The sequence below is a fragment of the Aquarana catesbeiana genome, linkage group LG03 (assembly GCF_042186555.1).
Source record: "Aquarana catesbeiana isolate 2022-GZ linkage group LG03, ASM4218655v1, whole genome shotgun sequence".
NCBI lineage: Eukaryota > Metazoa > Chordata > Amphibia > Anura > Ranidae > Aquarana > Aquarana catesbeiana.
The window spans coordinates 128,703,454-128,847,632 of NC_133326.1; the positions used below are offsets into that span (position 1 = coordinate 128,703,454).

At 42.7% G+C, this 144,179-nt stretch overlaps 1 protein-coding gene across 1 annotated transcript; it reads left to right on the forward strand.

Moving 5' to 3' along the window:
- The first annotated feature begins 4,515 nt into the window (after positions 1–4,515).
- Positions 4,516–83,508, forward strand: CHRNB4 (cholinergic receptor nicotinic beta 4 subunit). Its single transcript, XM_073619214.1, has 6 exons — positions 4,516–5,519; positions 26,246–26,391; positions 57,129–57,173; positions 57,683–57,792; positions 63,663–64,617; positions 81,906–83,508. The coding sequence occupies exons 1-6, from the start codon at positions 5,468–5,470 to the stop codon at positions 82,044–82,046; spliced, it is 1,449 nt and encodes a 482-aa protein (XP_073475315.1). The 5' UTR covers positions 4,516–5,467; the 3' UTR covers positions 82,047–83,508.
- Positions 83,509–144,179: the final 60,671 nt, after the last annotated feature.

Consider the following 144,179-nt stretch of genomic DNA (forward strand, 5'->3'; position numbering starts at 1 on the left):
GTCTGGTATGGAATTTAGGGGGAACCCCACGTCATTTTTTTTTTTAAATTTTGTCCGGGGTTCCCCTTAATATCCATACCAGACCTGAAGGGCCTGGTATGGAATTTAGGGGGACTCCCACGTCATTTTTTTTTTTTTATTTTGGTTCGGGGTTCCCCTGTAGGGAATTCCCATGCCGTTTTTATCAATGAACTTCTATGTGTATTGTCGGCAATGCAATAGCCGCGAGTAGGTTTAAATGGGTTTTTTCCTTCGAAATGTCATTTTGCTGTCAGACTGTTCTAAACACGGGAAACATGCGCCCCTTTACAGGCATACTATAGACACCCCCCAGCTACGAAATTTAAAGGAATATTACACTTTTATTGTTTGACTTTAAGCATTATTAAAATCACTGCTCCTGAAAAAACGGCTGTTTTTAAAACTTTTTTTTGCATTGATCCATGTCCCCTGGGGCAGGACCCGGGTCCCCAAACACTTTTTATGACAATAACTTGCATATAAGCCTTTAAAATTAGCACTTTTGATTTCTCCCATAGACTTTTAAAGGGTGTTCCGCAGCATTCGAATTTGCCGCGAACACCCCAAATTGTTCACTGTTCGGCGAACTTGCGAACAGCCAATGTTCGAGTCGAACATGAGTTCGACTCGAACTCGAAGCTCATCCCTATTGAGCACATTCCCTTAAGACAACGTATAACCTTCCCAACTGGATGTTCTTCAGATTTCTGCAGGTGAGACATGCCTTTCAACATCGGTTTCCCAGTGGTGTCACCCTCGATTGGGACCCGGTGGAATGATTGTTGACTGCCAAAGTCCTGATAGGCCCCTTGTCCGCATTATACTTTCACCTCTCAGAATCCCTACCCACTAAATTAACTAAAATCTTTACAAAATGGAAGCACGATTTACCATCTCTCATGGAGGAGGACTGGGATAGCTATATGTAAATAATGTTTCTATAACCACCTTAGCAATGTGTTGTAAAACTTACATGTGAATATTGACTTTGAATAAAGTTTAACTTTGTTTAAAAAAAAAAAAAAGTGGTTAGGTCAGTGTGCATGGACCCTTTTGAGTCCAAACTAACAATTTAAACGTTATGGAAAAAGAATATGCTGTGATATGGCCAGGGTGGAAGTCAGTTGAATGCTGTATTGTCATCTGTTTTTTTTTCTGGCTGCAGAAATGATAAAATACCTATTTTAGTATGGCATACAATGTGAATATTTACAGTGGATATAAAAAGTTTACACATCCCTGTTAAAATGTCAGGTTTCTGTGATGTAAAAAAATGAGACAAAGATAAATAATTTCAGATTTTTTCCCAACCTTTTAAAGTGACCTATTAACTGTACAACTCAGTTGAACAACAAAGTGAAAACTTTTAGGTGGAGGGAAGTAAAAATAAAACAAATAAAATAATATGGTTGCATTGCAGCCTAACCCACCCCAAAGCACCTTGTCCCCACGTTGGTGAGGACAAGGACCTCTTCCCAACAACCCTGGCCATTGGTTGTCGCGGTCTGCGGGAGGGGGGCTTATCGGCATCCGGGAGCCCCCTTTAATGAGGGGACCCCCAGATCCCGGCCCCCCACCCTATGTGAATGAGTATGGGGTACATCGTACCCCTACCCATTCACCTAGGGGAAAAAAGTGTCAATAAATAAAACACACTACACAGGTTTTTAAAGTAATTTATTAAGCAGCTGCGGGGGTCTTCTTCCGACTTCTCCGGCCTCTTCTCCCGGTGTCCGGTTGTTCTGCCAGTGTTCTCCCTCTTCTCCCGGTGTCCGGTTCTTCTCCCAGTGTTCGGCCTCTTCTCCCGGTGTCCGGTTCTTCTGCCGGGCTCCTCCGCTATCTTCTGCCTCTCTTTTGCTAGCGGTGGCCCGGTCTTCTGTGCTGTCTTCTCCCCTCTTCTCTTCTTCCGATGTTGACACGACGCTCTCTCCTGCTGTAATGCAGTGTGCGAGCTGCACAACCATTTATATAGGCATGGGCGTAAGTCATTGCGCAGCTCGCACACTGCATTACAGCGGGAGAGAGCGTCGTGTCAACATCGGAAGAAGAGAAGAGAGGAGAAGACGGTGCAGAAGACCGGGCCACCGCTAGCAAAAGAGCGGCAGAAGAGCCCGGCAGAAGAACCGGACACCGGGAGAAGAGGCCAAACACCGGGAGAAGAGCCGGACACCTGGAACTAAAAGATCAAGCCCAACCCCTGAAAAACAACCCCACACCATAATCCCCCCTCCACCAAAGGATTTGGACCAGTGCACAAAGCAAGGTCCATAAAGACATGGATGAGCGAGTTTGGGTTGGAGGAACTTGACTGGCCTGCACCAGTTACAGGTCCTGACCTGTCCTAACCTCAACCTGTATGTATTCACCCCCTCTGTTATGAAGCCCATAAAAAGCTCTGGTGCAACCAATTACCTTCAGAAGTCACATAATTAGTGAAATGATGTCCACCTGTGTGAAATCTAAATGTCACATGATCTGTCATTACATATGCACACCTTTTTGAAAGGCCCCAGAGGCTGCAACACCTAAGCAAGATGCACCACTAACCAAACACTGCCATAAAGACCAAGGAACTCTCCAAACAAGTAAGAGACAATGTTGTTGAGAAGTACAAGTCTGGGTTAGGTTATAAAACAATATACAAATCTTTGATGATCCCTAGGAGCACCATCAAATCTATCATAACCAAATGGAAGGAACATGGCACAACCGCAAACCTGCCAAGAGACAGTCACACACCAAAACTCACAGATCGGGCAAGGAGGGCATTAATCAGAGAGGCAGCAGAGAGACCTAAGTTAACCCTGGAGGAGCTGCAGAGTTCCACAGCAGAGACTGTAGTATCTGTACATAGGATGACAATAAGCCATACGCTCCATAGAGATGGGCTTTATGGCAGAGTGGCCAGAAGAAAGCCATTACTTTCAGCAAAAAACAAAATGGCACATTTTGAGTTTGCGAAAAGGCACCTGGGAGACTCCCAAAATGTATGGATGAAGGTGCTCTGGTCTGATGAGACTAAAATTGAACTTTTTGGCCATCAAAGAAAACGCTATGTCTGGCACAAACCCAACACATCACATCAACCAAAGAACACCATCCCCACAGTGAAACATGGTGGTGGCAGCTCATGCCGTGGGGATGTTTTTCAGCAGTCAGGGCTGGGAAACTGGTCAGAGTTGAGGTAAAGATGGTTGGTGCTAAATACGGGATATTCTTGAGCAAAACCTGTACCACTCTGTGTGTGATTTGAGGCTAAGACGGAGGTTCGCCTTCCAGCAGGACAATGACCCCAAACACTGCTAATGCTAAAGCAACACTTGAGTGGTTTAAGGGGAAATGTGTAAATGTGTTGGAATGGCCTAGTCAAAGCCCAGACCTTAATCCAATAGAAAATCTGTGGTCAGACTTAAAGATTGCTGTTCACAAGCACAAACCATCCAACTTGAAGGAACTGGAGCAGTTTTGCAAGAAGGAATGGGCAAAAATCCCAGTGGTAAGATGTGGCAAGCTCATAGAGACTTATTCAAAGGGACTTGGAGCCGTGATAGCCCCAACAGGTAGCTCTACAAAGTGTTGACTTTAGGGGGGTGAATAGTTATGCACATTGACTTTTTCTGTTATTTTGTCCTATTTGTTGTTTGCTTCACAATAAAAAAAAAAAATCTTCAAAGTTGTGGGCATGTTCTGTAAATGAAATTATGCAAATCTTCAAACAATCCATGTTAATTCCAGGTTGTGAGGCAACAAAACACGAAAAATACCAAGGAGGGTGAATCCTTTTGCAAGGCACTGTATAGTGTGTATATATGTAAAAATTGCATCTCATATATTATACATAGTGATTATGTAACGTATACTATTGTATCGATTAATTCCAGATCATAACAGTGATTCCTACACTTGTTATCAGCTCTCACCAGTTTATATTTTGTAGATTGAAAAAGATCATGAGATCATGTTTGGGACTTATAAGATCTTGAGGTCATGTTAGGGACTTACTGCATAAGATCTTGAGATCATGTTTGGGACTAAAAATATAAGATCATGAGATCATGTTTGGGACATTAAAAGATCATGAGATCATGTTTGAGACTAAAAATATAAGATCATGAGATCACGTTTGGAACATTATAAGATCATGAGATCATGTTTGCGACATTATGCTCTCTATAGATTTCGTGCTGGAAATTGTACTATAGAGAGAGTGGTGCATATTGCTCGTTATAAGGTCAGCAGGACAGAAGTAATGAGCTTACAGAAGCAATGTTCTCATATTCTCTGCCATGCACTATTAACCACCTTGATCACAGATGCTCCAAGTGCCTTCAACCATTGCTGGTTTTACAGCTAATAATGTGCAGCAGACATGAAGAATGGTGAGAACTTCCGACCATTAAAACACACAGTGCTAAATTGCTGTGCAGTCTAAAGTCTGGAATCCCAGGAGCCATCCATATGTACTATTGCTCGGCATATTCCTATGTAAAGTCCATTATTAGTGCGCTGCCTCCTTGCCATCTCACTTGGTATGTCCAGCTTTCCTCCTAATTAGCAGGACATCTCTTTATGCACACTGCTCATTCATTGCATCCGACCTACCCTGCAGGTGCGAACATAGAGGAGGACAACTTACCTGCAAGTGTGTGTTGTGTACTACCCTCCTCCTCCTCGCCTTCCCCCCGCTCCTGAGCGCTGCATTCCCCGCTCCAGGAAAACTTTACCAGCTGTTCTATTATCCACACTCGGGCTGAGTGTTGTTGGATGAGCATCCTCTGCCCTTCACCTGTCACCGTCCCATTCCAGCGCTCTGTACCTGACCCAACCCTGATCCCTGTCCCCGACCTGTACGGGAGCCTGTCCCCGACCTGCTCCAGCGCTCTGTTCCCGACCCAGCCCTGATCCCTGTCCCCGACCTGCTCCAGCGCTCTGTCCCCGACCCAACCCTGATCCCTGTCCCCGACCTGTACTGGAGCCTGTCCCCGACCCAACCCTGATCCCTGACCCCGACCTGTACTGGAGCCTGTCCCCGACCTGCTCCAGCGCTCTGTCCCCGACCCAGCCCTGATCCCTGTCCCCGACCTGCTCCAGCGCTCTGTCCCCGACCCAACCCTGATCCCTGTCCCCGACCCAACCCTGATCCCTGTCCCCGACCTGTACGGGAGCCTGTCCCCGACCCAACCCTGATCCCTGTCCCCGACCTGTACTGGAGCCTGTCCCCGACCCAGCCCTGATCCCTGTCCCTGACCTGTACTGGAGCCTGTCCCCGACCCAGCCCTGATCCCTGTCCCCGACCTGTACGGGAGCCTGTCCCCGACCCAGTCCTGATCCCTGTCGCTGACTTGTACTGGAGCCTGTCCCCGACCCAGCCCTGATCCCTGTCCCCGACCCAGCCCCTGGCTCCTCCAGTACATGAAGAGCACCCAGCCATCGCACAGGACATACCATGGGGGATCTGAGCTCTCTGCTTCTCCTCTTTGCCCTCTTCCTATGGGACTGTGAGTAAACACTTCCTATATTCCATGTTCTGATTGTTGGGATCACTGTGTAGGGCATCATCTTATATATATTTCTAAGTGCATGGACAACACTGGTTATACTGATCCACACACTCACCCTGATACTTTTTATGTATTTGACATTTTATGACATGTGTATCATTTGTTGGTTTATATGTATGCTCGGTTCAATTAGTTCAGCTTCATTTACAGAACTATATACATATTATCTCCAGAGAAGTGCAGACAAGGAACAGGATGGGGGTCAGTGATGCAGAAGAATATATTGCAAGGCTTCTATTTGCTGTTCTGTATAGTTAAGGTAATCTCAGTACAATATTTTCCTAACACAATGCCAAAAAAATGGGCGCTGTGCTGTTGTGTATGTGTGAATTAAAGGATAAACACTTTATTTCCAACAATTATGCAATTAAAAAGAGCTATAATCTGATTATAAAAACATCACACTGCACTGTCACGACTATATTATCGTGTATCAATGTGCTATGCAAGGTTAAATAAATAATAATTAAAAAAAAATATTTACAGTATTGTTCAATAGATTTACAAGTCAATACCATCACCTATATGTGTTTTCTATATAATCCATATTCTGCATGATATATACTGTATGTGTACATTAGTTTGCTGCTTGTCACAATGCTTTGTCAGGTATATACAATATGGTTGTCCATTTTATATAATATAAACCATGAAAAGTCGTTTTGTGGATTTAATACCTGTCCCTTACATGAAAAGTGTATCTTCAGTTATACACATACATAGGTAATATGGTCAGTTTAGACAGGTTTGGTATCTGACAGGTACCAAATCTTAAGATTTATAGTCAGCTATGTCTGGAGCAAAGTCTTATGTAAATCAATCTGTATTAATTATCATACAAATATACTCTATGTCAGACTTTAGTAACCTTATTAATATGGAGAATCCTTAAAAAAATTCAGGTCTTGTGGATCTTTTGCTAATGATTGTTATATGTACAGCTCTCCAGACATTACAGTGAACAGAAGGTTGTAGATATAAGAAAAAGGAATCAGGTGTACTTGGAGTATTTGACACCCAGGGCTGTTGGACATGACAAAATAATTTCAGCAATGATAATGAAACAAGTAATAATGATGGCCAGAAAAGCAGACAGTGAAAACTGTAGTGCTTCCTAACATTAGTGGTCAGTGGAGTACCCCTAGTACACTGGCTGTCGGTGGGAGGAAAATAGCTTACATTGGTGGGAAGTGGAAATAATGCTCCTTGCATTGATGGTCATCGGAAAGAAAGTTCCCTAAATTGGTGGTCAGCTGAAAGAATGTTCTTTACATTGGTGGTCAACTGAAAGAATGCTCCTTACATTGGTGGTCAGTGGAAAGAATGATCCTTACATTGGTGCTCAGTGGAAAGAATGTTCCTTACATTTGTGGTTAGTGGAAAGAATGTTCCTTACATTTGTAGTTAGTGGAAAGAATGTTCCTTACATTAGTGATCAGTGGGAGGAATGTTCTTTACATTGGTGGTCAACTGAAAGAATGCTCCTAACATTGGTGATCAGTGGGAGTAATGTCCCTTACCTAGGTAGTCAGTAGAAAGAATGTTCCCTACATTAGTGGTCAGTGGAAAGAATGTTACATTGATGGTCAGTGGGAGTAATGTCCCTTACCTGGGGAGTCAGTAGAAAGAATGTTCTCTACATTAGTGGTCAGTGGAAAGAATTTTCCTTACATTGGTGGTTGTCAGTGAAAAGAATGTTCCTTGCATTAGTGGTCAGTGGGAGGAATGTTCCTTACATTGGTGGTTAAATGATAGAATGTTCCTTACATTGGTGGTCAGTGGAAAGAATGTTCCCTATGTTAGTGTTCAGTGGGGAGAATGTTTCTTACATTGGTGGTCAGTGGAAAGAATGTTCCTTACATGGGTGGTCAGTAGGAGCAATGTCCCTTACCTGCGTAGTCAGTGGAAAGAATGTTCCTTACATTGGTGGTACAATTAAAGAATAAAGTTCCTTTGTTTTAAATATGATGTTACATTGGTGGTCAGTGGAAAGAATGCTCCTTACATTGGTGGTCAGTGGAAAGAATGTTCCTTACATTGGTGGTCGGTGGAAAGAATGTTCCTTACATTGGTGGTCAGTGGAAAGAATGTTCCTTACATTTGTGGTTAGTGGAAAGAATGTTCCTTACATTAGTGATCAGTGGGAGGAATGTTCTTTACATTGGTGGTCAACTGAAAGAATGCTCCTAACATTGGTGATCAGTGGGAGTAATGTCCCTTACCTAGGTAGTCAGTAGAAAGAATGTTCCCTACATTAGTGGTCAGTGGAAAGAATGTTACATTGGTGGTCAGTGGGAGTAATGTCCCTTACATGGGTAGTCAGTAGAAAGAATGTTTCCTACATTAGTGGTCAGTGGAAAAAAATTTCCTTATATTGGTGGTTGTCAGTGAAAAGAATGTTCCTTGCATTAGTGGTCAGTGGGAGGAAAGTTCCTTACATTGGTGGTCAACTGATAGAATGCTCCTTACATTGGTGGTCAGTGAAAAGAATGTTCCTTGCATTAGTGGTCAGTGGGAGGAAAGTTCCTTACATTGGTGGTCAACTGATAGAATGCTCCTTACATTAGTGATCAGTGGGGAGAATGTTCCTCACATTGGTGGTCAATGGAAATAATGTTCCTTAGATTGGTGGTCAGTGGAAAGAATGTTCCTTACATGGGTGGTCAGTGGGAGCAATGTCCCTTACCTGGGTAGTCAGTGGAAAGAATGTTCCTTACATTGGTGGTACAATTAAAGAATAAAGTTCTTTTGTTTTAAATATGATGTTATTTGTTTATTATTATAGGAGTAACAAGCTTACCCATTATACATCTATACTCTTTTTCAGTACTGGGATGGTATACATAAGAAGGTTAATATTGTGGTGTTTACCAACATAGGGGATGACTTATGCATTAATCTTTGCTCCTGACACTTCCAGAATGACTCTTGCTTTACAGTCTATAAGAGTCCAATGACAAAACATAATAAGCGCAATGTCACAGTCCCGCTAAAAATCGCTGATCACCGCCATTACTAGTGAAAAAAAAATTATAATAAAAATGCCATAAATTTATCCCCTATTTTGTAGACACTATAACTTTTGTGCAAACCAATCAATATACACTTATTGCGATTTGTTTTACCAAAAATATGTAGAAGAAATTATTTTTAAAAACATTTTTGGGCATATTTATTATAGCAAAAAGTTAAAAATATTGTTTTTTTTTTCAAAACTGTCGCTCTTTTTTTGTTTATAGCGCATTTTGTGGGAAAAAAAGGACATCAATTTCGTTTGGGTACAACGTCGCACGACCGCGCAAGTGTCAGTTAAATTGACGCAGTGCCGTACCACAAAAAATGGCCTGGTCAGGAAGTAGGTAAAATCTTCCGAGGCTGAAATGGTCAAAGAGCTTACAATCTAAGGTCTCTACCTCATATGCATACATACACTAAGAAAGACCAATTTGTGATTGGAGAGTGGGAAGAAGCTCACGCAAGCATGAGGACAACACGAAAACTTAAAGTATAACTAAGGGCAAAAGTTTTACATTTTGGATTGGATGGAGGGGGATTATAGTGACTGTGAGGTTTTCCTTGCTGTCTGTGATTCACCCTCTCTATTTGTCCTGTTTATCATTATCACAGAGAGTGAAAGTAAAAGAAAATCCTCAAGTTTTGGGTTGCCACTAGAAGAGAGGGGACATTTTCCAGTTGGGACACTAGTTTTGGTGACGCAGGGATTCCCTCTTTTTGTAGGGATTGATTCACTCTCATTTCCTGTTATGGCCACAGGAAGTGAAGGAGCTTACAATCTAAGGTCCTCACCTCATGTGTGAGAAAATAAAAAATAAATTATTATTATATCATTATTTATTTATATAAAAAAATTATTGGGATTTCAAAGTGAACACATCTTCAACATTTCACTAAGATTCATGTAGACAGTGAAGACCCTTTATTCCTTTAGTAAATGAACCCCAGTAGCTTGCTTCCATGTTCTCACCTGCCCCGGAAAGGGGGAAAATGACGGACTGCTAGAAGACAAATAAAAAATGCTCTTCAGTCAGCCATTTAGACTCACATTGGGTCCCCTATCCCTAGGGTCTATCTACTGCCAACATCCCACAACTGGCCCTGCCTGTACAGCACACTTTCTTAAGCCTGGTGCACACTGAGTTTTCGCTGGGTTGAATGAAAAAAAAAATGGTCAGCTCTGGTCAGAGCTGTTGTACTAACTATGCAATGTTAATATAGCGATTTCCCCCCGCTAAGCTGTTGTGTTCTGACAGCCCCTGCCATTGGCTGAGAGCGCTGATTGGGAGTCGGTCGACTGCTGGTTTTCCAGCATGTTTGTCCGACAGAAGCTGGCCAAACAGCCGGCTTCTGTCGGACAGGGTGGCAAATACATGGGCCGAATGTCAGCTTCAAGTAGTATCGTGGCTCCACTCTAACATTCCTAGTTCCTCATGCGAACACTTCCATTGGAGATGAACTCTGCGATATGGAAGTTGGATAAGTGTAGATCATCATTGGGATGATGTGGCATCATTTCCTGGGAAGGTTGGACCCAGGGCTGTCTTAATTTATGCACCTACTCTTAAGAATGAAAGTATAAATAGTTGATATAATTAAACATATATTTATTAGTACTTTCAATAGAATCAAATGGAAACAATAAGAAAACATGCCATGAATCAAAATCGAATCAACACAAAGGGCACAGTACAGAGGAGGGAGGCAGGTGGGTACAGTACAGGAGGAGGGCAGGAGGGAACAGTATAGAGTAAGCAGGAAGGCACAGTACACAGGGGCAGGAGGGCAGAGTACAGGGAGTTAAGAGGGCACAGTACGGGGGAGAGGGGGGCAGGAGGGAACAATACGGGGGGGCAGGAGGGCACAGTACAGGGGGTGCAGGAGTGTACAGTATGGGGAGGCAGGAGGACACAGTACAGTGGGCAGGAGAGCACAGTACAGGGGGGTTGCAGGGCACAGCAAAGGGGGCAGAAGGGCACAGTATGAGCAGGTACGATGATACAGTACAGGGGGGAGGGGCAGGAGGGCACATTATAGGAGGCACAGATACAGTCTCCTCAAGCAGAGCAGGACAGGGAAGCTGCTGTCACAGATCTTCCTTCTTCCTTAACCCCTGCATAGTGCCAGGAGAGAGACGGAAACTGCAGGAGGAAAGAAGCAGGGAGAGATGTCATTCTGATTGAAGATTTATCCCAGTGACAGGCTGCCCAGGGGTGCCCATGCATTAAGACAACCATGGATGGACCTAATGTCGTATATCCATTAATGTGCCTGATGTATGAAAGTCAAGGTGACAATCTGCAGTATCAGAGCCTTAGCTCTTAAATACTTTGACTTCTAGATGTATTTATAGCTAGTATAAAGAGAATCACAGGGCAGTGCCAGAGGATGCTAGAAATACACTGGTGAATAACCACAAAAGCCATAAATAAAGAGCAGCCAATGTACAGCAGTCAATAGGATAAAAGTCATGGAAAGTAAATCAATGTGTGAGATGAACAAATTACAGACCTTATTAATCATCTGATGGTGACGACTGTTTTATGTTGTGCCATAAGATTCAGAGCCCGTTTATTTCCTGTTCACGTTAGTGCAGATTATCCTGCATCTGCCATCAGGCTGCAATGCACGACAATGGAAATCACATGTCAGTTTTTTAAAAGTGCCCTCCACTGCAGCACTAAGATGGGATCGGACACTATATTTCTTCTGGAGAAGTTGTACACAAGCACATTGCAACACATGCATTAAAACAGTGTAAATAGACCCTCAGAATTTCATTCTCCAACTATCACTTTCCAGTGCAGGTTGGAATCTGATAGGTGGATGCAGTGCTGGGACAAGGTCATCTAGAGCCCATGCCAAATTGAGCCCCCCCCCCCAAGATATATTAGCATTATGTGTTAGCGAAAATCCCCTCCCCTCCAAAAAAAGCACTAATCTTTACGCTCACCCCCTAAAAATTCCTCCCAGTACAAATCTACCCCCTGCTGAAATCCCCCCTCTCAGCACAAAACTTTTTCCCCCCATACACCCCCCTTAAAAAAAAGTCCCCCTCCTAGCACAAATCCTCTACCCCTTATATTTCCCCACCAAGCACAACACCCCCCCCCCCGCTCTAAATCCCCCCCCCTTCCAGCACCATTTTCCCTCCCCAATCCTTGCACAAATCCCCCCCACAAATTTCCCCTTCCAGCACAAATATTTTCCCTCTACCATATCACTCTTATAGCAAAAAAACCAAACAAATCCCTCCTCCTACCACAAATCCTCTTCCCCATCTCCCCACCCAACACAATTCACCACTCCTAGCATACCTCCCCAGTTTTGCCCTCCTAGAACAATTCTTACCCCTTGACCCCCCCCCCCAAATATCCCTTCTCAACACCAATCCCCTCCCCTCAATCTCCTTGTGCCCCCCCCCCTCCACACACACCACCTCACATGATACCACAGTGCTCAGGGCAGCTGTCCAAGCAGAAATGAGCTGAGGTGAGTACAAGTAATGTGAACCTGCAGGAAGCAACATCTGTGCCCTATACTTGCCCCATAGCTGAAAGTAATGGGTATTTGTAGAGCGCCTGTCTCCCAATCCTGACACCAGGGAAGTTACATAACGTTTAGGAAGGCACGTTATGGTGCCTGCTGGGCACTGTAATGCCCTGTACACACGACCGGTTTTGCCGTCGGAATAAACTCTGAAGGTTTTTACGACGGAGTTCTGATGGAATTCCGCTCAAGCTGTCTTGCATACACACAGTCACACCAAATTCCGACCGCCCAGAACACGGTGACGTACAACACGTACGACGGGACTAGACAAAGGAAGTTCAATAGCCAGTAGCCAATAGCTTCCGTCTCGTACTTGCTTCAGAGCATGCGTCGTTTTGGTGCGTCGGAACAGCATACAGACGGGCATTTTTTCCGATAGTAATTTGCTCTGTCGGAAAAATATAGAACATGTTCTCTATCTAAGTTCGTCTGAATTTTCGACAGAAAAAGTCTGATGCGGCATATACACGGTCGGAATGAAAAACTCCCATCGGACTCTTTCTGTTGGAAATTCTGCTCGTGTGTACGCGGCATAATGCTTTGTTTGTTTTCTACATGACTACTTCAAAGTAAATATGTCACCAAGAATAGAGTGTGTAAAATCAGTGTTAACTTATTGTACTAAATTCATTCCAGGCACAGCCATTTTTAGCAATTATCTATTATTAATAGATAATTTTATATTAAGATTTCAATCTGAGTCATTCTGAAAGCTCCTGGCTCTGTAGAGTTTTATTTTATAGACTGAGATTTAAAGAGGAGTTCCGCCCGTCCTTTTAAAAATTAAAAGTCAGCAGCTACGCATATTGTAGCTGCTGACTTTTAACATTAGGACACTTACCTGTCCTGGAGTCCAGCGATGTCGGCACCGCAGTGGATTTTTACATCGGCTAGTCGGGTGCTGCTGCCGCCATTGCTGGTAAGGGAACTCGGCAGTGTAGCCTTTCAGCTTCACAGCCTGGTCCCTACTGCTCATGCGCGAAGCACGCGGCGCTCTCTCACTGGCCTGGCAGAAACGGAGGGAGGAGGAGGGAGGCCGAACTGCTGACGTACTTTGTCGCGGCCCAGGCTCCCCAAAGTGGGGACAGGGTACCTGCTCCCCCCCTGAAAGGTGCCAAATGTGGCATCAGATGGGGGGGATCAGATAAGCGGAAGTTCCACTTTTGGGTGGAACTCCGCTTTAAGAATGGGGTAGAACTGATTTGTCCACTGCATATTAGTCAATATGAATTTAAAAGGTTCTACATGTGATCTCTACTTTGCTTAAATCTGCCATACAAGATTGATTAATTTGAATTTGAATCCTTACCAGAGGCATAACTAGAGCCTTCAGGGCCCTGGTGCAGGAAACCATTAAGGGCCCCCCCAGCCCCGTTCTGGGCCCTTCCTTGCGAGCCCAGTGGCAGAAAACCAGGGCCCAGGTACAAGTGTGAACTTTTCGACCCTAGTAGTTCCGCCACTGGTGTCAGTAGGTTCTTATTTTTGTTATTTTATTTTTGTATTATTTTTTATGTTATTTATTTTTTTTACAATTTTATTTCTTATTATTTTTTGCAATATTTTAGGGGCCCCTTTGAGGGGCTTTGGTGAAGTATCTGGGGTCTAAATTGACCTCTGATGTTTCACCTTTAAGACAGAGAAAGGAGAGGAACAAGACAAAGGAAAAAAAGAGAGTGCACATCTCATAGTGCAGTACTGTGAGATATAATCATGAAAACCAATAAAATATTATACTCGCAAACAACGAGAGAGGGGATGCGGTGGGAAGTCCATGCAAGGAACGTCTGGCTCCCCGCCTTGGCCATAGGCTGGGGAGAAGCGATGGCTACTGCTTGAGATAACAACGCTGCAGGAAAAGATGACAGGAGCCGCCGGGGTCCAGGAACCGTCCAGAAAACCACCTGTAGTACACTGAAATGCTCCTCTGGTAACAGGAACGCGTTTCAAAGCAATTCAGCTTCTTTATTAACATAGCCCTCAACCTCTCTCTCTGCAGCATCAGCTGCACAGAATGAATGGACAGGAATAACTCTGTACAGAGCTTCCCATTCATTCACAAACTGAGACTAGGGCAGGAGAGCAACAGGAGGGCACCAGGACCTGGATAGGAGGGGCGGGGTGTCATGTAGAGAAACTGAGGCAGGGAGAGGAGGAGAAGCAGTATTTTGGTATTCTGCAGCGGGAAAATGGAGGGGTTCGCTTTCTCTACATGCCACCCCCGCCGGCCCTCCACGTGTACAGGGGAGCTGCAAATGCCCCCTGGAGCATGGGGCAGGATCACAATTTCCCATGAGATTCCTGTAGTTAGGCCTCTGTTCCGCACCCTATGCAAATTATTTGCTTGTATGTTTGTGTGTATGGAGGACCACCTAGGGTTGCCACCTCATCCCTTTAAATCTGAACACATAATAATTACACAGGTTCTGTGGCTGATTAAGGTAGTAATTAAACTTACTTGGTGCCTTATCTGCATTAAATTAGCCTCAAAACCTGTGTAATTTATATGTGTTCGGGTTTAAAGGGATGAGGTGGCAACCCTAGGATCACCCCTTAAATATATTGCAGTTACTATATACTATTTACTATATACTGTACAGTCCATAAATCATATGTGTTCGGGTTGAAAGGGATGAGGTGGCAACTCTAGGACCACCGCTTAAATAAATTGCAGTTACTATATACTATTTACTATATACTGTACAGTAAAGCAGCATTTTAAATAGCAATGTGTTTGTAAGCAGTCAAGTGTGTTTTTAATTAATAGTGGCCATACATGCTTTGATAAAAGATCAATTTAATTTTTGATCCATCGCTCAATCTATAGCCGACAGCCCATTCATGAATATAACACACACGAGGAAGTGGATTTAGATCAATATTTGGAAGATACCATGGTGAGCTATTGATCTCATGTTTGTTTCTATTGGGCAATCTCATAATCTCATAATCAATTGAAATCATGAACAAAGCATCTCAGTGCTGCTGAATGATGCAACACTATCGATAGTTTTCCGCGCTCGCTGATCGAATTTGATTGAGTCTAAATAGATCAGAAGGGAAGGTATGCCTGTTCGATATTTACCAATTTGAACATTTTGATCAGATCAGACATCAATTGGATAGTAAAGCCAAAAAGCCAAAGTGCGTACGTCCACCAATATTTTCCTGTGCTGCTACTCAGCTGAATTCGGAGTCAATTCTCGGCAGTTGATTGCAGTAGTCTGCTATATCAGTGTGTTACTGTAATAATTGTAATTGATACGGTAATGTTGTAATAAATGGTGAGAAAAGTTATAGTTAAACTCCATATGCTCTGTATGCTTAGTTTATTAACATACATAGACATTGTAATAAAGTCAGAAAAGCATGTGACATTCATCACAATGCTGACATCTAGTGGTAAGTTTGATTTAGCAATGACTCTACGAGTTACGAATAACTGAAAGTCACAAGCTGCATTATCCAAACATGCACATTAAATTTGACATAGTCACTCTAGACAGCCTATTTTACTAAATAGAAATCTGGTACTATAGACAGTAGCTAAAATGTTGGTTTCTTCACCAAAATATTTTCCATCCAAAGAAGGAATAGATACTGTACATTTGTATAGCAGCCTTTCTTATTCTTTTTTTTTTTATCATGGAGAAACCCTTAAAATCTATAGCTATAGATCTATATCTTATGGCACATTAAATGTTGTAGGTTTATTGTTAAATAAAATGATACAAAATGTGGAGTACGCATTTGTATTTGGCACCCATCAATTCTCTATATCTATATGATATATAAGCTGTTTTTTAGTAATCTATTCACATGGAAGAATAATAATGTCCAGTAAATGAAACACAGTAAACAGTAAAAACTGTAGTGTCCCTTTAAAATGGTGTAGAATAGAAAGGCTTGGATACCATGTTCTTACATTGGTGGTCAGTGTAGAAGTAACACCCTTTCATTCTGGTCATTTGAAAAGTACTATATTATATAGATGGTCACTGTAGAAATGCCACTCTTTCTTTGGGATCTGTGGAAAAGAACCATCTTTTTATTGTTGGATAGTGCAGAGGTGCCACTCTTACTTTGGGGTCAGTGGAAAAGATCCATCTTACATCGCTGGACAGTGTAGAAGTGTCACCCTTACTTTGGGTCAGTGGAAAAGTACAATCTTACATTTGTGGTCAGTGTAGAGTTACCACCCTTATTTTAGGGATGGTGGAAATGAGCCATCTTACATTGATGGTGTCACGGTCTAGGATCAGACTCGGAGGCCAATGGCTGTAACAGTAGAGAGGTTCATGAGTAGTCAGCAGGAAATATACCAGCAGATCCTCCTTGCAGATGATGCGGGTTAGTCCAAGTATTAGCTGGTATTTACCAGAGCTCCTGATGGTGGAGATGGGTTTTGTTAAATGCTAGTACCAGGTTGTAGTCCTCAGGATCACCCCACCAGGAGTTGAGCAAGCCAGGGTCCGGTAACAGATATAGGTAGGGATCAAGCAGCAGTGTCATCAGTAAACAGGTGAAAGATCAGTAAGTAGTAGCTGGATAAGATCAGATAGATGCCTAGTCAATGAACATGCCAAGGGTCGATAACGATTGGTAGCAAAGATAAAGACAACAGCAGGTATGCAAAGAGTTAGATATTGGCTGGAGAGAGCACAGTAATCTGTCAAAAAGGGAGTGTAAAGGCTTGTCTTAAATCAGGAAGTTCATGGGAAGAGCAAAGGATTCAAGGTTCACTGGAAGCAAGAAACAAAGCAAGGTTGTCCAAGGAATCAGGCAAGGAGCTGTCCAGCATCCCTAGTGGCACAGCGACCAGAGCCACAGCCAGACACTCCAGAGGACAGTGTAGAAGAGCCACCCTTACTTTAGGGTCAATTGAAAAGTGCCATATTACATTGGTGGTCAGTGTAGATTTACCACCCTTACTTTGGGGTCAGTGGAAAAGTATCTGGATCCTGACAGGTGGTCAGTGTAAAAGTGCACCTGTTGCACTGGTGGCCACTGCTTATTGCTCAAGGAACCCCAAGCAACCTTTGGAAGATCCCTAGGGTTCCATGGAACCCTGGTTGAGAAAGGCTGCTCTGGAGGCATCCACTCATTCTCCTGCAGACATTGCTATTCCATTTTTAACCCCATACATTATCAGTGCTATAAACAGGGAGGTAAGGTCTGATCATTATTCTCTATAAGCCAGTCTGCTATAGTCACCCTACCTCAGTACAAGCCCCTGCCACTGTCAGAGATATAGTAAACACTGCAAAAAACATACTCACAAACAGTTAAGACGTACAGCATAATAAGCCTCCATTTCGGGGCACAGTGGATAGTGGGACCCAGGGTAGTGCAACATCGAGGAGATGCCACCCGGGATCCAAAAACGCTGTACACGTTTTAAGGGTAAACCCTCTTTATCAGAGTCAAGCATTTGACTCTGACGAAGAGGGTTTACCCTCGAAACAAGTAAGCCGTTTTTGGATCTTGGGTGGCATCTCCTTGGTGTAGGACTACCCTGGGTCCCACAATCCACTGCGCCAGGAGATGGTGGCTTATTATGCTGTATATCTTCACTGTCTGTGAGTATGTTTTAAACCTTTGTTTAATAAAGCACCCCTGGAATCATGCACTAGGCTGGTGCACCCTCTGTTGTTTGTTTTCTTGCAGTTGTTATCAGACTACCGCAATCACTAGAGGGCAGCAAGGCTTGGCATTTCCCTTGATGTTGTTTGAAAAGGAGACATGTGCTAATTGACTTTAGTCTACCACACTTATGCGCAGGAAGTATTATATCATTTCAGCTCTAAAACACTGCATTAGCCCTGAGCTGGAATGGGGTAACAGAGTTATTGTACAGGAGGGTTCTATACTCTATATAGTTTTAAGCAGCACAGTCTAAGAAAAGTTCAGTATTGGTTTTATATAGCAAAGTAAATGTATCCATTTACTGTACCTCCTTTTCTCACAGAGGGATAAACACTAATATACAGACCATGGTGATTGATAACATTGCCCATAAATTTGCCAGGACACTATAATGTGAGAGGAAAAAAAATGGCAGTGCACCTTGTGTGCTGTCTTGGGTTGAGGTTCATGTGCTTCTTTCTGCCTGGCAGCAGTCAGTGGCGTCTCTAGCTTTCATATTTAGGGGGGGCACATGGGGGGACAGGGACAAACGTAGGGGGGGCAATTATATATATATGCAATAAAATGCAATTATATATATATATATATATATATATATATATATATATATATATATATATCCTGGGGCCCTTTACTACGATCCCACAACGGGCCCTTTCACATGTTCTGCAGTGAGCTCCCTTCCTACTGTATTGGGACCCCCCAGGGTGGCAGAAAACAAGCGATATATGTCACCAGCATACCAAGAAAATATAAGGGTTCAAAGCAGTGGGAGAACTGTCAGGATTGCAAAGGTTGTCTTGCCATTGGGCCCTGGTGTTCTGCCACTGTGGGGTTCCCCAGTCTCCTCTTGCTGTCCTGCCCCTGCTATTGACAGCGCTGGTCTGGCATCTCTTGGAATTTACAGGCTGGTTCTACTGTCCTAAGGACAGGAGAAATCAGTCTGTGTTTTCAGTAACTGAGAGTCCTGGTGGAGTCCATCCTGCAACTCGCTCTTCTCCCTGCCAATGAGAAAGCAGGGGAAGGAGCAGATCGGGCGGCCATGGTTGTGTGAGCGCTTGCATTATGCAGTGTCAGCGAGCAGAGAGACGGGGGAGGAATCACCCACAGGAGCTGACTGGGGACGCTCTCCCTCTCTGTTACTCCAGCAGCGGCCCGAGTAAGATGCGGTGCATCCACTACAAATGCAATCAAGAAGACATTGCCTTTTTGTAAAAAAAAAAAAAAAAAAAATTTTTAATTGGGGGGCACATGGTATAATGTTGGGGGGGAGGTCAGGGCCCCCTCTGCCCCCCCCCCCCCAGGTACGCCATTGCCTGGCAGGACTTTTCACAAGAGATAGGGGGCACGGGGCAATTTGTCAACTACAGCAGGGCTGACACTGAATCAACAGATTTATTGAATATACAGGAACTCATATCAAGCTGGCTCGGTGAGTTCTCCAATTTGACTTTTATATTGTTTGGATACTGCAGTGATGTCTCAGCATGACACACCACAGGACACCAGTCACACTTTTAGATTAGTAAAAGACAACCCATTACAAGCAAATATACATGCTACTTTACACAGCAAAGTTGAAGGTACTGTAGGCTCCTTGAGGTTGCTTTTCCGGGAAACTAGAAAGAAGCATGGTAAAAGAAACAAAAGCTTACTGGGACTCCAGCTCTTTATCTGAGTATTTAACCCTTGAGCGCATTCCTAGAGGCCTCAGAATTAAAAAGTATCCAACTTTTGAGCTGTTTGATGAATCCCTTAAAATGCAATGGACTGACACTTTGTCCACCTGCTCTTTCGCTCTGATGAGCTTTATTGTGGCTTCCACAAAGAAAGAAATGGAGGCATTGCAAAGATGAAATATTGGAGCTACAACAAGCCATCAGACCATTGCAAAGTGCATTGGAATTTACAGACCTTGACAAACGTCTAAATGACATGTTAAATCATCTGGAATAAAAAGAAAAGATGCGACAGATGAGACAAAATCGATTTTGACACAAATAATTTATAAATATGGAAATGAAGGCGTTCATGGCATGGCTCCTTAACACCAGCCGGTGTCTCCAGCATACATGTCAGTTTCTCAGATATGGAAATCAAAGTATTTGATGAAACTTTAGCAGCCTCAGACTCGGATGTATCACCTTTTCGTGTACCCCTTTCAAATCGTCAGGGAGGGGCTAATGGAGGTCCCCCCCCCAAAAAAATGAGCCTACCCAGTGCAAAACCCACAAGAAAAGTTGGAACAAGCATGGAGGATAACACGCCGGGGAAATAAAAGAAAAAAATCAAGGAAGGCAAGAGATATCCCTCTCGATCACAGCCACAGAGGAAATGAGAGACACATCCAATGTCCTTAATCTTTCTGACAGAGTGCTTACCCATCATGAAACCTCCATTTTGTCAATAGACACCAGATACTTCTAACTCATTGACACAATTCTAGATGTTAATACGTTTGTGAGAAATCTCACTATTGAAAAACACTATTATGCAGCAAAAAATTATATTGGCACAGACTTGTCTACAAGACACTAATGCGATTGTAACAGGTTTGATGTTTAAAGAGTTATGTGCCATTAGAGACTTGGAAGACTTAGCCCAAGACAACATCTCTCGCTCACTGATGGAAGGGGGTGATTGTCCGGCCAGACCAGCATTCAACAAGATTAGATCTGAATTTTATTCGGTTAACTCTTGCACGCCTGATATGGATCAATTTCAGAGATTGGTTGAGTGAGATTTCACTGTATTGGATCATCAGGCCACTATGGGTCTGCTGCCCTGGCGGGACAACCTTTCTAGGAGTGAGCGATTAGCCTTAAAAAGTCTAGAAGAAAATAAGTCCATGATTATCATTCGAAATTCCGACAAGGGAGGCATGATAGTCGTCATGAATGTGGGATCCTAGTTGGATGAAACGGCCCGACAGCTGTCGGACAACCACAAATACATGAGACTTAAAGGAGATCACACAAGAAAAAATAAATCTATATTGACAGAACTAATCAACAGGGGTTTTAGTTTGGGCATTTTTATTAAGAAGGAAATGGAGTCACTCATTCCGGAATATGCCACCATCCCCACGTTCTATCATTTACCTAAAACTCATAAGGGTCTACAACTCCTACAGGAGTAGGGGATCGGCTCCCTAAATGAGAGACTGGGACAATGGCTGGATAGGTATTTACAACCATTGTTAGTGCAACTTCCAGGGTATCTGAAAGACACCAATCACTTACTTACTTACCAATCACTTCAACTCATGAGAGACTTCACATGGGAGACAGATTTTTCATGGATCACTTGTGATGTCACGATTCTGTACTCCTCGATTCCCCTTCATCTGGCCGTAGAGGCGGTTTCCTTTTATTTAGAGTCTTGTACGGATCTGATACCTGTACATCGCATGTATATTCTGGAAATATTAGAGTATTTACTATCTCACAATTATTTTGTATTCGATGATGTGTTTTACCTCCAAGGATGTGGGGCTGCGATGGGAGCCAAGTTTTCTCCCTCTCTAGCCAACCTCTGCATGGGTTGGTGGGAGTGGTCCGCATCTTTGGAGGTGAGAACCCGTTTAGACCGTACATCAAACTCTATCTTAGGTACATTGATGACCCTCTGTTGGTGGTGGCTAAGGGGGTGGAAACATTTGAGTCCTGTTTTAGAGTATATAAATAATAACAACAAAAACTTATCCTTTACAGGCATGGCAGATAGCAGAGAGTTATGTTATCTGGATGTGTGCCTTACAGGAGAAGGGTCAAACATTGAGACTGCCCTCTATAGGAAACCCCTCTTGGGTAACACATTGCTCTTGCCCCAATCAGGGCATCCTAAACATACCATCAAGTGTATCCCCGTAGGACAGTTTTTGTGCATCAGACGCATTTGCAGCAGCAAAACAAAATTTGAGATGGAGGCTGCTTTGCTTTATAAACGCTTCCTAGCCAGGGGGTTCCCTCGATGGATGTTAGAGTGGGATTTATAAATAGCAAGGAGTAAAAAGAGGGAAAATCTGTCAGAAGAATAAAAAAGAAGATCTGTATCATAGTAAACTCACCCTTTCTACTACATTCAGCGCAGAATTAATCCAGGTCAGGGATATCATAAATATCTACCTATCCTGAATACAGATAAAACTTGTGCTGACATTCTAAGACATGGAGTCAGTATAGTGTCTAGAAGAGCTCCCACAGTGGGTCAGTCTTTATCTGCAAGTTTTTTTTATCTCCAGCAAACAAGTGCAGTCGTTTACGTGGCTGCACTTTAAAGGGAATTATAAATGTGGAGCCCATGATGGCTCATGCTGTGATCACATTCTGGGGGGCAACACATTTCAGACCACAGCCACTCAAAAAGAATTTGAGATTTCATCATTTTACAACTGCAACACTAGGTATGTGGTCTACCTAATCATATGTGAGCTGTACCACATACAATATGTGGGCAGGACCACAAGATGGTTGAGGGATCGTTTCTACGAACACGTATACAGTGTACAGAAAAATAAAACCACAAATGTAGCCAGACATTTTAGGGGGTTTCATGCTGGGTACACCTCTGCCATGAAAGTCCAGGTCATTGAAAAGATCCGCACCCCCGAGAGAGGTGGAGATATTTTCCGTACCCTATGCCACAAGGCAGTGTTCTGGATCTTTCTGCTCCAGACTCGCATTCCTTCTGGTTTAAACTTTGAGTGGGATGTAAGTCATTATTACAACTAAAATAAAGTGATAATTCAGTTTGACTGTGTCTTCCCACTCAGGTCCTCAACATACTGGCCATTTGCCTATATGTGTCTGTCAGGGGTTGGTGATTGTCCAGGTAGAGAAATGGATTAGTGGAAATGCCATATTGTATCATTTTCTCCTACCTTGGTTTTCAATTTAGAATGTTTTCAAATTTTTAAAATATTTATTTATTTATGTTATTAAATCAGATTTTGGCCAGCTCTGCATATCCCCAGACAGAGTATTTGTGTCTATACTCTTATTGCTTTTCAGATATTTTGCATCATACTATATATATTTCATTGTGATTCTTTTCCATCACTTGATGAAATACATGTGTTAAGGTCTTACCTTTATAAGTATTTCTATTTTATCGTGCTAGCCTTCTACTTATCCACTGAAGTGATTTGTAACTATATTCATGTTTGGAATGTTTTTATTTGTGTATCTGCTTGTCAAGATGTTCCGGAAACTAATTATAACACCTAACACCTGGCACCTGTGGGAGTACTCTCTATTTAGACGTTCGGCTGTTCAGTTTTCCCTTAGATTTTGAAGAAGCACAACGTCTGTGTGAAACGTGTCACCTCTCCTGTCTGTGTTGTGGTCCTGGTGGCAGTTCCATCAATAAATGGAGGAAGGTGTGCAGCCATTTCTTTCTCTCCTTCTTCATACAGTCGTGGTTGCAAGCCGGGGCTAGCACCCAACCATTCCACCTCTGTGGATCATTACACTCACCTGGAGCAGCGGCTTGTTTTTTTTGTTCCTGCTTTTTTCCGCTAGCAGACATGTTCAGTTTTAATGTGTATTTTCTTGTATAAATTGTGCCTGTCTGCTGGATGCATAGAGCTCCAAAAACACTAACATAGAGGGTTGGCGTTTTCCAAAAACATTGGACTTATATTGTGTTTTTCTATTTTGTGAATGACTGTGAAAAAGTTAGAACTTCTGTTTTTTTTTTCATACCTATCTGTGTCCCCACTGGGGAGATCTCCACCTACTAACTGTTTCTGTGACACTAGAACAAGAAATAGAGAAAACAGGTGTATCCAGGGCAAGAGAGCACAGGCAGCGATAAAAAAACTGATATCGTTTCTAAAGCTTCCCCACTGTACTAAAAAGTGTTTTACTGCCATCTCTGTTTTTATTGAAGAAAATTTCCATCATTTTTTGTACCAGGGACACTCCATCTTTGGGACAGGAAGTGAGAGGAGACATTCCCGGGGACACCCGAACAGCAGTAAAACCTTGACAGGGGTTCTAACCCTTCCATGCTATATCCAACACTAAAAATACTGTATAATAAATTATGTTTTTATAGTGTGAGTTATTTTCCACCCTGCATCTGATCATTTTTTCTACATTTCTGGTTTGCTGTACATGCTAAAAAGACTAATGGCATTTCCTTCTGATTCCTCCTGTATTAAATTGTATTGTAACTGTACTGACTGCCCTCATGTTATAAAGCGCTGTGCAAACTCTTGGTGCTATATAAATCCTGTATAATAATAATGGCATGGAGGGGAAGGAGGCAAACTACTGTAGGAATCAAGTGCAGGCTCTAAAGGCTCCTCGCATATTGGAAGCAGCCTCCAAAACATTCCTGTCATCCTGTCATGGCCAAATCTCGAGTCTTTCTCGCAAGAAAAGCTTTATGCCTAACTGAACTTTCAGTTTAAATAATTCAAATACATTTTACAAATGGCGTGCAAAATGTTACAGATTTTTTTTTCTTTCTAGAAAGCAGCCACGATCTGAGTAGAAAAGCCTGTCCCCTGCCAGAATGCTGCAGAGAATGACCCTTGCTCTCTGTGTAGAAGCAGTGGCCTCTCTGCAGAGGTCTGGCAAAGGAAAATCTGTCCAATCAGCAGGGGGCATGACCTCTGCTGATTGAAGAGCTCTATCTTTGACTCAACTGTTTCTACTCCGGCAGAATGTTAATTTGGGCTTTCAGCACTTAATGCTCATTCACATGTTTTAGCGTGTGTCATAGGCAGGGGGTGTGCCTGGGCACACTTTAATCGCTACGTGCAGTGCCGATTCCCCCTATTGCCCGGGCTTCCCCTAGTGCTGTTCCCCCCCACCGTCAGTGCTGCTGGGTTCCCTCCTCTCCTCTCCACCTGGCTGCTGGGGGGGATGTTTCAGGATGGAGAAGGGGCTAGTCAATATGGCATTTACCATCCCTTCCTTTTCTAAATGAACACAGTAAACACACTCACTGCGTTCATTTATAACGGAAGCATAGTAAACTGTGTGTACTATGCTTCAATCTGTGAATGAACAGGAAGCCGCGCAGCACAGAGCACTTCCCATTCGTTCACTGTTCAGTGCAGCTGAGGCTGCAGAGAAAGGCATGTGTGTTTGAGCTTTGGGGTGCACACCCTAATGCAATAGGCTGCACACACCTATGGTGTGCAGGCTAGTGTTTGATGTGTATAGGCAGTAGGTGATAGTTTAGGGGGGGTGATGCCTTGCATTGTTAAAGCACAAGGTTTCCCCTGTTCTTTTTTAACTTTATTGAAATATCAAAAATGACATTTCATTCAAACGTATGTATAGCAGATCCACTAAAGTGCAATAACTGACGGTGACTTCTTGTGAGCTGCCATGCATTGCTAAAATGACAGCATGTCTACATTTTATGCAACGCACTGCAACCCACCTCAAGGCCACATTTTGGGGTGAACAGGGCACATATATAAAACAAATGAAATAACTGCATTGGTCTGTACAGATTAATGGAGGTCACCAGATATGGTGTGAATGAGCCTTAATTGCGGAAGTTTGCCTGTGCATTCCTATTGGCTGTTGGAGCTGTATCAATGGGAATATGTGGAATGGATTTTAGCACCAACCTGGAAACTTTTCAGACCTTTGCTTGTTAGAACATCCAGCATGTTTCTGTAAGTGTCCTCTAGGTGCCTGCACTTTAGATCTGCACCAGTTCATCCCTCTTCCCGAGAGACTCATTAAAGGAAATCTGTCAGGATAGGAATATGGGAATTGCCATTTCTACTTTAAAAATTGCAAGCTGCGGGAATGTCATCCTTATCTTTGCTGCACTATTTAGGGAGTCACTTACCCAGAAACTGCATATGTGTAGTAGATGTCCAATACATATCTCCCAAATTTTTGAGATGGGAATGAGGGACACCTATCAGCAAAAGTATGCAGGCATAGGACACACCCCTTGCGACGCCCCCTTAAAGGAGAATTGTACAAAAAAACAAGATTGGTTAAACCCACAAGTGCTTTTTTTACCACTACTATTCCTTTATATTGGCTTTTGGAATTTACAAATGCAGCAATTTAGACATCAGATGAAAGGTTTAGCACTGGGAAACACTTTAGGATAGATAAAAAGTGCATTTTATATACATCTGTATAGATCAGACCAAAATGAGGGACAAATGAGGAGGAAAGAGGGACAGAGAGACAATGCTCCAAATCAGGGACAGTTGGGAAGTATGAAATACCAGATAAAAGGTTGTCCCAGAACAGTGCCCCCTCCTGGATAGTGAAGGAGGGACAAGGATGACAGGTCTGGAGCCTATATCGTCAAGTCAATCCTAACAGGTTCCTTGTAGACTATTAACTGGAAGTGGTAAATTTCCTCCTAAGATGAGCCTGCATAAGACAACTATTTTATCTGAAGCCGTTATTTTTCTTGAAGTGACTGATGTAATGTTTATGGTTTGCACTCTCATTATCTAGATAGCAGAGCAGCAGATTCAGAAGAGAGACTGATGAACACCCTTTTGAGGGAAGACAGATATAATAAACTCATCCGTCCTGCTTATAACAATACACAGCTGGTCATCATCCATCTCCAGTTGTCTCTGGCTCAGCTGATAAGTGTGGTAAGATGATTTTCAATTGTTAAAGAGCCAAATACATATTGGTTTATGGAAAATAGTTTTTCACAGTATTCATGGATAAATGATCATTTAAAATTATCTGCATCCTTACAAAATGTAATCCCATACTGACAGCTGACAACTTTAACATGCAGTGAAAGGTCTCTTTGCTGGGCTTTGCTTGTCCCCAAGTTTCTCATGTATCATCAATGCAAAATCAGGCAGAGAAAAAATTACGTAAAGCTGAACTCCAGGCACAAAAACTCTATTTTAAATATATTCTTTAGTAGTTGTAAAGGATATAAATCCACTTTGTGTTCACCAAATACCTTTGCAAACCCAGTCATGATCTTGTATAAAAAGCAGTGACCAGGGCAGGGACAAGGGGTGGGCAGGAGGGGCAATTGTCCTGGGTGCAGTGAAGCAAAGGGGCAAAAAATGGATGCAGGGTGGTAACCCATTCTATGGCATGTATTAATAGTGGGGGAGGGGGTGCAATTCTGCATCCTTGCCCTGGGCTCTGGATGCCCTGTCCCGGTACTGGCAGTGACATTATCACTGTTCTGTACATAGCCTGTGCAGAGAGCAGAACTGTGGGAGGGGCCCAGCAGGTCCACCCACTACAGGCTGCCTGCAGATAACTACAGGAGGGGGTGGAGAAAAGACCAGTCACCCTGCATGAGAGAGAGCAGCACTGACCGGTCTTTATTACAGGAAACTCTTCAGGCAAAATTTCACACTGGATTACTGCACAGATCTGGAAGAAATAAACAGAGCACACCAAGATTCAAGTAGGAATACACAAAGGTCTTGTATTAAAACAATATTTGCTTATAAGCTTTAATTGTCAAGTCTGTAGAAGGTGTATACCACCTGTAAGGTAACACAGGCAGTAATACAGCTACTGGGGTGATATATCCCTCAATTTCAGAGAATATTATATGAGTACGGTATGTTTGCATACATTTTTGCGAATATTATTGCGTTTCATTTTAATTAGTGGTCCCTAATCTGTATTCCTGAACCTATTTAAATTAAACCTGTGCTAAAACAATACTTTGGCTGTCGTTATTGACTTTTCTTTTTGAAAATGCTTTATACTGGTCAGTTAAGCTGCTTCAGAACTTTTTGAACCATTGATATAATACATTTTTTTTTTCTTAGCATTGGATAGCATAGAGATGGTTAGAGTGCCTGTTTTTATTGCTTTCTGTGCCCCGCTGAAAAGATTCAGCCCCGCTGGAAAGATTCAGCCTCTCTGATTGTTTTGGTGACCATTCTTACTGGGACAGAAAGTAATGGGAAATACAACATTTTTATGGTTGTTACTGGAACAGGGTAAACTTCTCCAACAGGGAAATCTGTTCCCCTTACAATGGCATTTCCGTATTTATGGAGAAATTTTGTCTTCCCGTTGTGTCCTTGGAACAGGAAATCAAGGGAATTTCCCCCAATGGGACAAGGACAGTAATAAAAAAATAAACTGACAGTGGTCAGTTTATTTATTGCTGGTGTAGGGAGGAGGGATTTGGGTTTCTAGAGCACTGGGCTGACTTTTCATTGGGGTGCAACCTATATGCTAAAGACGGTTTGCACTTGAATGGAAGGGGGTCTGCTGTGCTGAGGGAGAGGTTTATGGGAAGTGTTGAGGAGTATTTAAACTAGGAATGAGGGGGGAGGGTGAACTAGAGTTACTTCGGGCAGACAGGTTAATTAGGGGTCAGACATTAATGGAGGGTGGAATGGGGATAGATGGGGGGAGGGTTATGGAAGGTGACAAGAAATTTCCCATGTTGCAAACAGCCATTGGAAACTATAGCGCCATTTGTACTACTAAAAATGATATGAAAAACACCAGAGCAAAATGTAATAATGCATTAAAGTGTTTGTACACCAATGCCAGAAGTCTGCCAAGCAAAATAGGTGAGTTGGAAGTTCTGGTGCATGAGGAGAGCTATGATGTAATCGGTATTGCTGAAACTTGGCTTCAATCCTCACAAGACTGGGCTATTATTATTCCTGGATATGCACTCTTTCGGAGAGACAGGGTAAAAGGGAAAGATGGTGGTGTCTGTCTCTATGTGAGAAGTGATTTCAAAGCAAGTGTGAAAGAGGACCTAGTTGATGGAGAGTGTGATGAGTCTGAAGCATTATGGGTGGAACTGCATATAGATGGGCGTAGTTCAAAGTTAATCATTGGAGTTTGTTACAGACCACCCAATGTTAATGAGGAGGTGGAGACTCAGCTCCTTGCACAGATTGAAAGGGCTGCAAAGGCTGGGACAGTGATAACAATGGGGGACTTTAACTACCCAGAAATTGACTGGAGTAATGGCACTGCTGGGACAGTTAAAGAAAAATGTATAAACCTATTACAAGATAATTTTATGGTCCAGTTTATTGAGGCCCCAACTAGGAACGAAGCTCTGTTGGACCTGGTAATCTCAAACCATGCAGAGCTTATTACTAATGTCCAGATAAAGGAACACCTGGGTAGCAGTGATCATAACATGATTTCATTTGATGTTATCTGTAAACAAGAAATACAAACAGGAAAGATAAAAGCACTTAACTTCAAGAGAGCAAATTTTCCAAGGATGAGGGCTGCTCTCCGGGATTTAGAGTGGGAGGAAATATTTGCATTGATAAACACATAACAGAAATGGGAATTCTTCAAAAAGACTGTTTGGGACCTCACTGCAAAGTATATTCCCATGGGCAATAAGTTTAAAAGGCTAAAAACAAAACCTATGTGGCTCACGGCCAAAGTTAAAGAAGCTATAAACAATAAGAAAAGAGTTTTTAAAAAATATAAAAATGAAGGAACACTAGTGTTGTTTAAATGTTACAAAGAATTTAACAGAACATGTAAAAAGGAAATCAAGGATGCAAAAATTCAAAACGAACGACAGATTGCAAAAGATAGTAGGACAAACCCCCAAAAATTCTTCAAATATATTAATAGTAAAAAGGTTAGGTCTGAGCATGTAGGCCCTTTACAAAATAATCTAGAGTGGGTGACTGGGGACAAAGAGAAGGCAAATTTATTAAATACTTTCTTCAGCTCTGTGTATACAAAGGAGCATGGGGGAGTTTATGTCCATAATGGGGGTGGTAGTGACACAGCCCCAAATGATCCACAATGGCTCAAAAGTGATATGGTCCAGAATTATTTAGACAAAATAAAGGTGGATAAAGCACCTGGACCTGATGGCATCCACCCATGGATCCTAAAACAATTGAGCTCTGTAGTTTCAAAGCCATTTTATCTAATTTTTAGGGACTCATTAATGATGGGAATAGTACTACTGGATTGGCGCAGGGCGAACGTGGTGCCTATATTTAAAAAGGGATCAAAGTCTTTACCAAGTAAGTATAGACCTGTTAGTTTAACTTCTATAGTCGGGAAGATACTGGAGCGTTTAATAAAAGACCACATAGACGAGTTCTTGCTGGAAAAAAAACATTTTAAGCAACAGACAGCATGGATTCATGAAAGACAGAAGCTGTCAGACAAACCTGATTTCTTTTTATGAAGAGGTAAGTAAAATCTTGGACAGAGGGGTGGCTGTGGACGTGGTATACTTGGATTTTGCAAAAGCGTTCGACACAGTTCCCCACATGCGGCTCATGTGTAAGGTAAAGTCTACAGGCTTGGAAGTATCAATTCCAGTGCTGGGACCCATACTTTTTAATATCTTTGTAAATGATATTGGGTCTGGGATCGAAAGTAACATTTCTGTCTTTGCAGATGACACCAAGCTATGCAGTGGAATAACGTCCTTACAGGATGTCTCCAATTTACAAGCCGACCTCAATGCACTGTCTAATTGGGCGACTATGTGACAGATGAGGTTTAATGTTGAGAAATGTAAAGTTATGCACTTGGGGGCTAAGAATATGCATGCATCATACATGCTAGGGGGAGTACAACTGGGGGAATCCTTGGTGGAGAAGGATTGGGGGCTTTGGTAGATCATAAGCTCAATAATAGCATGCAATGCCAAGCTGCGGTTTCCAAAGCAAGCAAAGTCCTTTCTTGTATTAGGAGAGGTATGGACTCTAGAGAGAAAGATATAATTTTGCCCCTGTTCAAATCATTAGTAAGACCTCATCTGGAATATGCAGTTCAGTTTTGGGCACCAGTTCTCAAAAAGGATATCGGGGAACTGGAGAAAGTGCAGAGAAGGGCAACCAAACTGATAAGAGGCATGGAGGAGCTCAGCTATGAGGAAAGATTAGAGGAACTGAATTTATTCACTCTTGAGAAGAGGAGAATAAGGGGGATATGATCAACATGTTCAAATATATAAGGGGTCCATATAGTGAACTTGGTGTTGAGTTATTCTCTTTACGGTCAACCCAGAGGACACGGGGCACACTTTACATCTAGAGGAAAAGAGATTTCATCTCCAAATACGGAAAGGTTTCTTCACAGTAAGAGCTGTGAAAATGTGGAATAGACTCCCTCCAGAGGTGGTTCTGACCAGCTCAGTAGATTGCTTTAGGAAAGGCCTGGATACTTTCCTAAATGTACATAATATAACTGGGTACTAACATTTATAGGTAAAGTTGATCCAGGGAAAATCCGATTGCTTCTTGGGGGATCAGGAAGGAATTTTTTCCCTTGCTGTAGCAAATTGGAGCATGCTCTGCTGGGGTTTTTTGCCTTCCTCTGGATCAACTGAGGGTATAAAATTGGGTATATTGGATTGTATGATATTTTTTATTTTATTTATTTATTGTTTTTAAGGTTGAACTGGATAGACTTGTGTCTTTTTTCCTTGTCAAAAGAAGTTTATTGAGTATACAATGTTATAAAGATACATAAAGTAAGTTTACAAGGATCTATAAAGTAAGCTTATTGTTTTACAGTAGGGTTTATATAGGTAAATATCATGAAATTTCAAATATTAAACATTGGGTTCACGTAAACCTAAATTAAAGATATATATCATTTCCTTAGTTACTTTTGTAGGTATTTAAATGATTTATACCTACTATACATATTGTTTACAAGTAGAGTGTATATAGGTCAAATAAATTCTGATAATGAGCTTTAATCGTAAGGTGGAGAAAAGGAAAGAGAAAGAAGAAAAAGGGTTGAAAGGTAGAGGTATGGTCCACAAGGTTGTCCCGCTCGTCAGTTTATTATTCTTTTTAGTTCTCTTTGAAGCCTTAGAATGGGTGTCTCTGTAAGTCATTTAATCTGTTACCATGGCAACAGGACAGAGTCATTGAAGTTTGACAGGAACTGTTGTTTTATCCAAGGATGCCAAAGTTTTTCAAATTTTGGAATTTGATTTTGATCGATGGCTACCATCTTAGCATGGGACATTGTATTATTCATTCTGTGAATTGTTTCTGCTAGTACCAATGTAGGAGATTTCCATGCCTTGGCCACTGTTTGTTTTGCAGAAGTTATTAGTTGGATCATAAGTTTGAATTGAGAGAGTGTTAACCATTCCGGTTTTAGATTAAGTAAAGTTAAATATGGATCTGGTTGTATTATTTTTTTAAATATTTTAGATGCAATCACGAAGACTTCCTTCCAGAAGGTTTGGATTACTGGGCACGTCCACCATATGTGTAAATATGTGCCTATTTCTGGGCATCCTCGAAAACAAAGAGCTGAGGTATTAGGTGAATATTTTGCCACTCTAGCGGGTACAAGGTACCAGCGAGTTAGGACTTTATAATTTGTCTCCAGTGCTAAGATGTTGGGTGAAGATGACTTAGATGTGAGCCATATGTTAGACCAGTCCGTGTCTTCTAAAGTTCGTCCCAGGTCCTCCTCCCACCTCTGAACGTAAGAGGGTCTATTAAGATTTGCTACTCCATATAATTGATTATAAAGTGATGAAATTGTACCTTTAGCAAATGGATCTTTTGTACAGATTGATTCAAAAATGGATAATTGGGATAATGGTGTATCCCCCTTTAGGAATGGTGTATAGAAATTTTTGATTTGGAGATATCTAAATATCTCAGAGTTTGGTAGATCATATTTTTCTCTAAGCGATGGGAATGAAAGGAATGATTTAGATGCTATGAAGTCATTTAGTGTCTGAATGCCTGATGTTGTTCAAGCTTTAAAAGAATTTGGGTAGATCCATGCCGGATAAAAGGCCGGATTTCTGATAAAAGAAAGGAGAGGATTGTGTGGAGATTGTAACTGATATTTGGTTTTTAGTTTATCCCAGAGAGATAAGAAGTGTTTAGTTATGGGATTATGAATTTTAAAGCGGTCTTTAGGATCAAGCCATAATACATTTGATATTAATAGAGGGTCATTTTCTGAAGCTTCTATAAATACCCATAATGGGATTTCCTGTTTTGCATGGTATTTGGACAGACTGGACAAATGTGCTGCTCTGTAGTAGTTAGTAAAATTAGGGTATCCCAGGCCTCCTTTATTTTTGGGAAGATGTAGTGTGTGTATAGGTATACGTGGTTTAGAAGAGCCCCATATAAACGAAGTTGCTCTTTTTTGTACTATTCTCAAAAAATAGGAAGGAATTGGAATAGGGAGGACTCTGAATAGATAAAGCAATTTGGGTAGAATAGTCATTTTGATTGCATTAATCTTCCCTATCCAGGATAAAGGAAGTTGCGACCATTGTTTTATTAGATTTGTGATCTGTCTTAATACAGGAGGATAATTGGTTGAGAATAAGTCAGAATGAGATGCTGTTAAATGAATTCCAAGATATGGGATTGATTTTTCTGCCCATGTGAATGGGAGTGCAGCCCTAGCCGGGATCAATTCCATGTTTGTGAGTGAAATATTAAGCACTAGGCATTTCTTAGGATTAATCATAAGGCCGGATAGGGCTGCAAATCCATCAAGAGCTGGTATTAAGTTAGGACCAGACCTGTGGTGATGATAGAAAAAGTAATATATCGTCTGCAAATATACATAATTTGTGTGTAATACCTCCTACTTCAATGCCAGTTATAGTTTGGTTTGTTCTGATGTATTGGGCCATGGGTTAGAGTATAAGGGCAAATAATAAGGGAGATAATGGGCAACCCTGTCGGGTACCTCTTTCGATATTAAAGGCTTCAGATTTGTATCCAGCATATTTTATATAGACTTTGGGTTTATTATATAATGCTTTGATCCATGTTAAAAAGTGGGGTCCAAAACCCCATTTTTGTAATGAATATTGCATATATTGCCAGGATACTGTGTCAAATGCCCTCTTAATATCGAGAGATAGAAAACATAAAGGGATTTTCCGTTTTTTAGCAATATGTGCCAATAACACTGCCCTGCGTATATTATCGCCTGCCTGTCTATTTGGCATGAAGCCTACTTGATCTCTATGTATTAATTTTCCTATAATGCTATTGAGGCGTTTTGCTATTATTTTTGCTAATAATTTAATATCAAGGTTTAACAGAGAGATAGGGCGATAATTCACACAGGAAGTATCATCAGAAAGGGGTTTTGGGATCATACAAACAATTGCCATTAGTGTTTCTTGCCGAAAAGAATGTCCATCTAGAAGTTTGTTAAAAGTTTCAGTGAGAATGGGAGAGAGTATTTCTGAGAATGTTTTATAGTATAAAGCCGAGTAGCCGTCTGGGCCTGGTCTTTTGTTAAGTTTTAGGTCTTTTATGGCGTTAGCAACTTCATCTATAGTTATAGGCTCATCCAAACTGCTTTTTTGATTCTGAGATAACTCAGGTAAGGTTATTTTTGAGAAGAAGGATTCAGCCTCTGTAGGATTAAATTCATTGTTTGTCTTGTATAAAGTTGCGAGATGTGAGTGAAATTTATGGACTATTTTAACTGGATTACAAGTGTAAACATTTTTTGATAATTTCAAACGTATTGGTTTGAAAGATTTGTTAGTTGAATTTAATGCCCGAGCCAGATATGTACCTGGTTTGTTTGTATTCATGTAGAAATTGTGTTTGGAGCGTTTGAGGGATTTATCAACTGACTCAGTGAGAAATAGATCGTATTCCAATCTAGATTTTTCCAGATGAGATTTTGTACTCTGAGATGGATTATCTTGAAATGATATGTAGGCTGCATTAAAATTGAGTTCTAGTTTTTTTGCTAGATTTTTGCGTTCCCGTTTAAATAGTGCCATTTGTCTTTGTATTGTACCACGCAAGACAGGCTTATGAGCTTCCCACAGTGTTATTGGGGAGATGTCTGTTGTATTATTAATTGATATGTATTCCTTTAAAGCTTGTTCAATGGCCATCTGATGTAGTGGGTGTTTGAGCATTATGTCCGGTAAGTACCACGTTGGGTCATGCGCTTTTGGTATGGCTGAGGCTATAGTAGTGTATACTGCATTATGGTCAGACCACGGAATCGGAATTATATCTGATGCAATAATTTCTGGTATCATTCCTATTGTTAGAAAAATATGATCTATTCTGGTGAAGGTTTGATGAGGGTGTGAGAAATAAGTGAATTTCTTTTTCATTGGGTTACTTTCTCTCCATGAATCTACCAGATTGTATTTGGAAAGAAGTTGAGAAAAAGGTAATCTAGAGGTTATTTTGGATGGTGTAAAAGGTGATTTATCTAGAAATGGGAGGAGGACCTGGTTCGAATCCCACACATTATCACTGTTCCTATTTTGTGTGTATTAATCACTTGTAATATATGTGAGAGGAATGGTGTAGGTTGTTTGTTAGGAGCGTAGTAGGAAATCACCGTGATTGCTGTATCCATTATATAACCCATGAGCAGGGGCGTTGCTAGGTCTACAAAACATCTGGGGCTAGAGCCCATAGCAGCGTAGTAAAGAAAGTCATACGCTTGGGCGGGCATACACATGTATATACAGTAATATACGTGTGTGTGTATATATATCCCCAGAGAGCGCCCTTACATCAGGGTCCCCAGAGAGCCCCCCCTTACATCAGAGTCCTCAGAGAGCATCCCCCTTCCATCAGGGTACCCAGAGGACCCCCCCCACTTACATCAGGGTTCCCAGAGAGGCCCCCTTACATTAGGGTCCGCAGAGAGCCTCCCCCTTAAATCTGGGTCCCTAGAGAGCCTAGGCCTTAAAATCAGGGTCCCCAGAGAGCCTCTCCCTTACATCAGGGTCCCCAGAGAGCCCCCCCACTTACATAAGGGTCCCCAGAGAGCCTCCCCTCCCCTTGGGGACCCCTGCAGAGACTCGGGGCTATTGGCCTCAGCTATAGCCCCAAAAGCCACACCCTAGCAACGCCCCTGCCCATGAGTATCAGGTATCTACCTTCTGGGTCTTTAATTTCTGATGATAAGGTGAATGGTGTGGATCGGTGAAATGCAATTAGAGTTCCCCTTTGCTTGGTACAGGCAGAAGCCGTGTAAATTTGTTGATAAAAAGGAGAAATATATTTTGGAGTAGAATCTTTGGTGAAGTGTGTTTCTTGGAGGCATACTATGTGAGCCTCCTTGTTATGGAAAGTACGGAAGGCTTTGGTCCTTTTTTGAGGGACATTTATTCCCTGAACATTCAGGGAAAGTATATTCAGTGGTGCCATGGCAATAGATCAAATAGTTTTGACTTACTTTTTGTTATGCAGAGCTGACTGCGCAGATCAACCTGTGTGGACTGAAGAGATGAATAGATAGAAAAGAAACCAGTGAATTCTGGAGTAAAGAGTAAACAAAAAACATATGAGATTAGATGATACACTGTATAAATTATTTTTTGCAAGTAATCACAATTTACCCGTGAAAGAGAATAAATATCTCTCTCAGGGGAATAAGTGCCTTTGTCACACTCCCACATAATATGGTTGGGAGAATGAGGAGGGCTAATGGGGGTACACGGATCTTCTGCTTACAGGAGAGAAGTGCTATGTCAAAAGACATCAAAATGATGTTTCATTAATTGGAGTGCAGAATATAGTTTTTGTTGAAATTATTTATTCCAGGGTGGTTGTATATGGTTAGTCTTGCCCTAGGCTAAATAATTCAGTTAGAAAGGTACTGTTAATAACATTGGTATTGATGAAGATAGTTTGAATTATTTGGGGATTTTAACCCTTTTAGAGTAAACAATTACATATTTTATTCATATGCAACTGTTTAGAAATGTTAACTCATAAAATTGAGGTTGTATTGCTTCAGATTAGAATAAACAAAAACATAATTCTAGGAACTAGTTAGGTAATAATATATTTGTTTTAAGAAAAGAAAGAAAAAGCTTCCATTACTTCTGGATTATTGAACATATTTGTCCTAAAAAGTAATAAATCTATTGTTATTACCTGATAATATATAACTGAACAAGAATTTCCTTATTTCACTTATATATTCTAAGGCTATATAAATCAGAAGTAATAAGAAATATAACTGGAATGTAACATGATCCCACACAGTGTGTGACTATCAGAATGCAGTTACATTCAGTTATAAATATAGGTTTTTTATAGAGAACCATCTCTTAATATAATAAATGAAGAGATATCAGGAATTAGGATGTCAGTCCATTGAATCTTCTTGGTCCATGGATGATGTGGCATAACGGCCTCTTTTGTGAGAATGATGATTCCCATTTTGTTCTGAAATTTTCTGGGTGCTGCCTGAAGGTGAAGATGATGCCATTCTTCTGCGTGTGGGAGTGTTGCTGCTTGTGGGTTCTGTCAGATTTAATTTTAAAAGGGTTTGTTGTAGTTTATCTGCTGATCTGCTTCTGTAAATTGTACCTTGGTAGTTAAATCTGACTGAAAAGGGGAAGCCCCATTGATACATAATGTTGTGGCGTTGCAGTTCCATTAGTTGGGGTTTCATGGATCGTCTTTTAGTAATAGTAAGTTGGGATAGGTCAGCAAAAATTTGTGTCCTTGAAAATTAAGTTCCTTTTTTTCTCTTGCAGCAATTAGTATTTGTTCTTTCGTTCTGTAATAATGAAATTTTGTGATTATATCACGTGGGGGTCCATCTTTCTTTTTGGCTGTGAGGGCTCTGTGTACTCTGTCCAGTTCTAAACGTTCAATAGGGATATCTGGCTTTAGTTCTTGTAATAGAGCAGTAATAGTAGATTGCAGGTCTGTCACAGTTTCAGGTATTCCCCTTATGCGCAAGTTTGAACGTCTGGCTCTATTTTCGTAATCTTCGAGCTTAGTTTGAAGTATTAAATTCTCTTTTTTTAATTGTTCCAATTCTGTTATATTTTCTTGGGTTGTAATTTCAATTTCATCCATTTTTATTTCTAAGGCTGCGGTGCGGTTTCCCAGCTCTCTTATTTCTTTGGTTAGGCTTTTTGTTATTTGGTCTGAGGTTTATTTTAAAGCCTTATGAAGCATCTTTTCAAATTGTAATAATATTACTGGGGATGCTGAGGAGGCTTGTGGAGAAGTTTGTGAGAGGATTTGTTCTGTATCTGACTCAAATGGAGAGTCTTGCTGTGACATTTTCTGTCTGTGAGAGCGCCCTGATGCTGTATATTGTGAGGTGACTGGAGCTGCTTCAGCTGCAGTGAGTGCCTGTGAGCTCTTTGTGAGGTGATTTTTATTGCTGCCACGGTTTTCTCCCAGTACCATATTTCCTGCCCAAACTTTCACAGTTTGTTCCCTGGGGCAAAAAGGTTCAAATGGATACCTTTTGAGCCTGCAGGCTCCGCTTTGTCCTTCTCTTCTCTCCTCAGCGGTGTGGAGCTCTAACAATGCATGTCTGCTCCGCTAGGCTCCGCCTCCTGCCCCCCCGTGTCTTTTTTCAACCTGACTAACTATGTAATGTGGTACTATGGTCTTACCTATTCCCTCTTCAATCCAAAAAAATCATGGTTTTAGATCTTGCATACTGCATACTTTAGGACAGTGGTGGCCCATCCATTAGGGGTGCAGGGGCGCCGCCCACCTATTCATACCTCCGTCCAGGGTGCCAGACTATGGATTGCAATGGGGGGGGGTGGGTGCTTTTTTGAAGCACGTGATTAGAGCCAGAGGCTCTAATAGGCTTCAAAAAATGGTGGGCACGGGGCACAGAGCACTGTGCCCTGATTTCACCCAGTTGTGTGATGATAGCGTATGAATATTCACTATTTTCACACTAAATCTCCTCCCCGCCAATCAGGAAGCGGGTCGTGAGACCCGTTTCCCAATTGGCCAAAACGTCGGGTGATCCTATTGGATGCCTAGCACCTAGGAGGAAGAGAGAGGAGACACGCGGCGGCTTGCACAGCGGAAGCTGCCATGCCGGAGGAGAGGACACCAGAGCAGCTGCCCGCAGCCCGCCACCTAGATGGGGTAAGTGCCGGCCCGACCAGGAGACAGCAGGTGTGGGGGATAGTGCCACTGCTGGCTGCCCGGGGGAGGGTGGTTGTTTTCTGCCCCCCCCCAAAAAAAACTACCACTGTTTTCTGCTTTAGGAGCATATAATTTACCATAGAATATTTTACCCTTGCTTGTTAACCACTTCTGGACTGCCGCACGCCGATATATTTCCTTACTTTGAAGGGGGATATCGTTGTTATGGCAGCAGTTAGCTGCCGTAACCCGGTATCCTTTTGTTCAGCCGGCGTTCTGCTTTATGATAATAGAGGTCTCTGCGGTGCCTTCCGCCACTTACCGGAGCTGTCGGCAGCGGCGGAGGCGATCAGATCTTCACCCTTGCTGGGCATGGAGACGAGTGAGGGGAAGATGGCCCCCACCCATCTCCATAACAATGCAGGGCGGAATTATTTATTTATTTTTTATTGCATTTAAGTATAAATATGAGATCTGAGGTCTTTTTGACCCCAGATCTCATATTTAAGAGGTCCTGTCATGCTTTTTTCTATTACAAGGGATGTTTACATTCCTTGTAATAGGAATAAAAGTGACACTTTTTTTTTTTTTTTTTTTAAACAGTGGAAAAATACAAAATAAAAGGTAAAATAAATAAGAAAAAAAAAATTTTTAAATGCGCCTCGTCCCGCTGAGCTCGTGTGCAGAACCGAACGCATACGTGAGTAGCTCCCGCATATGAAAACAGTGTTCAAACCACACATGTGATGTATCGCCGCGATCGGTAGAGCGAGAGCAATAATTCTAGCCCTAGACCTCCTCTGTAACTTAAAACATGCAACCTGTAGAGTTTTTAAATGTCGCCTATGGAGATTTTTAAGGGTAAAAGTTTGTCGCCATTCCACGAGTGGACACAATTTTTAAGCGTGACATGTTGGGTATCAATTTACTCGGCGTAACATTATCTTTCACAATATAAAAAAATCATGGGCTAACTTTACTGTTGTCTTATTTTTTAATTCGGAAAAGTGTATTTTTTCCCAAAAAAGTGCGCTTGTAAGACCGCTGCGCAAATACGGTGTGACAGAAAGTATTGCAACGACTGCCATTTTATTCTCTAGGGTGTTAGAAAAAAAAATGTATAATGTTTGGGGGTTCTAAGTAATTTTATAGCAAAAAAAAATGTTTTTAACTTGTAAACAACAAATCTCAAAAAGAGGCTCGGAACTTAAGTTAATTTGATGTGGATCTTTAAAGTGAACCTGTGCCCAAACTATGACCATTCAAAAAAAATAAAAGAAAGTGCTGCGCTGACCTGTACTAATTATTGTTTCTCTATGTATTTCCACATATATATATACACTATAGAATATATTTATAGCCAAATAAATATATAAAGTGCTCTAGTGACAAACTAATTATCAATAAAGTGACTCTGTGCAACAGTATAATGCAACATGTAAAATAATATCTTATTCCTACAATATCATCATCTGTCATATATAATGTTTAAACAATAGCATTTTTAGTGCACTGGAACACGTTTGTGTAGATAATTTGAGCACTTATATAACTTCTTTTATGAAAGATGATGATATTATAAGACTATGATATTATAATAAGATATTATTTTACATGTTGCATTATACTGTTGCACAGAGTCACTTTATTGATAATTACTTTGTCACTAGAGCACTTTATATATTTATTTGGCTATAGACATATTCTAGAGTGTATATATATATATATATATATATATGTGGAAATATGCAGGGAAATAATAATTAGTACAGGTCAGCGCAGCACTTTGTTTTATTTTTATGCTGATTGCACTTATGGGACGTGATCAGTGCTAGCAGCTTTCCACACAAGAACTCAATATATGTTTATGGTAGCTCGCAAGATTCTCAGTACTTAGATTATGGCCATTCAATTATTTGCATATTATTAACATACAGTAAAAGAGCTTTCAGACAAGTTCCCACTCAACTAGCTACTTTTAATGTGAAGTTATTCATTTTCAAAGATCACAACAAAGATTCTGAAGTTGGGTTTCAGTTGGTTATAAACAGCTTAAAAACACGTACTGTTTGATTACATTTGAAGGCTGGCACGCTACAAAAAACACAATGGGGTTGATTTACTAAAATTGGAGAGTGCAAAATGTGGTACAGCTGTGCAATCAGCTTCTAACTTCAGCTTGTTCAATTAAGCTTTGACAAAAAACCTGGAATCTGATTGGTTTCTATGCAGATCTGTACCAGATTTTGCACTTTCCATTTCAGTAAATCAACCCCAGCGCCTGTGTGAACTCTGAAAATAAATGAAAACTATGGGCATAATAAAACATAGCAGTCTGTCACAGCAACTTTTGTTTTTCTAAGTCCCATAGTTTTTTTACCTGTTGATCCTGCCAGTAAATCTGTTATTTTTCAATTTTCTTTCAAAGCCCAAGCTGTGCAACAAAAATGGCAGTTAGGGGGTTGAGGCAAACCATATAACACTGACAGGGGTGAATACAATGATAGGCTTTTAATCTTTTAGTTAACATTTATTCAGTTTATTCCAATTTTTTCTGTAACTGCTCAAAAAGTGTTAGCTGGGGTTAGGCTTTAATTTGTTAATGTAATTGTAATCTAAATGTACTAGTCCATCTACTTTCTCCTCAGGTTAGCAATGCAGCTGTTCAAGGGTGGCTTTACTGCTCCTCCATAGATTGAGCTGAGGAGTGGGTGTAACCCTCCAAAGACAGAAAGTGTATTACTGGCCAGATCACCAGATAACAACAAAGGAAAAAAGCCTGAAAAAGTATAGAAAAGGAATGCAGCCACCAGATTTAAGGATTAGCAAGCTGCAATATATGACATTTTTGTTTATGTTCTTAGATCCACTTGAATTTCTTCATAGTGCTTATAGATACAGAGATAAATGAGGACTTGTTTTTGTGATTTTACTGCTTCTTCTGAATAAATAAATGCTTTAATATCTGTAATCTAGGGACAGTTTTATGCTGTTCACCAAGACCCAGTAAAACACCAAAGAAGCAGGATTTATAATTAAAAAGGTCCAAAATGTTTTTATTTGTAAAAGATAAAAGAGAAAAAATTGTAGTGCAGAATTAAAACAATACAATTGATGCGGTTACAGTAAATACATAATCATTACAAAATAAATGGTTAGGCCCTGTGCCCCTTGTGGGGAGTTTGAGTTGGGCCCACTACTCCCGATCCTCTTGGACTTCTGGTGTCTCATGGCGGCAACTTTCCTTGTTTTTAAATAATGCAGCTATTTAGGATATGAATATACAGTATCTCACAAAAGTGAGTACACCCCTCACATGTTTGTAAATCTTTTATTATATCTTTTCATGTGACAACACTGAAGAAATTACACTTTGCTACAATGTAAAGTAGTGAGTGTACAGCTTGTATAACAGTGTAAATTTGCTGTCCCCTCAAAATAACTCAACACACAGCCATTAATGTCTAAACCGCTGGCAACAAAAGTGAGTACACCCCTAAGTGAGAATGTACAAATTAGGCCACCATTATTTTCCAGCACTGCCTTAACCCTCTTGGGCATCGAGTTCACCAGAGCTTCACAGGTTGCCACTGGAGTCCTCTTCTGCTTATCCATGACGACATTACGGAGCTGGTGGATGTTAAAGACCTTACGCTCCTCCATCTTTTGTTTGAGGATGCCCCACAGATGCTCAATAGTATTTAGGTCTGGAGACATGCTTGGCCAGACCATCACCTTTACGCTCAGCTTCTTTAGCAAGGCAGTTGTCGTCTTGGAGGTGTGTTTGGGGTCGGTATCATGTTGGAATACTGCCCTGCGGCCCAGTCTCTGAAGGGAGGGGATCATGCTCTGCTTTCTGCTTCAGTATGTCACAGTACATGTTGGTATTCATGGTTCCCCCAATCAACTGTAGCTCCCCAGTGTCGGCAGCACTCATACAGCCCCAGACTATGACACTCCCACCACCATGCTTGAGTGTAGGCAAGACACACTTGTCTTTGTACACCTCACCTGGTTGCCGCCACACACGCTTGACACCTACTGAACCAAATAAGTTTATCTTGGTCTCATCAGACCACAGGACATGGTTCCAGTAATCCATGTCCTTATTCTGCTTGTCTTCAGCAAACTGTTTGCGGGCTTTCTTGGGCATCATCTTTAGAAGAGGCTTCCTTCTGGGATGACAGGAATGCAGACCAATTCTATGCAGTGTGCGGCGTATGGTCTGAGCACTGACAGGACCCCCCATCCCTTCAACCTCTGCAGCAATGCTGGCCGCACTCATACGTCTATTTCCCAAAGACAACCTCTGGAAATGACGCTGAGCATGTGCATTCAACTTCTTTGGTCGACCATGGCGAGGCCTGTTCTGAGTGGAACCTGTCCTGTTAAACTGCTGTATGTTCTTGGCAACTGTGCTGCAGCTCAGTTTCAGGGTCTTGGCAATCTTCTTATAGCCTAGGCCAGGGGTAGGCAACCTTTTGAGCACAGTGTGCCGAAAAATGTTTTCAAAGAAATTGAGAGTGCCGATTTAATACCAAAAAAAGTCAGCTTCACACTCTTAATCACGAAAACCACTGTACCTCCTACTCATCTGCCCCACCACTGTACCCCCTTGCTCTACTGTCCCACCACTGTAACCCCCCTGCTCATCTGCTCCACCGCTGTATTCCCATGCTCTTCTGTCTCACTACTGAATCATCTTCTCATCTGTCCTAACACCGAACCCATCTGCTCATCTGCCACACCACTGTAACCCGCTTTCTCCTCTGCCCAACCAATGCACCTCCTGCACATCTGTTTCACCTCTGTACCCCCCTGTTCTTCTGCCCCACCTCTGTTCTCCCTGCTCTCCTGCTCCACCACTGTAACCCCTGCTCATCTGCCACACCAATACACCTCCTTTCACATCTGACCGACTGCTCTACCCCCTGCTTTTCTGCCCCAACACTGAAGCCCCCTGCTCATCTGGCCCAACACTGAACCCCCCTGCTTATCTGTCCCAACACTGTACCCCCCCTACTAATCTGCCCCTCTGCTAAACCCCCTTCTCATCTCTTCCACCACTGTACCTCCCTGCACATCTGCCTCACCGCTGTAACCTCCTGCTCTTCTGTTCCACCTCTGAACCCCTCCTGTTCATTTTCTTCACTGCTTTACCTCCCTGCACATCTGCCCCACCGCTGTACCCTCCTGCTCTTCTGTTCCACCTCTGAACCCCTCCTATTTTTCCCCACCGCTGTACCCTCCTGCTCATCTGCTCCACCGCTGTACCCTCTTGATATGATATGCGTGATATGCAGAGTGGTGAAAGGAAGCAGAGATGAGAAGGAAGTGTCACCAGCACACCAGGATCTACAAAATTGGGTCTAAATCTTTAATCACATAGTATCAAAATAAATAAATAGAAGCAACGTTTTGGAGCCATGCAGGACCCCTTCATCAGGTGCACTTCATTTGACAGTCACATGCCTAATGAAGGGGTCCTGCGTGGCTCCGAAACGTTGCTTCTATTTATTTTTTTGATACTATGTGATTAAAGTTTTGGACCCAATTTTGGAGATCCTGGTGGGCTGGTGAGACTTCCTTCTCATGATTGCAGTCGGTTCCAGCCGTTGGTCATTTCAGCACCCAATCTAAGATACAGCCATTTGTGCAGGAACGTGTGCGTTGGGAGTATTGCATTGGAGGAAGCAGAGATGAGACACATCTACCTGTCCTGGCACACTCATCCTGCTGATTTACCTCTCACATCCAGCCCAAGTGTTTGTATGTGAAGTCACATACAAGCATCTGGAATAGGTGTGCAATGATGAGCTCAGGGAAATTTTCTGAAAGCAGTAGGCCTGTGTGCAGGATCATAAGTTGGGCCCCCGCAGCTGAGAAAAAGTGGTTGGGTGTGATTTTCATTGCCCTGAATACTGGCTGTGGCTTAAAGGGACACAAAGGTTCAGGAATAATTTTAACAAAGTTCCCAGAAGCTCAACAGTAATTCCACAAACTGTCACATGATTGTGGTTTTCTCAATCACAGTGAAATCCCTTCTTTCTGAGATTGGTAGTGGTAACCAGCCAACCGAGTCTTCTTCCTCCAGATGGTGAACGGGGCTAGCAGGACTGTGATTGGCTTTAGCAGTGGCCAAGACAGTCATCCTCCTCCTGAAAACAGGGACCGCCCCCCCTTCCCAGCAGAACTGCACCCAATCTCTTCCCCATCACAAAAGCTGATGATCGCAGCTACAGCAAAGTTTCCCATCTTTTACAATGTGTGGGGGCACAGTGCCTCCCCCTCAGTGCAGGTGCGGCGTGGGGAACTCTGAAATTGGAATGCATTAGTGTCTCACTGACACTTCCCTGCACTGCTTTTCTGATGAGGAGGGAGTCGAGTGACGGCAAAAAAAGGCTTTGGGTGCCGCTTGCGCGGGGGTTGCATACCCCTGGCCTAGGCCATATTTATGTAGAGCAACAAATTTACATTGTAGCAAAGTGTCATTTCTTCAGTGTTGTCACATGAAAAGATATAATAAAATATTTACAAAAATGTGAGGGGTGTATCCATATGATACTATTCTGTAATTATAACCACCTACCCCTGAAGAAGAGGAACTACGTAATCTCTCGAAACACGTTGGGTACTAATCTTATCTTGGTTGTACCATTGACAGAGAACTGTGGCTATTCATTTTGTAATCATTATGTATTTACTATAACCACATCAATTGTATCGTTTTAAATCTGCACCACAATTTTTTGTTTTTTAATATTTTTAATAATATTTACAAATAAAAAATGTTTTTGACCTTTTTAATGATAAATCCTACTTCTTTGGAATTTATGCCCTAAAAATTCCCACTAGAGGGTTTTTCTGTAGATTGGTTAACTGTCTCCTAGTCCCTTTCACAGCAATCAACACATCAAAGTCCCAGCAAAAGGAAGAATTCTAGAAAGCAACCAAAGCCTCCCATTGATATATAATAGATGTAACGAGCCCCTTGCTCGCTCGGTTCCACTCTCCCGACACTCCTCTGCAGCTATTGAATCAGATTGCAACGTCTGATGGTTCGGTCATCCGATGCTCCGGGACTAGAACTACAGCTCTGTGCCATTCTAGTCCAGTTGTGATAGCTCAGAACAAACACCAGGCAGGCTGTATGTAAGTTCAAACAGGAATCTCTCTTTATTGCAAAATACAGGCTTTTATACACTCAAAGTGGAGGTGCAGAACTCCTGCTCATATTACTCTAACAATACAGCTGTAACCTAATTAACCTAACTAACATGAGCTAATTAACTAATCCCTTTAGACAGCCTAGATGACTCAGATATGACCGTTAGGCCAGACTGGCCGTCTTAAAGTTCAGAAAATCCAATCAACATTATCACAATCAACATAGACTCTTCTTCACACAATAGCAGAGTTAATTAACACAAATAACAATGGGGATCTAATGACTCTTAGATCCCATAGTAGACTTATTTACAATACACATTTTAGCAGACAATAGACAGACAGGTGTTGGAATTTACATCAGCATCTCCTAACAGTATCTGTCCCAGCATTATGAATCAGCCACTATTCCAATATGGCAAATCCAGGGTCCCCAGAGTCTGTGTGTCCTGGGGGACCGGGACCCGAATCCACAGTAATACCACCTCAAGGGTCCCCAGGCATACAGCTCACAAAGAGCACCGTTCCCCCAAATGCAAGGGCCCCCGATCGATCGGCAAGAGGCTAGCATACAGTCCCCTCCAAAAGTCTCTCTCCCGGCTAGGTCTGTCACATTTCTCCCCTTTTGGCAGGAGACTAACACAGGAGGAGACCCCAGACGTGTTGACTCCGAAGTTAGTCAGTAGTTCCAGTCCTCTAATGCCTGTACCCACACAGTACCCCAAACAAATTGTTCCAAACAAAGCATTACTCACCCAGCCAACCTCTGCCTCTCTCAGAGAACATATCTGCCGCTGCGGAGAGGCCTGGACTGGCCCTTCTCCCTGGAGTCCTTTCTGCCGCTGGAGAGAAGACAGGGTGTCTGGGCTCACTCCGTCATGCTGTTGGGGATCTGGGCCAACTGCCCGGCATCCCTGGGGTATACAGGTGGAGACTGAAGTCCCATCCACCTTCACAGGACATCCATGCTCTGTTAGTTGAGGGCAAAGTCCAGCAGTACTCAGCCCTGTTGCCAGCCCTTCTGCTGGAAACCCCACACCATCTGCTCCGGCTAACTGTTGGGGAGGGACGACGAACACCTCCTCTCCCTTCTCCCCCTGTATCCTGATCTGCTGCTAGGAAGTGACCACCTCCTTCTCACCCTGAGCCTCCGGAACCACCGCAGGTGTAGGGCAGAGATCTTGGACCCTCTGTCCGGCTGCCAGCACTTCAGCTGGGGAAGTTCCTTGTAACTTCACAGATATTTCTGTTGGTGCTGGGCAGAGCATAGTGAAGTTTGGCCCTAATAACAGCTCCTCTTCTGCTGGAGGCTCACCAGGTTGTTCTTCCTCAGCAGAAAAGTCTATCAAATCCCCTGTCTCTGCAACTGGTGTCTGGAGATAAAGGTTCACCATCTCATCTCCGTGGAACCCAGAAGATGCTATCAGTGCTGGGCAGAGGTTAGCCGAGCTCTGCCCTGTTGTCAGCACTTCAGGTTTGGGGACGGCAATCTTCAGATTTTCCACTGCCGATTCTCTGGCATTCTGCTGGACAGGCACATTCCTCCATCCAAGATCATCCAATGCAGAAACAGGTTCATCAAGGTCAGTCAGCACTTGCTGCATCCGCCATAAGACCTCCGCCTCCATAGCTGTGGGGGCAGGTTGGCAAAGCACACCATTACTCTGCCACATTGTCAACTCTTCAGCCAGGATTTCAGGGTTGTCAACTGGTATTTCATGATAGTCCCAGGCAAAGGGAGCACCACCCTGCTGCTGAGCAGAGTCTAACAGCTGTTTGTAGGCGATCTCCAACTCCCATTCCTGAACGGCCAGAAACTCCAAATCTTCCAGTGCCCAGTGCACTTCTGAGACATTCAGTCTCCGCTCTCTGTGCTCCATTATTTCCTCCAAACGCCACTCCCGATCACTTCCAAAGTCAGGGTCCCTGGACAGCCTCCAGTATAACAATCCCAGGACATCGTAGTCAAAGCCTTCCGTGGGGCTGTCATCCGCTGTCCATGGGCACACTTGGGCTACATACCACTAGAGGGCTCTGTAGCTCTCGTCCAACCGCATTTCTGTCCGGATCAGCCTGCTTAACTTGGCTGTCCACTCCTGGTTCGGCTGTTCCCCCAAAAACAGCATTCGCACTTCATACTGCGACCAGTACCTCACATGGATGGAGGGGAGAACTTTTCCCTGGTGTCGCTGCTCACAGGCTAGCGCTTCCTTCCAGAGTTCACAGCGGATAGAATCAAACCATCCTAGCAGGACCTGCTCTGATACTGGTCCTCTGTGCTGTATCTCCTCTCGCAACCTCCTTCTGAATTCCTCATCCATGGTGGCTGGTATTTCTCCTCTCCTGCTATCCTGCTACCTTGGATCCAGGTGATGGTTTGGATGTGTTCACAGCAAGGAAGCACGATCCCACCATTCCCTCCACAGCTCTCAAGTAAGTCTTTCAGCGTGGCTCTCCTGCAGGCTGGTTTGGAGTGTCCCAGTAACTGGAGAGCAAATCCCACGGCTGCCAACCAATGTAACGAGCCCCTTGCTCGCTCGGTTCCACTCTCCCGACACTCCTCTGCAGCTATTGAATCAGATTGCAACGTCTGACGGTTCGGTCATCCGAACTACAGAACTGTGCCATTCTAGTCTATTTGTGATAGCTCAGAACAAACACCAGGCAGGCTGTATGTAAGTTCAAACAGGAATCTCTCTTTATTGCAAAATACAGGCTTTTATACACTCAAAGTGGAGGTGCAGACCTCCTGCTCATATCACTCTAACAATACAGCTGTAACCTAATTAACCTAATTAACATGAGCTAATTAACTAATCCCTTTAGACAGCCTAGATGACTTAGACATGACCGTTAGGCCAGACTGGCCGTCTTGTAGTTCAGAAAATCCAACCAACATTATCACAATCAACATAGACTCTTCTTCACACAATAGCAGAGTTAATTAACACAAATAACAATGGGGATCCAATGACTCTTAGATCCCATAGTAGACTTATTTACAATACACATTTTAGCAGACAATAGACAGACAGGTGTTGGAATTTACATCAGCATCTCCTAACAGTATCTGTCCCAGCATTATGAATCAGCCACTATTCCAATATGGCAAATCCAGGGTTCCCAGAGTCTGTGTGTCCTGGGGGACCAGGACCCGAATCCACAGTAATACCACCTAAAGGGTCCCCAGGCATACAGCTCACAAAGAGCACCGTTCCCCCAAATGCAAGGGCCCCTGATCGATCGGCAAGAGGCTAGCATACAGTCCCCTCCAAAAGTCTCTCTCCCGGCTAGGTCTGTCACAATAGACTTCACTGGATCACACTGACCCGAGCGTAGTACCCACGATAAAGGAACTACTATAGGCAAAAGCAAGGAAAAGAGGTTGAAGTGTAATTTAAATTATCTTCCACTTATCCGTGAATAGTTATTATCTACACATCATGAAAAAGGCACTCTTACTAGTCTTACTACACTTTTGAAAGTATGGCACCCTGTACTGTTGGGAGAGCACTGTATGAAGACCTTGTGTCCTTGAAAAGCATTGCTATTATATTATTTAAATGGTAGTTTTCTGGGAACAGACCTGACCTGATGTTATAATTCAGTTGTGAGTTAACCTGGTTATGTTGGCTTCTAGTAAATGCTCCTCTCTGTAACAGATCATATCTGTTTACTGTCATGTTTTCTGCTTTGCTGTTCTTTGTTGGCTGTCACTGATTGTTACATTCTTGGCTTTACAAGTGACAGAAATCATTTGGTAACTACATGAAGAATGCTTAAAATAGAGTTTCTGTGTCACTGAGACAAAACCCCTGCAGCTTTCTTATACAAAGTAACGGTTTCTGACATTTTCACCCAATGGGATGAAATGATCTGAAGGGTGGGTTGAAATGTAAAGATTGACTTTCTGAAAACTTACCTTTGTATGTCATCTACCCCCAAAAAATCAGTAAATGGACTTCACATTCTTGTATTTATTATGAGAGAATATTTCCATTAAAAGAGAACTCTGCCTCCAGCAGGATATTTTTTTAAAGTAGTGCCAATACCTTTACCTCCATTACTTGCAATAGAAGAAAACTAATGTGTATCCAAGTGCCATCCCTAAAACAGATGTATGGCCAAAGCTTTTTAGCCTTATGTCTCTTCTGGGTCATAGGAGTGCACTTACTTAGGCTCTCCTGTGATCCAGAATCATTCACTTATACAGTGCCTTGAAAAAGTATTCATTATCCTTGAAATGTTCCACATTTTGTCATGTTACAACCAAAAACTTAAATGGATCTTATTTGAGATTTTATGTGATAGACCAAAACCAACTGGCACATAATTATAAAGTGGAAGAAAAATGATAAATGGTTTTCAAATTTTTTTTTACAAATAAGTATCTGAAAAGAGTGGTATGCATTTGTATTCAGCCCCCTTAAATGAATACTTTGTAGAACCACCTTTCACTGCAATTACAGCTGCAAGTCTTTTTGGACATTTCTCTGCCAGCTTTGCACATCTGGAAAGTGACATTTTTGCCCATTCTTTTTTGCAAAATAGCTCAAGCTCTGTCAAATTGGATGGAGAGCGTATAAACAGCAATTTTCAAGTCTTGCCACAGATTCTCAATTGGACTTTAACTGGCCATTCTAACACATGAATATGCTTTGATCTAAACCATTCCATTGTAGATCTTGCTGTATGTTTAGGGTTGTTGTCCTGCTGGAAGGTGCTCCTCCGCCCCAGTCACAAGTTTTTGCAGACTTTAACAGGTTTTCTTCTAAGATTGCCCTGTATTTGTCTCCATCCATCTTCCCATCAACTTTGACCAGATTCCCTGTCCCTGTTGAAGAAAAGCATCCCCACAACATGATGCTGCCACCACCATGTTTCACGGTGAGGATTTCGGTTCAGGGTGATGTGCAGTGTTAGTTTTCCGCCACACATAGCATTTTGCTTTTAGGCCAAAAAGTTCAATTTTGGTCTCCTCTGACCAGAGCACCTTCTTCCACATGTTTGTGTGTCCCCCAAATGGCTTCCTGCAAACTGCAAACAGGACTTCTTAGGGATTTCTTTCAACAATGGCTTTCTTCTTGCCACTCTTCCATAAAGGCCAGATTTGTGGCATGCACAACTAATAGTTGTCCTGTGGGCAGATTCTCCCATCTGAGCTGTGGATCTCTGCAGCTCCTCCAGAGTTACCATGGGCCTCTTGGCTGCTTCTCTGATTAATGCTTTCCTTGCCTGGCCTGTCAGTTTAGGCGGACAGCCATGCTTGGTAGGTTTCCAGTTGTGCCATACTCTGTCCGTTGTCCAATGATGGATTGAACAATGAGATGTTCAAAGTCTGGGATTTTTTTTATTACCTAACCCTGCTTTAAACTTCTCCACAACTTCATCCCTGACCTGTCTGGTGTGTTCCTTGGCCTTCATGATGCTGTTTGTTCACGAAGGTTCTCTAACAAACCTCTGAGGGCTTCACAAAACAGCTGTATTTATACTGAGATTAAATTACACGCAGGTGGACTCTATTTACTAATTAGGTGACTTCTGAAGGCAATTGGTTCCACTAGATTTTAGTTAGGGGTATCAGAGTAAAGGGGGTTGAATACAAATGCATGCCACACTTTTCAGATATGTATTTGTAAAAAATTTTGAAAAGCGTTTATCATTTTCCTTCCACTTCACAATCATGTGCCACTTTGTGTTGGTCAATCACATAAAATCCCAATAAAATCCATTTACGTTTTTGGTTGTAACATGACAAAATGTGGAAAATTTCAAGGGGTATTAATACTTTTTCAAGGCACTGTAGTTCTGTCTGATATCTGCCAATTAGACAGGGAGGAGAGATCTCACCAATAGGCAGGCAGACAATAAAACGTTTCTGACCCAAAACTAAAAAAAATAAATTATCTGTAGATGGGCTTTAAAGCTGAAGTTTAGCTAAAAAAAAATCCCTACAGCTTTAGTCAATCCACTTACCTGTAATGAAGAATGTCCCAGGTTGTGAAGGCAGCTGGATCGTGGATAAATCTCCATTGCGGGAATGCCGGTCCTCTTCCTGTCTTTGAACTTCTGGTGCTGCAATGGTTAACAGCTTCAGGTCTTCAGACAGAACAGCAGTAAAGATGGGGGCATACCCCCTTCTGCCTCCTCCTCCATTGAGAAAAGTTCTTTCATTGATTGCTCTACTTGTAGCATGATCTGTGAATGGGTGAGAATCTGATCAGTCACAGGATTATCTATAAACAGTGTAATCAACAAAAGAACTTTTGTCAGTGGAGGTGGAGAAAGAAGGGGGCGTGCTCCCGTCAAACCACGTTTACTGCTGTTCTGTCTGAAGACCCTAAGCTTTTAATCATTGCAATGCCAGAGGTTCAGAACAGGAAGAGGACAGGAATCCCTGCAGTGAAGATTTTTTCTTGTCAAATTTTTGTTTTAAGTTTTGACAAAATATACAATCAAGTTCATTTGCAGCAACAAAGAAGTAACATATTGAAATACAATTGTGGAGGTAGCTCCAAAATACAATGTAAAATAATATATATAGCATAATCTGATCATAGGTATAGTGACTGAGAAAATGAGTTCTTGGTAATGCAGTGAAGATTTCTTTAGGATCCAACTGCCTGCACAATGTAGAATATACTTCATTACAGGTAAATGATGTGACTAAAGCTGGTAAAAGGTAAAAAAAGAACAAAAAAGAAAAAGAGTCTCCTATACGTATAACAATTAGTGTTGTCAAAAGTTGTACAGATTGTTAAATCAGGTTAAGGAGTCTCCAAACAAGTCATTCAGATGAGATAGTAGACCCAGATCTTTGTAAAATATAAGTAGGTAGGTGCTTTATTCGTACACTGCATTCAGCTGATATACCAGGCCGAATGAAGAAGGAAGTGTCTCTGACTTAAAAACATCAAGTTTAACAATATATACTTTAGGAATATGCATAAGCACTAGACGTGTTATAGGTGTGATCGTATAGTTTAGTCCAGCATTCATATCTTAGTAGCAAGGGAACAGTTAAATGGGTAGTTACATCATGTGACTGATAGAAAGCGAACGAAAACATGGGCGCCGCCATGACGGTACTGGATCAGACCAGCTAGGTAAGACTGTCCATTTCTCGGAGCAATAAGGGAGTAAACTGCTGCTTCTTATCTGGCGAAGGTCATCATAGACTGAAAACCCTGTGTCTAAGAAGAAGCAAGAAAGTGTATTACAAATTTTTAAAGTGATAGTCATATATATATATATATATATATATATATATATATATATATATATATATAAACGCAGCATTATCAGACCCCTATAATTCTACTCAGATACATAATCTGCACAATCAGCAAACTTTCTATAGGAGGACATCCTATGAATCCATTTATTGAAGTAGGTCCTGGATTACTGCACGACTCTCAAACACAGATTACAGTATACGGACTCCATTACAGGATATATGCATTAGGTTACCATTGCATTGTTACTACCATAATTATATCCACTGATTTATGTTCCCACTAATAAGAGAGCAGAAAGAGCCCACTGTTAGTATAATGTAGAGATTTACAAGGTAGTTGGGGAAATGTGCACTTCATAAAAACAGTGACGTGCTTTCAAATGTAATTATGAGGTCTATTTGATTCTGTGTGCATTACAGTCATTATTGAATTAAGGCACGTAATGTTCTCTAGCTCTGGCTACATGCAGCTGTGTAACTCTAAATCAGAATATTTTTGTATTACTGGTTTCTGTATAAGTGATGTGGATATCATACCCAAATGTAAGAGACCTTTGAGGGGAGTAGAAATTTTTTTTTTTTTGGAACATTTGTAATAGCATATTAAAATGATTTTAAACCTTTGGAAAACCCTTTCTGAGAAATGTGTGAAAATTAGAAATTTACAGAAAATAAGTGCGAAACGTGATTATAAAGGGTTGATTTACTGTTTACTTTGCATTGGAATTTTCCCTTAGCTAAGTGAATGAGGTAAAGCTCCACTGACTCCATTCAAATCACATGAAAGCAAAAATACTGTTTATGTTATTTTCTTTGCACATGATTTAAAAATTCAAAAGTGAATTTTCACCACCTTCACTAAGCTAAGAGAAGAATTTCTTGCAAAGTGAACAGCCTTGCTTTACATTAGTAAAACAATCTCTAAATGTGCTGGTGACATAGGTGTGCGCAGCCTATTTCATTAGGTTGTGCACCCCAAAGCTCAAACACATATGCGTGTGTGTATATATACTGACGGTGTCAGTAAAAAGCAATGGACAGTGTCAGTAGGGCAGAGATTGGTGTCAGTAAGGCAGTGGCTGGTGTCAGTAATTTTATTTTCATTATTTTATTTTTTTTATTTTTTACAATTTTATTTCTTTTATCATTTTTTATTTTTTTCTTAGGAGCTCCATTATGGGTCTTTGGTGAAATATCAGGGGTCTAAACAGTGGGAATCTGCACCACACGGGGTGATTAGGGTGTGCCCAGGCACACCTGGCACACCCTATGCGCACGCCTATGGCTGGTAAGGATTTATCAAGAAACAGAATGAGATGCCAATCTATCATGAATCCAGCTACCCCTTATTTACCATGACTGTGCCTGTAAATCTGGCCATATACGTATAGATTTGTAACAGAATACTTCATCCAAATTGTTAGTCCCCGCTCCCTGCCAGACACATTCAGCTGGCAGAATACCTAAAGAGTCCCTGCATCACATTGGATGCAGACCATAGGTGTGTACCTCAAAGCTCAAACACACATTCCTTTCTATGCAGCTTCAGCTGCACTGTACAGTGAATGAATGGGAAGTGCCCTGTGCTGAGCGGCTTCCTGTTCATTCACAAAACAAAGCATGGTGAATACAGTTTACTATGCTTCAGTTATGAAAACACTGTGAGTGAGTGTGTTCATTTAGAATAGGAAGGCTCTGGTAAATGACATATTTACCAGCCCCTCACCCCACTTCCCATCATAAAACATCCCCCCGCAGCAGCTGGGAGTAGAGAAGGGAAGCCAGCAGCACTGAGGCGGGGGGGGGGGGCAACACGGAGGAAGCCGGGGAGTAGGGGGAATTGGCACTGCATGTAATGATCAGGGTGTGCCAGGCAGATTTATTATAGACAGCTTATAGTGACAGCTCTGCAACTGTGTGTGGTTTATGTAGCATCATACTTGTGACTGGTATCAGTTTAAAGCCTCATTCACATGGGAGTACCTTTCTTGTTCGCCTATGCGAAGGGCCGCCTTTGCCCGCACAGGTGTTTTGTGCTTTCGCACACAGGCATGTCTATTCATGTCTATTGGGATAAATAGGCTGCACGGATACATCTGCTGTTCCCAGTTTAACAGCTGTGAGGATGCGGATGCGTGTCCCTGAAGCACACGGTTTGCATTTGAGGACATGCTCCTGCCCAAACTGGGAGCAGCAGCTGTTTCTGTGCAGCCACTGTGTACCAAACAGACATGAATGCGACTGGTGTACACAGTTGTATGGGACACCTATGCATACCTCCCAACTTTTTGAAATGGGAATGAGGGACATCTATCACCAAAAGTATGCAGGCATAGGACACACCCCTTGCCACGCCCCCTTAAAGGAAAATTGTGCAAAAAAACAAGATTTGTTAAACCCACAAGTGCTTTTTTTTACCACTACTATTCCTTTCTATTGGCTTTTGGAATTTACAAATGCAGCAATTTAGAAATCAGATGAAAGGTTTAGCGCTGGAAAACACTTTTTGATAGATACAAAGTGCATTTTATATACAACTATATAGATCAGACCAAAATGAGGGACAAATGAGGAGGAATGAGGGACAGAGGGACATTGCTCCAAATCAGGGACAGTCCCTCAAAATCAGGGACAGTTGGGAGCTATGCCTATGCATCTCACGTAGGCAAAGATGGCCCTTTGCACGGGTGTGCGGGTAGGTACACCTATATGAGTCCTATAGGGGCAATGTTTTATATTGGAACCACACACTGAACAGGACATAAGCACAGCCAGAGGCATTTGGAGCTCTGGCTCACTGTAAAAGCCTGTGTACATCTAGGCTACATTCAAATGTGAGAGGTGTGGGGAATTTTTGTTGCATTTTAGGTATGTTTGTGATGCGTTAGCAGTCATTCTTCTTAATGGTGCTTTTTGTTGGAATCCATTCCAGAGATGCAGAAAGTAGCAACACACTAAAACATACCTCCCAACTTTTTGAGATGGGAATGAGGGACAAACCACACATGTGAGGTATTGCCACGTGCGTTAGAGCTTGTGCAACAATTCTAGCACTAGACCTCCTCTGTAGCTCTAAACTGGTAACCTGTAAACATTTTCAAAGCGTCACCTATAGAGATTTTTAAGTACCGAAGTTTGGCGCCATCCCATGAGTGTGCACAATTTTAAAGCGTGACATGTTAGGTATCTATTTACTCGGCGTAACATCATCTTTCACATTATACAAAAAAATTGGGCTAACTTTACTGTTTTGTTATTTTTTAATACATAAAACCTTTTTTTTCCAAAAAAAAGGCGTTTGAAAAATGATTGCGCAAATACCGTGCAAGATAAAAAGTTGCAATGACCCCCATTGTATTCCCTAGGGTGTCTGTTAAAAAAAACATATATAATGTTTGGGCGTTCTGAGTAATTTTCTAGCAAAAAAATGATGATTTTTACATGAAGGAGAGACGTGGCAGAATAGGCCCGGTATTAAAGTGGCTTCAGCTTCAACCCATGAATGTTACTTCCTCAATATAATGAGGACAGCTATACACTAATAATGTAATAAAACTGGGAACGAGTAGGGTCCTCTTTGCCTCTATGATTATTGGTAATTATGGCTATGCTTTTCACAGCTGACTATTGTACATTTAATGCAAATCAACTTTTAGTGCGCATTTCTAAATTTCTTTGCACTATTAAAGACGATTTACTAAAGCAGTGTAGGCAGTTCACTTAGTAAAGTGACCTTTCACTGTGCAAGAGAATATTCACATAGCCAGTGAATGAGGTAAAGTCATCCAATTTTGTGCAAGCAAAAAATCCTGTGTCCCCATTCAGTTGAATATGCAAGCAGTATTGTTGCTGTACACAACGGGAGGATCATTTTTGCCTGCAGCATGTGAACCCCACCCCTTGCTGTCATTGCAGCTTAAGGGGGAGTGGTTTGGGGGACTTTAAAAATGTGCCTTAGCTGCCTGTTTTTACTGCCCCCCAACCGCAAGTGTAACCAAGCCTTAGTAGTAAATCTACCCCACTGTTCTGGTAATTCAAATAAAGTACCGATTAACAAATATACAAGATGGAGCTGGTAATAACTGATGATGTATTTAGTTTGTATTTTTCTGCTTTTTTGTAGAATGAACGGGAACAAATTATGACAACTAATGTGTGGCTCAATCAGGCAAGTACAAATTTTTTTTCACATCGCACAGTATTTCTTTTTAGTTTTTTTAAGAATTCATTCATCGGTTAACTAGATTTTTAAAACGTGCTTATCCATTCTGCTTCTCACAAATTGTGGCTGTTTAAAGACATGGGGAAATTTTTCCTTTATTATAAATACATCTAAATTAAAAGCATTATGACAGGTGAACTTCAAATGTGACCGTGCATGAAAGAAACATAACATTTACAGTTTTTTGTTCTGAACATAGGAAATAGATATGTACAAAAACACAACATTCCTTTTTAACGTTTTTCAAATGTAAAAAAAGGAACTGATTGTGTCCAGGAAGTCCAGAAGGAACATGGCATGTTAGCGCTATTAATTGGGGCGCTAAGAAACAAAACTAAAAATTCAATGAAATGATTTAATTTTTTTAAGAATAATGAATAGATTATTTTTTAAACTGTTTAATACTCTTTAATCTCCATTTGAAAATAAAAAAAAGTTCTGTATCACATCTATAGGAGTGGGTGGACTACCGGCTGACCTGGAACCCAGCAGATTATGATGGCATAAGGAAACTTCGTATCCCCTCACGAAAGATTTGGCTACCCGACCTCGTACTCTATAATAAGTACACTTATTATACATTTATTATTATACATTTTATAAAATGCATCCAGTATGTATGATGATAAAGACCAATCTGCAATACTGTGTTTCTCCAAATGTTGGGACGCGTTTCATTTAGAAATCAATGACAATCTGTAACACTACAGCATCTTAACAGAATGCAGGTCACACCTTCCACATTACACAAGACACTAAACTGATCATGACCAGACCTTAAATCAATTTAGGTGTTTAGATTTTTTGTAGTAAAAGTTTATTAGGTAGCTTTTTTAGGTGGTGGGGTATAGTTTTTGGTATAAACTGTATACATAGTAGATGTACAATCCTTGTCTTAAAAAATCATTTAATATTGGAAACACCCAAGATACAGGATTTCTACAGTACTCTAGGTTTTTAAAGAGGGAGTAGAGCATAATTTGTTTCCTTGCAGATATTAAAGGGGAGTAAAACAATTTTAAGGAGCCCCTTGGGAGGTTTATGCAATTATGTGCTATTATGCACAGCATATTAGCACATTATAACAGACTTACCTCTCAAAATAAGCCCTCCAGCCAGTGGCGTATCATCCATGGGTGCAACGTGTGCACTGCACACGAGCCCCGAAGGAGGGGGGACCCACTGTACTCCGACAGACACTGCACTGATGAACAGAGGAAGAGCAATGATTTCAAGCACCACACTCTTTTTAAAGCTTCCAGTCTGTTATTCTAACTCAATCAGCATTACAGAGTGATTTCCAGCCATGTCCTTGTCAACACTGACGCCTGTGTTAACGAGAGAATCACTGACATGATGTCAGCTGGTCCCTTTGTGGCAAGGCTGAAATACAGTGAAAATCTTTTTTTTGGGGATTAAAGCGGAGTTTAGGCCACATAATTTTTTTTTCTGTCATCCCATCATAAAGTTTATATTTGTTTGCTAGTCGCTCTGAATTTTACATTTTTCTTTATACTTAGAATTAAGAAAATCCTCTTCTGGCCATTGCTATGATGATTGTGGGCATGTGAAGCCCAATCGCAACCACTTCCTGGATTTGCGATGGAAAGGTACATGCTGGGTAACCAGCATGCACCTCTCGATCTTGTGGATGCGCGATGCTTCGCCGGCCGTAGCGCCGATTGTTTAGAAAGTTACAACGGGCGGCTACGGAGGAAGGTCCCGCCCTATTGTTATGGCAACATAGATAATAATAATGTGATTTTTGCTCATAGTACTGCCAACTGACTCCTGGGAAATGATGACTCACATTTCCCAGGAGCACAGGCGAGGGAGGGAGGAAGTGATATGGAGCGCCGCGGACCCAGAAGTGGCAGATTAGGAGCCACTACATAGCAACAGGGCGTTTCTGGTGAGTAAAAAAAAATGTACCCCCCAAAATGTTTATTAATTCTATGAAAGGACAGTAAATATGTAAAAATGTTTTTTAGTGTGGAACTCCGCTTTAAGTTAATTTTCATTGCAAAGAGGAACTTTGCAATTAATTGCAATTCATCTGATCACTCTTCATAACATTGTGGAGTATATGCAAAATACCATCATAAAAATGGAGGCAGCAGACTTTGTCAAAATGAATATTTGCGTGAGCTGTACATCTGTGCTCACAAGGTTTAGGAGTGTGTCTATGGGAATATTTGACCATTCTTCCAAAAGCGCATTTATGAAGTCAAGCACTGATGTGCACAAGAAGGCCTGGCTCGCAGTCTCCGCTCTAATTCATCCCAAAGGTGTTCTATCAGGTTGAGGTTAGGACTCTGTGCAAGCCAGTCAAGTTCCTCCACCCAGAACTTGCTCATCCATATCTTTATGGACCTTGTTTGTGCACTGGTGTTCAGTCATGTTGGAACAGGAAGGGGCCACCCCCAAACAGTTCCAAAAAGTTGGGAGCATGAAATTGTCCAAAATGTCTTGGTATGGTGGGCCAAGCCCAACCCCTGAAAAACAACCCCACACCATAATCCCCCCTTCATCAAATGATTTGGACCAGTGCACAAAGCAAGGTCCATAAAGACATAGATGAGGGAGTTTGAGGTGTAGGAACTTGACTGGCCTGCACAGAGTCCTGACCTCAACCCGATAGAACACCTTTGGGATGAATTGGAGCGGAGACTGCGAGCCAGGCCTTCTTGTCCACATCATGCCTGACCTCACAAATGTGATTCTGGAAGAATGGTCAAACATTCCCATAGACACACCCCTAAACCTTGTGGACAGCCTTCCCAGAAGAATTGAAGCTGTTATAGCTGCAAAGGGTGGGCCAACTCAATATTGAACCCTACGGACTAAGACTGGGATGCCATTAAAGTTCATTTGTGCCTGTAAAGGCAGGCATCCCAATACTTTTTGGTAATATAGTGTATATCCTTCAATTGAGTAGCAGTTGAAAAATCTATGCAGCCCCAGCAGAGGAAAAAATAAATTATAAGGTCAGCGCTAGCAATCAATGTTCTTCGCACCACAGTCCACAAAATGTCCTTCTAGAGATTTTCAAATCCTTGTTGTCCAATAAAAAGCATGTATTCTACACCATCCTCTATATTCTTGGTTATAAAAGTACTCCAATCAACAAGATAATCAATCTCAGAAAGAAAAAAAAGGCTATATAGTGTAGTATGTCTGACTCAACATATACTGTACATAAACTCTATTCTTATATGGTGCTCATATCAAAACAAAGTGTCACACTGTCTTCATATTCCACACATAAGTATTTACCTTTACCCACCAAATGTCAAAAATCAGCCTTTCACATAACTCCAGTAAATTCTCTTCTTATAGTGTCTTGAGAAAGTATTCATACCCTTTGAAATTTTCCACATTTTGTCATGTTACAACCAAAAACGTAAATGTATTTTATTGGGATTTTATGTGATAGACCAACACAAAGTGGCACATAATTGTGAAGTGAATGAAAAATGATAAATGGTTTTAAATTTTATTTTACAAATAATTATCTGAAAAGTGTGGTGTGTATTTGTAATCCGGCCCCCGGAGTCAATACTTTGTAGAACCACCTTTCGCTGCAATTACAGCTACAAGTCTTTTTGGGGATGTCTCTACCAGCTTTGCACTTCTAGAGCATGACATTTTTTGCCCATTCTTCTTTGCAAAATAGTTTAAGCTTTGTCAGACTGGACGGAGAGCGTCTGTGAACAGATTCTCAATGGGATTTAGGTCTGGTCTTTGACTGGTCCATTCTAACACATGAATATGCTTTGATCTAAAGTTCAATTGTAGCTCTGGCTGTATGTTTAGGGTCGTTGTCCTGTTGGAAGGTGAACCTCCGCCCAGGGCCGATCCTAGGGTCAGACGCCTGGCTGCAGAAATATTTCTGGCGCCCCCACGTGGGCGTGGTCATCTTACTAACTCCTCCCCTTTACAAATGTTTCTATGGCAACGAGTCAATGGCCCAACATCTGAGGATAATGCTCAACAGCTTATCACAGGCAATTCTAAACGTTTGAGTTTACAATTGCTTCAATAAGCCTAAACTGCCAACCACATCCTGCATTTTACCAGCATTAACTAATCACAGCTCTACTACTTAGCAATGTAGGGATTTGGAAACAAGAAATAAATAACTTGAATGCAGTAAAAGTCTGCAGATCCCATTGGCTCCGTCAATATTTCGAACAAGGAAAATGAAATAATCCTTTCAAAGGACGTGTTAGCACTTAAATCATCCCGACACCATGCTTGATATGGTGTCAGGATGATTTAATTCCATTATTTCTATTACTACATTATAATATATAATGAAATAGTTTAACTCACCATAATGCAGAATTGGTGGGAACCCTGAGCTTGTCACTTGCCACCAAATGCAGCTTGCCACCATCACCTGCCACCAAATGTAGCATGCCACCGTCGCCTGCCACCAGATGGAGCGTGTCACTTGCCACCATTGCCTTTCACTTGCCACCATTGCCTGCCATCAGATGCAGCATCAGTGTGTCACTTGCCACCATTGCCTGTCACTTGCCACCATTGCCTGTCACCAGATGCAGCCTGTCACTTGCCACCATTGCCTGCCACTTGCCATTATTGCATGTTACCAGATGCAGCCTGTCACTTGCCACCATTGCCTGTCACTTGCCACCATTGCCTGTCACCAGATGCAGCCTGTCACTTGCCACCATTGCCTGCCACAAGATACAGCGTGTTACTTGCCACTGCATGTCCCATGATCCTCTTTTCTCCTCCTTTTTGCTTGTTTTTTTCCCCTGGCCAAGGGGGAGGAAACATAGTGGCTGGCTGTCCTGGCAAGCTCCTCTTCCGAGAACAGCGGCATGAGGAGGAGAGGGAGGGGGGAAAGAAGAGCCCGCAGCTGCTCTCTCTCCACACAGAGACACAGTTGCTCCAATCTCCTATTCCGCTGCCCACTGATAGAAGGAGGGAGGGGGGATGGGCAGGAAACAGAGCCCCTCTTCTGACAGTGGCCCCTTGAGCGGGAGGGGGGGCAGCACAGTTTCTCCTCCTCTGACCCGCTTCTGCACAACTTTATCCCTGACCTGTCTGGTGTTCCTTTGCCTTCATGATGCTGTTTATTCACTAAGGTTTTCTAACAAACCTCTGAGGGCTTCACAGAACAGCTGTATTTATACTGAGGTTAAATTACACACAGGTGGACTCTATTTACTAATTAGATAACTTCTGAAGGCCATTGGTTCCACCAGATTTTAGTTATGGGTATCAGAGTAAAGGGGGCTGAATACAAATGCACGCCACACTTTTCAGATATTTTTTGGTAAAAAAATTTGAAAACCATTTATCATTTTTCTTCCACTTCACAATTATGTGCCACTTTGTGTTGGTCTATCACATAAAATCTCAATAAAATACATTTACATTTTTGGTTGTAACATGACAAAATGTGGAAAATTTCAAGGGGTATGAATACTTTTCCAAGGCACTGTATGTGCTTGTATCCTCACTGGAAAGGTCCTCCTCACTCTCCTCCCAATGGGTGTAATATGCTCCCAAAAAGGAACCGTAAAAAACTTTTTCAAAGAAACTATAATCTGTCCTACTCACATAAAATGCGTTTATAAACGTGTATGTCCCTGTGAACCCAGTCATAATTCCACGACTTGTATTGAGATCCACCACTCACTCCATGCACCTTACCAAATATCGAAAATTTTAATGCAGAATCAACCAATCTTCTGTGATGAATATTCCTTCCCCTCGATTCCAGGTATATGCATGAAAAAACCTCCGAAAACACAAATAGAATATATAGTGCGATAGTGCTTTAAACTATAATATGTGCAATGGTACCATATCCACTCACATTAGCATGCAAAACCATTTGCTTCCTTAAAATCACGGTGAATTGTGTTTACAAGCCCACTAATCACCATATAGTCACTCCATGAACCTTATCAAATGCTGTAATATAAGCACTTCTTTCCACAAAATCTTGCCAACAACAGTCCTTCAGGTCCTCCATTTCTTAATATCAGGAATCCCCATGCAAAGATATCAAAATGGGCCCATAGTGCAGCAATATCTCTTAAAATCAAACACTTGGGCACATAATAAAACAAATGCAGCCACCACATCTATGAATTGGTAAGCTGCACTATATTAAAATTTTTGTTTTTGGGTTTAATACCACTTTGAACTGAAGGATGTTTCCCTGGTTTGAAATAATTGTAAACTGCCTCCTTGTTATTTCCGAAAAACATCTTTTAAACAAACTGGTAAACACAGAGAGGGAATTTAATACAACCCTGATGAATTAATTCTATGTATCATATTTGTAATATTAATGCCTTGTGCCTGTGTATTATCCGTGTTATGAATTGTGGTCTGGCTCTCCTTTTGTGTTATCTATCATTTTCTCTGATATGTGTTATTCATTTTTGTCAGTGCTGACGGTACATACGAAGTTTCCCTGTTCACCAATGCAATCGTGCAAAACAATGGCAGCATCTATTGGCTGCCACCTGCCATTTACAAGAGCGCATGCAAGATAGAAGTCAAACATTTCCCTTTCGACCAACAGAACTGCACTTTGAAATTCCGTTCGTGGACTTATGATTACACAGAGATTGACCTCGTTCTTAGTTCGGCTTCGGCCAGTATGGATGACTTTACACCAAGTGGTGAATGGGATATCATAAAACTGCCAGGAAGGAGAACAGTCAACCCACTTGATCCAAAATATGTTGATGTAACTTATGATTTCATCATCAAAAGAAAGCCTCTCTTCTATACTATCAACTTGATCATACCTTGCATTCTTATTACTTCATTGGCAATACTTGTGTTTTATCTTCCATCAGACTGCGGACAAAAGATGACCTTGTGTATATCGGTGTTACTAGCTTTGACTGTATTTCTGCTTTTAATTTCTAAGATTGTTCCACCAACTTCCCTTGATGTCCCGCTTATTGGAAAGTACCTGATGTTCACCATGGTTCTGGTAACATTTTCTATTGTCACTAGTGTCTGCGTCCTTAATGTCCATCATAGGTCTCCTAGTACACACACAATGCCGGTTTGGGTAAAGAACTGTTTTCTGGAAAAACTCCCAATGTTCCTTTTCATGAGACGTCCAGAGAATAACACATGCAGTCAGAAACTCCGCAGTTACCAGAGGAACACCCAAGTGGAGTCATGTAGGAACTCTGGCTGCTTTGTAAATGCTGCTACTGCAAAGACATATGATCAGAGACTTAATGATCAACCTTCCAATGAGCAGCATAGAAACCAAGAATTCAGATACAGGCACTCAAAAAAGTTCTCTCCGCAAGTTCAAGAAGCAATGGAGGGTGTAAGCTTCATAGCCGACCACATGAAGAGTGATGATGAAGACCAAAGTGTAAGAGCCCTCTTTATTTGTGTGGAGCCAATCTTGCATTTGTACAATGTGCTTGTGTTGTAGCAAAGGACAGGATTTGATTTATGACAGCCCTATTATATGCCAGGATAGGCATACTAACCAGATTAAAGTGAACCTGTCAACCATTTTAAATTTTGAAAAGTAAATATTTAAGCAATAAAAGGTTCCACAGGTAGCATAATCAGATAAAATTGGTGGTAGAAGGCATCACATCCAGAATGCTAACTTCATATACTAACCAAAAGGAAACACTTTGAAGGCACCACACAAAGAGATTCAAATTTCTTTAAAAACATTCATCATTTATTTAAATGGCCATTAAATGTATTACTTTTGACAAAACACAAAACCCCATAGGAACACAGGGTCTTGTTATTGTGGTTTTTACATCAGCTAATTCACTTTATGGTTTATGTGGAGTGAAAAGGCTAATAACAAAACCACGTGTTCTTATGGGTTTTTGAGTTTTGTTCAAAGTAAACCATGGAGTGAAAACACTGATGTAAAACCACAATAACAAGACTCTGTGTTCTTACGGGTTTTTGTGATTTGTCATAAGTAAAATATATTGATGCCTATTTAAAGAAATTTGAACCTCTCTGTGTGATATCTTAAAAATTCATGTTTCCTCTTGATTAGTATATGATGTTATGTTCCGCAAATAGTCTACTGTTAGGTTTAATAATCAGAAAACCCTCTCCTGTACACCTCAGATTTCGTTTCTCTTTGTTACTAGAATCCTGACTTCCCTGAAATCTGGGTTAGAGTGACACTAAACTCTGTTTTTTTAAAAAAAAAGTATTCTATTCTAGTATGCATTCTTAAAGCATATGTGAACCCTTACCTTGTAAAACAATATATTTAATTTACAATAAAAATGCAAGGTAAAGTATTTGTGTGCATATACACATATACACAGGGGTGTAGCTAAGGGGGGGCCCAGTGCCCCGCCCTATGTAGCCTGTATGTGTTTGGAGGCTCGGAGCAGAGAGGGAGCGCTGGGAGTGCCTACCCTGTATATCTGACAGCTTGGCCATGGACCACTTAGAGCCCCGTCCCCTACCGCGGAAAGCCCCGGACCTCTGAGAGCGGGAGGTAAGCCGGCCAGGTAGGTCTTTCTGGCAATAGTCACACACTGCCTGTAGACATTAGTCTCGCTGTTATGCTATGTCATTCCCTATAGTCGCATCCTCAGTCTCTGGTCATTTCCTGTAGTCACAGCCGCAGTCTCTGGTTATCTCCTGTAAGCCATCTGCAGTCTCTGATTATCTGTGCATTTGGCTTGTGGCTGCGGCAAATTTGACATCAATGGGGAAGTTTAATGGCGGCATCGTGAAGCTAAGCATTGATGCCATGGCAATGTGTAGTCAACGATGCAGCTGCTATGTTCATTTAGAGGTATGGGGTCAAGGGGTGGTTCTGTTTAATCATCCCCTTTGAGTCCTCGTTCACATTGACTTTGAAATAATGCATCTACATCTGAAATCGCATGATTTCAAAGCTGCATGTGAGCGTGACTTCAGGTGCAACTTGGAAAATATCTGTGTGGCTTCATGTACAGATGTCTATGCAAGTCGCACCTGAAATCACCATAAGTAGTGCAGGAAGTACTTGTGTGACTTGTCATGTGATTTGACAGGTTAAATCGCACAAGTTGCTCCAAAGTGAACGGGGGCTTAGGCCATTCCTTTACCCAATCTGGTCATGCCCACTACTCTCTGCGGCATGCTCAACAGAATTTGTTTTTCAACCGTATCCCAAGAGGGCTTGTATTTTTTTTTCACACTGCTGTAATCTCTAGCAACCAATCATTGAGCGGTAATGATAAACAGTAATCTATCACTACCAATCAGTGAGCAGTAATGTGCAGTAACCTGTAGCAGCCAATCAGCAAGCAGAAATGATGCGCAGTAACCTCTAGCAACTAATCAGTGAGCCATAACGTGTGCTGTAACCTCTAGCAGCCAGTCAGCGAGCAGTAATGATACACTGTAACCTCTGGCAACCAATCACAATCGCTGCCTGATCTGCCGCAGTAAAACGATTTTGAAAATGTTTGCTCAGGGTCCATTTAATTCTAAAAGGGTCCTGGCTCTCGCTGCTCCGCCTTCGCACCTCGGTGACTCCAGGCTCCTTTATATGAGAACATGTCTTCTTGACTTGTCCAACCGCAGCCACCAGGACAGGAGGCGGCACTGAGCAGAGTGGGAGCTACTGGCACCTATCCTCTCACCGGTCCTCTCTATTTACATTGGTTCCGGCTCCTTGCAGTGCCGCTTCCCACCTTTGACTGTCGCTTGGGTGAGGAGCTGGACCCTCAAGGGTGTTGTTAGCCACCAGCCTGCCATGTGGATGTAGATGTGGACGATGTTCTGAAGTGCTGCTGCTGCTGTCCGTTGACCCAGTCTACCCCGGGTCACTAGGTGTGTCCCTCTTTCCCTTGTGTCCTTCTCAGTCAGGCTAGCTTAGAACTGCAGTGCTGCAGAATTTATTCCAATCGTTCTACTGGTATCTGAGATTGTGGCAACTGCTGGCAAAGTTGGTGATTGAGGCGCTGGATTGAGTCTTACATAATTGCTGTTGTGTTAGCCTGCTAGGCACATGTAGCGATTTGGGATCATGGGCAGAATATTGCTGTGATTCTGCCCGCCACCACACCCTGATTCCAAATCACACTGTAATGCTGGCAAAACACAGCCCATGTGTTTGTGGTCCATTCATTTTACTGCCACCAGAATGTGGTGTCTTTTTGCTGTGATTGTTGAGCGATTTATCACACAACAAGAATCCAAAACCACACTGTGTTTTGGTACCACTAAAAATGAATGGAACACAAACATGTGTGCTGCATTTTGCCAGCATTGCAGTGTGATTTGGAATTCTGCCCACGATCCCAAATCGCTACATGTGAACAGTCAGGGCCTAATAGGCTAACACAACAGCAATTATGGAAGACTCAGCCTTAGCATATTTTATAGGTACAAGGAAGACCAGGTTTTGTTTAACTGTGCCCCTTAAGACCCCCCACTGTCATATTTGGCCACACCCACTTTTCTGCAGCAGCGCCCTGCAAGCGCCGCAGGACACTGCTTCCTTGTCATGCCCCTCATTCTCAAGCTCAAAAGTTTATAGGTACGTTCTGTATGTATGGACTCTGCACAGTACCACTTCTCTTGTCTAGTATCCTGGGTTAACAAAAAATCAGGGAGTGTGCTGCCTTCCACAAGATGGTGCCCTTTGCACCTGCCCAGTAAGATTGGCTATTACAGTGCACCACCCTGTTATAGGCAGTCCAATGGCAGAGAGCATTGATTCATCAGGTTTTTTTCATTTTTCGTTCAGCCAGTACCAGGCCTTAGACTGGACAATAGCCAACCTCACTGGGCAATGTTCATAAAAACTGGAAGAAGGCAAAACTGAAATCCGGTTCGATTTTCAAGGGGATCTGAGAAAATAGAATTAAGGATGTGATTGCTTACTATGAGCAACACATAGCTTTTCCTTTTTCCACTCTTTATGAATTTGGCGCAATTTGTTTTGTTTAAAAATACCTTTACTTAGTACTTGCTGCTGAACCCCCCCCCCCAGAGCAAAAAAATTATCTACGGCCCTGCATATACACTATATTGCCATAAGTATTGGGACACCTGCCTTTACAAGCACATGAACTTTAATAGCATCCCAGACTTCAATATTCAAAGGGCCCACCCTTTGCAGCTTTAACAGCTTAAACTCCACAAGGTTTAGGAGTGTGTCTATGAAAATGTTTGACCATTCTTCCAGAAGCACATTCGTGAGGTCAGGCACTGATGTTGGACAAGAAGGCCTGGCTTGCAGTCTGCGCACAATCCCATCCCAAAGGTGTTCTATTAGGTTGAGGTCAGGACTCTGTCAAGTTCCTCAACCCCAAACTCGGTCATCCATGTCTTTATTAACCTTGGTTTGTGCACTGGTCCAAATCATTTGGTGGAGGGGGGATTATGGTGTGGGGTTGTTTTTCACGGGTTGGGCTTGGCCCCTTAGTTCCAGTGAAGGTTTGTGCCTGACCTCACAAATGCACTTCTAGAGGAATAGTCAAACATTCCCATAGACACACTCCTAAACCTTGTAACCAGCCTTCCCAGAAGAGTTGAAGCTGTTATAGCTGCAAAGGGTGGGCCAATAAAGCGAGCAAAGTCCTTTCTTGTATTAAGAGAGGTATGGACTCCAGAGAGAGAGATATAATTTTGCCCCTGTTCAAATCATTAGTAAGAACTCATCTGAAATATGCAGTTCAGTTTTGGGCACCAGTTCACAAAAAGGATATCGGGGAACTGGAGAAAGTGCAGAGAAGGTCAACCAAACTGATACGAGGCATGGAGGAGATCAGCTATGAGGAAAGATTGGAGGAATTGAATTTATTCACTCTTGAGAAGAGGAGTATAAGGGGGATATGATCAACATGTTTAAATATATAAGGGGTCCATATAGTGAACTTGGTGTTGAGTTATTCACTTTACGGTCAACACAGCGGACAAGGGGGCACTCTTTACGCCTAGAGGAAAAGAGATTTCATCTCCAAATACAGAAAGGTTTCTTCACAGTAAGAGCTGTGAAAATGTGGAATAGACTCCCGCCAGAGGTGGTTCTGGCCAGCTCAGTAAATTGCTTTAAGAAAGGCCTGGATACGTTCCTAAATGTACATAATATAACTGGATACTAGCATTTATAGGTAAAGTTGATCCAGGGAAAATCCGATTGCCTCTTGGGGGATCAGGAAGGAATTTTTTCCCCTGCTGTAGCAAATTGGAGTATGCTCTGCTGGGGTTTTTTTTGCGTTCCTCTGGATCAACTGTAGGTATAGAATTGGGTATATTGGATTGTACGATATTTTTGTTTTTTGTTTTTTTGTTTTTTTTATGGCGAACTGGATAGACTTGTGTCTTTTTTCAGCCTGACTAACTATGTAACTATGTAACTATGTAATTCAATATTGAACCCTATGGACTAAGACGGGGGGTGCCATTAAATGGGATGTCAATGGTTGTCAATCAAATCCAGTGACATGGGAGACGGGGGCAGGTCAAGTCCTGCTGTCTGTGTCAATCGACGCAGAAGCGAGGACTCGTGTGCCCGCACGGGTGCCCCCATGGCAAGCGGCTCTCCTTGGGGGCACCCAATAAAGAGGAGGAGCCAGGAGTGCCGCCGGGGCACCCCAGAAAAGGATGATCAGGGCTGTAATCACTTTAAAGTTCATGTGCGTGTAAAGGCAGGCATCACAATACTTTTGGTAATATATATTTATGTAGCACAGACCCAAGACTGGTCTGGCTGTTAGGTGCCAGGTTCCATTTCCTGATAGGCACACGTCACCCAGGCACTCTGTAGTTCACAGTCACTTGAGTCAAAGAACAGGCTGTACATGTCTTTTTCCATTTATTTGCCTAAAAGAACTGGGATAGGGTGAGGGTGCGCCTTGGAATACTCCAATAAACTTCAAACAAAAAAGTAGTAGAGGACTCTAATGCCCCGTACACACGGTCAGATTTTCCGATGGAAAATGTCCGATCGGAGCGTGTTGTCGGAAATTCTGACCGTGTGTGGGCTCCATCAGACATTTTCCATCGGATAAAGAAAAAAAGAGAGAAGGGCGCACCAGCCATGTGCATTATCTTTTGTAAAACATTTATTAAGTAAAATGATAAAGGAAATTACTCACAAGCAGTAGAGAATCATGTGCCATAAACCTTGGACATCAACTTGCAACAAGTGGTAAAAATGATGAACAAAGCCTTCCAAAGGTATTTCAGAGGAATATATAACACTGCTCGCTTACGCGTTTCGAAGGGCTCGTCCCTTCTTCATCAGAGCTCTGATGAAGAAGGGACGAGCCCTTCGAAACGCGTAAGCGAGCAGTGTTATATATTCCTCTGAAATACCTTTGGAAGGCTTTGTTCATCATTTTTACCACTTGTTGCAAGTTGATGTCCAAGGTTTATGGCACATGATTCTCTACTGCTTGTGAGTAATTTCCTTTATCATTTTACTTAATAAATGTTTTACAAAAGATAATGCACATGGCTGGTGCGCCCTTCTCTCTTTTTTTCTTTGTCTGCTAGGATTCCCCATCCTTGAGGGCAGCAAGGCCAGTGTATCCCTTTTATCTATTGGGTCGACCACTTGTGCGCAGGAGTAATTTTCTGTTATTTTCCATCGGATTTTCCGACACACAAAGTTGGAGAGCAGGAGATAAAATTTTCCGACAACAAAATCCGTTGTCGGAAATTCCGATCGTGTGTACACAAATCCGACGGACAAAGTGCCGCGCATGCTCAGAATAAATAAAGAGATGAAAGCTATTGGCCACTGCCCCGTTTATAGTCCCGACGTACGTGTTTTACGTCACCACGTTTAAAACGATCGGATTTTCCGACAACTTTGTGTGACCGTGTGTATGCAAGACAAGTTTGAGCCAACATCCGTCTGAAAAAATCCTAGGATTTTGTTGTCGGAATGTCCGAACAAAGTCCGACCGTGTGTACGGGGCATAAGACTGACCTACTCCTTCAGCGGGAGGGCACCCCCCTTAAAGTGAAGGAAAACTGGTACTAAAAAGGGACTCCCTAACAGGGATATAGTCCTGGATCTACTGAGAAAAAGCACTCCTAAATGCAGCAAAAGAAAGTCCCCAAGTCCAAGAGGCTGGTACTCATTGGGGTTGATTTACTAAAACTGGAATCTGCAGAATCTGGTGCAGCTGTGCCTAATAGCCAATCAGCTTCTAACTTCAGCGTGTTCAGTTAAGCTTTGACAATAAAACCTAGAAAGCCTCTGTTCTGGGTCCTCCCCTATTTATACCCCTCTCAGCCCCCTGCTGGTCACGCATTCCATTGACCAGGGCTTGGCTTAGGAGGCATGAATACGCAGGCCGGGGTCTATGTTCTTCCACGTTGAACACAGAGGTGGCAAAAATATTCGATCTAAGCATTTATTCGTTTTTCTTTTAGTTTTGAATTGTTTTTTTTTTTCACGTTTTTGGGAAGAAGAGTGAATTGTGTTGATGTACTTGGATATTAAGAGACTTTTTCTTTTTGGTACGCTCATATTGTGTTTTATGTATTTTATATTATCACTTTACTAATGATTGTGCTATACTAAATATATCCTATATATGTTCTTCCACCAACTATATCCCATAACTCAGTGATATGCTGGGGAAAATAACTGAGCCTGCACCAGCAAAACCCAGAACAGACACTATTAAAGTGTTTCTAAAGGCTGAAGGTTCTATGCATGAAGGTAAAAATCCTTCAGTATGCAGCTCCCTCCTAATATTTACCCAAGCCCAATCACAATCCAGTGATGTGCATTAGAGTGGCTGCTATCCCGGGTCCTTGCCTCTTGATTGGTTAAAAGAAAGCATCAGGAGTCCTTGGCTCCTGCTGCTGTCAATCACAGCTCACAGCCAGTGAGGAGGGAGCGGTGAGCCGAGCCCCGTTCTGTGTGTCTTGTTGACAAACAGAGACAAGCTCGGGAGCGGGCACACACAAGTTCCCCTCTAGCAAGCAAATTATTGCTTTGCTTGACTACAGGGAGGCCAAAAATTCAATTCAACACTAGTAGCCTACTGGGGCTATATACAGTATCTCACAGAAGTGAGTACACCGCTGACATTTTTGTAAATATTTTATTATAAATGACACTTTGCTACAATGTAAAGTAGTGACTGTACAGCTTGTTTAACAGTATAAAATTTCTGCCTCCTCAAAATAACTTAACACACAGCCATTAATGTTTAAACTGCTGGCAACAAAAGTGAGTACACCCCTAAGTGAAAATGTCCAAATTGGGCCCAATTAGCCATTTTCCCTCCCCGGTGTCATGTGACTTGTTAGTGTTACAAGGTCTCATGTGTGAATGGGGAGCAGGTGTGTTAAATTTGGTGTTATCGCTCTCACTCTCTCATACTGGTCACTGGAAGCTTAACATGGCACCTCATGGTAAAGAACTCTCTGAGGATCTTAAAAAAAGAATTGTTTCTCTACATAGATTCCGCCGTAGATTTTTTGTTCATAATTCTCTTCTGGGTCACAGGAGTGCACTTACTTTTGCTCTCCTGTGACCCATAAACAGCCGACAGGAGGCTAAAGCTCACTGTTTGCTGACATCAGAGAGATCTTCCAGGCTTTGGAAGGATCCCAACCATACTGTCGGGATCCACCCAGCTGCAGCTGCCCCCTCTCCAGCGGGGTACTCCTTTGAGTGCTGAAGGTGGGACAGTGACCGCTCTTTACCTCAAGACTTTCTTTTAGAGTGTGGATGCATTCTTTAGCCATAGTGTGTCTGTATATAGGAATGTAGCCACCCTCTCTTTCTCACTATGGCTACTTTCACACTGGGGCGGGTGGGCGCCGGCGGTAAAGCGGCGCTATATTTAGAGCTGCTTTACCGTCGTTTTATCGGCGCTATTTGGCCGCTAGCGGGGCAGTTTTAACCCCCGCTAGTGGCCGAAAAAGTGTTAAAAACCCTGCAAAGCGCCACCGCAGCTGCGGTTTCCTGGCGGGTTTGCAGCGCTGCCCCATTGTTTTCAATGGGAAGGGGCGCTTTAGTAGTGGTGAATACACCTCTCCTATAGCGCTGCAAAGATGCGGCTTGCAGGACTTTTTTGACCGTCCTGCAAGTGCACTGCTCCAGTGTGAAAGCCCTCGGGGCTTTCACATTGGAGTGAATTGAGCGGCTCTTTCAGGGCACTTTGCAGGCGCTATTTTTAGCACTATAGCGCCTGCAAAGCGCCTCAGTGTGAAAGTAGCCTACATGACCGCAACTAACAAGTGTTGTTTGGTTTAAACAAATAGAAGTGAGGGGGAAAACGGAGCTAGCAAAGAATGTAACAATGAGGCCAGAAAAGCACCGTAAGAAACCATATCATGAAAAATATATTACAGGGCCATACACATATGGATGTGTATGAATTATTTTTGGAGAATGAGGATATCTTTTAGTGTCACTTCAAGTAAGAGCACCTGTCTGTTCTTATAGGATAGGGGAATGGCAGTTGGGCAGGAGTTACTTCTGAAATCAAAGACCTATATTAAAGTGGTTGTAAAGGCAGAAAGTTTTTTACCTTCTGCATGCAGCTCCCCCCGCAGTCCCCCCCCAAATACATACCTGAGCCCGATCTCGATCCAGCGATGTGCTTGAGAGCTGAGGCACTCTTGGTTCTCTCGCTCCTCATTGGTTCAGATACAGCAGCAGGAGCCATTTGCTCCCGCTGTTGTCAATCAGAGCCAGTGACAAGGAGTTGGGGGCCGAGCCGAGCCCCATTCTGTGTGTCTTATGGACACACAGAGCAGGGCTCGGTAGCGAGCATGCACAAGTGCCCCCATAGCAAGTGGCTTGCTTTGGGGGCACTAGGCGGGGGATGAAGCCCAGAGTCCCGGCTGGGCACCCGAGAAAAGGAGGATTGGGGCTGCTCTGTGCAATACCATTGCAGGTAAGTAGCAGAGCAGGTAAGTATGACATGTTTGTTATTTTAATTAAAAAAAGCCAAGCTTTACAATCACTTTAATTTTAAATATCCAGTCATGTGACAAACCCGTTTCATTTTCACATTACCATGTACACAATTTGATTTGACACGTGCACATCACTAATGTTACTAATTATACTCTATAATGCACATCACTAATGTTACTAATTATACTCTATAATGCACATTACTAATGTTACTAATTATACTCTATAATGCACATTACTAATGTTTCCACTGTAGTAAAGTAGACCCTAGATCATTAGACTTCACTCAATAATAAATCGTACTCTATATTAGCTACATGTGAGTTCATAGCGGGCATTACTTACTGTTTCTGAACCTATGCAAGCTTTTCTACTTTTAGGCACTTTTAGGGCTGACATCTAACAACAGAGACCTGTTTCTCTTTGTGGTTATTGAGGATATCATTAACATTTTACTGATGGATACAGACGGCACAGTAATTATACCTTAAGTACCTTTTTCACTTTAACCACTCCGTCTCTACAGTCATTTTTGCTTTTTTTTTTGCACTCAAGGTAAAATCTGCAGTTTTGGCTATAAAACCCCCAGAACATTATATATAGATATATAGATATATCTATATCTACATATATTTATCTATGTAGATATAGATATATATATATATCTATATATATAGATATATAGATATAGCTATATATATATATGATATATATATAGATAGATATAGCTATATCTATCTATCTATCTATCTATCTATCTATCTATCTATCTATCTATCTATCTATCTATCTATCTATCTATCTATCTATCTATCTATCTATCTATCTATCTATCTATATATAGCTATATATAAAGATATATATATATATATATATATATATATATATATATATATATATATATATATATATATATATATATATATATATATATTCTGAAAACAGAGGCCTGTAGAATTAAAAGATGACTAAATGAAATGACTTTTATTGCACTTTAATTCCCCCCCCCCCCTTGAGTAGATCTCCAGTTTTTTACGCACATATTCACATAAACGTATATAAATGCACATAAACGTCAGTTCTCTAGGCATGTATTTTACGCAGGATCTTCTAGCCCTACTAGCAAGAGCATTTCTTTCATGCAGAAAATATGTGTATGTCCAAGTGAATAAACCCTTTTGCCACGTACACATGACCGGTTTTGCCGTCGGAATAAACTCCGAAGGTTTCTCCAACGGAACTCTGACGGAATTCCATTCAAGCGGTCTTGCCTACACACGGTCAAACCAAAGTCCGACCAAAGTCCGACCATCCAGAACTCGGTGACGTACAGCACGTATGACGGGACTATAAAAAGGAAGTTCAATAGCCAGTAGCCAATAGCTTCCGTCTCGTACTTGCTTCAGTTAATGCGTTGTTTTTGGTCCATCAGAACAGCATACAGACGATCGGTTTTCCCCTTCCCGAATTGGTTCCGTCGGAAATATTTAGAACATGTTCTATTTCTAAGTCCGTCAGAATTTTCGAAAAAAGAAGTCAGATGAGGCACACATACAATCGGAATAGACGATGAAAAGCTTCCATCAGACTTTTTCTGTCGGACATTCCACTTGTGTGTATGTGGCTTTAGAGGCCTTTACAACTCAGTTTAGCGTAAACAGTAAGTAATGGCCTTAGAATTATTGCTCTGACTCTGATATGTGTGCCGGAACATGCTAACTGTGTAGACACATTTGCATTTGCAGGGTGACGGAGCTGCTTTTCATTTTTTTTTTATTATTTTAATTTAATTTTATGAAAGTGATATTTTTTATGAGCTTGTTTTAAACAGTTTGCTCTTTGGATGCACCACACACGTCCAAAGAGGCAAACTATCTTATCACCTTTGTAGTGCGCATCACCGAAAGGACCCGCTGATTTGCCCCATGTTCCTTTTCCATATTGGTGCAGTAACAGCCAAGCACACAGCAACAGACACTCTTCTGGCTCAATAAGCAGTCTAGGGGTTGCCTTTTAAGGTTTATTGCTAAATAACTTAGAGAGGGTGTAGGAAGCTGTGGGATACTTACTGAATGGTGAGTAATAAATGTAGGTCACTCGTCACTGTAATACTACTACTTTCCAGGACATTTCCTTTAGCGAAGGCTCAGTAAATGGACACCACCTGAGACACCTTTAGAAATATCCCAGGCTAGGCTAGCACTAGTATTGAGATGCCAGGACTAACGGTAGCAATATTCACTAGGATCTCCTCATTTAGGTCTGTACTCACAATGTCCCTGGATACTTGGATGCCTCCCTTTAATACCAGACAGACATTTCCCCGTGGATTTTCCAGACTGGATCCTCAGCAAAATCCCTTGCTTAGCATCAGAGATTTTTTTTTAGCAGAAACAGGCCCCCTCCATCTCTGCCACAGCTGGGGCCTCAATGAGAACAGGTAGAATTTTCAGCTGGGATGCCCACAAAGGCAGCAGCCCTTATGGTTGGGAACTTCTGCTGGACAAGGACCAAGCTGCCTTAAGCCCCATGCTATTTATGCAGTCTGCAGCCACCTACTGGGCACCCTCCCCAAGGGATTGGCTGAGACCACATAAATCTTCAGACTGCTGATTTGCATTGTCCCATCCCACTACATTCTGGAATCCACCAGAAGACAGGGGAGAGCAATCAAACCTGCAGCCTGCACTGTACAGTACAGCCCAAAGCAATCACACACTGCTCCACTAGTTACAGTGGAGCCAAAATGAAGTAATTTTGCCTAGCTTTCCTAGCAGCCTATCTAGGAGGGTGATACACCTTAAAGGAAAAATATAGTGCATTTTCTTTGAGCAAACATTATTATTATACAGGATTTATAAAGCGCCAACAGTATGTGCAGCGCTCTACAACATGTGGGCAGACAGTACAGGTACAATACAATTCAATACTAGAGGAATCAGAGGACCCTACTTGTTAGAGCTTACAATCTAAAAGGGAGGGTCATGTGATACAAAAGGTAATAACTGTGGGGAATGAGCTGATGGAGAAAATAAAAGTACAGTTGCCAAGTGGAGGCGGCATAGGCTTCTCTGCAGAGAAAGGTTTTCAGGGATTGCCTAAAAGTGGACAGATTATAAGATAGTCTAACAGATTGGAGTAGGGAATTCCATAGGATGAGAGCGGCTCAGGAGAAGAACTGGAGGTGAGCATGGGAGGAGGTGACAAGGTAAGAAGGAGGTCAGGGGAGGAACAAAGAGAGCGATTTGGTTGGTATTTGGAGACTAGGTTAGTGATGTAGTAGAGGCAGAGTTGTGGATGGCTTTGTAAGTTATTGTTATTATTTTGAATTTAATTTATTATAACAGAGTTTTAAGAAAGTGCTCTCGGTAGCTCAGTGCATTTAGTCTGACTGTCTTTTAACTGTTGAGATATGATATTGGCCACCCAGGGAGTGCATTGTTTTCACTGAGCCATCTGACCAATATAGATTGATTTGCTAAAGACAAATAGACTGGTCACTTTTCAAGATAATTTGCATTTTGGAAGGGAATTTTCCCTTACCTTAGCAAGTACAATGAAAATTCACTTTACAAAGAGCACCCATTCTCACATAATCAAATTAAAAAAAGTATTTTTGCTTGCACATGGCTGGATGATGGAAGGCAACATAGCTTCACCTCATTTACTTAGCTAAGGGCACATTCCACTGGGAAGCACAAATTCCCTTGCAAAGTGAACAGCCTATTTGCCTTTAGTAAATCAACTACCTTTATGTAGCACTGCAAAGCCAAAAGCAAAGCCTGCAAATGTACTTATCAATTGAGAAAATTATTCATAGAAAATGTTTTTTTTTTTTTTTTTTTTATGATCACATATTTATACATGTTTTACCACTTACTGATCATTTACTTTTCTGATCTAAAACACTTTGAAGAGACTATGCATTGCTATTATTTTCTCATTGGTCAGAAATGTATCTAATAATCTTAACATCTGTGTTAACCATAGTGAAAATCTCTCTATGGGCACACATCGACCTATGTGTGTCCAGGGGCAACTTAAAGTAGACGCGCTCAGTCAGGGGTGTATGCAATAAAGAAAGCTTGTGAAGACTAGCCCAAAATAGCACATACATCCTTTCTTTCTTTAGTGAGGAACAGAGATACCCTCCCTTACCCTTCTCCTACTTTACTGCACAGCTATTGCAGCTGTTAATATTATTAATGTAATTTATTAGTACTTCCTGTGTAGCGTTTAAATACATTTTATAGATCCATAAAACGTTTTCCAATATGTGCATATTCTAGATTTAGGAAGGCGTTTTACATTTCCTAGTGACTTGATGCCAAGTCTTAGGACTACATTGGATGGAGGATTTTATTCTTATGCAACTGAGTTACTTAAAGCAGTAGTAAACCACAAAAAAAAATCTTCTCCCTGCAAATCAATGTCATAATGTGCATTATGAAAGACTTACCTGAAAACCAAGCCCTTCAGCGGCACATTGTCACTGCTGACGGGGCTTCCATCCTCACCCAGTCTTCCTTCCACATTCGCGGGCTGCGGCTGTTTGACTGGCCGAGCCACAATGACGTAACTCCTGTGCATGCCCGCGGGAGTCACAGCCATGGCACGGCTCTCTCCAAGGATGGATGGCACGCTGTCCTTCAAGAGAGCAGTGCGCATGCCCCGCAGACATCATAAGTGCTGCTAAAGTAATTACCTTCTAAACGGTGAACAAGAGCAATCTCAAGGTATGTACTAAGCAGCTGCCATAACCTGCACTGAAATTAGAATGAGGAAGCAGAGGCAGAAAGCTACACAAGAAAATTGTAAAGAAAAGATGAGGAAGAAGAGAAAGTGTGTAAGGGGGGGGGGGGGGGGGGGGTCCGGCTGGTTGATCGATCCCAACAATAATTGAATAAATAAATAAAAGTGGAAGTGGACAAATTTATCCAGGTGTACCATGATTTCAATCTATTTGGGTAGTGTTCATGGAGGCAGGCAACAAGCACTTCCTTCCACACAATGTGGTTAAAGCGGTAGTAAACCGCAGTTAAAGAAAAAAAGAATCCCCTGCTAGGCAATGCTATTGCATACTAGCACATTATGAGAGACTTACCTTAAAACGAAGCCCTCCAGTGTTGTGCTGTCACAGCTGAGAGGGCATCCATCTTCACCTGTCTTCCTTCCTTGTTCGAGGCCTCTGGCTATATGAGTGGCCAGGGGCACGATGATGACATGAGCGTGGGAGCTGCCGTTTACAATAAGAGCTCTGCCAAAGCTCTACCATCAAAGCACTTGCGCCGGTGATGTCACCAGCTGCATGCACACTGAATATCTCCTAAACTGTGCAAGTTTAGGAGACATCCACAGTACCTACAGGTAAGTCTTATTACAGGCTTACCTGTGGGAAAAAGATGAAAAAGTGAGTTTACTACCACTTTAAGTTCTGCTACCCACTGTTTAGCTATCATTTTTATTAAAACAAATCTATGCTTAAAATCTTCGTTTACAGAAATGTTAACACTCTTGACTGCCGAGGTGCAATAGGCCTAGGTCCCAATTAACGTAACACAATGGGATCAAATCCCCACCACCTTTGCCCTTTACCCCATTAAATAAGACACTTACAACCATTAGGTTGGAAAGGGCAAGGCACAGCTTTATTAAATTCCAACACATAACATGCATAACATGTGAACATATTTAACCAGTGCCAGTCACAGTCGTACTGTGAGCACTCAACCACAAGAGGGAAGTGTGGCCTGTCCTTACCATAAGTGCTGGACAGACAGCCTACTTCCAATTTTCCATCAAGGGCATAGCCCATTACAGCAACTTTAACTGCTGGCAAAGTCAAGAAAACTGCAGCAAGCTGTGACATACCATAACAGAGGAAAAAGGGGTCGGAGAATGGGCAGCTCTTCCAACCGACTCTTCCGAAAGACGCAGAATTCCCTGGGGCACACGTTCCCTGAGCTCAGTGCCATCCCATCCCCCCATGTTTTACCAATTGTTCCCCTTGTCAGGATCCTAGCCATGCCCCCATCAGTCAAGGCTCTCTTTCCCTAGGGAGGAGGCTCAAGAGGCCTTTATTCTGGGATTGATAAACAGAGAGAGATAGAAGGGCTAAAATACTTACTAGAATGACTGCTCCAAGTGTTCTCTGGCCAGGTAGGCTCCAAGTCAGACACATTTCTGCCCACCCCCAGGAGCAATCCTGTATGTGACAACCCAGAGCTTAACAGAGCATGGGTAAAACCTGTCCATTTGGCAATTCTGGCTACGAGGATTCAACATCCTCCAGTCTTAGGGCATGTAGCCCACCCTCTTATCCTTCTCCTCTATAATGTGTATATTTCCAGGGCCAATGCACAGAGCGGGTAAGTATAACATGTTTGTTATCTAAAAAAATTATAACTTTACAATCAACTTTAAAAATGCACAAAACTGCATAATGCGTTCATTTCAATAGGCCTGCTTAACAAGCATAAATGCACAAATTGCTACACATTCTATGCTTTAAATATGCACTAAGCTGCAGCACACAGATACTTTATATTACATTTATGAATGAAATTGCTTCTTGAAATATATTTTCATGCATTAAAAAGTGTGATTTTTACTACAGGAAAGTGGAAAAGTATGAACTCTACTGCATTAGCTTAGCATGTTATTCATTTCGGTTAGTCTTCTTTTGTCACATAAATATGGAGAACAAGGATCTATCTGCATGTTTGGAAGTTAACTGGCAAGGGGAGGTCTGGGAGGTGAACAGAACCAACTGGCCCTATAATGGTAGGTACAGTTTCCTGGGAACTAAAGAGAGTGCACACAATGTGAACCATGGTACCACTCTGATTGGTAGACATGGGAAAAGGTGGGTGTTGTCTTAAAAAGCACATTTATTGTAGCATACTGTTCTGTAAAAAAAATATATGGTCTCACTGTAAATACCAGATAAAATACCATGCTATAATGCAAATAATCTATATACTTCAACTTCCATAAAGACACGAGCAGGACACATTTAACAGTTGTGTATTCTTCCAGCATTGACTTCCTTGTAACACATTGCATATCATCTCAGAGCCACAAAGTAGAAAGACTTTGATGATGGTAAATTTACCTTTGTGATCACAAGTCTGAACATGGCCCATGATGTAGCTATATAATGATGGCAACTGTACCTATCTGCAGGTCCTGTTCTGAATGTGGCAGTATGTCCACTCAGGATCACCAGCCCAATATCTACTACAGTATTTGTACTGGCCTGGGTAGAAAATGTCCTCAAAGTCCAGCCCTCTTCTGTAATTGCCATTCCTACACTTGTGACAGGGTAGCATGAGTTTCTCTGCTGGACTGATTCAGTTTATTCCGGGAGGAATACAATGTGATTTAAGTTTAAATGACAACCTTGAAAGTGAATGCTTATTGGTTAGGTTACTACACAGTTCCAATTGTTAAAGAGAAGTAAAGTTTGAGTTACTGAGCTCAGTGACAGTCAGATTTTTTTTAAAGATGCAGCTTAGAATAGAAAGGTACATTTGTAAAAAGGGACCTAGAGTTTGGCTGTCTAGAAATGAAAATACAAAATATGCAATGGTTCACTTTTGCCTGTCTACAAGAAATTGTATCTGTTAGTTCTGATAATGATAAATAAAAAAAAACAACTCTATAGTACCCGGAAAGACAAAAACTGTAACCAAAACGAATATTGTACAATTATGTATTATTATTCAGACCACTTTGGTGAATGTCACTTGTATCATATTATTTTTTTCCAGATAATTGAAGATTGGAAGTACGTTGCCATGGTTGTGGACAGACTCTTTCTTTGGATATTTATCATTGTTTGCGTTGTGGGAACAGTTGGACTCTTCATGCAGCCACTACTACAAAACCATATTCCATCTGGAAGTCATTAGTGAAAAGAAAGCTGCAGAACATTACTGTAATTTTGACAATGCTTCCTAATTTGTATCTTTACTGAAGTCCAAAGGATAACAGATTTTTTTATATATTTTGTTTTATAAGTGCATTTATGGAAAGGTCAGGGAACTGCTTTTCCGCACAGCTTATTCTGGAATGCTTGGACTTACTTTGCATTTTTAGCCAATATCCAACTTTTTATGGTAAAGTATAATGACTAGCTCAGTAAACTAAATTTAAAAAAAACAGTTTTTTAGTAAAATGTACATTTTATGAGTTGAAGATGAACTATAGCGAAATAAAGAAGCTTTATGCCTTTTATACACATTGTTTGGAACCTGCACATTCTGAAGAGCCATGTTATGGAAGTGTGGTTATTATAAAATTAAAGTAAATCTTGCACACATTTATTTTACATTAGGTATCTAAATGTCTTGTGTACAGTACACTATCATTACATACATCAGTATGTATCAGTACATACCTGTAGGTTTTCATCCCTGACAATTGCTATTGCTTGCATCAGTGGCTTCTAATTCACTGACACAGAGCAAACATGTGGCTAGTAAAATCAGATTTATCTTTTTGACTGTAGAAAAGTTCTATAAAAAGTTACAGTGAAACAAAAAGACAAATCGTCAAAAGATCGTATCACAAATCATACACAGTATACAAAGAATGTCATACAAAGAGATATATTACCTGTACAAGCCTTGCAGACGGTTAAAAAAAAATCATGCAGGTTGAATTTTGTTTTAGTTTATAACAGCAGCAGTCTAAACATATCAAACCTTTGCGAAAGAAAGGAGAAGGGAGGGAAGGGAGAAGGAAGGGAGATGGTCAAGTGGGAATCTATTCATGCTGACCAAATTTTGTCATATTTGGCAGGACAGCCTCTACTCACATGTGTTAGCTTGTACATAAAAAGTGGGGAGTTAATCACCAAGCACCAAATATTATAGGATGGCGGGGAGGAGAGTTTCCACTTAAGGAGAACTTCTAGCATAGTAAGATGCATAGGAGAGTAGTAATTTAGAATGTTTTAGAATGTTTTTTAGGAAGAGCATCATAAAGGCCCAGCAATAGAACAAGGAGATCATGTAATAGAGGTACAGTAGATGAAGTTCTTTTTGCATTCTATTCATGATTTAAACCCAATAAGCAAGAACTGCTGGACAACTCCATACCATATGATTAAAGGTGCCAGTGGCACTCTGGCATTTGTGGCAAAGCGGGGAGAGCGTTGGGTAAATGCAATGCAACTGTTGGAGTGTATAAAAGATTCTATGTCAAAATTTCAGTTGGGTAAGTTTGTCCTGTGCGAAAACCATGAGTTCAGCATACTGGGCCACCACATCTTCCTATTTGTCTTGTGAAAGAATAGGGATATTGTTCTTCAACTTCTGCAACAAAGAAGAGGTCTTAAATTCATGATAAGTTATAAGATGGGTGTAAACTGAACAGAGGGGTTTAGGTCAGAAGCTCTCAATAGAGGCTCTAAAGGATATTGCTGAAGGGTGGGTTTCTGGGGAAACTGGGCCATAATACAATGCCTAAGGCTGGGTTCACAAGTGTGCGGCTGCGGTTTGCAGTCCAGGGTCCGGCGCGTTTCTGTTCACAGGTTCTGGTGCAGTTCAGGTGCAAATTTTTGCCTGAATTTGCACCTGACCTAGATCCAAAAACATACAGGACCCATTTTGAAACCGGGTGGCAGCTGCCCCGGACAAGTGTGAACCACCTCCATTGAGAGCCGATCACATTGATGCTGTATAAAACGCATCCAATTCACATATACTGTATCTCACAAAAGTGAGTACACCCCTCACATTTTTGTAAATATTTTATTATAGCTTTTCATGTGACAACACTGAAGAAATTACGCTTTGCTACAATGTAAATTAGTGAGTGTACAGCTTGTATAACAGTGTAAATTTGCTGTCCCCTCAAAATAACTCAACACACAGCCTTTAATGTCTAAACCGCTGGCAACAAAAGTGAGTACACCCCTAAGTGAAAATGTCCAAATTGGGCCCAATTAGCCATTTTGCTCCCTGGTGTCATGTGACTCATTAGTGTTACGAGGTCTCAAGTGTGAATGGGAAGCAGGTGTGTTAAATTTGGTGATATCGCTCTCACTCTCTCATACTGGTCACTGGAAGTTCAACATGGCACCTCATGGCAGAGAACTTGCTACAGATCTGTAAAAGAAAATTGTTGCTCTACATAAAGATGGCCTAGGCTATAAGAAGATTGCCCAGACCCTGAAACTGAGCTGCAGCATGGTGACCAAAACCATACAGCGCTTTAAGCACCTCAATACAGTGCACTTACACCCCCTTCCTGTCCAGACCAATTTTCAGCTTTCAGCGCTCTCACACTTTGTATGTCAATTACTCAGGCATGCAACACTGTACCCATATGAAATTTGCGTTCTTTTTTCACACAAATAGAGCTTTCTTTTGGTGGTATTTAATCACTAGTGGGTTTTTTATTTTTTGTGCTATAAATAAAAAAGACCGTAAATTTTGTGAAAAAAAAATGCCTTTTTCTTTGTTTCTGTCATAAAATTTTGCAAATGAGTAATTTTTCTTCATAAATTTTGGCCAAAATGTAATTTAATTTGGCACGCCCTCTGTTGAAGTCAGGATATGACGAAACGCGTCAGGGTGTGGCCTACACGATGCCGGAAGTGACGTTTGCGCTCCACCACAGCCTGACTCACAACCAGGAAGTAGAGATTGCTCCTTGGGAAGCTGAGCCGGCTGACGTTTATTATGGTGAAGTGCACGATTTAAATGCTTCCTCTGATGTGCTCTGTTGATTGCAGTGTTGATGTATGTATATATATTGAAGGGGGGTTCTTTGTGTGATGTGATGGGCTTTTAATGAATAAATAGGATTACCCTATGTGCGCTTTTCTTTTGTTGTTGGGTTATTTCTGAGCTCTGATCATCTGAGAATCCTCCGGAGGGGTGCTGGCAGTGGCTTGTAGCTTGGATGTTTCTTTCCTTGGAGGCTCATTACTATTAAGTTCTGGTGAGTTTAACCCCCTGAGGGGAGTGTGTTCTCACATGGTGGAATTGGATTGACCGGTGGAAGGTGCACACTGAGTTTCTATACTATGATCACCTATGAACACTTTCTGAACTATTTTTTGAACTACCCACCACTCTCAAAGGACTTTTTCTTGTGAAGTTGTATATTTGTTTTAGCTCAACATTAGCGCTGTTTTGAGTGTGATATTATAGTCTTGTCTGCTGATTATTGTATACCACTATTTACTATGATTTATCCATAATTTTAAACGGCTGCTTCTGCATTATTTTGATTTTACACCTTTTGTACCTATTGTGTCAGCAAATTGGTGTTATTTGTATTCTATCTTCAGTATATTCCTGCTTCAGAACAGCATCTGTCCCTGGCGCTGAGTGGTGTACTTTTGGGCCCGTAAGAACACCTTTTTTACATTTTCCAAAATTTATACTGCTACATATCTTTGGTAAAAACAACCCAAATTAGTGTAAATTATTTGGTCTTTGTGAAAGTTATAGAGTCTACAAACTATGGTGCCAATCACTGAAAATTGATCACATCTGATCACACCTGATGTACTGATGGTCTATCTCATTTCTTGGGACACTAACAAGTCAGAAAAGTACAAATACCCCCTAAATGACCCCTTTTTAGAAAGTAGACATTCCAAGGTATTAAGTAAGTAGCATGGTGAATTTTTTTAAGTTGTCATTTTTTCCCACAATTCTTTGCAAAATGAAGATTTTTTTTTTTTTTTTTTTACAAAATTGTCATATTAACAGGTTATTTCTCTCTCAGAGCATATGCATACAACAAATTACACCCCAAAATACATTCTGCTACTCTTCCCGAGTATGGCGATACCACATGTGTGAGACTTTTACACAACCACATACAAAGGCCCAACATTGAAGTAGCATCTTCATGCGTTCTACGAGCATAAATGACACATCTCAATTCTCAACCAGCGTTTACATTTTTGAAGGCCCTGAAGCACCAGGACAATGGAATTGCCCCCAAAATGACCCCATTTTGGAAAGCAAACACCCCAACGTATAATCTATGAGGCATAATGAGTCTTTTGAACGGTTCATTTTTTTCCAGAAGTTTTTGGAAAATGTGGGAAAAAATGAAAACACATTTTTTTTTACAAAAGGTTGTCCATTTATCAGATATTTCCAACACATAGCATGTACGTAGCAAAGATGACACCCCAAAATACATTCTGTTACTCCTCCTGAGTATAGCGATACCACATGTGTGAGACTTTTACACAGCGTAGCCACATACAAAGGCCCAACATTGAAGTAGCACCATCAGGCGATCTACGAGCATAAATGACACATCTCATTTCTCAACCACCTATTGCATTTTTGAAGGCCCTGGAGCACCAGGACAATGGAATTGCCCCCAAAATGACCCCATTTTGGAAAGCAAACACCCCAACGTATAATCTATGAGGCATAATGAGTCTTTTGAACGGTTCATTTTTTTCCAGAAGTTTTTGGAAAATGTGGAAAAAAATGAAAACGCATTTTTTTTTACACAAAGTTGTCCATTTATCAGATATTTCCAACACATAGCATGTACGTAGCAAAGATGACACCCCAAAATACATTCTGCTACTCCTCCTGAGTATAGCGATACCACATGTGTGAGACTTTTACACAGCGTGGCCATATACAAAGGCCCAACATTGAAGTAGCTCCATCAGGCGATCTACGAGCATAAATGACACATCTCATTTCTCAACCACCTATTGCATTTTTGAAGGCCCTGGAGCACCAGGACAATGGAATTGCCCCCAAAATGACCCCATTTTGGAAAGCAAACACCCCAACGTATAATCTATGAGGCATAATGAGTCTTTTGAACGGTTCATTTTTTCCAGAAGTTTTTGGAAAATGTGGAAAAAAATAGCATGTACATAGCAAAGATGACACTCCAAAATACATTCTGCTACTCCTCCTGAGTATAGCGATACCACATGTGTGAGACTTTTACACAGCCTGGCCACATACAAAGGCCCAACATCCAAGTAACACCATCAGGCGTTCTAGGAGCATAAATGACATATATAATTTCCTGGCAACCTATCATTTTTGAAAACCCTTCATATTTCTAACACATAGCATGCACATACCAAGAATTACAATCCAAAATAAATTCTATTGCAGAAAGGGTAAAAAAAAAAGCATTACCTGTGCTTTTAGTAGTATCCACAGAGGAGAGCACTGGTCCAGGCAGCAGGCAGGGATGTGCTTAGCGACAGCAATAGTAACTATCCAGGCAGCAGGCAGGACAGCACAGTCCATAGAAATTGTCCAGGCAGAGACAGCCAGCACAGCCATAATATTGGTCCTGGTACACTGTTACCTGCAGACACTCATTATTGTACCGCTCTCCAGCCCTTCATAAACATACTGCCTCTTGCTACAGCTAATTATTTGCATAGTCCAGGTAGCGGTGTGGTCCATTCATGCGACAGGCAGAGGCATGGTGGCAGTAAGTCAACAGCAGGCTGAGGGCCACAATCAGGTAAGACCTGTGCAGAGGGGCACAGGGGTAGAGGCTTCGACCCACCCAAATCTCTATGAAGCCTCCGGACTCCAGACCCTAATCCGGAAATTCCGAAACCCGGAGAAAACAAAAAAATTGTTTTCTCCATCCGGAAAAACAATTCTGGAGCCCCTCACATATGTGAGACCCCTGTGTACTACAGTAGCAGGGCAACAGATCAGTCCAAGCGGTAAACAGTAGCATAGTTAATAAAACAGGCCAGGGTCAGTTCACGTAGAAGCAGTCCAAACGATAGGCAGAGGCATAGTCACAAAACAGGCCAGGGTCAGTTCACGTCAAAGCAGTCCAAACGGTAGGCAGAGGCATAGTCAAAAAACAGGCCAGGGTCAGTTCACGTGGAATCGGTGGCATGCTTATTTGGGAAAGAATGGAAAATGGTCAGCACAGATGATGAAAATGGGGAAATGATTAAAAATATGAGCTAATATTTTAGGGATGTATGATAAAGTTGGAAGCATTCACCAATGCAAAGGAGAGGTTGGGAGGGACACTGGGGACAATGGTAGCTGGTATCTTTTCTAAATCCTTTTTTGGTGCACACGCGACATTTTTTTTGCCGTCTTCGGCCTGCTTCAGATGGTGGAATGCTGAAGGGGAAGTGGCGCTCATGAAGTCGGCAAACAGCCTCAGAGCGAAGGTCTTCTGGGGGGGGGTCTTTGGTGACGAATGAGGGACGTGACAACTTCTTCTATGAATTTTAGGAAGGGGGCGGGGCTTTCAATGGATTTGGTGTAGACTACGTAGGTATTGTAAGTGGCCAAATGGATGAGATAAATTGCTACCTTCTTATACCAGAATTGGGACCTCCTTATTGACAAATAGGGCTGAATCATTTGATCATTAAAATCTACCCCCCCATGTAGAGATTATAATCTTGGACACATGTTGGCTTTTCAATGGGACCTCGTCTTCTTTGTACCTCAATTGTAGTGTCGTCATGGATGGTGGACATCATGTGCACGTCCCTCTTATCCTTCCACCTCAAGGCCAGCACTTCGTTGCATCTCAATGATGCTCTTTCCCCCCTTCGCAGCTTTTTGTTCGCTAAAGATTGTGGGAAGCCCTTTCTATTTTTTCTGGAGGTTCCACAGGCCAGGGTTTTTGCAATGTATAAGTGTTTGAAAAGGGGCAGGCTCGTGTAAAAGTTGTCAACGTATATGTGATATCCTTTGTTTAGAAGTGGGTATGCCAGGTCCCATACAATCTTTCCAGTTGTGCCCATGTAGGCCGGGCACTCAAGGGGCTGGAGCTGGGAATCTTTTCCTTCATATATGCGGAACGCATACAAATATCCCGTGGCTCTCTCACATAGCTTGTATAACTTTACTCCGTATCTGGCCCTTTTGCTAGGAATATATTGCTTTATTTCTAGCCGGCCTGAAAAGGGTACCAGGGACTCATCGACACATATATTCTGATCGGGGACATAGAGTTCTGCAAATTGTTGGGAAAAGAAATTTATCAGTGGGCGAATCTTGTATAACTTGTCGTAATTTGGATGATTGTGGGGAGGGCACTGGGTGTTGTCGCTGAAGTGAAGAAAGCGCATTATCATCTTGTATCGGGACCTAGATATTACGGCAGAATAAATGGGAATGTTGTGGATAGGGTTGGTGGACCAATAGGCATGTCCTTCATTTTTTTTTGTAATCCCCATGTTTAGGGTGTGGCCCATAAACACTTTGAACTCCTCCAAATTCAGATCTCTCCACTCAAAAGGACAAGCATAGGATGATTGGGGGTTGTTGGCAATATATTGCTGGGCATATAATTTTGTCTGGTCCACAATAAATTGCAGCATAGTGTCGGGCAAAAACATATGAAAGTAATCAATCTCTGAGAAATTTTGGGTGTTGGTCTGCACACCTGGCAGTGCTGTGAACGGGGGAATAATTGGTGATGCTGAGTTGGAAGGCAGCCATGTTGGGTTGGCAAGACCATCTGGCATGTATGTAGAGGCCCTGGCTCTTGGGGGGTGTGACACTCCAGTAGTTGGATTGGAATTTCCTGTGCTGGTACTCAGGCGTGATATGGCAGGACTAATACTGGGTCTGGGCATTTGTTCCTGGGGCCTATCGCCGGCGGCAGTGCTGGTACTGGGCATTTGTTCCTGGGGCCTATCGCCGGCGGCAGCGCTGGTACTGGGCATTTGTTCCCGGGGCCTAACGCTGGCAGCAGCGCTGGTACTGGGACTTGGAATTTGTTCCTGGGGCCTATTGGTAGTGGCAGCGTTGGTACTGGGCCTGGGAATATAATCCTGGTTTCCAGAGTGCCGTGCCCTTTTGGGAGGGACCCATTCTTCCTCCGAATCATTTGCCGATTCACTATTTGGTTCAAATGCCGAATTTGAGTCAGAATCAGAATTGGAATCTCATGAGAACTCCCCGTTGCTCTCATCGGTCATGGAGAGGATCTGGAACGCCTCCTCACTGCTGTATACTCTTTTGGACATGACGCGGTGTGACAGGTGGCAGGTGACAGTCACTGATGGGCTGTGCGATGGGTGGCAGCTGACGTTCACTGATCGATGATGATGGTGTGACAGGCGATGGTCACTGATAGGTGACAGGCCACGGACAGTGACGGGTGATGGGTGACGGGTGATGGCTGGCGGTCACTAAAGGGTGATAGGTGATCGGTGATGGCTGGCAGTCACTGATGGGTGACGGGTGATGGCTGGCAGTCACTGATGGGTGACGGGTGATGGCTGGCGGTCACTGATGGGTGATGGCTGGCGGTCACTGATGGGTGAAGGGTGATGGCTGGTGGTCACTGATGGGTGACGAGTGATGGCTGATGGGTGACGGGTGACAGGTGCACCGCTGACGGTCGCTGATTTGTGACAGGTGACAGGTGCACCGCTGACGATCACTGATGGCAGTCCCTTATGTGACAGGTGCACTTTATTGGGTGACTGTGGTGACTGTTGGGTGACAGATGACAATTGGAGGGGCGATGGGACAGGTGTGGTGTTGGTGCAGACACTACAGAACACAGATTGGTGACTCACTGCTTCTGGCTCTTCTCTCCTCACACTGGAAACGGTGTGTGAGGAGAGAAGAGCTAGTAACAGCTAGTTACCGCTCTGTGTTTACATTTATGATCGGCTGTGAATAGATCACAGCCGATCACGTGGGTAAATAGCCGGCCAATGGCTGTTTACCGGCGTCGGTGACGAGTAGTGTTCCCGGGAACACTCCGCCACCGACGTGCACGCGCAGCGCGCTCGTGATCCCGCGCATGCGCCGTGCACAATGGGGTGGACCTATCTGTGATCGGCCGTGACTTAATCACGGCCGATCACGTGGTAAACAGCCATGTCCAATGGCTGTTCACCCCCCCTCAGTGACGAGCGGTGTTTCCGTGACACGCCGCCACCGAAGGAACAGGGATGCGCGCACACGATCGCGCGCATTCCCTGTTTAAATGGGAGGCCGTCATATGACGCCCTCCCTCAACGAGAGCCGCGCCGCCTGGCCGTCAATTGACAGCCGGCGGTCGGCAAGCAGTTAACAGGACAGATTCCACTCAGAACAGGCCCCGCCATGGTTGACCAAAGAAGTTGAGTGCAGGTGCTCAGCGTCATATCCAGAGGTTGTCTTTGGGAAATAGACATATGAGTGCTGCCAGCATTTCTGCAGAGGTTGAAGGGATGGGGGGGTCAGCCTGTCTGTGCTCAGACCATACGCCGTGCACTGCTTCAGATTGGTCTGCATGGCTGTCATCACAGAAGGAAGCCTCTTCTAAAGATGATGCACAAGAAAGCTCCCAAACTGTTTGCTGAAGATAAACAGACTAAGGGCATGGATTACTGGATGTTAAGAGAGTTTACCAAGACTCGTGGCCACTCATTAAAATTAGAAGAAAAGAGGTTTAACCTTAAACTACGTAGAGGGTTCTTTACTGTAAGAGCGGCAAGGATGTGGAATTCCCTTCCACAGGCGGTGGTCTCAGCGGGGAGCATTGATAGCTTCAAGAAACTATTAGATAAGCACCTGAATGACCACAACATACAGGGATATACAATGCAATACTGACACATAATCACACACATAGGTTGGACTTGATGGACGTGTGTCTTTTTTCAACCTCACCTACTATGTAACTATGTAACTATGTATGTCCTGTGGTCTGATAAGACCAAGATAAACTTATTTGATTCAGATGGTGTCAAGCGTGTGTGGCGGCAACCAGGTGAGGAGTATAAAGACAAGTGTGTCTTGCCTACAGTCAAGCATGGTGGTAGGAGTGTCATGGTCTGGGGCTGCATGAGTGCTGCCTGCACTGGGGAGCTACAGTTCATTGAGGGAACCATGAATGCCAACATGTACTGTGACATACTGAAGCAGAGCATGATCACCTCTCTTCGGAGACTGGGCTGCAGGGCGGTATTCCAACATGATAGCGACCCCAAACACATCTCCAATATGACCACTGCCTTGCTAAAGAAGCTGAGGGTAAAGGTGATGGACTAGCCAAGCATGTCTCCAGACCTAAACCCTATTGAGAATTTGTGGGGCATCCTCAAATGGTAGGTGGAGGAGCGCAAGGTCTCCAGCTCTGTAATGTCATATGGAGGAGTGGAAGTGGACTTCAGTAGCAACCTGTGAAGCTCTGGTGAACTCTGGTGAAAATAATAGTGGCCACACCAAATATTGACACTGTGGGCACAATTTGGACATTTTCACTTAGGAGTGTACTCACTTTTGTTGCCAGTGGTTTAAACATTAATGGCTCTGTGTTGAGTTATTTTAAGGAGACAGCAAATTTACACTGTTATACAAGCTGTACACTCACTACTTTACATTGTAGCAAAGTGTAATTTCTTCAATTTTGTCACATGAAAAGATATAATAAAATATTTACAAAAATCTGAGGGGTGCACTTTTGAGAGATACTGTATGTGAAATCAGCCTTAGTTGCATATTCCTCCTTCAATGAATCAAAGGTGCAGAACTCACTTTCCAGAAAAAGGTAATTGGGCATCTGAATGTGCACTCTATTCAAGGCAACAGGATCAGGAACACTATTACGATAAGGGAGCATAGGGTTGTCCCAAAGAGGGTATGAGGGGACTGTACCTCAAGTACAATCAGATTTAAGTTGGAACTAATGATCTGTGTAGTTGTATTTAACAGTGACTCAGAAAGTGTTTTAGCCATTGGTTGATCATGACAGGCAACTAGTATTTCTCTTATAGCAGGTTTTGCTAAAGAATAGGTATCACGAAGTGTCTACTATTATCTTCAATAAAACCTTTTGCTGTGCTCCTATACCAAGCAGCAACTAAACCTTCCTGACTTAGGTCCCCTACCCAGTGACAAATCCCTTAATATCAACTGATTTGAAATCTTTGGCCCTTCCATGGTAATGATATCTATAGGCTAAATAAAGTGTACCCCACAAAATGTGCCATGGTGAAACAATGATTGGTGGGCTTAAAGAAAGGTGGGTGTTCCTAAAGAACATGGTTTATCATAACACACCTTTTCACATCTTCCAGCATTAGCTTCCTTTGGCTCTTGGCCTTCAGTAAGATGAAATCCCAGAGCCACAAAGGAAGTCAGTGTTCTCATTCTCGATATCTGAACAGTAAAAACATCTACATTCTTGGGTGCAACAGCCCAACACATCATACAGTATTCGTACTGGACCAGGCAAGTCAAATCCTGGTATATACAAAAAGTTGCTCTGCACTAAAAATGAAACTAAAACAAATACCAGACACTCATATTAAGCTGCTGTGCTATATTTTTAATTTATATATGGTAAATATTAAAGAAATAGTGTATACCCCTACTACAGTACTACCAATTAAAATGCACAAGGTTTTATAAATTGGTAGAAGTTTCTAGCTCTGTGCAATATTTTTTAAAATGTTTACAGTCCACCGCTAGGTTGGTGGTTGTGGCATAGATTTGAGGGTATAGTTTATCCTCAGTCAGGAAAGTTGAAACCATACTAACAGAGTCAACCTAGCATCAGCCACATGCAAAGATTTCCTGGTTACTAAATGCAAGAGACGATATCATATTATGTTGGGCTTTAAAGAGAAATTCCAAACAGTATCAAAAACCAACCAGTGAAAAACTAGAACATGCCTGCATATAAAATTAGATATTACCCTCAATCACCATAATATTTGCAGTCTAACAATACGTTAGTGGATGTGACTTAGCATTGAGGGTTTATAGGAAAGTTAAAACCATACTAACTAAATATCAGATATTACTCACAATCAGCATAATCGGAATACTCTGTAATTCTTGGTATCCACAACACACACATACCACTTCACAGGGTCAGTAGGACAGTAGAAATGTGCTTCCCAAATCCTGTGCTGTGTAACTATCTCTCTCTCCATTTCATCGCCAATGGTCCCATTCAAACTTGCAGGTGAGGTTTGAGGCTTACTGTTCGCTTTGAGAAATATGTTAGTATTATTTTTTTTTACATGAATTCTTCTGGGAGAGATAGAAAGTGTGTTCCAAAATCACCAGATTTGCATTAAAGGTATTGAGCTGGATGGGTGCACCATAGCAATGCTGGAGAGCTAAACAGATAGGTTGGCTCCTTGTATGCATTATAAAGTTTTAGATTTGGATGGGGTGATAAGGGATTCAAATGCCTGCCAGTGTGTCCCTGTTGGATAGCGACATGGTTTAATATCAGAAAATTCACTTTTTCCATTTGTCTTGTTAACCACTGTCACCAGGGAAATTAATTGACAATTATGGCACACTATTCCTTTAAATTTAGTTAGTAGAATTATTTCTCCAGAATGATTTTCCTGCCCAAATATATTTACGTTTTAAAAAGACAGTCCCCTCATTCCTCCCTAAAAAGCGTTTAGATCAGTGGTTTTTAACCTGGGGGTCAAGTCCCCCTCGGGGATCAAATCACAATTTTCCAGGGGTCACAGAATCCTAGGCTGTTCCTGAAGCCCGCACCGCTCTCCCAGCCTTTTCGCAGCCGTCCAGCAGGGCTGTCCCTGGAGCCTGCGGCCGCCCACTCAGCCTCTTCACAGCCGCCCATTTAGTTCACGACATAGGTGGAGGGCAGAAACCAGAGGTTAGCTGACTGGTGATGAATGTGAAGTGGGAGGGGCTGGAGGAGACCCTATCTCCTGATTTCAGCATAGGTGTCACTGCTGCGAGACACCAAGAAGTTGGAGACACAGTGAGTAACACTACCTGTGATTAGAGTTGCCATTAAAAGTCCCCACTACAGTTCTCAGATCAGCAGATGACCTTGTTCAAGAGCACCTAAGATGGCTGATCAGAACTCCCTACAGCATTGCCACTCATCCCAACTACCCGCCAGCATTCCCCCCACCAAGGAGTAAGAGAAGGAATACAAATAGAGAATACATGAAAGGGAGAGGAAAGGGGGGGGGGGGCAAAGAAAAAGGGAGAGAAAGAATAAGTGAAAGAACAAGAAATACAGCTAGAGAGAGGGATGGGGGGAAAAAACAAGAAAATAGGATAGATAAAAGGGAAAGAAAGGAGAACAAAGAGAAAGATTGGTACATCCTAAAATGTTTTAATACTGTACGAGTGGAAGGGACTCAGGGAACGCTAAATGTCCGTGGGTTAGGGGCGCAAATTACTTGTCTTGCCTTGGGTGCTGACAACCCACGCTACGAAAATAATTTTACTGTTAGGGGTCCCCACAACTTGGGAAATTTTATTAAGGGGTCACGGCACTAGAAAGGTTGAGAACCACTGGTTTAGATGGAATAGAAACGAATGTATTTTCTTTAATCTGGCAAAGGCACCCACCCACACTTTCTAAATCTGCTCTGCAAACATGCAATTGATATGGGTGGCCTAGCTTTTCCCAATGAATTTAACTACTTTCTTCTCAGCTCACTTTAATGCACAATTATGTCGTTTATTCAGATAATGCTGCTACTCAGGCTACAGCCACAGTATTGGGTTCACTTGAACTAATGCACAACCTCGTTTATTGTACTTCCCTTCATACATAAGCAAACCTTCCCAGTAGATGTTTCAGTCTTCTCTTGGCACAAAGCCAAGTTACTACTGGTTGGAAATTTAGACCATGTCTCATTCAGATGCCTTATGGGATTCAATCCCAATTTTACGTGCATTACATAATTACCCTAATACCAGCTGGTGGGCTGCCAATGAGATAAAGTACTTGACAGAACCTTTATTACAATGGCATGCTTATTGATTTTCAGATGCTTAAATTGGAGAAACATATATTGAGGAAAATGTTTTTTAAATATTTTTTGCTTAGTCATGCCGTAAAGATGCAATTTAGTTCACTGAAAGTATTGTTTGGATGATTTTCTCCATGACTCTACTCAGCTGAAAGTTGTATCCGATATCTACAGTCTCCTGCAAAGAGTTAGCTCTCAACCTTCTGACAATTCCTTCAAGAAGTGGATTTGCTATATTCCTACACTATCCTCAGACATTGTATGAAATCACTGGCTGTTGGTAAAGTGATATCATCAATACAACCAATACATTGATTCAATTTAGATTGATCCACTACTTATATTATACTTTTCATCAACTTAAATAAGGCTTATTGCCTCACTCAGAATGCCCAAGATCTCATCTCTATCATCTTAGATAAGATGTTCCATGTCCTCTGGTCATGCCCCATGTTGGAACATTACTAGGCTGACAGTCACAAAATTGTCGGCATGTCTAGAAATGTTACCACCTGGAGATATTTCTCTTGGGATATACTACTAAATTTATCATCACCTCTGCTGCTAGAACATGCTTTTAACTGTATACTTTTATGCTAGTAAAGCAATTTTACTCCAGTGGAGGGACCCCAATCCCCCCTCCAGAGCCACTTGTTTCAACCTAGAAAATAAAGTTCTACTCTATGTGCAAATTAACATAACAGACTAGATTAAAGTAATTGTAAATGATCACCTTGTAAAACAACCCATTCAGATTAAAATAGAAATTCAAGGCAAAACATTTTTGCATAGATATAAAGAAAAATTATAGATACCATGTTTCCCTTTTTTTATCACATTCCCTCTGTTCTCAGCTACATAAGACCTGAGGGGAGGAGAAGCAGCAGCAACACAAGGTGCTTCCCAGTGAATGGATGTGCATCAGGGCCCGTGTCAGGACAAGTCTGATCATTGGAGGAGAGTAAACTGAGTTCTCAGCATAGCTACAGAACTGACTATGGTGTGTTCTCCTGCTTAGTGTGGTCAGTTTTTAATAGGAAAGCAAGGGGACTAGCAGGAACACCAGCAATTTCACACAAAGGAAGCAATACAAAGAGAACAGGATATTTTCACAAACAAGTACATCGTACATATCAGGAATATGAAGTGTTGGGGTAACAAACACTTTAAGTCCTGCTAAATTCATACACATTTTTGGTCCATGGATGAACTAGTTGAATTTGGACTCTCTTCCTGACTCTTCATAGATTCAGCCATCAACTTTTTGTATGAACTGTCATTTTTCTCACTGGAAGGTTCCTGATATAGAGATGATGTGAGGAATTGCCTGTAGCCACTAAACTCCTATGTGTAAAAATGTGTAAATACCTAAAAGGGTCCCTAACTGTTAGTGTACAACAGCTTCATTTTGTGATTTTAAAATGCAAATGAAAATAAGCACCTTAAAAATACTGTCACTGTCACCAGGACTGAGTGTGGGAGAAGGTATGAAATTTTGAGCTGTCATCAGGACAACAATAGAGGAGAAATAGAGGAGAAACTTTGGAATGAGGACACTTGTTCCAGTAACATCTGTCACCTTTCCCTCACTTTGGAGAGATTGCCTCATATTTCCTGTGATGGTTACACCACAGGAAATAAAGGGAAAACTCTATAACAGGACACAGATGGCAAAAAAAACCTAACAATTATATTCAATATATCAATTTTGGCGGAAATAGTTCAGTGAATAATTAAAGAGGAAGTAAACCCTGGTGGGTTTTACTTCCTCTTTATTTCCTTGCAAAGGTAAAGCATAATGGGCTACTATGCATTGCATAGTAGCCCATTATGTGTTACTTACCTGACACCGAAGCCCGTACTGTCGCCGTTGTCCCCACGAGCAGGGAGCTTCCATCTTCGGCCCTCTTCCTTCCGGGGTCGCAAACTCCGGCTCTGTGACTGGCCGGAGTCGCGTGATGTCATTCCCGCGCATGCACGCGGGAGCGGCCAGTCACAGCATGACCCCTATTAGAAACAGCACGACGTGCCCTTTTTTAGTCATCGCCGCTCGTCATTTTAGTAAATATCTCCTAAACCGTGGAGGTTTAGGAGATATTACAAGCACCTACAGGTAAGCCTTAATATAGGCTTACCTGTAGGTAAAATTGGTTGTACACGGTGTACAACCACTTTAATTTCTCTGCCTTTTCGCTAAGTTTAAGTGAAGTATCTGTTCTTATCAGTGTCCAATCGCTCCGCCATCATTCTGGCCTTTTAGTAGGAATGGCTAACTGTATAGTGCCTCTGCTGGTATGATGGGGGGTCCAGAGGTACCTTCCCGATAGGCAAGGAAACTGAATGAGCATGCACCACATAAGATGTGGGTTGTGAGTACTCTCTTGGCATGGAGGGTTCTGAGGGACCCAGTAGCTCCTGATTTGAACAGTGCTACTTGGTCTGGTCATGGGCTAGGGAGGTAGAGAACCTGTGGTATCTGTGCCTCCTGGGAGTTGATCACCCCAAGGGTGCTCTTAGTAGCACTATGGGCCTGGAAAACCCACTGTGAATGAGCACATGGTAACTTCACCACTAGTGTTTTCTGCACTGTGCTTCTTTGGGCTAGGCCTTTTGGCTAAGTGCGGGGCAATTCTTGCTACCAGGTCGCAAGGCCTAGCCAATGACCTCTGCACTAACACTTATTTAATTAATTAATTTGTATCCACAAGTTTGTCACTTTGCACTTTTGTCTTTGTATCTTTTACTTGGATGGAGGGTATAAGGCCTCAAGCCTACCCTGAATTTTAGGGGGAGGATGTGTGGCCATCAGATTCATTCCTTCTCTTAATGGGGGGGTCTCTCTTCGGAAGAGCCCCTCACCTAGTGCTCGGTGGAAAGATTCGGCTGACTATGAGGACAGGGGTCCTCCAGGCCTTTTGGCTAAGTGCACCAAGTTGTTCCTTGCCCCTGTCAGGAGCTTTGTTTGTGCCCCAGGGGAATCAGGGTAGAGTCCTACATCTTCAGGAGATAAACTAGAGAGACACCCTTAACTGCACTTTTTTGTGTGTGTTTTTCACATGCACTTTTTTTTTTGCACACCGCCACAGGTTAAAAAAAAAAATGGTCAGTTAACAATTCACCAAGCACAAGGCATTCTGTGAATAGTTAAGGGGAGAATAGGGGCAGATAAATGACATTGTGGCTTCCAGGAGGTGGAAGATTAGTGTGGGCTGTGATATTCTGCTGAATAAACGTGTAAATTTACAAGAATGAATGGTGAGATACACGTCATTAGAGGTACATATTTTTTTTACATAACAGTAAGTTTTTAAAATAATAATTATATGTAAAACCTTCCGCGCTTTTCAAAAATTTTGTCCACAGCACCTCACTAAACCAAAAATATATATGTACAGTATCTCACAAAAGTGAGTACACCCCTCACATTTTTGTAAATGTTTTATTACATCTTTTGTGCTACCATGTAAAGTAGTGAGTGTACAGCTCGAAATAACAGTGTAAATTTTCTGTCCCCTCAAAATAACTCAACACACAGCCAGTAATGTCCTAACCGCTTGCAACAAAGTGAGTATACCCCTAAATTAAAATGTCCAAATTGGCCCAAAGTGTCAATATTTTGTGTGGCCACCATTATTTTCCAGCACTGCCTTAACCCTCTTGGGCATGGAGTTCACCAGAGCTTCACAAGTTGCCACTGGAGTCCTCTTCCACTCCTCCATGACGACATCACAAAGCTGGTGGATGTTGGAGACTTTGCACACCACCACCTTCCATTTTAGGATGCCCCACAGATGCTTAATAGGGTTTAGGTCCTGGAGAAATGCTTGGCTAATCCATCACCTTTACCCTCAGCTTCTTTAGCAAGGCAGTGGTCGTCTTGGAGGAGTGTTTGGGGTCGTTATGATGTTGGAATACTGCCCTGCGACCCAGTCTCCGAAGGGAGGGGATCATGCTATGCTTCAGTATGTCACAGTGCATGTTGGCATTCATGGTTCCCTCAAGGAACTGTAGCTCCCCAGTGCCAGCAGCACTCATGCAGCACCAGACCATGACACTCCCACCACCATGCTTGACTGTAGGCAAGACACACTTGTCTTTGTACTCCTCACCTGGTTGCCGCCACACATGCTTGACACCATCTGAACCAAATAAGTTTATCTTGGTCTCATCAGACCACAGGACATGGTTCCAGTAATCCATGTCCTTAGTCTGCTTGTCTTCAGCAAACTGTTTACAGGCTTTCTTGTGCATCATCTTTAAATGAGGCTTCCTTCTGGGACAACAGCCATGCAGACCAATTTGATGCATCTGAGCACTGAGCACAGACAGGCTGACCCCCCCATCACTTCAAACTCTGCAGCAAAGCTGCCAGCACTCATACCTATGTCTATTTCCCAAAGACAACCTCTGGATATGACGCTGAGCACCTGCACTCAGTTTCTTTGGTCAACCATGGCGAGGCCTGTTCTGAGTGGAATCTGTCCTGTTAAACTGCTGTATGGTCTTGGCCATGTGCTGCAGCTCAGTTTCAGGGTCTTAGCAATCTTCTTATAGCCTAGGCCAGGGGTAGGCAACCTCAGCCCTCCAGCTGTGGTGAAACTACAAGTCCCATGAGACATTGCACGACCCTGACAATCACAGGAATGACTCCTAGAGGCAGAGGCATGATGGGATTTCATCACAGCTTAAGTGCCAAGGTTGCCTACCCCTGGCCTATGCCATGTTTATGTAGAGCAACAGTTCTTTTTTTCAGATCCTCAGAGAGTTCTTTGCCATGAGGTGCCATGTTGAACTTCCAGTGACCAGTATGAGAGAGTGAGAGCGAATTTAACACACCTGCTCCCCATTCACACCTGAGACCTTGTAACACAAATGAGTCACATGACACCGGGGAGCGAAAATGGCTAATTGGGCCCAATTTGAACATTTTCACTTAGGGGTGTACTCACTTTTGTTGCCAGCGGTTTAGACATTAATGGCTGTGTGTTGAGTTATTTTGAGGGGACAGCAAATTTACACTGTTATACAAGCTGTACACTCACTACTTTATATTGTAGCAAAGTGCCATTTCTTCAGTCTTGTCACGTGAAAAGATATAATAAAATATTTACAAAAATTTAGTTACCACAAAAGTATAAAAAAACCCTCAAAATAACAGAAGCTGCTGACACAAAAATGCATACATCCACCTATGCAAATGAAAATTGACAAACCAAACTCTGAATAGTGCAGTACAATCCTTCAATATACAGTATGTGTATAAACTACTCTGGTTTGGGTTCTAAACCTTTAGCTTAAACCTGAGCCTAAACCTTTGAAAAAGCCGATTGGGCGCAATGCGTGAGGTAAGCGGGCACGTAATCACGCTGGGCGGAGCAGTGAATGCTGATATTTTTGCTTAGATATGCTGTCTGTTCACTTCTGAAATGTGAGCCTAAACTTTTGAGAAAGCCCATTGGATGCCATGTGTGAGATTGGCGGTGACGTAATCACCCTGGGCGGAGCTGAGCGGAGCCGTGGACACTGAGATTTTTGTTTAGATATGCTTTCTGTTCACTTCTGAAATTTTTGTGTATCGGAAATTTAAATAAAATATTGTTACAAGCGATCTGCACTATGGTATCTTCCTCTTGCTTTCTATATGAGTGACACCAGGCTGAGGGTTGAGGATCGTGACTGTTCAGCTGGTGGAGCAGTGTCATTATTAGACTGTTAAAGTGCATACTAACCTCCCTTAATCCGAGAGGTCTATTCAAGCATGTGAGAGGACACTCAAAGGTGGGGTGAAGGGCACTGTGGTAGATAAGTGAAGTAATCTATGGTGTACGGGATTACACATTCACTGAAATTGTATACAGGCGGTCCCTGGGTTACAAACAACTCCTACTTACAAATGGAGGGAGACAACAGGAAGCGAGAGGAAATCTACACCTAGGAAGGGAAATTGACTCCTGGAAGAGTTATCATAGAAAAAGGTGTCTCCACTGAAGCTTTATCACCAATCCTTGTTTCCACAACAACCCAAAACTTTCAAAATCCAATTGTCACAGGGACAGAAAGTGAGGTGAAATCTTCTGAACAGGGGCAAAGACAGCAAAACAACAGGAGTGTTAACCCTTCCCTATGCTATCCAAAAAAACTTATTAAAATTATTTTTTGGGCTGAAGCTACACTTAAAAAGTGTACCTTTTCTGACTTATAAACAAATTCAATTTAAGAACAAACCCACAGACCCCATCTTGTTTGTCTGCCTGTACTTCTTTCTTTATGGACTCTTTAGATTGCTATTTTTATTTTATTTTTTGTTTATATTTTGAATTGTATGAGATTTTATTGATGGTTCACATATGAAGGATAGCACTGAACTATTCAGAGTTTAGTAAGTGTTTAAAGCCATTCTCCTGGCTGTTAAGCCTCATACACATGATCAGATTTTCCGCAGACAAAATCATGGAGTTTTGTCCGAAGGCATGTGCCTGGATTTTGTCTTGCATAGAAACGGCAAGGAATTGTCGGCCAACAAACACGAACGTACTGACGTACTACATGGTTTTTCAGCTCTTTAGTGCTACCCTTTGGGCTCCCTCTGCTAACTTCATGTTAGTAGAAGTTTGGTGAGTGTTGATTCGCGCTTTTCATTTTGCGCTTTTCATTTCACGCTTTTCAGATCGCGCTTTTCAGTTCGTTTCTGAATGGACGTACGTCAAGCAGACATCTTGCGTAATCGGAGTAGATAACATGTTATTTATTATTGGCCTTGGAGTTATTGCTTTGACCGAAGTCCAGTCCAGGAACAGGAGGAGGAGGAGTTCTTGGACCAAAAATTGGTTGCTTTGTTAATCGTGAACAATTATGTCATATGCCTTTCCTGCGGGAGCTCCAGGAAAATAATCTGGATGATTTTCGGATTTATCTCCGGATGACGGACCCCTGCTTTCACCAACGCTTGGCATTGTTGACCCCTTATATTAAGAAGCAGGACACATGCATGAGGCTTTTTTTATTTTTTGGTTGAATAATGATTTGATTTGGTATATTTTCTATATTTTTGGATGCACTTTTTGGTTAAGTTCTATTGGCAGATAGCATGTCTAATTTTACTTGTTTTCTTTTTTTAAAGCACAATAAAAAAATTGCGTAGAATAATACTTGGCTATGTGTTTTACTTCAAATGACAGTTTGGGAGTAGGCAGTTACCTTTAAAAAAATACAATGTAAAATTGACAAGTGACACCAACATGGTTGTATCTTTGATCCTAAAAACTAGGGGATAATGGTGTTGTGGTAATTTGCCCAAATAAAAAAAAAAAAAAAAGCATAATAATATTATTCTTGATATCACTAGAAAAAAAAAGCCTTTGAAAATTTCTTTGCGATAACTCCATCAGTATCACCAGCAAAGCAGCTTCATTGTTATCCCATTAAAAAAGAAGAGAATTGTGCATTTGGAGATTCATAATTTGCCACGTCACGAATGTTAATTCTCCATTACGAACGCTAGTTTACAAGACCGATCGCTTCTGCATCGTCCTTGCTTCCGAGCATGCGTGTTTGTACTTTACTTTACTTCTATAGCTATATAAAAGTATACTAATATACCCGAAATGTAGTTAGATTCATCTTTTCATGTTTCCAGGGTGACTCTGCAACTAATTTGAATTTACCATTTTTCCCTTGGCTGCTTTAAGTTACTGTCATGGAACAGATGGAGTGGGTCTGCATAATATATAGGTGTAATCTGTGGAATTGGTATACGATACTAAACAGCTCCCACAGGAGACATTTGAATACATCTGTTGAATAATTACAGATTCCATAAAAAGTTTTATGTTATAAAGCAATACACTACATCTGAAAGTACAGTAGATTCTTCTTAATTTCAGAATTATTTTTAACTGTCATTGATGAGCCAACAATGCAACAAAAAACATCTGTTTATACAGTGAAACATTCACTTGCTGTTTTTAGCTCCTGCATTCCATTGTCTAGTCCTTTCCCAGGAACATCTTATTAACGTAAAGCAGAGGTCGCCCACCCCTGCTAAAAGCCAGAAGCTACACATACTGCAGTTGCTTACTTTTAATAACAGGACACTTACCTGTCCTGGAGTCCAGCTGATGTTTTTATCAGCTGTCAGGTGCTGCCACCACCATTGCTGGTAAGGAAATCCTACAGTGTAGCATTACGGCATCACACCGGGTCCCTACTGCGCATGTGCGAGGCACTGCTGCGCTCTCCTACTGGCCCGGCGGCGCCCCCCCCCCAAAAAAAAGTTTAGCACCAGCCTCACTGGTCTGACGTCAGCTCTTCCTAATTGGAAATATCACAGGGGGTGCATTGTCAGTGTCAACGGCAACCTATGCAATCCTTAAAATACACAGTGATGGATATGTGTTATTTTCACATATTGTACACAGTTTCTAGTTCATGCAATTTTAACTTAAAGTGATTGTAAACGTTCATTTTTAAAAAAATAACAAACATCCAATCTGTGCAATGGTTTTGAACAGAGACTCAATGATCTTCTTCTTCTGGTGTCCCTTGCCGGCGATGCTGGCTCCTCCTGCCAAGTGCACCCATAGCAAGCTTTGGGGTACTGGTGCGGGCTCGCTACAGAGCCGCAGTCAGCGTGTCCTTTGATACACAGAACTGCTCAGCCCCACTCTTTGCTCCCTCCTCACTGGCTGTGATTGACAGCAGCCAATGGCTCCCGTTGCTGTGTCTGAGCCAATGAGGAGCAACATGAATGTATAAAACCAAAACTTATATTACATTTACATAAAGGAAGAGTTAAAAAATATATATTTTTGCTGCCTGTGCTCAGCTGGGGGGATTTTACTTCCTGTTCTGGAGACCCAATGACGCAAAAGAAATGAAAGGTAATCTTTAAAGTAAACCAAATTCCTATTTATGACAATTGTCACACGTGCAGGTATCTCCATTGGAGGATTTTCCATCACCTCTCGTTCTACAATTCTACAATTTTTTATTTTTTGTCACTTTCTGTTTTGGTGACAATGGTTACCGGGGCAAATAGAGGGATAAATCTCACCAGCAGGACACAAACAACAATAAAAAGTTGACCAATGGTCCAACACCCTTCCCTACTTTATCTAACATTCAACCTTTTCCAGCTTTATCTAAAACTGAAAAAAAAAATCAATTAGAGTACATTTTGTTTTCTAAAAATTAATTTGAAGATGAGAAAAAGGAGAGAAGCAATCAATAAAGGGTTGGCCATTAGAACCTCTGAAAATGTAGTCTATGTTTTCTGCTTTATCATTCTTACTGTCACGTAAATGAGAAGAGACTGAAATGATGAGGTTGGCCTCTCTTTTATCTCCAGCCCATGCCCAACTAAAAGTGAAACAAAAGAGAGGGAAGGACAGGAGAGTGCCTGCAGATGTAGATTGAGGGACTTGCAGCAGGAGATGCGGTTCCAAGGGAACAGGGAACCATAGGTGTGCACAGCCTATTGCATTAGGGTGTGCACCCCACAGCTCAAAACACACATATGAACACCACCTGCTCTCATGGGGAGGAGGCTCTGAAGGTGGGAGACAGTTGATTGGGAGCATATTACGGTACATCCTAAGTATAGGTGTAATGTGTTCCTACAGTTGACTCAGCCTTTAATATAATGGGGGCATTTACACTGGTCCCTGACACCACAACCACCCACCTGATGCCGCCCTGGATAATGCTAATGCACATGGGGTAATTAGGGTGTGCCCAGGCACACCCGGCACACCCTGTGCGCACACCTATGAGGAGAACCATCAGGTCAGGAACAATAGCCGTGCACAGTAGTCCAGCTGAGGTTAATGAAGCACTCTACTTGTGGCTGGTCAGAGCTCCCAGCAGACTTGCAGCAGGAACACTCAGCAGGGCGCAGAACTGCAACAGTATACAGCCAGGCAGACACTCAAACGGGTCGGGAAGCCAGGATCAGAGAAAGAAGTGTGGTCACAGGATTAGTCAGAGTCATCAACAGGCGGGCAGCGAGGTACAAAATCAAGAGCAGAGATGAAATTAGGAACAAGCCAGGTCAGAAACAGGTAACAAAACAAAAGCAGTATTTGGGTCAGGAGTAAGCCGGGTCAGCAACGAAGGGAACACACTGGAAGTACACAGGACACAGGGAACAGCTGTAGATGAGTCAGCACTTGAGCATAGGCAGGGGCTTCCTTAAATAGTCTGTCTGGCGCCAACATGCACTGTGTGCACGCCCAGGTGCGCATCCAATGCGCGCCTGATTGCTATGCTGTGGAGATGTATGCACGCATGCGCATTTCTATTAGCCAGATGACTCACAGGAATTCCCTGAGACTTTCTCAGGCTTAGATGATCAGCCTCCAAGGCTTGGAGAGTAGAAATTCCCAAACACTCCTCCACTGTGGCAGAGGTGCTACTCTCACTCACACATGGGGGTGTAAAGGATCAGAGACTTCCTGCCACAGACTATTGACTATCCTTCTGTTTTGTAGGCTTGTTCTATTCTTCTACTGAAGGTAAAAGTTATCTATTGTTTGTTGCACAATTTAGAAATGTTCCATCACCTTTTAACAGAAATAGAAGATAGGGTCTTTGTGACTTTCATTTAGATATCTGCTATCAGTAGCAGTTTGGCATTTGTGTTCCTCATTACTATCAATATATTTATCTTGTTTTACAAGATAGCCAATCATAAATTCTATTGGTCTGCAAAATGTTTCCAAGTATATTTCTTCTTATTTCTTTTTTTTTTTCTTTCTGACTAACCAGAGATTTGTTTCAGTAACCCCTTTTTAGTGTTTGTAAAAAAAGAGAAAACAGTAAGCACTCAATATGCAAGTGAAAAGGAAAGCAGCTAGCACACATCACATATGTTCACAAAAAAAAAAAAATGAATGTCAAAATCGATATATCAACATATAAAGTGTTCTAATAAATAGTGTTCAATTAAATCATCCAAGTGTGCAAGTCCATTCAAATAGTCCACACTAAGATTCCCAAGAGCAGGTGAATATTTCCACTCTCAACCACAAAGTGCTTTTGTACAGTAGAAAAAGTGCATGTTCAATCCATATCCAATGTTGCAAATCCTCCATAACATTGCACTCATCAGATTAATGGTAATTAGCCTGTGTGTATAATCCACCCTTTTAGTGCAATCTGCTGTGATTTACATGAAAGGCAGATTAATTATGCTGACCTTTGTAAGAGCAAGCCTTGCGTATTTGTTGTTGTATGACTGTTATTCTCGTAGAAAAGCTGGGAAATGTATCCTTGGGCTGGATCACGGATGGCGTGTGCTTTATTACCTTCATTAAATAAAAGGTCAGAAAGATCCTGTAGCCATTGAAACTGTGTCCCTCCTTCATGTAAAATGCATTTTTCCTCTGTATGACATGGTCTGTGTGGCATCTGGATATAAATGCTACTATAAGTATACACTAAATAAACTTTCTGCTTCACAGTTGTGTCAGACCTCCAGCTAAAACATATTTCTTCTGGTTTTGGTAGAATAGGCAAGGATTTAATTTTTTGGCAGACATTTTTTTTGTTCCGTGGTCCTGTTCATGTTCCCATTCATGTGAAAATACAGGTGTGCCCCATTGAAATTGTTGACCTTTTTAACATATTTGAACAGGCAAACATTACGTTTCATTCAAACAGTTCCTACAGGTAAGGTGATAGAATCGAAGAAAAACACAAGCAGATTTTTACTTTCGACCATTTATTCAGCAAACATATCAATAATTGTAATGGTGTACTGTGGAAAAAGGCAACTGGATCCCTGACCTTTAAGTGTTGGTATTGCCCACTTTAGCAGAAATTACTTGTAGGAATTTTGGATAACTGTCCACCAGTCATCACTGTCATCACTCACTCCTATGTTTAAACTTCCTTCATTTGATTTGGTCAAACTAATTTTACTGTGTGTGTGTTGAGGGTGGAAATTCAAATCAGGGCTTTGACCAGGCTTATCCATAACCCTCAATTTCTTTCTTTTTTTTTTCTTTTGAGCCAGTGTGCTTTGTATCCTTGTCATATTGAAAGATCCACTTCTGGTTCAACACTTTGATATGATGCAGATTTCATGGTTGCAAGGTGCCCAGCCCCTAAATCTGCACAGGCCCTGAAGAAAACCATACCACTTCCACTACCACCACCACCACAATGCTTCATTGTAGATATAAGTTTAGGTCTTTGTCTATATGTTCATTTGAATGTGACTGTATCACTATTTCAGCAGGAATTGTTACATTTACAAATGCATATATTTTTTATTCATACACAATACAGTACATCAACGCTGTATCCTGGCCTAGGCCGACAAGGCCCAGGCCTAGGGCAGCACTTTGCAGGGGGGCAGCATGGAAAAAGTCCTGTTAGTGTAGCACCAGTCTTATGGGGCGGACTGGGCTGAGAGGCAAATTAGTCTAGTGCCCCCCTAAAGCGGCTGCACTGCTTCCGGTATGCGGGCGGCTGGCATTCCGCAACTGTGGGGGCGCCGATTCTAATTTTGACTGTCCTATTATCCTGGACCACAAACCTTCCTCACTGTGCTATATGTTTTCTGCTGCATCATTGGCATGGTTATCTTCTTAGTCCACTCCATAAAATTATCAGAAATTTGTGCTTAAAGTCGAATTATAGGCACTTTTTTTTCCATTTTGGATACAGTAAGGGAGGGATATAACCCCTGTCAGTTTATTTTTTACCATCCCTGTCCCATTGCAGAGATTTCCCTTCACTTCCTGCCCCATAGCCAAACAGGAAGTGAGAGGAAATCTGTGCAAATTAAGGGAATCCATTGCCCCCCCGGGCCCTCAGGACTAGTGTCCCCACGCCAAAATTTCAGGGTGGGTCTTAAAAAGAAAGGGGTGTGGCCTTGACAGGAATGGGTGGGTCATATTTAAATTAGGGGTGCACGAGTTTAGTCAGGCCTAGGGATGAGCTTCGAGTTCGAGTCAAACTCATGTTCGACACGAACATCGGCTGTTCGCAAGTTCGCCGAACAGCGAACAATTTGGGGTATTCGTGGCAAATTCGAATGCTGCGGAACACCCTTTAAAAGTCTATGGGAGAAATCAAAAGTGTTAATTTTAAAGGCTTATATTCATGGTATTGTCATAAAAAGTGTTTGGGGGCCTGGGTCCTGCCCAGGGGGACATGGATCAATGCAAAAAAAAGTTAAACGGCCGTTTTTTCGGGAGCAGTGATTTTAATAATGCTTAAAGTGAAACAATAAAAGTGTAATATCCCTTTAAATTTCGTACCTGGGGGGTGTCTATAGTATGCCTGTAAAGGGGCACATGTTTCCCGTGTTTAGAACAGTCTGACAGCAAAATGACATTTCAAAGGAAAAAAAGTAATTTAAAACTACTTGCGGCTATTAATGCATTGCCGATGCGACAATACACATAGAAGTTCGTGGATAAAAACGGCATGGGAATTCCCCACAGGGGAACCCCGAACCAAAAAAAAAATGGGGGGTCCCCTAAATTCCATACCAGGCCCTTCAGGTCTGGTATTGATATCAAGGGGAGGTTATAATAAAAAGGGGGTGGTGGCGCTCCCTAGTTTGGGTAAGAATGCCAGTTAATGGTGTATGCTTAACTCAAATGTGATATGCTACAAATAAGTATAATTGATTATAAATATAGTGATCAGTGAGCTTCAAATCCGTGAATGGTATTTATAGCTATTATTCACTTGAGCGAGGTGATCTGCCATAAACTTGGCTCATCTCCACTCAATTGATGTTTTTCCACTAGTGAATTTAACCCAGTATATATATCTCTAAGGTGAACATTGGGTTAATCAGACTCCATATAAATACAGTGCTTAACAATCATGAGTGATTAAGTGTTTATAACAACTTTGTTGAGTGCATACACAAAAATAAAAATATACGCACTTATTAGAAAAACCATATTAAGGAAAAAGACCTTATTTAAGAAAAGCAGTAAAAATAGTGTAGATATACATATGCATACTAATAGTCCATATGGTATATAAAGAGAAGAAGATGAAGAGAAGAAGATGAAGAGAAGATCGGGAGCCTCCCTCCATGCCATCATCGGAGGAAGAACCAGAAGAACCAGAAGATGGAGGAAGAAACCAAAGAAAGATAGAAGATAGAAGAAAGAAGAAAGAAGAAGCATTTAAATAAAGGAATTGTCAAAAACTGTCTCTTGTCATTTTTAACATTTTTGACAGTTTTTTGTGAAATGGTAGGGGTACTTTTGTACCCCCTTACCATTTCACACAGGGGGCAGGGCCGGGATCTGGGGTCCCCTTGTTAAAGGGGGCTTCCAGATTCCGATAAGCCCCCCGCCCACAGACCCCCACAACCACCGGCCAGGGTTGTGGGGATCAGGCCCTTGTCCTCATCAACATGGGGACAAGGTGTTTTGGGGGCATGTGGCCTGGTACGGTTCAGGAAGAGGGGGGTGCTCTCTCGCCCCCCCTCTTTTCCTGCGGCCTGCCAGGTTGCGTGCTCGGATAAGGGTCTGGTATGGATTTTTGGGGGGACCCCACGCCGTTTTTTTTTTACATTTTGGCGCAGGGTTCCCCTTAAAATCCATAACAGACCTGAAGGGTCTGGTATAGATTTTGAGGGGGACCCCACGCCATTTTTAAAAAAAATTTTGGCCAGTGTTCCCCTTAATATCCATACCAGACCTGAAGGGCCTGGTATGGAATTTAGGGGGGCCCCCACATCATTTTTTTTTAAATTTTGGTTTGGGGTTCCCCTGTGGGGAATTCCCATGCCGTTTTTATCAATGAACTTCTATGTGTATTGTCGGACCGGCAATGCATTAATGGCCACGAGTAGTTTTAAATGACTTTTTTTCCTTTGAAATGTCATTTTGCTGTCAGACTGTTCTAAACACGGTAAACATGCACCCCTTTACAGGCATACTATAGACACCCCCCAGGTACGAAATTGAAAGGGATATTACACTTTTATTGTTTCACTTTAAGCATTATTAAAATCACTGCTCCCAAAAAAACGTCCATTTTTAAAACTTTTTTTTGCATTGATCCATGTCCCCTGGGGGACCCAGGTCCCCAAACACTTTTTATGACAATAACTTGCATATAAGGTTTTAAAATTAGCACTTTTGATTATTCATGTTCGTGTCCCATAGACTTTAATGGTGTTCGTGTGTTCGAACAAATTTTTTACCTGTTCGCATGTTCTGGTGCGAACCGAACAGGGGGGTGTTCGGCTCATCCCTAGTCAGGCCTAGGGCAGCTCAAAACCTAAATACACTACTGCAGTACATATTAAGATTCTGTCACCTTGGAAGACCCTCTTTTTTATTTTCATGGGGATTGAAAATGGTTTTAAGGGTTACAATTGATCTGTTGTTTTTATTATGCTTAACCTCCCTGGCAGTATGATTATTTCAGATTTTAGGTGCTGAAAGTGGTACCATTATTTTGCATGGAAATTTGGCGTTTTATATTGTAGGCCTGTAATCCTTAGAAATAACTCACTTAAATCTGTCCAAACCAGAGTCTAGTAGACATCCCGGGTATGATAAAGTTTGAAACACGAAATCATAAATTATGATATAATAAATAACTATAGATAATTATAACAAATAATAATATAATAATAATAAAAATTATTCAATGATGTAATCAAATGAAAAACACAGAAATTTGCTCAGTTGCAGAATTGTCGCTGTCCTTACTTTTAGTGTTTGATGACAAATTTCCCCACGAATCACTATCGCTCAATTCTGCAAGTGATTCTAATTTATTATCGTTGTTTTCTAGCTGGTCTAAAAGCACTTTTGACGTAAACGGACATTTTTGGGTTGCTATGGACAATCTCCAGTTTCCTGGCAGAAAGAATAGTATTTATAATATAAAACTGCATGCAGGACACTGGACAAACCACTAGGGACAAAGGGGATGTGTAATTATTTGATACAGTACTGTAATCTGTAAGATTACAGTATACTGTATTTATACTGTGTGTTTTACTTTTTGAATTTGGCGCCGAACTCTGTCCCCATGCGTCGCAACGCTCGCAGGGAACGGAGCTCGGCACTGTGAATCGAGCGAGACACGGCGGCTTGCAGATCACAGCGGGGGGACATCGCAGGATCCAGGGGCCAAGGTAAGTAACCTCTACATGGATCCTGCAATGCGATCCCGAGTCTGACTCGGGGTTACCGCTTTTGGTACTGAAATCACCAGGAAGGTTAAATATAATGATGTGGTTTTATATAAGTGATACGGCTGATTTTTTGAATGGGAACTTTGTGGTGATACTAGATATACATTTTCACTGGCTAACACACACATTGGTGCAGTTCCTTTTTGGGTTTATATTTTAATACATGAATTTCAATATATGAACAGGTTTTTTGCGGATTTGTCAGAAACCATGAATCAGACCAATACAGAAGTACAATTAAATCACACTTGTTTATTAATAAAAAAAAAAGTAAATAGAGTAAATGTAGTCAAAGCATAGCCAGAGTTCAGTAACCGGATCGGGAAATCAGCCAGGACAGAAGTCAGGGATCCAAGTGGAACAGCAAGTAGGCAAAGGAGCCAGAAGGGATGTCAGCAAAACCAGTCTTTAAACAGGAACACAGAAGATGGTTTCTTGTGATGTGACCAAGGCGAAGGCAGAGATGAAGTGAACTGGACAGCTTTAAGTAGGCAGGTCAGATGAGCAGGATCAGGAACAGGTGGGTAACTGTGGAGAGAGATGAGAGCTGGCAATTAGCCGACAGCTGAACGGCCAGCTCAGAGAAGGAAGGGCTGAGCCAGCCCTGACAGGATTGCAATATGGGAAGGAGGGTGGGGTACAGAATCAGTATCCCCAAAACACGGATAGTCTTAAACACCAGAGGAGGCTCTAATTTCTTCTTAATCTCTCATCTCTCTCTGTATCCCCTACACACAGACTATGCTGGCTGGACACTTAACAGAGCTATGGCTCCTTGGCATTTCGAGTTCAAGTGGTGTCTCCATGTTCCAATGCCAAACCAAATCGACTTTTCTTGTGGGGGACAGTAGCAGCTTTTTTTCTCTGGGCCAGAAACTTTTTAGACTCCAGCACCTAGCAACTACAGGAATACCTTCCAGGAGGGGAGACCCATGCTTCCTTTCAAACCCTGGACATTTAGGGAGAAAGAGAGTTCTTTCAGGAACAGGATTCAGGAGTCCCAAATATTTAACAGATCTTCCAGCATGTATCACCAGAAAAGAACTCTGTAGCACACATTGCTGGACTCAAACAGCAAGTGGCAAAGAAAATAGTCCTCATTCACTAGAATTCTTAGCAGCTTTTGTGTGCTGAGATATAAAATCCCCAATGCTTTCTAGTGCCCGGGGAGCCATACAGCCTCCAATACAAGTGAAGGGCTGTGCACTGATGGTTTCTACACCACTGTTTTACCCATGCATGTGCATACAATGCTTCTTCACAGACGCAAAAGTGTCACGTTCATAAAGAACATGCCTTACATACATGTGCACAGTAAATGCTGATGCAGAAGCCATTGATGTTTACATGACCATGGATGCAAACAGTCATTCATTCTATGCTTAGAGATTACTTCAATTTAGGTACCGATAAGCTGAGTGCAGCCCATTGCTTCCTACAGAGTCATAAAATATAAGGGGAAGTAGCAAATATATTACGTCTCTACACATATACAGTTTGTTTACCCCTTGTAACCTGGGGTATAGGTAGGCGGTACAAAGCTCCCTGGGATAAGCAGTCTTTCAGGCAAAGATACCAAATCCAATGAGGTAGTGACAAACAGTGCAGTGTTTATTGGTGATATAAGTCTATATACAGGTGCTGTACAGTGTTTCAGAAAACAAACAGAACAAAAATAGTCAAACAAAAACCTAGCCATGTCTCGGCACTAACTACACAATATATACAGGGCCTAACTACCAGGCTGAGCAAGCCTACAGCTTGTCAGCTTCCACAGATACAGCTTAACAGCTTTTTACCAACCTTTTGCTCTCACAGACCAGTGTTGTCTGTGTTTCCAAGGCAGAGAGCGAAGGCTGTCTGTCACAGGTGAGTTTAACCCCTTCCCGCCGACCGTACGCAGATATGCGTACTTGGCTTTCCGGGGTTATACAGGGATGATGCCCGCAGCTGCAGGCATCATCCCGGTACCGTTTACAGCGGGCGATCGGCTACCCGTGTATAACAACCGATGTGGCTAAAAGCCGCTCGGCTGTTATACCAGAGGAGTGGGAGGGGACATCCCCCCCTCCGGCCACCTCCCGCCTCTGTTACCAGGCCTCCCGTGCGATCGGGAGGCCTGGTGTCCATTCGGATGCCTTCGGCGGCTGGGGGCGGGCTGGAACAAAGCTGTGAGTGGCTTCGTTCCAGCCTTCTCGTTGTAAATGCAGAAGCGACGTCATGACGTCACTTCCCGTTTACTCGGCTGCCAATGGCGCCGAAATTAAAAAAGTACACAGTATTCAGAATCGCCGTTTTCGTGTAAAGGAGGGATGGGGGGTCTTTTAGACTCCCCATCCCTCCATAAAGAGTACCTGTCACCACCTATTACTGTCACAAGGAATGTTTACATTGCTTGTGACAGCAATAAAAGTAAAAAAAAAAAAAAAAAAATTTTTAAACACATGGAAATTCATAGGTACCGTAGTTCGTCGCCATTCCACGAGTGCGTGCAATTATAAAGGGTGACATGTTTGGTATCTATTTACTCGGCGTAACATCATCTTTCACATTATACAAAAAAATTGGGGTAACTTTACTGTTTGGATTTTTTAAAATTCATGAAAGTGTCACTTTTCGAAAAATTTGCGCTTAAAACACCGCTGCACAAATACCGTGTGATAAAAAATATTGCAACAATCGCCATTTTATTCTCTAGATTCTCTGATAAAAAAATATATATAATGTTTGGGAGTTCTAAGTAATTTTCTAGCAAAAAATACGGATTTTAACTTGTAAACACCAAATTTCAAAAATAGGCTTAGTCATGAAAGGGTTAAATTGGCCTGGGGGAGAGGACCAAGATCCGAACTGGATCGTGGATCAGAGATCCCTGAATGTGTATGAGAGGAGCCTGGGAGACGTATAAACCCCGAACAGGACTTTTCCTGGCTCTCTCTGGGACGCTCTGCTACAGACCGCAACAGATCGCAACATACAGGGATATATAATGTAATACTGACACATAATCACACACATAGGTTGGACTTGATGGACTTGTGTCTTTTTTTAACCTCACCTACTATGTAACTATGTAGTACCTGACAGCGAGATTGTGTTTCCAGTGCGATCCCATTTCGCTGGTTCTCGGCGACAGGGTACTGTGCATGTCGCGCTGGCTTGCTCATCGGGAAAGGAAAACTTTTTTTTTCCTTTCTCGATGAGCGACAGGCAGTGCTGACAGCTGTCTGGTATGAGTCATGAGGGGGAACGCCAAATTTTAAATAAAAAAATGGTGTGGGTTCCCCCCAGGGACATATCAGGCCCTTTGGTCTGGTATGGATTCTAAGGGGAACCAACTACGCTGAAAAATCAGCGTGGGGATCCCCCCAAAGTCCATACCAGACCCCTATCTGAGCACGCAGCCCAGCCAGTCAGGAATGGGGGTGGGGACGAGCGAGGGCCCCCCCCTCTGAACCGTACCAGGCCGCATGCCTTCAACATGGGGGGTGGGCGCTTTGGGGCAGGGGGGCACCCTGCGGGCCCCCCACCCCAAAGCACCATGTCCCCATGTTGATGAGGACAAGGGCCTCTACCCGACAACCCTGGCTGTTGGTTGTCGGGGTCTGCGGGCGGAGGGCTTATCGGAATCTGGGAGCCCCCTTTAATAAGGGGGCCCCCAGATCCCGGCCCCCCACCCTATGTGAATGAGTATGGGGTACATCGTACCCCTACCCATTCACCTAGGGAAAAAAGTGTTAATAAAAAAAACACACTAGACAGGTTTTTAAAGTAATTTATTAAGCAGATCCGGGTGTCATCTTCCAACTTCGGGGGTTTTCTTCCGACTTCTCCGGCATCTTCTCCCGGTGTCCGGTTCTTCTCCCGGTGTTCGGCCTCTTCTCCCGGTGTTCGGCCTCTTCTCCCGGTGTTCAGTGTCTTCTCCCGGTGTTCGGCCTTTTCTCCCGGTGTCTGGTTCTTCTGCCGGGCTCCTCTGCTATCTTCTGCCACTCTTTTGCTAGCGGTGGCCCGGACTTCTGCGCCATCTTCTCCCCTCTCCTCTTCTTCCGATGTTGACACGGCGCTCTCTCCCACAAGAATGCTGTGTGCGAGCTGCGCAACCATTTATATAGGCATGGGGTGTGGTCACCGCATGCTGGGACTGCGACGTCATAAGGGGGCGGGGTCACCGCCTATATAAATGGTTGCGCAGCTTGCACACAGCATTCTAGCGGGAGAGAAGAGGGGAGAAGATGGCGCAGAAGTCCGGGCCACCGCTAGCAAAAGAGCAGCAGAAGATAGCGGAGGAGCCCGGCAGAAGAACCGGACATCGGGAAAAGAGGCCAAACATCGGGAGAAGAACCGGACACCGGGAGAAGAGGCTGGAGAAGTCGGAAGAAGACCCCCGAAGTCGGAAGAAGACCCCCAGAGCTGCTTAATAAATTACTTTAAAAACCTGTCTAGTGTGTTTTTTTATTGACACTTTTTTCCCTAGGTGAATGGGTAGGGATACGATGTACCCCATACTCATTCACATAGGGTGGGGGGCCGGGATCTGGGGGCCCCCTTATTAAAGGGGGCTCCCAGATTCCGATAAGCCCTCCGCCCGCAGACCCCGACAACCAACGGCCAGGGTTGTCAGGAAGAGGCCCTTGTCCTCATCAACATGGGGACAAGATGTTTTGGGGTGGGGGGGCCCGCAGGGTGCCCCCCTGCCTCAAAGCGCCCACCCCCCCATGTTAAGGGCATGCGGCCTGGTACGGTTCAGGAGAGGGGTCTGGTATGGATTTTGGGGGGACCCCCACGCCGATTTTTCAGCGTAGGGGGTTCCCCTTAGAATCCATACCAGACTGAAGGGCCTTGTATGCCCCTGGGGGGGAACGCACGCCGTTTTTTTATTTAAAATTTGGCGCAGCATTCCCCCTCATGATTCATACCAGACAGCTGTCAGCACTGCCTGTCGCTCATCGCGAAAGGAAAGAAAAAGTTTTCCTTTCCCGATGAGCAAGCCAGCTCGCAGGTGTCAAATCTCGCCGATAACAGTGGCGAGATTGACACAATATCGCGGTCACCTACTGTACATACCCTCCCCCCTTGTTTCAACCCCAGGGTTGGAATACCTGTGGCCCAACAGGAGTAAACACGGAACAGGGCATCTACATTCCCCATCTCAACACCTGGCCTGTGTTTTACAGTGAAGGAGTAATCCTGTAGAGCTTCTCCTTCTTTTGGGCCATCCATTTCAGGGGAGCATGGTCAGTTATTAACTCAAATTGGTGCCATAACAAATAGTACCTTAGTGCGTCGACAGCCCACTTTATGGCTAAACATTCCTTTTCAATGACTGCATACTTTTTCTCATGGTCATTGAGCTTTCTGCTTAAGTACACCACAGGGTGTTCTTCCCATTGTGTACCTGTGACAATACTGCCCCAATACCTACATCAGATGCATCCCTCTGAACCAAAAAAATCGTTGGAGAAATTGTGCACAAAGAGCCTTCTTCAAGACTTGAAATTATTCCTCTTCTACTGGGGACCATTTCACCATTACGGAGTCTTTCCCTTTCGTAAGGTCCATCAGTGGGGCAGCTATAGTTGCAAAATTCGGAATAAACCTTCTATAATACCCCACGATCCCGAGAAAGGCCATGACCTGCTTCTTGTTTGCAGGACGTGGCCACTCCTGGATGGCTTATTTTTTATTCACTTGAGGTTTTATGACACCACGGCCAATAGTGTAGTCCAAATACCTGGCTTCCTCTAAACCAATGGCAAATTTTTTTGGATTTTCTCATAACACCTTCTTTGAGCAGGGAATTAAGGACAGCCTGGACACGGGGCAAGTGAGACTCCCAGTCAGTGGTATGTACCACTATGTCGTCTAGATAGGCTGCTGCATACCGTCGGTGGGGTTTTGGGGCCTGTCCATGGCCCTCTATAATGTCGCAGGGGCATTTTGCAACCTAAAAGGCATTTTTTTTATATTGAAAGGATCCCTCCGGGGTCACAAATGCAGTCTTCTCTTTGGTGCTACCAGTCAGGGGTATTTGCCAATAACCTTTTGTCAAGTCCAAAATGGTCAGATAGCGGGCCTCACCAAGTCGGTCTATAAGTTCGTCTACCCTGGGCATTGGATACGTGTCAAACTTTGTTACTGCATTAAGCTTTCTGAAGTCATTACAGAACCTCCACGTGCCATCCAGTTTTGGGACTAACACGATGGGGTTAGACCAGTCACTATTGGACTCCTCAATGACATCTAGCTCCAACATCCTTTTAACTTCATCACTGATGTCCTTTCTTCTAGTTTCAGGAATTCGGTAGGGTTTGAGCTTGACACGGACCCAAGGTTCGGTAACTATATCATGCTGAACTGCTGAAGTCGTGCCAGGTAACTCTGAAAATTTCTCTCTATTCCTTATCAGGAACTCTCTAGCTTCCTGTTTTGGGGAATACGATGAGGTGTCTGGAATCGTGACCTCAGGGATCTGAGGGGACTCAGTATCCTTAGGCGTTACTGGGAGGGACCTTGCAGTTAATGCCAGTCTATCCTTCCAGGGCTTTAACAGGTTTATGTGGTGAATCTGTTCGGGCTTCCTTTTACCTGGTTGATATACTTTGTAATTGACCTCCCCAACTCTTTCAATTACTTTGAAGGGACCCTGCCACTTAGCCAGGAACTTGCTTTCAACAGTGGGAACCAACACCAGGACCCTGTCACCAGGTGAGAAAACACGGAGTTGGGCCCCCTGTTGTATATTCTCTGTTGGGATGCTTGGGCCTGCAGTAAGTGTTCTTTTACCATAGGCATGATTGCTGCAATCCTGTCCTGCATTTGAGCGATATGCTCAATGACACTTTTGTGGGGTGTCTGCCCCCCCTCGCAGGTTTCCTTGGCTATGTCTAAGAGTCCCCGAGGGTGTCTACCATAAAGCAACTCAAATGGGGAGTACCCCACAGAGGACTGGGGAACCTCCCCGATGGCAAACATCAAGTATGGAATCAGGAATTCCCAGTTTTTCCCATCCTTGTCAACAACCTTTTTAAAATGCTCTTTAATGTTTTATTGAAGCGTTCCACCAAGCCATCATTTTGAGGGTGGTACACAGAGGTTCGCAACTGCATCACCTTAAATAACTTGCACAGCTCCCTAGTTTTTTGTGACATAAATGGGGTGCCCTGGTCCATAAGGACCTCCTTAGGGATGCCATCACGACTGAACACCATAAACAGCTCTTTGGCAATGTTCTTAGCAGATGCGTAAGGGAACTGCCTCGGGGTAAAGGGTAGCATAATCCACAATTACAAAGATATGCTGGTGACCCTGGGCAGACTTGGGGAATCGACCCACAAGGTCCATGGCAATCCTCTCAAAGGGCACTTCAGTAATGGGCAAGAGCACTAAAGGACTTTGGAAGTGGGGTAGTGGGGCTGACATCTGACACACAGGACAGGATTGGCAATAATTCTCAATATCTTTCTGTATCCCGGGCCAGTGAAACCTGTGGTTTTCTCAATCCCTAAATGACCTCCTAGCAAGTGCCCATGGGCAAGTTCCAAAACCACCCATCTGTATGGCTTAGGGACCACCAACTGTTCAACAATTTCATCATTATTTTTATAGACACAATATAGTAAATCCTTGTTGCTGCTGAAATAAGGAAAACGGCCTGTCCCCTGGTTTGACAGGTACATCGTTAATTACTATTACATTTTCCCAGGCCCTGGCAAGAGTAGGGTCTTTTCTCTGCTTGGTACCAAAGTTTTCCTTGTGCACATTAAGGTCAGCAAATTCTAATGTAGCCTCAGAGTCAGCAGAAGCATGTCCACTTTCACTGGTTGTGGGGACTTCCTCAGGCTCCTCCAGTTCTACTGCCATAACTGAGAAAGGAAAACTCAGGGAACCCTGAGAGGAGTCTCCTGAACCCACATTGTTGGTGCTGGCCAAGAGTTCTGGCCCTGCCCCTGAGTCAGTTACTGTGACCGAGTCGGGACGATCCCACAGTTCCCAAAATTTAGGGAAATCCCTACCAATGATGGCCTCATGCACCAAGTGCGACCGGATGGGTCACTGTACCTAAGTCAGTTTTAAAGTGAACAGTGGCTATAGGATACTCCCAGGTATCCCCATGTACACAGATCACAGCAACTTTTTTAGCATGAAATGGTTTCAACCATCTCAGCTTTAACCAAAGTCACTAGACTTCCAGAGTCCAGCAAGGCCATATAAGGTTATTATTAACAGTCATTTGGCACATGTGTTTTCCTACATTTGGGGCTGCAGCGCATGAAACAGCAGCAAACATAGACTGCCTTCTAATAGCTACGTCTGCATGGGTTCATCTGTCAACGGACAGTTTGCTGCAACATGTCCCAGTTCTTGGCAACGGAAACACCTGATGTTGCCCCAGTTTGATTTGCTGTCAGGCAGTGGCTTCCCAAAAGAGGAGGGGATAAATTCAGAACACTTTGCAAACGCGAAGTGTTCTGGATATTCTCTCTACATACGAGGATCCCGTTGGGGTTAAACTATGATTGACCCCATTATCCATCGGTGTTACTGTTCGGGATACTATCTATATTGTCTTTATCACTCTTTACTATCTGGGTGTTCGATGCCTTGCATTGTTGTGTGTATGTAGGCCAACATCGTCCAAGGCTGGGCCTGGTCGATTGTTGGGTTTTTAATGGACATACACATGCCTGCAGGCATCTTTGGTCATATAGATGAGTGTATTGATCACATGTGGTTCAGCTGAACGTACATTCATCTATACCTCTAGCTTATTGTGTCTTAGAGCTCTGTGTTACATTCTGTGTGTTTGAATGGCCAAGTAAAGCTTTTTTGTTTCCTTGACTTAATATTTTGTTATTATGGAACATGTAAATCTAGTTTTGGGCTTTACATATCAAGTGAGGGTTCTGCTTCAATTTTATATGACCACCTTTCCCTCTCGTTCTTCTGCACTCTTTGATGGGAATGCTCATAATAATAATATTATTTACATTATCTGTATATTGTAATTAAATTATTTAACTATTTACAGTAAAATAGATTGAGCTTGCTTTAGATAGGGATAAGAGGATATAGGTGTCCATTAGTGCACATTACAAATCTTGTGCCTATCTTATGTTTTATGTTTTTGAAAATAATATGTGTTTTAATGTAACAGTTTCTTTTATATCAATTTTAGTAATGATTTTCTTTTGGAACAAAGATATGTTAATTAATTAATTAAATATTATGTTAGTTTATTTAATTAGGTTTATCGGGGTTAACCCGTAATTATGGTCTATACACACAGCCATATGTTTGAGGGTCGTGTTTTGTGCTAATACTTGCAGTTTTGTGACAAACAGTGGAGGCTTGTGCCTTTATTGCTTTCAAACCTTCATACAAGCACACTTTCTTCTTCTCTCTCTTTACATATTTCTGTTTTTGTCTCCATATATATATATGTATTTACTTCTATAAAAATAAAATCATTATATAGATTTAATCATTTAATATATATATTTATTTATCTTCACTTTCATAGATTCACATATATATATAGATTTGTTAGGAATTAATAAGTGTTATTATTTACTCTTTCACTTGGATAGATTCACGAGCACTTCATTCAATCACATAGGTTAGTCATGTTTTTGATTAAGTCCACAGCACTTGTCAATTTGTTGATTGGACCCAATTAATCACTTATTCGGTCACTTTGTCAAACGAGACTAGTATTTATATGGAATTTATTTTGTGATTGTTAGCTATGATTAAGCACTGTTTGATAGTGTGAAACGCATCAGCTCTTCTGTCCGTTCTGCTGTGGCATGTATTTTTGATCATATTTTCTACGAATAAAGGCTAATTTTCTGAGTGCGGCTGTCCAAAATTTTTCTCATCCTCATTGCAATGGCTTTCCTTGTATGGGACGCCAAACTTCAGTTCTGGCACCAAAAATCCTCCCCCCTATCTCCTTGCTATGCTTACCACCCACTTCCCCTGGAACAGTCTTACCGGTTGCCTTGGGAGACCATGGCTTTGGGTGGAAAGTCCATGCAGCTGTAGGGGTGGTGACCAGGCTCTCTGCAGCAAAGTATCTCTCAATGAGCTCCACCAGGTTGTCTGCCGACTTGGGGTCTCCTTGACCCACCCACTTCTGCAGGGGAATTGGCAGTGATCTCAGGAATTGGTTCATGACCACACACTTCACTATTTGACAAGGACTCCGGCTGTAGCCATTTCCACACCAGGTGGATTAGATCAAACATCTGCGATCTTGGGGGTCTCTCATCTTGGAAGAACCAGCTGTGGACCCGCTGTGCTCGAACAGCCAAGGTGACACAGAGTTGCGCCAGGATTTCCCCCATGACCTTCTCAGATTCTCCCGCTTCTGCTGACTCCAGATCATAGTAGGCCTTCTGCGATTCTCCAGAAAGTATGGGGGCGACCAGTCTTACCCACTGGGTTTCAGGCCAACCTTCCCTCTCAGCAGTCCTTTAAAACGTTAGCAGAAAGGCCTCTGGATCATCATCTGCAGTCATCTTAGAAAGAAAGCGACCCACATGGATGGCTGAGGGCTTGTCTCCAACATCATCAATTTTAGCAGGTGACCACTGCACTAGCGCCTCCACAACCTCAGTCAGGGTTTTCCTATCCGCTTTTGCAGTAGTGGCTAGCTGTTCAAACAGCCTCTGCGATCGCTTCTCTACAGCACCAATCTGTTGGCACAGCACCTTGGTTTGCTTCTGTGCGATAGCGTTGGCTTGCTGCTGTGCAGCGTTGGATAACACCAATTGTTTTAGAATTTCCTCCATGTTTAGTCACATTAGGGAATGGCCTTTTAAGTAGTAACTTACTACAGCTGGTCGCAGCCTCCACCATATGTAACCTGGGGGACAGGTAGGCAGTACAAAGGTCCCTGGGATAAGCAGTCTTTCAGGCACAGATACCAAATCCAGTGAGAGTGACAAACAGTGCGGTGTTTATTGGTGATATATACAAGTCTATATACAGGTGCTGTACAGTGTTTCAGAAAACAAACAGAACAAAAATAGTCAAACAAAAACCTATATATACAAGCGCTAACTACCAGGCTGAGCAACCCTACAGCTTGACAGCTTCCACAGATACAGCTTGACAGCTTTTTACCCTCCTTTTGCTCTCACAGACCGGTGTTGTCTGTGATTCCCAGGCAGAAAGCGAAGGCTGTCTGTCACAGGTGAGTTTAAATTGGCCCGGGGGAGAGGACCAAGATTCAAACTGGATCGTGGATCAGAGATCCCTGAACATGTATGAGAGGAGCCTGGGAGACGTATAAATCCCGAGCAAGACTTTTCTTGGCTCTCTCTGGGACGCTCTGCTACACCCTGTACTTTACCTTTCACTATAGAACACCTCTCTCCCAAAGAAGCATTAAGCAAAATACAATGAGATAAAGAGCTCCTTCATGGCCAACATTTATTGTTCGCTATATGATGTGCATCGTATGTTATTTTTGGAATTTGGGAGGTTATGATTATAGTCGTTCCTGGGTTGGATCAACTATATAATATTATGCTGGAGATGGACTTCTAACGGGTTCATTCATGATATTTTTTGTTCCTTTTTTAACATGACCAACTTAATTACTGGTTAAGTTGTAACAATAAAAATTGGATTTAAATAATGTTAAAATGATTAATATATTACAAAATAAATGTGGCACCTTTTAAATGACTACATTTTGTAATACATAAACTTAATATATTGAGTATTGATGATTCTTTGAGAGATAATACACATCAAAAATCCCACACATTTCCTCTGGTGTTGTTGTTTAATACTATCAGGATGTGGTGGTAAATTTCTTTATTTTATACCCCTGGCATTGAAATATACATCTCTATACTGTCAAATTAGATGCTTATTTCAGGGGTTGATTTGCTGTTGTTTAGCATGTAAAGCCTATAGCATGCATTACTACATCCAGTAAAATTAGCTCCCCCATGCTTCACATTCAGTGTTTTATATCCTCCTTGGGACCCTCATTATATGGAGATGCCTTTACTGAGACCACCCAAAGATTTGCCTCTCAACTGAAGGTGTTGGTGAAGGGAAGCACTGACAATTTTAAGAAATTTTGCTTATCCACATGTGTTACACATGTGTCCACATGTGTTACAGGTCAATCTAGACCACACACTTATTTCCAATTTACCCATTGTGTACACATTGGGCAACATTATTGTGCATTATATTTTATATCACTGTGGGTTTTCCCACCCTTTACATAGAATCAGCACACCTTTACACTATCAATCTCAACACTACCTGCCTGGAGTTTGCACATTCTCCCTGTGCCTGCGTGGGTTTCCTCCGGGTACTCCGGTTTCCTCCCACACTCCAAAGACATGCTGGTAGGTTAATTGGATCCTGTCTAAATTGTCCCTAGTATGTATGAATGTGAGTTAGGGACCTTAGATTATAAGCTCCTTAAGGGTAGGGACTGATGTGAATGTACAATGTATATGTAAAGCGCTGCGTAAATTGATGGTGCTATATAAGTACCTGAAATAAATAAATAAACAAATAACTGAACATAACAGATTACATCATATATAAGAATTTGGGGACTTCAACACTGACTGCAATTCCTAATTTAAACCGATAGGTTCTGTAGCTCTATAATACATTCAATATGTAAAAGCATAGAGTATACATTTCTGAAAACGTGCTACTTTTATAGTTATTCATTTGAGTTAGTGCCTGAGAGCATTCTGTGGTTTAGGCTTTACTTTATGTGTATGTGTTGTGGTTTTTCAAAGCAGTTGAGAATTGAGAAAGCAGTGCTGTGTGCATTATGCAGCTATACATTACTTATGCTTTAGGAATTAACTTTTTAAACTATTAATTATTGTATGTCTCTAATAGGTTGTAGGAGCAGCATTCTCACCACATACAGTATGTGTAATTATGAAATTATAACAGATTTAAAGTTATGTTTTGCTGACTCTGCAGTGTGTGTGTATGAGAGATCTGTAAGTGATTTTAATTGGTTTATAAGTAATCTGAATTGCTTGAGTTTTGCAATCATCAATTTAATGTCTACAGTATATTTACCTATGACGTACAGGAAAACTATAAGAACCACTTCCTATTTTCCCAGAACATCTGATTCGCTTCATTCGTGAACATAAACTGCAGATGGCCACATGAAAAAAAAACAAAAAAACGGGTTGGACGCCTATTAAGGCAATGGGAAGGTCTCTTGCCAAAATGCCACCAAATATAGTGGTGTTGTATGGCATCGTTTTTTTTAACATTGCTCTTTCTCCCTGTCATGGTACAGATTGCACTTATGCAGTGGATAAACATTCCCTTTTACGAGTTGTGTCCCTTATTGAACTAACAGATATGCTCTTGTTCCACCAGAGCAGCTGACCACTCTAGATGGGATATGATTTTTTACAGTGCCCACTGTCCATGACAGAATATCATAGCATTTAGCCAAGTTCTGCAACAGTTTAAGTGTGTTTTATCTGCAGATGTGGGACTATTTGATTGTTCAATGCTCAAACAGAAATGCAAAATAAGTGTAGGGATCGTATTCTACTCTTTGAATTTGTTGTTGATTGTTAATTACCACTGAGTTAATTGGTTATAGACAGGTACTTCCTGTCCTTGCTAGCTGGGTCAGAAACCCCATTTGGAGGATTGTGATATCTTACACAAAGGGGAGTTTCCAGGAATTAGTCACAGAACTGAGCCACATCGGCCTTACAACTTTTAGGTTTAATTGTCAAATCCTAATTGAACAAGCTGAAGTTAGAAACTGATTGGTTACTATGCATAGCTGCACCAGATTCTGTGTGCACCAGTTTTAGTAAATCTCCCCCATAGTATCTCTATCCTATTATTAATATTTCACATGACACGCACAGTGCCATATAGCTAGGTCTGTGCTACTCTATGTGTGTAGTGATCACCTTTCAGTATATTAGTAAGTGAACCTCTCAATTGCAATAGCGTTTATATGCAACTCCTGAAATTCTAGTTAACCCTATCCCTTACTGTGGCTCTTGTTCCCTACTATAGCTCCAACTTTACAAGTAGTCCCTCTTCATTGCACTCTGTTTGTTGCTATGAGATGGTGGGTCAAAAAGCCCAAACCGCGATCTACCAGTAATCTGGCTGCGATCTACGGGTTGCTGACCCCCGGATTAGAGGAAAAGTGGAGAGCTTATCCTTGAGCACAACATTCCTACCTCGTTAGTACTGAAAAAGCCTCTACCTAACTCTGGTTCCCATCCTACCAGCCTTTCTGATCCCACTTCACAAACAGCCTGAAGGAGCCAGTCACATGTTCAGGTAAGTAATAGGCACCGACAATTAGCATTTACTGCAGATTTTAGAGCATGGTATAATGCTGATTGTTGGTGCAGTGAAACATACATATTGCATGTTGCGAATGTCCTAAGCACTCTTATGCCCTGTACACACGATAGGATTTTCTGATGGAAAATGTGTGATAGGACCTTGTTGTTGGAAATTCCGACCGTGTGTGGGCTCCATCACACATTTTCCATAGGAATTTCCGACACACAAAGTTTGAGAGCTTGCTATAAAATTTTCCGACAACAAAATCCGTTGTCGGAAATTCCGATCATGTGTACACAAACCCGACGCACAAAGTGCCACGCATGCTCAGAATAAATTAAGAGACGAAAGCTATTGGCTAATGCTCCGTTTATAGTCCCGACGTACGTGTTTTATCTCACCGCGTTCAGAACAATCGGATTTTCTGACAACTTTGTATGACCGTGTGTATGCAAGACAAGTTTGAGCCAACATCCGTCGGAAAAAATCCATGGATTTTGTTGTCGGAATGTCCAATCAATGTCCGACCATGTGTACAGGGCATTACATGGAAACAAGATCCCAAGCACATTTAACCTCAGGTGGGGATCTTTACCTTGTAAAAGGATGGGCGCCAGTCACTTTAGTGAGCTCAGTACATGAACAGGTTTATTACAGATTGCAATATGCGATATAGAATCAGGATATCCCCAAAACTTGGATGCCTCAAACACCAGACAAGGCTCTAATTTCTTCTTAATCTCTTATCTCTCTCTGTATCTCTTAAACACAGACTATGATGGCTTGACACTTGCAGAGCTGTGGCTCCTTGGCTATTGAGGTTCAAGAGGTATCTCAATCTTTATGTTCCAAGGCTGGACAAATTTAACTTTTCTTGTGGGGGGCAGTAGCAACTTATTTCCTCTGGGCCAGACTCCAGCACCTAGCATCTTCAGGAATACCTCCTAGGAGGGGAGACTCCTGCTTCCTTTCAAACCCTAAGCATTTGGACCTAGGAAGAAAGACAGTTCTTTCAGGAACAGGAAGAGTCTCAAATACTTAACAGATCTCCCAGCATGCGTCACCACCCCCCCCTCCACCCACCCCTTCAAGCCTACTGATTGGCTAGGCAAATAAACATTTATAATACAGGAAAAGAACTCTGTAGCACACCTTGCTAGACTCAAACAGCAAGTGGCAAAGGAAATAGGCTTAATTCCCTAGGATTCTTAGCAGCTTCTGTGTCCTGAGGTGTAAAATCACAGATGCTTTCTGGTGCCCAGGGGGGCCACACAGTCTCCAATGCAGTGATTGCTTCTACACCACTGTTTTACCCATGCATGTGCTTACAATGCTTCTTCACAAAAGCTAAAGTGTCACGTTCACAAAGAAGTGCCTTAATTGCATGTGCACAGTAAACGCTGATGCAGAAGCCATCGATGTTTACATGACCATGGATGTATACAGTCATTCATTCTATGCTTAGAGATCCGCGTCCTCCTCACAGTGTTCAGCTAAAGCTACAAGTTAGTTTAGTGTGACCTCTGCACAGTGTTCAGCTAAAGCTACAAGTAAGGGTAGTGCGTCCTCCTCACAGTGTTCAGCTAAAGCCACAAGTTAGTGTAGTGTGTCCTCCTCACAGTGTTCAGCTAAAGCTACAAGTTAGTGTAGTGCGTCCTCTGAACAGTGTTCAGCTAAAACTACAAGTTAGTGTAGTGCGACCTCTGCACAGTGATCAGCTAAAGCTACAAGTTAGTGTAGTGCGTCTTCTGAACAGTGTTCAGCTAAAACTACAAGTTAGTGTAGTGCGACCTCTGCACAGTGTTCATCTAAAGCTACAAGTTAGTGTAGTGCGTCCTCTGAAGAGTGTTCAGCTAAAACTACAAGTTAGTGTAGTGCGACCTCTGCACAGTGTTCAGCTAAAGCTACAAGTTAGTGTAGTGCGTCCTCTGAACAGTGTTCAGCTAAAACTACAAGTTAGTGTAGTGCGATCTCTGCACAGTGTTCAGCTAAAGCTACAAGTTAGTGTAGTGCGTCCTCTGAACAGTGTTCAGCTAAAACTACAAGTTAGTGTAGTGTGACCTCTGCACAGTGTTCAGTTAAAGCTACAAGTTAGTGTAGTGCGTCCTCCTCACAGTGTTCAGCTAAAACTACAAGTTAGTGTAGTGTGACCTCTGCGCAGTGTTCAGCTAAAGCTACAAGTTAGGGTAGTGCGTCCTCCTCACAGTGTTGAGCTAAAGCTACAAGTTAGTGTAGTGCGTCCTCCTCACAGTGTTCCGCTAAAACTACAAGCTAGTGTAGTGCGACCTCTGCACAGTGTTCAGCTAAAGCCACAAGTTAGTGTAGTGCGTCCTCTAAACAGTGTTCAGCTAAAACTACAAGTTAGTGTAGTGCGACCTCTGCACAGTGTTCAGCTAAAGCTATAAGTTAGTGTAGTGCGTGCTCTGAACAGTGTTCAGCTAAAACTACAAGTTAGTGTAGTGCGACCTCTGCACAGTGTTCAGCTAAAGCTACAAGTTAGTGTAGTGCGTCCTCTGAACAGTGTTCAGCTAAAGCTCCAAGTTAGTGTAATGCGTCCTCCTCACACTGTTCAGCTAAAACTACAAGTTAGTTTTTTGCAAGCTCTGCACAGTGTTCAGCTAAAGCTACCTGTAGAAGGTTGGTGGTGTTTTCCTGATCCTATCACTACCGCAGGCAGCTATATAAGCTACAAGTTAGTTTTTTGCGAGCTCTGCACAGTGTTCAGCTAAATCTACCTGTAGAAGGTTGGTGGTGTTTTCCTGATCCTATCACTACCCGCAGGCAGCTAAATAAGCTACAAGTTATTTTTTTGCGAGCTCTGCACAGTGTTCAGCTAAAGCTACCTGTAGAAGGTTGGTGGTGTTTTCCTGATCCTATCACTACCGCAGGCAGCTAAATAAGCTACAAGTTAGTTTTTTGTGAGCTCTGCACAGTGTTCAGCTAAAGCTACCTGTAGAAGGTTGGTGGTGTTCTCATACTACAGGCAGGCAGTTGATTTTGCTAGCTGCAGTATCAGTATATATATATATATATATATATATATATATATATATATATATATCCCAGCTTAGTGCAGCTACAGGCCATTAGTATGTCTGGAAGGCCAACAAGGAGAGGCAGACAGTCACAAGCCAATAAAAGAGGGCAAGCAGGCTCTGTGTCTAGAGGCAACAGTGCTGGTCGTGGAGACGGTGCATCCTCATCAGCACGTGGCCGTGGGACACGCTTGACTTTTTTTTCAGGAGCTGGCTGTGTTGAGCCCCAACATGCGGAAGACTTGGTCGAGTGGATGACCAAGCCATCCCCATCCTTCTCATCCTCTCTCACCCATGCTCAGGGTACTTTGGCAAAGCAGCTGCCAACGCGGCCTCTTCCCTCGGCTCAATGTCATTAATGACTCCTTCCCTAGCCCCACCATGTCCTCCTGAGGAGTCCCTCGAACTGTTTGACCACAGTGTTGGGTACATGCTCCAGGAGGATGCCCAGCGTTTAGAAGGCTCTGATGATGATACTGAGCTAGATGAAGGCAGTAATGTGAGCACGGACAGAGGGGGTGCCCAAGAAAGACAGCAATCTGGCAGTCATGCTCCCCCTGCTGCAGCATACTGCCAGGTTTGCTCCAGTGATGAGGAGGGAGGGGATGATGAGGTCACTGGCTCAACGTGGGTGCCTGATAGGAGAGAGGAGGAGGAGGCACATCACCAACGAGGCAGGATGCCCTCCAGGGGCCAGCCTAAGGGCAGCACACTGACTGCATCACACCCCAAAGCTCCAAATGTGCAGGGCGCTGCTGTCTCTGCGCATTATTCCAAAAGTTCTTTGGTGTGGGCCTTTTTTGAGACGAGTGCATCAGATCGCACCGCTGCTATTTGCAACATATGTCTCAAGCATATCTCGCGTGGCCAAAACATCTCCCGCTTGGGCACCACATGCTTGACCAGACATATGTTGACCTGCCATGCAGTTCGTTGGCAAGCATATCTAAAAGACCCACACCAAAAAACAAAGAGGACCTCTCCTTGCTCCTCATCAGCTGAGATCTATAACCCCACTATACCTTCAGTCCTCTCTGAGACCTGCACTGAGAAGAATGAAGGTGTAGAATTAGGTGTGTCACAGCTAAGTACTTGTGGACAATCTGTTTTCAGTACACCGACGTCAGATTATACCAGGCAAATTTCCCTGCCCCAGCTGCTGCACAGCCGAAAGAAGTTTGCTCCCAGCCATCCACATGCCCAGCGGTTGAATGCTAGCTTGGCAAAATTGCTAGCACTTCAACTGCTGCCTTTTCAGTTGGTAGGCTCTGCCCCCTTCCGTGAGTTTGTGGAATATGCGGTTCCTCAGTGGCAGGTACCCAAATGCCACTTTTTCTCACGAAAGTTATTCCTGCTCTCTACCGGCATGTGGAAGGCAATGTCTATGCCTTGCTAGACAGGGTGGTCAGCGGTAAGGTGCATATTACCGCTGACTCATGGTCCAGTAGGCATGGACAGGGTCGTTACCTAAGTTTCGCCGCGCATTGGGTGACTCTGCTGGCAGCTGGGAAGGCTACAGGACAAGGTGTAGTAGTGTTGGAGGTTGTTCCGCCACCACGCCTCCAAAATGCCACTACTAATGATTGTGACACACCTCTCTTCTCCACCCCCTCCTCTTCTTCTTCCTCTATGGCCTCTTCCTGTGCTTTGTCCTCAGCACCGGTGTTGCTCCGTAGCCGTTCAAGGGGCTGAGCAAGTATGCAGGCCAAAAGATGCCATGCGGTGCTTGAGCTGGTGTGCTTGGGAGACAGGAGCCACACTGAGGCAGAGGTTCTGTCACCTCTGCAGGGGCAGGTTCAGAGGTGGTTGAAGCCACGCCAACTTAAGGCAGGAATGGTGGTTTGCGACAATGGCACCAGCCTCCTCTCTGTCCTCCGACAGGGACAAATGACCCATGTGCCCTGTTTGGCTCACATTCTTAACTTGGTGGTGCAGCGGTTCTTGGGCAGGTACCTGGGGTTACAGGATGTCCTGAGGCAGGCCAGGAAAGTCTGTGTGCATTTCCACTGGTCATATAATGCCAGTGCTCAGCTGGCAGACCTCCAAAAGGAGTTTAACCTGCCCAAGAACCGCCTAATCTGTGACAGGCCCACCAGGTGGAACTCAATGTTGGCCATGCTGCAGCGGCTGCACATGCAGCAGAGGGCCATCAATGAGTACCTGTGCGACTATGGCACCAGGACAGGGTCAGGGGAGCTTGTTTTTTTTTCCCCACGCCAGTGGGCCATGATCAGGGATGCATGCACTGTCCTGTCACCATTTAAGGAGGCCATGAGGATGGTGATCAGTGACAGTGCATGCATCAGTGACACTGTCCCCCTTGTCCACCTGTTGGAGCACACGCTGCGTGGAATAATGGACAGGGCACTTGAGGCAGAAGAGAGGCAGGAAGAGGAGGACTTCCTTAGCTCTCAAGGCCACCTTTATCCAGACAGTGTTCCTGCATGCCTGCCGATCACACAGGAAGAGGAGGAGGAGGAGGAGGAGGAGGATTGTGTCAGTATGGAGGTGGAGCCTGGCACTCAGCATCAGTAGCAGTCTTTAAGGGATCAGTCCCAAGAAACACATGGACTTGTACGTGGCTGGGAGGAGGTGGCGGTGGACCATGTCGTCCTTAGTGACCCAGAGGACTCCAGACCGAATGCCTCAGCAAACCTATGCTGCATGGCCTCCCTGATCCTGCAAAGCCTGTGTAAGGATCCTCGTATTCGTGGTATCCAGGAGAAGGACCAATACTGGCTGGCAATCCTCCTTGATCCATGTTACAAGGGTAAGGTTGTGGACCTTATCTTGCCGTTGCAGAGGGAGCAGAGGATGAAACATCTTCGGGAGGCCTTGCAGAAAGGTCTGTGCAACGCGTTCCCAGAGACTGGGAGGTTATAAACTCCTGTTTCTGGACAACGTGTTGCTGAGGCTTCGGTCAGTCAAAGAAGGAGCGGTGGAGAAGGTGGCCGTCTGACCGATGCGTTCAGACAATTTTTTATTCCGCAGCCCCAAGGTATGAGCGATTCCAGCAACCATCGCCAGCATCTGTTTTACATGGTGCAGGAATACCTAGGGGCAAGATCTGACTTGGACACCTTTCCCACTGAAAATCCTCTAGGTTACTGGGTCTTGAGGATGGATCACTGGCTAGAGCTTGCACAGTATGCAATTGAGCTACTGGCCTGTCCTGCATCCAGCGATCTTTCGGAACGCACATTCAGTGCTGCTGGAGGCTTTGTAACCAATCACAGGGTGCGTCTGTCCACCGACTCGGTCGATTGACTGACCTTCATAAAAATGAATCAGTCTTGGATCACCACCAGCTACCAAGCACCTGATGCTGATGTAACTGAATAATTTTTTTTGAAATCTCAGATCCCTTCAAAGACTGCCTATGCTGATGCTGAGTGACTATCCTGAGTAATTATCCTCTTCCTCCTCAATGAGCACGCTGATAGCTTGTAAGAACATTTTTGGTTCTGGGCGCCGTCACCAGTGCCTAAGGCCCAATTTTTCAGCCCCTGTTTAACAGGGGCGTGTAATTACAATTTTTGATGCCATACTTTGCAGCAGGCTCGTTCCTGCGTTCCAACAAGAGTATCTGTGAGGGGTTGCAGTGTTGTGGCACCAGCACCAGTGCCTAAGGCCTAATTTTTCAGCCCCTGTTTAACAGGGGCGTGTAATTACAATTTTTGATGCAATACTTTGCAGCAGGGCTCGTTCCTGCGTTCCAACTAAAGTATCTGTGAGGCGTTGCAGTGTTGTGGCACCAGCACCAGTGCCTAAGGCGCAATTTTTCAGCCCCTGTTCAACAGCGGCATGTAATTACAATTCTTGATCTAATATTTCACAGCAGGGCCCATTTCTGCGCCCACCAAGAGCGAGTGAGGACTTACAGTGTTGTGGCACCACCACCAAAGGTCCAATTTTTCTGTCCCTGTTCAACAGGGGCATGTAATTACAATTCTTGATCTGATATTTCACAGCAGGGCCCTGTGAGGGCTTACAGTGTTGTGGCCACAACAACACCTAAGGCCCAAATTTCTGCTGAGTATATAGGGCAGGCCCCTACTTTCAAACATCCAACTTACAAACGACTCCTACTTGCAAATGGAAGGAGACAACAGGAAGTGAGATGAAATCTACCCCTAGGAAGGGAAATTCTCTCCTGTAAGAGTTAATATGGGAAAAACGTGTCTCCTTTCTACTGATGCTTTATCACCAATCCTTGTTTCACAAAAAAACCCAAATTTTCAAAAAACATTTGTCATTGGGACAAAAAGTGAGGTGAAATCTTCTGAAGAGGAGCACAGACAGCAAAACAAATGTCACAGGGGTGATAACCCTTCCCTATGTTTTCCAAAAAGCTTAAAATAGATTTTTTGGCTGGAGCTAAACGCATTAAAAATGTACCAGTTCAAAATTACGAACAGTTTCTACTTAACAACAAACCTACAGTCCCTGTCTTGTTTGCGCCGCCTGTATACTGCTGTTCAGAGTACAGAGCCTGTATACTGCTGTTTCCTTTTTTAATTTGAGTGCGGGTTCCCCTTAATATCCATACAAGACCCAAAGGGCCTGGTAATGGACTGGGGGGTACCCATGCCGTTTGTCTCACTGATTTTCATCCATATTGACAGGACCCGACATTACATTAAAGCTGCAAGCAGTTTTAAATGACTTTTTTTCCTTTAAAAATGACATTTCGTGCAGGGACTGTTCTAAGCATGGGAAACACGCGCCACTTTACAGGCATACTATAGACACCCCCAGGTACGATATTTAAAGGAATATTTCACTTTTTTTTTTTTTTTTTAACTGTAGCCTCCCTGACGGTTTTCCCGAGTGTGGCTCGGGGTTAAAATTCAGTCCCATTAGCGGTAACCCCGAGCCACACTCGGGATTACATTGCAGGATCCTGGTGCCGCGTTACCTACCTTGTCCCCAGGATCCTGCGATGTCCCCCGCAGTGTCCGTGGGCTCTGTCTCCTCCGAAGCCTCTCCGTGCCAGGCTCCGTTTCCTGTGAGTGTAGCGACGCACGGGGGCAGAGCCTGGTGGCAAATTCAAAAAATTGTAAAAATCATAACACATACAGTACTGTAATCTTACAGATTACAGTACTGTATGAAATTATTTCACATCCCTTTTGTCCCCAGTGCTTTGTCCAGTGCCCTGCATGCAGTTTTATGTTATATATACTGTTCTTTCTGCCTGGAAACTGGAGATTGTCCATAGCAACCAAAAAGTGTCCCTTTACGTCAAAAGTGGCTTTAGACCAGCTAGAAAACAGCGATAGTAAATTAGAACACTTGCAGAATTGAGCGATAGTGATTTATGGAGAAATTAATTTTATTATTATTATATTATTATTTTTTTTAATTATTTATATTTATTTATTATATTATAATTTATGTTTTTGTGTTTCAAACTTTATCATACCTGAGATATCTACTAGACTCTTGTTCGGACAGATTTAAGTGTGTTATTGTTAAGAATTACAGGCCAACAATATAAAACGCCAAATTTCCATGCAAAATAATTGTACAGCTTTCAGCACTTAAAATCCGAAATAATCATACCGCCAGGGAGGTTAAGCATCATTAAAATCACTGCTCCCGAAAAAACGGCTGTTTTTAAAAGTTTTTTTTGCATTGATACATGTCCCCTGGGGCAGGACCCGGGTCCCCAAACCCTTTTTAGGACAATACCATGTAAATTAGCCTTTAAAATGAGCACTTTTGATTTCGAACATTCGAGTCCCAAAGACGTCAATGGGGTTCTAACATTCGTGCAAATTTTCGGTCCGTTCGCAGGTTCTGGTGCGAACCGAACCGGGGGGGGTGTTCGGCTCATCCCTACTGCTCAGGTACCGATAAGCTGAGTGCAGCCCCCTGCTTCCTACAGAATCATAAAAAAAAGGGAATGTAGCAATAATATTACATTCCTGCACATATGCAGACTGTTTACCCCTGTACTTTACCTTTCACTATAGAACACCCCTCTCCTGAAGGAGCATTAAGTGAAACATGTTGAAATAAAGAGCTCCTCCACAGCCTAACATTTTTTGTTCACTATATGACATGTATCATATGTTATTGTTATTGTTATTGTAATTTGGGAGGTTATGATTATAGCCCTTCCTGGGTTGGACTAACTATATCATATTGGGTTTGTTCATAGGGGTCATACACTCTGTATTTTTTTACTATTATGCTGTATTTTCTTGTTCCTTTTTAAAATGTCCAGCTTAATTACTGGTTAAGTTGTAACAATAAAATTGGATTTAAATAAGTTTATATATTACAAATTTGTCAGGGTTGGGCTCAGCCCTACCTTCTCTGAGCTGGCCGCCCAGCTGTCGGCTAATTGCCAGCTCCTTTCTCTCCACAGTGACTCAGCTGTTGATGATCTGCTCGTCAGTCCTGCCTACTTAAAGCTGTCCAGCTCACTTCATCTCTGCCTTCGCCTTTGGTCACATCTCTGAGACTTTCTCCTGCGTTCCTGTTGAAGACTTGCTCGGCTGATGTCCCTTCTGGCTCCTGATCCTGCTTACTGTACTATTACGTTGATCTCTGGCTCTCTGACATTGGCATTGGCTGACTACCCGATCTGGTTACTGAACTCTGGCTATGTATTGGCTACGCTTACTCTGTTTACCTTTTTATTACTATTAAACAAGTGTGATTTACTGTACTTCGGTCTCGGTCTGATTCATGGTTTCTGACAAAAATATATGCAGTGCCTACCAAATAAATACATTTTTTAATTCATAAACTTAATATAAAAGTGCTTAATAAAAATTTAAAAAATCATGTGTCTAAAATATAAAAACATCCATAAATCAATTCATTAAAGAGGAAGTAAACCCTGGTGGGTTTTACTTCCTCTTTATTTCCCTGCAAAGGTAAAGGATAATGGGCTATTAAGCATCGCATTATGTGTCACTTACCTGAAACCGAAGCCCGCAATGTCTCCGTTGTCCCCACTAGCAGGGAGCGTCAGGCTTCACCCCTCTTCCTTCCGGGGCCATGAACTCCGGCTCTGTGACTGGCCGGAGTCGCATGCCGCCAGTCACAGCATGACCCCTTTTAGATATGGCTTGATGTGCCCTTTCTAAAGGGCGCATGCGCCGTTAACATCGGCGCATGCGCCGTAGTCATCGGCGATTGTTTTTTTAGTAAATATCCCCTAAACCGTGAGGGTTTAGGAGATATTTCAAACACCTACAGGTAAGCCTTAATATAGGCTTACATGTAGGTAAAAGTGGTTGTACAGGGTGTACAACCACTTTAAGATGAAACAAATTATCCACAAATATATAAATATTGAAAACAATGTGACATCCAAGTCTTTGATCCGCAAACAGTGGAAATGGGGCATTGCGGATCCAGGATTTGGATGTCACTTTTTTTTCACTCTTTATATATTGGTGGATGATTTGTTGCACCTTAACAAACTGATTTATGGAAGTTTTGGTATTTATTTATTACACTTTATTCATGGCACATGATTTTTTAAAATTTTTATTAACCACTTCAATACCAGGCACTTATACACCTTCCTGCCCGGACCAATTTTCAGCTTTCAGTGCTGTCGCAGTTTGAATGACAATTGCGCGGTCATCCATCACTGTCATTTTGTTCCCACAAATAGAGCTTTCTTTTGGTGGTATTTGATCACCTCTGCGTTTTTTTTTTGTTGCTAAACAAAAAAAGACCGAAAACTTTGAAAAAAATAAAAGTTTTGCTTTTGTTTCTGTTATAAAATTTTGTAAATAGGTAAGTTTTCTCTTTCACTGATGGGCACTGATAAGGCGGCACTGACAGGCACTGATAAGGCGGCACCGATGAGGTGTCACCAGTGAGCGGGCACTGACGATGGGCACTGATATGCGGCACTGATGGGCACTGGTAGGCGGCACTGATGGGTGGCACTGATATGCAGCACTGATGAGCATTGATAGGCGGCACTGATGGGCACTCATGGGTGGCACTGGGTGGCACTGATGGGCACTGATAGGCGACGCTGATGGGCACTGAAAGGCTGCAAAGATGGGTTCTTATGGGTGGCACTGATAGGCGGCACTGCTGGGCACTGATAGGCGGCAATGCTGGGCAGAGATGGGCACTGATAGATGGCACTGATGGGCACTGATGGGCATTGATACGTGGCACTGATGGGCACTGATACGCAGCACTGATATGAGGCACTGATAGGCATCACTGGTGGCACTGGCAGTGGTAGCCATTGTGAGTGGGCACTGATTGGCAGCTGCCTGGGCATTGATTGGCAGCTGCCTGGGCACAAATGAGTATTTCCCTGGGGGTCTAGGTCCAGTGTGGATTGCCATCCTGATGGTCCTGGGCGGCATGATGGTGATCCTGGTAAACAATCAGCACAGACCCCCCCTGTCAGGAGAGCAGCCGATCAGCTCTCCTCTACTCGCGTCTGTCAGACGCGAGTGAGGAAAAGCCGATCACCTGCTCTCCCTATTTACATCGTGATCAGCCATGATTGGACACGGCTGATCACGTTGGAAAGAGTCTCCTTAGAGACTCTTTACCTAGATCGGAGTTGCGATGTGTCAGACTGACACACCGCAACAACGATCGCCGCGATGCGCGCCCCGTCTTAATATCCTGATCACGTCATATGACGTATGGTCAGGTTATTGAAACCACTTTGCCACCGTCATTCTGCTATATGGCGGGCGTCAAGTGGTTAAGCACTTTTATATTAGGTTTATGTATTACATAATGTATTTATTTGGTAGGCGCTGCATATAATTTGTACTTTGTTTGAAACTGACATATGTATATTGATTCTTTGCTAGCTGCTCTCTCTCTCTCTCTCTCTCTCTCTCTCTCTATATATATATATGTGTATATATATATATATATATATATATATATACTGTATATCTTTTTCCATTAGCTCAGACTGAATTTGATTTGTTTTCTATATTTTTGTATTGATGATTCTTTGAGAGATAATACACATCAAAAATCCCACACATTTCCTTTGGTAAGGAATAGGGATGGACCCAACACACCCCGGTTCGGTTCGCACCAGAACATGCAAACATGTTGGGACACGAACATGAAAAATGAAAAGTGCTCATTTTAAAGGCTTGTATGCAAGTTATTGCCATAAAAAGTGTATGGGGGCTCGGGTACTGCCCCAGGGGACATGTATCAATGCAAAAAAAAGTTTTTAAAACAACCGTTTTTTCAGGAACAGTGATTTTAATAATTCCTAAAGTGAAACAATAAAAATTAAATTGTCCTTTAAATATCGTGCCTGGGTGGGTCCCCTTAATCTGCATGTAAACTGACACATCTGTCTGATGTGTTTTACAGCACCGCAGCAAAATTAGATTTCTAAAGGAAAAAATGGGTCCTGGCAGTATAGATAAAAATCAAGGAAGAAATCAGCGTGCCCCCCCTCCCCCAGTCCATACCAGGCCTTTCGGGTCTGATATGGATATTAAGGAGAACTCCACACCAAAATGTAGAAAATAAAAACAGTGTGGGTCCCCCCCAAATCCATACCAGGCCCTTCGGGTCTGGTATGGATTTTATGGGGAACTCCACGCCAAAATTAAAAAAAAATGGCGTGGGGTCCCCCCCAAAAATACATACCAGACCCTTATCCAAGCAAGCAGGAGCGAGTGCCCCCCCCTCCTGAACCATACCAGGCCGCTTGCCCTCAACATGGGGAGGGTGCTTTGGGGGTCCCCCCCAAAGCACCTTGTCCCCATGTTGATGGGGACAAGGACCTTGTCCCCACAACCCTGGCCCAATGGTTGTGGGGGTCAGCAGGTGGGGGACTTATCGGAATCTGGAAGCCCCCTTTAACAAGGGGGTCCCCAGATCCCGGCCCCCCCATGTGAATGGGTACCGCTACCCATTCACCAAAAATGTGTCAAAAAGTAAAAACCACAAAAGACAGTTTTTGACAATTCCTTTATTAACCACTTCCATACCAGGCATTTTCCCCCCTTCCTGCCCAGGACAATTTTTAGCTGTCAGCGCTATCTCACTTTGAATAACAATTGCGCGTGCAACACTGTACCCAAGCTAAATTTTTATAATTTTCTTCCCACAAATAGAGCTTTCTTTTGGTGGTATTTGATCACCTCTGACTTTTTTCATTTTTGCGGTATAAATGAAAAAAGACTGACAATTAAAAAAACAAAACTGATGGGCACTGATAGGCGGCACTGATAAGCGACACTGATGGCACTGATAGCCGGCACTGATGGGCACTGATAGGTGGCACTGGATAGGCAGCACTGATGAGGAGCTACTGACAGGTATTACTGATGGAGCACTGATTGGCACTTTTTTGAGCACTGATTGGCACTGTTGTGGGCACTGATCGGCACTGTTATGGGCACTGACAGGCGTTTATTATAGGGACAGGCTGTCAGTGTTGGGCACTGATTGGCAGCTGATGGGCACCTTTTCATGGGGGCTGTGCTGATAATCAATGTGCTAATTATCAGCACAGACCCCCCCCCGACAGGGAGAGCCACCGATCGACTCTCCCTGTCAGCATTAACCGAGGAAAACCGTTTACCGGCACTTCCTGGTTCACGCGATGATCAGCTGTGATTGGTCACAACTGATCACATGGTAAGAAGCCTGTGTTAGAGGGTTCCTACCACAATCCGAGTTTCGGTGTGTCAGACTGACACATAGCACCTCCGATCGCGACGCTGCGTGCCCCCGTAGGCGCACACCGGCTGTGTTATCCTGGGCACGTCATATGACGTCCGGTCAGGGTATCAGAACCACTTTGATGCCGTCATACTGCTATATGGCAGGCGGCAAGTAGTTAAAATATAAAAAAATAAAAAGTGTCCCACAATGTGAATCTATCATCAATCACGCTGCCGGACGGACCTGAAAAATAGATTAAAAAAACCGAAAGTACTCTGCCTCACTGTGACAGTTGTTATATAAGCAAGGGTGGGGCGAGACAGCAGTCGACAGGATGCTTCCCATCGACGCAGAGCTTTTTTAAAAAAAAATTTCGGGTCCGTTGGGCGGCGTGATTGAAGATAGATGGACACCGCGGGACACTTTCTTTTCTTTTTTGTATAAAGGAATTGTCAAAAACTGTGTATTGTGGTTTTTACTTTTTGACACTTTAGGGTGGGGGGCTGGTATAGATTGGGGGGACCCATGCCATTTTTTTTCTTAATTCTGTCATAGGGTTCCTCTTAACCACTTCTATACAATGTATTATATACTGTACGCTGACTGTACTATATATACAGTGTCTCACAAAAGTGAGTACACCCCTCACATTTTTGTAAATATTTTATTATATCTTTTCATGTGACAACACTGAAGAAATTACACTTTGCTACAATGTAAAATAGTGAGTGTACAGCTTGTATAACAGTGTAAATTTGCTGTCCCCTCAAAATAACTCAACACACAGCCATTAATGTCTAAACCGCTGGCAACAAAAGTGAGTACACCCCTAAGTAAAAATGTCCAAACTGGTCCAAAAGTGTCAATATTTTGTGTGGCCACCATTATTTTCCAGCACTGCCTTAACCCTCTTGGGCATGGAGTTCAACAGAGCTTCACAGGTTGCCACTGGAGTCCTCTTCCACTCCTCTATGACGACATCAGGGAGCTGGTGGATGTTAGAGACCTTGTGCTCCTCCACCTTCCATTTGAGGATGCCCCACAGATGTTTAATAGGGTTTAGGTCTGAAGACATGCTTAGCCAGTCCATCACCTTTGCCCTCAGCTTCTTTAGCAAGGCAGTGGTTGTCTGGTAGGTATGTTTGGAGTCGTTATGATGTTGGAATACTGCCCTGTGGTCCAGTCTCTGAAGGGAGGTGATCATGCTCTGCTTCAGTATGTCACAGTACATGTTGGCATTCATGGTTCCCTCAATGAACTGTAGCTCCCCAGTGCCGGCAGCACTCATGCAGCCCCAGACCATGACACTCCCACCACCATGCTTGACCGTAGGCAAGACACACTTGTCTTTGTACTCCTCATCTGGTTGCCGCCACACAGGCTTGACACCATCTGAACCAAATAAGTTTATCTTGGTCTCATCAGACCACAGGGCATGTTCCAGTAATCCATGTCTGCTTGTCTTCAGCAAATTGTTTGCAGGCTTTCTTGTGCATCATCTTTAGAAGAGGCTTCCTTCTGGGACGACAGCCATGCAGACCAACTTGAAGCAGTGTGCAGCGTATGGTCTGAGCACTGACAGGCTGACCCCCACCCCTTCAACCTTTGCAGCAATGCTGGCAGCACTCATACGTTTATTTCCCAAAGACAACCTCTGGATATGACGCTGAGCACGTGCACTCAACTTCTTTGGTCGACCATGGTAAGGCCTGTTCTAAGTGGAACCTGTCCTGTTAAACTGCTGTATGGTCTTGACTTCTTATAGCTTAGGCCATCTTTATGTAGAGCAACAATTCTTTTTTTCATATCCACAGAGAGTTCTTTGCCATGAGGTGCCATGTTGAACTTCCAGTGACCAGTATGAGAGCGTGAGAGCGATAACACTAAATTTAAAGGGGTTGTAAAGGTTCGTGTTTTTTCACCTTAATGCATCCTATGCATTTTTTGTGAAAAAACACCTGGCAAAGACGGCCCCCCCAGCCCACCGTTTGCTTACCTGAGCCGTTCACCTGCTGTGCACGTCTCCCGGCGTCCTCTTCTCCACGGAGTCCAGTCGTTGACTGGATAGATAGGATAGATTGATAGCAGCGCAGCCATTGGCTCGCGCTGATGTCAATCACATCCAATAACGCGGCCGCCAGGGGGCAGGACCGAGTCATACACTTTGTGTCTATGGACACAGTGTGTATGACAGGGAGCTTGCCCACAAGCTAACCCCCTCGGGATAGAGCTTCCCAGAGGGGGGTTAGCTATTGCGGGTAGGAGCCGAGACAGCCGCCGAGGGACCCCAGAACAGGAGGATCGAGGCCACTAATAACATGTTTGTTATTTAAAAAAAAAAAAAACTAACCCATGCAACCCCTTTAACACACCTGCTCTCCATTCACACCTGAGACCTTGTAACACTAACGAGTCACATGACACCAGGGATCCCTGGTGTCATGGGCATGGCTAATTGGGCCCAATTTGGACATTTTCACTTAGGGGGAGTTATTTTGAGGGGACAGCAAATTGACACTGTTATACAAACTGTACACTCACTACTTTACATTGTAGCAAAGGGCAATTTCCTCAGTGTTGTCACATGAAAAGATATAATAAAATATATACTAGACTGTCTGCACTGTATGTATAGTCCACACTGAATGCAGAATGCAGAGTATATATATATATATATATATATATATTAATATTAAACTGCCTGCACGCCACTAACTAACCTGCCTCTTGCTAACGTTCTCTCATTCATAAGCATTACACTATATACGGCTGCTGTGTAAGCAGCCTTATATATTGTGGGCCTTGGACTTAGCCCCCTGAGCCATGATTGGCTAAAGGCACCCTGCCTTTGACCAATCATGGCTCTCACAGCATAGCGCGCTGTGATTGGCCAAAGCATGCAGGTCAGGTGCATGCTTTGGCCAATCATCAGTCCTCAATGCACTGCGATCTCGCAGTGCATTATGTGGCATTCCTCGAATTTGCCGCAAACGCCCTATAATGTTCGGTATTCGCTGAACGGGTGAACATCAGGACCATCCCTAGTGAGAAACATGTGTTACTGTTTAATACTATCAGGATGTGGTGGTAAATTCCTTTATTTTATCCCCTGGCATTGAAGTAAACATCCCTGGACCGTCAAATTAGACGGTTATTTCAGTGGTTATTATGCTGTTGTTTAGCATGTAAAGCCTATAGCATGCATTACCACACCCAGTAAAATCAGATCCCCCATGCTTCACATTCAGTGTTTTATATCCTCCTTGGGACCCTCATTATGTTGAGATGCCTCTACTGAGACCACCCAAAGATTTGCCTCTCAACTGAACGTAACAGATTACATCATATGTAAGAATTTGGAGACTTCAACACTGGCTGCAATACCTAATTTAATCCGATAGATTCTGTAGCACTATAATACATGCTATACGTAAAAGCATAGATTATAAATTCCTGAAAACGTGCTGTTTTTATAATTATTCATTTGAGTTAATGCCTGAGAGCATCCTGTGGTTTAGGCTTTACTTTATGTGTATGTGGTTGTGGTTTTTCAAAGCATTTGAGAATTGAGAAAGTAGTGCTGTGTGCATTATGCAGCTATACATACCTAATGCTTTAAGGATTCACTTATTAATTATTGTATGTCTCTAATAGGTTGTAAGAGCAGTATTCTCACCACATACAGTATGTGTAATTATGAAATTATAACAGATTTAAAGTTATATTTTGCTGACTCTGCAGTATGAGAGATCTGTAAGTGATTTTAATTGGTTTGTAAGTGGTTGGACGCCTATCAAGACAATTGGAAGGTCTCTTGCCAAAATGCCAGCAAATATCGTGGTGTTGTATGGCATAGTTTTTAACATTGCTCTTTCTCCCTGTCATGGTACACATTGCACTTATGCAGTGGATGAACATTCTCTTTCACAAGCTGGGTCCCTTCTTGTACTAACAGATACCATACGCTCTTGTTCCACAAGAACAGTTCACCACTCATGGGGTATGATTTTTTACAGTGCCCACTGTCCACTACAGAATGTCATGGCATTTAGCCAATTTGTGCAACAGTTTGAGTGTGTTTTAGCTGAAAAAGTGGGACTATTTGATTGTCAATGCTCCAACA

What these genes read in the sequence shown, in the direction of transcription:
- CHRNB4 (XM_073619214.1), top strand. Translation starts at nt 5,468, where the DNA reads ATGGGGGATCTGAGCTCTCTGCTTCTCCTCTTTGCCCTCTTCCTATGG. An exon ending in TGGCTCAGCTGATAAGTGTG is followed by an intron (nt 26,392 to 57,128) that starts GTAAGATGATTT and finishes GCTTTTTTGTAG; the next exon opens with AATGAACGGGAACAAATTAT. An exon ending in GACCTCGTACTCTATAATAA is followed by an intron (nt 57,793 to 63,662) that starts GTACACTTATTA and finishes CATTTTTGTCAG; the next exon opens with TGCTGACGGTACATACGAAG.